The sequence below is a fragment of the Gallinula chloropus genome (genome assembly GCF_964237585.1).
Source record: "Gallinula chloropus genome assembly, chromosome: 4".
Classification (NCBI taxonomy): Eukaryota; Metazoa; Chordata; class Aves; order Gruiformes; family Rallidae; genus Gallinula; species Gallinula chloropus.
In genome coordinates this window covers 35,894,198-36,038,376 of record NC_140088.1, presented here as the reverse complement: position 1 = coordinate 36,038,376, position 144,179 = coordinate 35,894,198, and the positions used below count along the sequence as shown (strand labels likewise).

The following is a 144,179-nucleotide window of genomic DNA, read 5'->3' as shown; positions in this document are numbered from 1 at the left end:
AAATGGGTCTTGCCTTTGGATGAGAAATTTTGGGGAAGCAGATGATCTTTTGTGGTCTTAAGAGCCCTGTTTTTGTTAGTTACTCTGAGCTCTGAATTATTTATGTAGAACTACAAATAATTTAAGTAATATGCAGTTAAAAGTAAACTGCTTTACACATTTTGGGATGACAACAAAAAATAAATCCACATAAATGTATTTATTTTTGTTTCAATGGCCATCACTCAGCATAGTTAAAATGTTAAAACCAGGTTTGAACATTTTGAAAGCTATTGTTCTTAAAGGATTATATTCTGTATTTATACTTATTAACCTTGAAAAATAAGACATCAATATGATGGTATTTCCTGTCCACCCATAAAATCTCACATTGTAGAAAATTTTTTAATTCATCTTTGCTCAAGACATCCCTCCCCCCTTCCATTTACCCCAGAAGTCCCCAAGAGGGAAATAACACTTCAGTTCTGTCTTTTTAATTTGCCTGATTTACATAACTCTAATGATATTTAAGTGCCTTTGGCTGCACTTTCCTTCCCTTCCTCTGTTTCTTTACTCCCAAACTCTCGAGGCAGATGAAGTAACAGTTGGCAGCACGTTGCTCATGACAGCATCGCCTATGCTGCTCTCAAGTCACACCACTGTGGTTGCAGCTGACTGAACGGCTCTCCAGCCCGTCTACGAATTCCACTTTTCCTCCGGGAAGCCAATTCTGACCAAGTGTCCTCCCCAAAATGGGGAAAAGAGCTTCTCCTTGGAGTCACACTGTTCTCACACAAGCAAGGGCTGGAGGAAAGCAGAGAGGTGCAGTGGGCCAGGCCAGTTCTGGTTCAAGGCTGACCTCTCCCCTTGCATGAGCGATGGGGACAGGTCCTTTCACCTGCACCATCCACTCCAGGTGTGAGAAGACACAAACATCACTCTGCCCAATACTGACAGGGAGAAGAAAAATTACAACAAACCCTGGTAAAAAATAACAGGACTGAAGAGATGCAGAAGAGGACAGATTTGGATTTGGGGATTGAATTTATACATTGGGAGTGCAGAGGTGTGGATTTGAAGAGTTCCTGCAGACAGGATGAAAAGAATCGCAGTAAATATGTGCAATCTTCAGCTGTGCTAATCACTTTTACACACTAAGGTTAAAGCATGGGGTGGCCACTCCAAATCGTGTCTTTTAGGGATGGACACAAATTTCAGTATTCAGAGTCATCAGATGATCTTTGATGTGCCTTGCTATTGAGCTTTGCTTTCTGTTCCTATTAGGCACGCTATTTCTTTCAATTTTCCTTCTGTTTTCTTTTCTCTCTACACAAAGGAAATTGAAGTAACCACTTTTTATCACTGCTACCCTGATAATCCATGTGGGAAAGGAAAAAGTAGAAAACAGTTCCCTCTGTTAGTCCTAATATTGTCCCAGCAGCCACAGATCTGCTACGCAATTTCTGTCTTTCCAAAAAGGGACTGGAGTCCTCATCGCACACACAGGCAGAAGACGTGGATAATGCCCCCTGCCTCATGACACCATGTGATTGTCTCTGAAGTGATGGTTTTCAAATGAGCATGTGGACCATTACCCTCAAAAGTGCCTAAAAAACTATTTTAAACCACACTGTGTTCTTTTCCTTTTGGCTCTGACAGCCACATGCCACCTTCTGCACTGATGCCTGGCACAGTGTTGAGAGCTTCTGTTGTCGCCATGATAAAGCACAATTTTCTTCCCATGATGAAAATCCAAGAAAACTGCATCCAGGAATGCTAGAATTTTGAACTTTTTGCTTTGCACAGAATAGGTGTAAAAAGTGCAAACTTGCAACAGTTCTTATCCAGGATTTTCTCAAACAATACCATTAAAACAGAAAACTCATCAGAATCAATTACGGCTCCATGATGATCCCCTATAATCGATTACAGTGTATACTCCATCTCCTGCTCTTATTAGTCCCCCTGCTCCCCATTTTTGGGTTGTTTTGTTGTTGGTTTGTTTTTTTAGCCTGGATTCACCCAGCAATATTTAGCATTTTTCCAAATGCATCGATGTCCTTTGACCAAAAAAAAAAAAATTCACTGTTCCATTGCTTTCAAACAACTCATAAAAATGCCACCTTCTAAAAGAAAGTGACGGTCTTTCATGTAAAAACTAATAAAGACTAATATATTCCTTTTATGGGTCATGATATCATCTTCTAAAAAAAATGCAGGACTGCAGGACTATGTGTGATTACATTTAACCAGTAAAATAATTTGAAGATCCAGCTCTCTCAGAAATTTAACTGGAACAAGACCCTGCAGGGTACTCACCATATTACCTTTCTGGCCATTGTGAATTTATTATTTGGTTTAGAATCACTGTGGACACAGGAGGCTTTTCTCCTTTTCCACTTTAGAAGAAAGAAATCTGACACTAAAGTACAGTTGGTACTAATAAAGGCAGAATAATCATGTAATCAGCCCCATATATTAGGGTTTGACCTTGAAACCATGAGAAAGGCACAGCTAAAATCATCACAGTCACACTGCACAATAGAGGAGTGAGTGCTCCGTGGCACGCAGAAAACAGCTTCCAAAGGATGTATCTACATCAGCTGACTTACTTATGGAGATGGTGTATCTCCCTACACACCCACCAGGAAGACATTACCTGCTGATTGTCTCTTCCAACAGCAAAAAGCCACAAACCTTTTGTTTAATGTTTGTACTACTGGATATAGGGTAATGTGTTTAAATTAAAACAGGGTAGATTTAGATTAGACATTAGAAAACAATACTTCACGAGGAGGGTGATGAGACACTGGCACAGCTTATCCAGAGAAGCCAGGTTGGATGGGGCTTTGGGCAACCTGGTCTAGTGGAGGGTGTTTCTCACTATGGAAGGGGTTTGGAATTGAATTATGTTTGACACCTCTTCCAACCATTCTGTGATTCTATGATTCTGTGTTCGTAGGTCAAAGTGAATCAATAATCAAGCCCTGCAGTATGAAAAATGTTGGCTTGGTTTGGTCTGGGGTTTTTACGTTTGTTTGTTTGTTTCTTAAAAAAATACGGTACTCTTAAAAGACAGCAACTGCATGCACTTCACTAGATCACCCACACTGTAATCTCCACAGCTCTTATTTTAACATAGAAGCAGTTTCTGCAATCCTATCTCACAAATGAAACCCCTTCTTGTAATAACAGATGGCAAGAACACAGCCTGGGTACAGCCTCCACCAATCTCTGTAAATACATGAGTAATTTTAATGTCCAGAAGAACAACTAGTTTTAGGTAGAGCTTCCAGTAGTACTCTGGATATAAATGTCTAACTTTCTCCTACCCCAGACTTTCTCCCACCTTTTATTGAGAATTAATACAAGCAAGCTTCACACCTTTTGAGCAATCCTAAAGCTGCTTGCGCCCTATTTGGCTTTCAAAACCACCACACAGCTTACCTCAGTGCAGTATGCTGTTAGTACCATATTGTCTGTCCCTGCACAGATCTCATTTTCTATCACAGCTAATTTACCTCAGAGGGAGTGGTTTCTGGCCTAAGAGAATATTTAAACACCTATGGATCATAACAGTAGAAAGATAAAGAGAGTGGATGTCTGCTGACCCAAGTTCTGTCCCAAATGTACCTTCAAGACAAAAAAGGAAGAGAAATACTGTTCAGACCCAGTAATACATGCCTTTAAGTATGGTCTTATTACATCTAAATAAATAAATTCAAAAAGCTAGATATTATTCCAGGAACTGGTTATATTCTATCACATTCTATCCATCTATCTAAATCCAATCTCCTACAATACCCCTGTATTTTAATTGAAAGAGTAATCTCTCCATGTTTTAAGCAGCTGCAGTAGAAATGGATGCCCACCCTTAAGGATGGGGAAAGAAGTGACTTTATAGAGAAAATCTTTAAGCTCATGTGGGACAAATGCTACCATAGAATTGGAAGACATACAGATATTTTTAACAACTTCTGTTTTGTATTTAGGGAGAAGGATTTTTTTCTTTTTTTTTCCTTCCTTCTCCTTCATTTCATTTTCAGAGCAGTGCTGTAATAAAAATCGTCCCCTGTTGCTTTTGTTCCTGGAACTGCAGCATCACACAAGCCCAGCAGGACAAACTGTTCTTGTGAAAAACTGATTTTTTCTCTCATCTCTGACGATCTAAAATGGAAGGATTAAGTGATGATCCTCTGATCCTCCTTCTCCCTTGTCTCCATGCATATACTCTGCTTTTGCTAGCTTGCTGACCAGTCTTCAAATGTATTGCTTGAATGGCCCCATTCCATTAGGGAACTGACATCTCTCACTTTAGAGTGTTATTAATATCAGTCCTTGAAAGCATTTAACCAATGACAATCTAACATTAGCTCACAATGGGATTTAAAGACATTACGGTTCATTAATTTATGGTTTGATGCTGGCTTCTTCCAATCTGTTGTCCTTTCTCATTACAAACGGCAAAACACCAAGCCCTAAAGTCCGTAGCATCCTGCATAAAATGCTGCCTAAGGGACCCATTTATTTATTTACCAGTATGATTTAAGCATACAAATCCTGTCCCTGTTCTCCTAGTCAATTGTCAAAGAATAACTCCTGGACTTCTGGAAAATACTATTTTTTGCTTCACTTTTCTTCTTCTTAACATTTTTTTCTTCCTGCACAGGCAATTTACACATTATATTTTCCTCTCCCATAAAATTGCTGTAAAGTATGAGAAACATAACAGAGATTTCAATCAATCTGAATTGAATAAATGGAACAGTATTATTTAAACCTTTTGAGAGAGGATATTCCTGAGAAGGAGGATAGGTTGGCAGTTATAGCTGATTTAAGAAATGCAGATGGAATGATGTTCAGTTCTGTCATAACCCTAATTCTTTGCAAAATTAAATCAGTGCAATTGAGTTTTCATTGTTAGAAGAAAACAGAAGGAACAAAAATATGTCAAAATGTCTTGTTTGGAAATTGGCATAAAATATTTCAAGTTTTTTGTGATCTGAACTTTACAGTGTGCCTCCTGGCAAACAGGGAAGCGGCTGTGCTGGGAAGGTCCTGAGAGCCTTGGTGGACACCACGCTTAACATCGTGCCCTGGCAGCAATGCAAGCCAGCAGCAGCCTGGGATGTGTTAACAGCAGCACAGACGGTAGATCAAGGGAAGTGATTATCTGCCTCTGCTATACACGTTATACCACATCTACAGTACCGTGACCAGTTTTGGTTTGCCAGGAAAGATGAGTTCAGCAGTGGGCCACCGAAATGGTTGGGGGCTGCTTGTCCTGTGAGGAGAAGCTCAGGATGCTGGGACTGTTCAGCTGGAGAAGAGGTGGCTTCAGGGGAGCTGGCAGCAGCCTGCCTGCACCTAGAGGAAGGAGGTTATGGGAACAAAGCCAAACTCTTCACAGTGCTGCATGCTGAAATGACAGTGAGTGTAAGCTGGAACAAGAGAGGGTCAGCCTGGATATAAGGAAAAATCTTTCTCCATGAGAACAGTCAAGCAGCAAAACAGGCTGCCCAGATAGGCTGTGCTGCCTCCATCCTTTGAGGTTTTAAAGGCTCAGATGAGCATCCTGTTCCAAACCCATAGCTGACTCTGACCAGAGAAGGAGATTGGACTGGACACCTGTGCTCCCTTCCAATCTGAATTATCCTGTCATACTATAAACATAACTGACTTTGGTTCCCAAATCTTATTACATACATTGCACTGATAAGACTATGGAGAAGCAGGATTTTGCACTAAGAATGAATTTCACTGACAAATTGTTAAGATACTATTGTTTTCCAAGATCAGAAAAAGGATGAATCTGTCCTTGACTACAAAGTGTCCTTCCCCCCCCCCCCCGCTTAATTTCTTCATCAAGTTTTGTGTATAATTGCCATACTAAGGCTTTATATTCAAAACTCTCTACTTTTTCCAGTTTTGCATTGTTTGAGTTCTGAGGTTAATATTCTTATATTATAAAGGGTAACAAGGAATGCCAGAGATTATTGTATGGCCTGACTTTAACACAAGCTAAGATACTGACATGGTAAAATAAGAATTAGCAATGGCAGCCATAGGATTAGAGAGAAAATATGACCCCCTGAATTAAGATGTTTACTGAAACATAGCCAAGTTGTTTTTTTTTTAAACCTGGTATTAAAGAATAATTTTAAAAATTCAATGCTATTTATATATACATTTTAAATATATTTTGTATTTAGGTAAGACCCTAAATTGATGTAAATTGGTCCTGCCAAAACTAATTAAAGGTGACATTGATTAGAGGAATGAGTTTATTCAGCAAGATTTAGATGTGAAAAAATATTACAAATGGTGATGCTGAACAGTACTCTTAAACTCTGTACCATTCATAAAGCTGTCAATGCTGCTTAAACCTTAAGTTGCTCCACTGGCAATCAATAACATGCACTGCTTAATGGAAATGCTTTTTTCTAATAAAAAAGGAGCAGAATATGCTGGTGGGCAACTTGGGGCGAACTCTTAGGTCTGCCAGCACCTTAGCAAGAATGGACTCTAATACAGGTTTCATTGCTTTTATTACTGTTTTTCTTGCTGTTTATTGGCTCCTTTTCTCATTGAAATACACAGCTGTAATGGGTAATTTACAGCATCGCACGCTGACTCTTCCAAAAAATGCAAATCATAGCTGTGGCTGTATCAGTCATAAAACAGGTCAGCAGATACACTAAAAAGAGATATATAGCAAATGTTTACAGAGCTTCACCAAAATTACCATCCATATATCCTTCATAACTGTCCTATACTGCTCATCACTGACCGCTAATGCTTTAAGATCCACAGAACTATTCAGATCCATCACTGTAGATGCTGTGACCAAGTCGATCTCCGTTAAGGCCTCTGAACACAGCAAAAGGTGAGACTGTAAGAGGGGAATTTTCATTTCTTTCTTTATTTTAGTAAAGTCCTGCCTGTACCAAGAAGCCTGAGAAGAGACTGCAACTCAGGTGCTAAGTAACAGGCTATCTTCCCTTCCTCCTTAACAGCTATACAGCATCTGGACTTGTTTCTTTGTGTATGACTCTGAAGGCTATTTTCTATGAGAAAGTGATGACCACAGCAAAACAAGGAGAAAAAGAAAAAAAAAAAAAAAGTTCTGTGTTTGTTTGAATATATAGGATGCCCAAAGGCACACAGGCATTAAAAAATAAATAAATATATATATATAATCCTTTGGACATAAACCGTTGGCCAAGTCTGGGACTACGACTGGACCCAGCCACAACTAGGCTCCTCAATGAGAAGGAGTTTAGAAGGCAAGAGGTTCTTTCTGAACCTTATGACACCACAGGGGAGCCTCCCTCAGCTAGACATCAGACTCAGACCCTTTACATGACACGCACACAGGCTAAGTCTGCCACAACAGCTACTAATCCAGTTACTAGCACTAGAACTTTAGGAATATACAACCTCAGTATTCATCTCCCATCAGACACTGGAAGTCTAATCTGATTTTTAAAGAAGCAATTTTTTTTTAACTTGAGACTAATTACTGATTAAACAGTAGATAGGAAATGCTCCAGTAAATTGATCATTTTTAATCAGATGCAGGCTAGAGAAATATGGATTATTCAGGCTTAGTTGATGTTTATATTGAAAATAAATGCACGGTTTGTTACACATCTAGAGTCAAAAGGGCTCATTGCTGAAAAACCATTGTTACTTGCAATATTAACAGAGCTTGTTCAATGAATATTCTATTAATTCCTCCCTGTAAAAGCCAGTCCAGAATTCTAGAAATAGGAAATTAAAGCTTGCTTATTTACTTTATCTTGCTGACTCAGATCTGATCAGTTTGGTGCTGATTCGGCTATTAATACCAATCTAATTTTGTGCATCTAAAACGTCAGCGAAAAAGAAATAATAACTTTATTGTTAGTTTTTTTACAAATATTGAAGAATTAATACTTTGCATATTTATAGTACCTCCTGTTCAAGACGTACTCAGTGCTGGCAAAGACTAAATCTCATCTTTTCTATGTGGGTTAGGTATCACGCAAGGAGGAATATTAAAGAAAACTCACGGGCTTGTAAAAGGTTATTTAGGGTGTCTGTAGCAGAATAAGGAACAGCAGTCACACATTCTGATTTCCCACACTGTGCATTTTCTACCAGGTCATCCTGACTGAAATTTTGTTATCTCTGCTTCTGTGCAATCTGGAAAACATTTGATGCACAAATTCTCTGCTTCACAGAAAGGAGAGAAATAATAGAACGGACACTGGGATGTTCCAATAGAAAAGTCAACATGGTCTAGCCATCTGCCTCCATCCTCCCAACTGCTACAAGAGAGAGCAGCAAGGCCTGTGACATTTCTGCTGGCTTCCCACAATGAGAAGCTCAGGTTGCCCTGGCTCTCAAGCGCAGTGAATTACTGACCATGTGTTCCCTAATGACCCATACATTACTTCAGTGACTGACCAAATGAGAAAAGTGTAGTCATTTGTTTCTGGTGTTATTTAAGTGACTGGAGAATCAAAAGTAAAATAAAACAATAATTACGCGGGGAAACTAAACAGTGAATAAGGGTGGTACAAGGAAGATTTAAGTTTTGAGTTTCTTTTCATCTGGGGTTCCTACAGAAGTAACACTGACTTAAATGCCCTTAGATCCATTTTTGTTAACAAATCTACATACAAGATGAAACACAGTTGCATAACATAGTAATTATTTTCCAACCTCAGGACTGTCCTAACGGTGACTTGCTATCTACACAGTAGCCTGCGATTTCTTTGTGCCCCGAGGATGGAACATTGGGCTTGAAATGCCCAGTACACCTTTCAGGACTGTCACATTCCTGAAGCCATTTTTACGGAAGGAAATGTGAACAGTCTGCACGCAGGTCAACCGGCTACCACAGCGAAACCCAGAACTGCAGAGTCAGGTGCAGACGAAAATCTTGAAGCAGACGCTTACTGATTTTTAGGCTGCACCTCTCCATCCAGGAAAAGACATATGAGTGCCTTTTGAGTCCCAAGTAGAATATCTCAAAACTTTCTGCTGCAAAGTACTATCTGTAGAGCACTCTAGATTCATTAATTTAAAACTAAGCTCCAGTGATTACCATTCCATTTCCCTTATGAGTTAGAGTAACATTATGAATTGCTAGGTCGCATATGATTTGCCCAACCCCTATTAGCAATGAGGATATCGATTTCATAACAACATAGGAAACAAAACACTACTTTCAAAAGCAAACCACCAATTTAGATGTACAAAAATGAAATTAAAATATGAAAACATCAAAATAAAACTACAAAGATTATTTGGCATTACTGGACCACTAGATGATTGTTTGCCTTTTTGCTGTGATTTAGAAAGATTTTAAATGTCAGACTGTCCCTCCTGATCGCTCACTTTTTTAATAATGATTTTTGTATAAATTGCAATTATAAAATTCCCATAATTTGTTTGGTGATGGAATCTGATAACTGCCCCATTGGGCTGCATGTGATTTTTCTAGACTATCAGCTCGTGTGGTATCACATACAAATGCAGATTTGCAATTTGCCTCTCTTTCTTACATGTTCTTAAACACAGAAAGAGGTTTTGCTTATTTCCTTCAACAGACTTACTAGATCTTCAAACTAATATTGCCAAGAAAATATGACACAAAGTAATGATCTGAGAATCAATGGCAAAAAGGGAAAGAAATGAAGTATCCATTGAGATATGCCATCTGTAATATTTGGGAATCAGTCCAGAAATGATGATTAGTGAGTCCTTGCATCCTACATAGGGAAAAAAAATAGGGCCATTGAGAAGTTCAGCAACTTACCTATGCTTCTGCGAACACTCATTGGCAAAGTGGGTCTGCCAGTTTCTGGGTCCCCAGGTGTATGAGCTGTGAAGCATCTCTCTTGTATCCTCTTAATGATCTAAATACAATTAATCCCGAAAAAAAATTATTAAAGTCTGATTTTTTTTTAAGGCAACAACACTGTCAGTGAGGAAAACCAAACTTCTTCGAGTTGATTTAAATGTTCTGTATATGCAGGTCATTGGTTGACCTGTAGAAGGCAGTGACAGCAATTTAAGATACATGACGGATACTCAATTTTTAAAATACAGTCTTTCTGGAATCCTTGATATAGCCAATGCAATGATATTATCAAATATGCAAATGGGTCCATTATCAAGACTGGAATAGCCAGGTAAGTTTCATCTCTGGTAGGGAATAATTTCTGCACAGCTTTGAATTAAATTTTTTAATTCATTATCAGATATTATCTTCTGATAGGCTACAAATACACTGCTAATAGTCAGAGACACAAACAATTCATGCATGTGGATAGGGTCATTATTTATGCTACTTGCTTGATGGATTCAGGCAATAAGTTTTTTTCACCCTTTTCCCACTTCTGTCATACAATATTGTATAATATGTCACTAATAAAAATAGCAGTGGTTAATACTGATGCCATTCTACATTCACAGTTCTCAGAGCTTTTTACAGACGCGACCATTTGTTAATTTACAAGCAGCAAACACATTCGCGTGACCCGGTCAGGGGAATAAAGGGCAGACACTGAGAAGGTCATGACATTTGATATGGCTATGTGATAACCTATGTAGGATACTAAAAATACTCGTTTAATAGATGTGGATGCTGTGGGTGTTCCTGCACCGCCCACCCTTGCAAATGGCCTGGATAACAAATGCCTGTTAAAATATGAGTGTAAATAGTTTGTGTATGTATTGAATACACAAAACTATCTGCAGGCCATTTGTCCAAAACTGGTCACGCTAAAGAAAATAGGGACCATCAAAGCTGGTCACGTTAAAGAAGAAATCAAACATCAACCAGATTAAACAGTAACTGAGGAATTATAGAGAGATTTTTGAAACAAAGAAGGAATCAACCTGGGGAGGAAAAAAGTATACAAGAAGCAGGAAAATTTTTATCAAACAAGACATACACTGGAGTGATGACAGAAGCAGCCAAACATTGTCTGTCACTGCCTGAAATCACCTTGTTTGTGCCTGATGGAGTTGCTTCCCAGATGCTGCATGCAGCTTGTAGGCTGTCGCTATGGGGTGCAACAAGGAGCGGGACCCACATATGGCATGTGCACACATGAACTCGTGGAGTGTTTTCTCAGCAGTGTGGGTGCCAGTGGATTGTAGCAAGTGGTACAGGTCTACACAGAGGCAGAGCACCCACTCACAAGGGGTGGGTACATAGGAGTACCCATGTGCACCGAAGAGGGACAAGCGCCTGTAACCCACACAGCCTGAGTGCACCCCAGCTATTTCAGTGGGAGGATAAAGGGTGTTAGAACTTACAGAATTAGCCAAAGAAGGGTATTTAGGCATCTGCAGATGTTCATTAACATGTTTTAAGGGCCTGATACTGCATTGCATTGAGGATACAGATCCTGAGCATGTAGTTCAATAATTGCATTTTAACTACATGTCATTAATAAATCAACAAGCTGTTTCTATCCTGTTTGGTTTAAACTACTTGAAATGCGTTCTTCCCTTTAACAAACACGTATAATAACATGCTACTGCAACATTCTGTTCCTTTGAATCTCATTTTATGCTGAAGCCAGGAACAGCTTTTTCACTGAATGTTCTGTTTCACTAGAAAGTTTCTAGTATTTTAGGGGTTTTTACAACGTATGAAATGAAACAATGATGAAAAAGATGAACCATGCACGTGGAAGTTTATGACATAATAATGCAGTTAAAAGGTGAATTAAAACAAATCCTCGGTGACAACATTTTGGCATAGCTTATTTAAAAAAAACACATCAAAAGGGAGGAAAACTTCAAAAGGATTTCTTTCACAAGTGTGCATTTGGCTTGAAATACTTGACACTTTGACTTCAGTGAATAAAATTGCAGTAACTTGCTTCAGACACTGGTGGTTTGATGGCCTGACTGAGAAAATCATATTTAGTATTACTGCTAAGAGAAACTGTGTCTCCTTCACTCTCACTCATGTCCTCCTTTCTCTCCCTCTTGCCAGCACTGATCATCTGATCCCCTATTCATGAAATATTTTAGATATATTCTGAAGAGGAAATGTGAACTCTTCGACTTTTTTCTAATGAGTTTAACTCCCCAAATAAGCTCATTGTGGGATACTGAGACTCAGTAATAAGCCTGAATGTTCCTCAAGAGGCTTGTAGAAACTAATCTAGTTCTACCTCCAATTCTTAATTCTATTTCTTAAAGTTTGGAAAAACGTAGCCCTTTCCTACCTCATATGCAGCAGGTGAAATAATCTTTTCCTTGTTTCAACAGATCTGGGTGGACTGCAGAGACTTCCTAAATTATGATTTTGCTAAGGCTGTATTTCAGATTAAACTGAACTGCAATTGTACATATAAAGACTTTAATGGATTGATATAAAATATATTAAAATGTGTTAGTTTAATTTAAACAGCAAATTTCAACTTAAAATAATTGGATTGAAACTTGGGGGCATTTAAGGGAAAATACATGACTTGCTTAAATTAATGCTGCTTCCAAACTCCTAAATTAAACTTAGTTTTAATTTTATTTTGCCTTCTTTCCATTTCAGAAGATGGCTATCTTATTCCACAGATGCATCTGACCTTCTCTCTCTCCTAGCTCCACATGATAGCCACATTGAAACTCTCTGCTCCCACCTGTAAAGTGCTCAGTGACTGTGATAGATCTTGCCACATACTGTAGAAAGTTCAGGGCCAACAGCCTACATACACAAGAAGAGGTCACTACCAGATGGAAATTTCACCTGTGCAGAAGTCAGAGGATTTTTAACAATCATCATAGGACATCTATTCCCAAAGAATAGAAGGCATCACAGATTTACCATTTTCTGCTGAAACTGTCAGACACAGATCTGTAGACTTCCTTCTCTCAGGAAAACGTACGATAGGCTGTGCATTTAAAGAAACAGGCCAGCTTTCCCTCTACAAGGCCCACGAGAACAGATACAAATCACATGTATGAATTCCATCTCCCCTAGAAAGGATTAGAGAGAAACATCTGTGCCTGGTAGTCCTGTCACCTAGTTTAGCATGAAGGAATATTAGCTTTCAAAGAATCAAAGAATCTCAGATTGGTTTGGGTTGGAAGGGACCTCAAAGCCCATCTAGTTCCAACCTCCTTGCTATGGGAAGATACACCCTTCACTAGACCAGGCTGACCAAAGCCTCATCCAACCTGGTTTTGAACACTGGCAGGGTTAATTTTAACTACAGAATTAACATATCTAGAGTAAAACAGGTCACCATCTCTGTGAATTTTAGCTCTGGTTCAGGAAAGGTCATGGGAGGATTCATCATGTTTTCAGGAAGTCACTCCTCTGCAAAAAGTAAATCTCAGAGTGAACTCAGTATGTAAGTCTCACACTAACTGGCCATTTAAGGCTGTTTCAACCTAACAGTTTTCACTTATCTGATTAAAGGAGTATCTAGATTTAGCTGCACTTAAGCCACATGTAAAAAGCATTTTAATTTTAGTTATTTTATAATACAGAGGATTTTTTTCAACTAAGGGACCTGTTCATAAAATATGTGGTACATAACAAAGCCTGAATGAATTTGTCTTTCTGGAAGGCTATACTTTTAAATTCAACCTTTAATCAGAGGATATAAAAATGTCTTTCAAGAGCTGCTGAGATTTATTATACACTGCCTACATTTGGAGAAGCTAAGGTGTGGAGCCTGTAGTGATTTTTTTTTCCATGTCATGCTTCAAGTCAGTGGAAATGCAGAGTCTAAACAATGGTTTCCAGAAATTCAGGAGCATTATACCAGCTATTGTAGTATACTGCTTATCACTGTTATCTCTGTGGTCGGCCCCTTAGAACTCATCTTGCTGTGGTCTAACATGTTACCACCACAAAACTGAACCACACAGTGTGTATTTACCCTTATCTTGCTCGCAGAACAAGAAAAGCTGATTCACTCAAAAATTCCTTCACTGCTGACTAAACTAAATCAAATTTGCTTTATGTTTGCCATGGGCTGAGAGTGAACTCATAAACAATACTGCAAGTCAGGCACTATGCAGTAGCTTGGCAAATCATAAACAATACTGCAAGTCAGGCATTATCCGGTAACGTGGTAAACCACAATAACTTGGCTGCTAAGGTAAAACCTTATTATGAGGAGGTAAATCTCACTTTGTTCAAAACCTAAAGAACCTCACCAAACCACTGCCTTTGTATTTATTGATTACTGACTTATCACTATTTTGATTACTGTTGCCTTACCAATCTATGTATAATGTGCACATATAATGCACTTATATAATGTACATAATGTACATACAAATAAAATGTATAATGTGTCCCTCACCATATAATTGGAATTGGCATTCCCAGATTTTTAATGCCCCTGCATCTTGCAGCCTTACACAACAAGGAGACATTGCTGCAAAAGGCAAATATCAGTGGGTGCGTACAACACAAATACTTGAATCTTTAAAACGTTTTTGTAGCAGACAAGGCACGAAAGCAGATTTTAGCTCTTCCCCTCCTCCCTCCCTTCCTAATTCACCCAATTTCACCTTTTGGAACCCATTTTACTTTTTTGAACTAAGGGATATCACGAGCTCTTTTCTTACTGGTCCATTTTTTCTCCGTAATAAAAAAAAATATGCATAAATGACTCCGGAGGACTCTCCGCAGGGAAGTAATAGAAATCCTGTTTCTGGAGCTACATATTGGACAAAGAACTAGAGCACATATTACAGTGGATTCATAAGACTGAATAGGATGCCAGCACCTCTGTCCTTCTATTTATGACTAATGATTTGGATTATTTCAGTTACATGATGCTTTCTATGAGCAAACACAAAACAGATGTCAGAAAAAAACCCCACATTTCTGTCCGTGGAGTAAGAGCAGATGGAGGATCATCACAGATCCTGCAAGTTAGGGCATTCATTTAATACTAGCTCTTGCCACCTGATCATGGTCATGCTTACGCCATATCACCTCATCTGGTGTTTCTCTTACTCTGTTTTTTTGCTTGGAAGCATAAAGAGTGAAAATTTTAAAGTGCTAATCTCTTAGAGACAAGCTGCAGACTGAATGGTTTCCCATCAGTTTAATTAATGGATACTACACTGTCTGGAGTTCCTAACAGTCACAGTTTCTATTTATTGGGAAACCTTTAACTCTCAGTGAGGAGGATCATTATCTGATACTCTACAAGTGAAGTATCTGATGAGAAGAGCATGATTAATCAGAAAGTATTCTGAACAGCTAGGCTCTTGGTGACAGGCCCATAATCAAAGAGGCAATAAGAATGTGCACTACAGCAATTTTGTGATTAACATACGTGATTCTGGCCATTGCTGCATGCAAAGCAAAGTGTTGAGGACACAAGGACAAAAAGTGAATACATTTTTTATTTCCATAATTTTTCAAATGAAATCTGAACTGAGCAAGAATAAAGCTGCCATCACCTTCTGCCTTCAGCCTATGATTACAGCAGTTGCACAACTTAGTAAGCAATAAATTTCCTTTTCTGAATTCCAAAACTACTGGCATTGCTTATTCAGAGTCCCTCATAGCCTAGAATATGTCACATAGTAAGATTTCAAAAGAAGTTGTATATTTTGTTGCAAGAGAAGCTGGGCTAGGCATGGCAAACAGGCATTGATTAGTGCCAGCCTGCCAAAAAGGGTCTGCAAAGATCTCGCCAAACGACAAAAAAATAAATATTCTCACTGTACTAGTGAGTGATTTTTCTGTTACCTGTTTTCTTGGTTCATTTTCCTTAATTAATTAAGATGGCAGTTTGTCTTTCTGCCTTCCAGAGCACCTAACCAAAAATCATGACAGAGTAGTGGTTCTATTAACCTGTCAGGGACACCTGGAAGGTCTCCAGAAGGTAAACATTACTGGCATGCTCACAGCCAAAGGCTTCTCTCATAAACAGAAGCAAGCAGGTAAAGATCTAGTCCCAAAAGTTTGGACTTCTCTTGTAACTCCTGTGCTCCTCATCATCCCTAAACCACTTGTTACTATACTGCAGCAAGAGAAGTAAATATATGACTGCCAAGCTTATCAACATATCTGAAGGTATGAAAGAGTTATTGCCAAGTTAAATCAGGGTATTAATTTTTACAGTTTCTGAGTAAATAAAATTGACTTCAATCCTTTTTTTTCACTGGCAGAGAAGCTACCTTAGGATGTAAGAACATGCACATAAGTAGCTTGCTGTGAAGTAGTGTCCTGCAAGTTTCTTCACTTACAAACACCACAGTAACTTTTTAATGTGCCATATCCTTAGAAGGGGAACTAGAGATACATCTGTTATGGGTGCTTTCACTCTTGAATTAGTAGGCTTATGCCTAAAGGCAAAAATATCTCACAAATACTTGAGACAGATTCTCGACTGCTATAATCCTTGTACAGCCCCCCGCAACGGCAGAGAGTGGGTAGAAACTGCAGCAGTGCCTTTCAGCCGCTTTGTCGTCATTTTGCAAGGATGTAAATGACTGCAAAGGCACGGAGAAATGGAGAATCTGGCACTTTATAAATATTAATTAGCAAAGAATTACACTGCCCCTTTGTGGTACTAAGCATTATCACGTTATAAATGGTGCTGCACTCACTGAACAAGGTTAATTTACTAGTTCACAATAGCACAAGAGGACGACAGAGCCAGGAACAGAAGACAAGCACCTCACGGCTACGTGACAATCCTGTGAGCCCCACAGTTCCACTTTTTTTCTGTTTGCCTTTCTTACTGTGCCCAAAAGAGCTAAAATGACATCATATTGCTGTCTCTACCTGGGGAAAATATGTGAAGATTCCCTGCAGCAAAAAGCTGTCAGTGTCACAGCACAGCACAATCAGACAGGGATGCTTTCCCTTGGGACAAGAGACATGACAGCCAACAAGCAGAACTAGCAGCTCTAAGGGGCTTTCTGTTGGCAAAAGGCTGGTTTAAAAATAAGTCTTGTCATGTTAATTGTGGTATTTCCATTGACTCTCCAACATTAAAAGGTTTAAGAACACAGCCTGCACTATCTAATGACCAAGACATATTAAAAACTGTAGGCAAATCTCAAAAGATTCAAAGGATTGATGGTGCACCCAGAAACCTTGATATTTTGTTGATTTTCACAACTGGCAATACAAAGCAAGTTCTTCTGTGCTCTGGCCAGAAATACTGGGGTGGGGGGAAATGAGTAAAAATAAAAGCAACTTCTCAGAAGAAAGAAAGTTTCTCTCGGTATTTGACAATAACTGTCACATCAAGGCATTTATCTGTAAAAGGGACACTGAAAATGAAAGGTTTAGGAACAAAATAAAACTACTGAACTATTCTTTAATCTCTTCCAAACACCAAGTCAGATTCCTATTTTAGAAATGGTTTGTGTACTTTTTTTCTTCATTTTGATAGACTGAAAAATCACCCTACTAGAACTCCTTCATCACAAATCCATTAATTTGAAAAGCACAAGCACAAGGCATTGGTGGTTCCAGACTTTGTTCAGCAAAGCTCGTGGTCAAGAGTTCCATATTACAAGATAGCTCATGCTATCTAATTTCACCCTGCTACAGAAACCTGAACATTCAGATGAAAGGACACCACAATCCATCAAGTACAGGAATTAGTCCAATACTTCTAGAAGAAGCAAGCGGGCACTATTCTGAATGCAAGTTACTGCTGAAGAGAACTGTCTTTTGGTAATTTCTAAATGGCCCAAATTCAATCATTTTGGGGCCTCTCAAAATATCCAGCTGTCCGTAACTAGCATGAACTGGTAGAAACGCCAAGAGCAGAATGTGTAGCAAAAGCTTTACATCTCTACAGGTGGCAATGAAAGTATCAATATGGGGGGTCTACAAGTAATTCTCATATTCCTGCAGCAAACAGAAGATATGAGTTAGTTTAACTCTACTCAGTAGCGAAGTAGTCAGGTGAAGACAGAAACCCAAATATAAAGCAACAGTATTTTATATCCCACCAGCAGTTATCTGAAAGAAAACTCTTACAGGAATTTGCATAAAATGATAAAACTTAACATTCATTTGCATTACCTAACCACAAAAAGTCTAAAATTAAATATATTAAGACCAAACTGCTCCTCTTGATACATGATTACTTCAGTTCCACTTAGATTTGAGTGATAAACCATACTCAGTATGAAAAAAACCTGAAGCAAATTGAGGTGAAGAAAACTGTTCAAGTTCAAGGCCAGTCATGCATCTCAGGGGGCCAGTACTGGGTCCAAAACTGTTTAACATCTTCATTAATGATCTGGGTGATGGGACAGAGTGCACCCTCAGCAAATTTGCTGATGTTACAAAGCTGGGAAGAGTGGCTGGTATGTCAGAGGAACATGCTGCTATTCAGAGGGACCTCAACAAGCTGAAGAAATGGGCTGACAGGAACCTCATGGAGTTCAACAAGAAGTGCAAAATCCTGCACCTGGGGAGGAACAACACCAGGCACTCAGTACATACTGGGAGACAACCATCTGGAAAGTAGCTTTGCAGGAAGGGACCTGGTGTTTCTGGCAGACACCAAGCAGAACATGAGCCAGAAATGTGACTTTGCAGCAAAGGTGGCTAATGGTATCTTGGACTGCATTAGAAAAAGTATTGCCAGCAGGTCAAGAGAAGTTATCCTTCCCCTCTACTTGGCACTGGTGAGGCCACACCTGGAGTACTGTGTCCAGTTCTCGGTCATGCAGTACAAGAGAGACATATACATATTTGAGAGAATCCATCAAAGGGCCATGAAGAAGCAGATGGATCCAGGCTCTTTTCAGCCATGCCCATGGACAAGATAGAAGCAATGGGCACATACTGACACACAGGAAGTTATGTCTGAACATCAGAAAACACCTCTTTACTCTAATGGTGACCAACGACTAGCACAGGTTACCCAGAGAGGTTGTGAAGTCACCATCCTTGGCCTCAAGTAAGAATATGCATGAGAGACTTAATTTCTTCATCATTTGCCTATTAGTTTCTGTATTTGAGAGGAATATGGTGTAATGCAGGGATGTTCCACATACTGGTGACTTGTAACTGTCTCTCTGATGGTCCTCCACAACCTGGGGATAGCTGGAACTTGGCAGACAAACAAGAAACCAACTTTAATACATAAAGAAATCCCAATTGTTCTAACTTGTTAGGAACAGCCAGTCACAAAGCTGGGACATAGTGGAATTCAGTATTCTGTGCTGCATTCATCTTAAAGAGAATTTCTGTTGGCACAAAAGGCATGATGCAGTTCTGTCTGATACCACTGCAGATCTTTCTCTTGACCTTGGCTACCAACGATGAGGTACTCAGTTACTGAAAATGGCAACCTGAAGACAGCAAAAACAGTCAGAATTCGGTGGACTCCTGGTTCTACAGTTTTGAATGTTGTTTAAACTACTCAGAATTATGTGTATCATATCTTTTTTACCTGAATTTATAATGCATCTCATCTCTGGTGTTATTTATCTGGGATTCTCAGACAAGTCATTAGAAAATATGTTTGGTCATTTCATGACAACATTCAAAAGCTAAATGTCAGCTGAACTATTAAAACTTTCTCTTGATCATTTAAGCAGTTTTAGAACATGATGGAAAATAGTGAATAATCCCCAACACTGCATTTACTTGAAAGATTCCTGTGATAAGTCAGCAAACATTCATCTGAAAAGGAGTAGGGGACATATTAAAACTTCGTAGACTTTTCTTAAAATAAGCAGGAGCTGCAGCAGGAAACATTAGGTAAACACTGGGGGGTGCAACTCACAATAACACTGAAAGAAAAATACACTTCCCTGGTTTTTTTTGTCCCAGGCATCCAGCGTTTGTTTCATCCAAGTGACTGAATGCTGGATCTGCTATTTACCTTTATTCAGCTCTCACCTCAAGCAACCTCTGTGATGTATCTCCTGGGTTTCCATTTGATTTTTGGACCTGACAGTGTAAAAACACAGCAACGTTATTCTATGAAAGATCTTTCATACAAAATGTATCTCGAAGCAGTGCTCAGACTTAAATTAAACATTCCATTACAATACAGAAGGAAGATGTTATGCAGCAGATTTAATCTGAAAAATCAGTTAGAAAAACTGTATGAGGGACTCATGTGCTTATTGCATCTTACTACTTAAATTAAAAGTGCTCAGTTTACCATTAAAAGTGGATGTCATTCCCTGCTATCCCTAGTCCTTCTAAGTGCATCTGAAAACTAGCTTGAGCAATGCACTGAACTTTCTTTTCTTGTATGTACATGAAACACGCTTGCACTACTAAATGACAAAAAAACAGAAGTAAAGGGGATCTGGTATGGCTGTCTACACATCTACTAGATAGGATCTTCTGTTAAAAAGCAAAAAAAAACAAAACAAAAAGACCAAACCAAAGCTAGTTGGATTGAAAATAAAGATTTTTGTCTGAGTCCTGTTAGCTGGCAGAGCTGTGCTGTACTGTGATAAGGTGGAGTCAGAAAAGCAAAGTAGCACCTTTTATGGATCCTTGTTCCTGAGCAAAGAATTGTCTGTTCTCTATCCAACACAGCCTACAGAACCAACAAATTGATCTTTGCCTATGCTCTCAAATGCAGGCAACAAAAGCCATGGTAGGCATTGGTACTTTGGCCATGCTCTCTCTGCTGATAACTTGTGGCCATATTCCATGTTACCTGAAAGTTACTCTCCAGCAGTGTCAATCCTAATACCAGCCATAACTCTATCCATTGCTCTTACTTATAATTTATTCATTATTAAAATATTAACACCTACTTGTCTTTTATATTCTTTCATGTTTCCTCTAATGCTAGAGAGAACCCTTTTTAAAACATCTGTAAAATCTTCCCTGAAAATTTGTTCTTTTTTTTTTATGCCACAGAAATCTTCACTTGAATTTATCTGCTAATTCTTACGTAGTCTACTACAGCCTTTTCACCTCCTGAACTTATATCCTTTTCATCTCCTGAAATTCCTTCCCCTCAACATCCATCTTTTTTCTTCATACTCAGAATGTGCCGTGCAATTGGGAAACACATTTCTGTTCTAAGTTTATCCTCTTCAGTAATAACAATGACAAACATAAAAAATAAAGTGAGAAACTACAGATTCTGTAGGAAGCAGATGATTTGAATTTCTTTAATAATTTTAATATCATAAACTAGCATCTGGTTAAGAAAAAATAATCAGTGAAACATAAACTGTATGTAATGCAATTTCCTATCAGAGGGTTATAACCCATCATTGCTACAAGTACATTGCAACAAGAAGGCAGAATGCAGTTTGTTTAATCATATTGCTTTGTGCTGTGCGGTACAATTTTGTTAATTCCTTCCTGGAAAATGTGGCAGGACTGTCCAGCATTTAATTTTGCAAACTCCCTGCTAACATCCATTTCAAGAGTGTTTGGTCCTGGATTGAATCAAAGGCTAATGATACTTTAGTGGAGACTGCACGTCTCTCCAAGCTTATAGCAGTCATTGACATTTTGATTTCGACAACCCCATTCTCAAGCACTTTGCATCTTTCACAGTGAGTACCCCCGCACAAACAAGACGCAACATTAGAAAGTAAAAATGGTCATGTTCTAAAGCTCTGCAAAGAGAGTGCAAATGACCAGATGGAGAAGACTCAGACACATTGTATTAGAAAGCAGCATTATGCCCTGTCATGTAGACAGTGCTGCATGAGTGCCGGTGATTAAATTTGAGGGCAATATTTTTCTGTGTAAAAACACATCAACACATTCACAGAGCTGTAATACAGAGGAAGAGTTTGGGCTGTCACCTTTTCGAATGCTATAAACTCCCACTATTGGTTTCAGGAATGCACGGCCTGACAGCTTTTCCTGTGTCACTAATGGCCACAAAGCCTCTAGGATAATTATTCATTGGATGCAGGGCCTTTCTCTTCCTTTAATAAAGTTATTAAAAAACAAACATTGGCTTCAGACCCACTTCATGTGAAAAAAAGACAGTCCTTGCCTTGTCCCAGAAGCAGAAACAGATGGTGACCTCAGTATTAATGGCTCATAGCAGGCAAAATTCCCATTGGCACAAAGCGGTCTGTGACATTGTAAAGAGCACACAGCATTTCATAAAGCCAGTGCTGAGCACCACAACGGTGTCCTTCCCACTGTGCATGGGAGAAATTCATCAGCCCAGGACAGTGGTCTATAACATAACACTGTTGTGTTTCCCAGCTAATGATCCCATTTCTCTCTTTTTTGCTTCAGTGAGTGAATGTGGGTATGTCTCCTTTTCTGCACACAAATAACACACAAGTGCCTCAGCAAACGTTAGGCAGCAAGACCATTCTAACACTGTGGCTGAACAGATCTGCTTTTCACCAGTATTTGACCCAAAAGCAAACTGATAAATGTGGATTTGACACTATAGTCTAATACTATGTTCAAACTGAGCATTTAATTCTCATAGTTTGCTATGTTTCTACAGAAACAACGGACATAACCACAAGTGATGCACTTAAGAATGTGTAGCACTGCTTCTCCTCAAAAATGAATTTCATTAACTGTAATTGCTGTCAAGAAAAGCAGCCACCTCTCAACAGAATATATATTTTTAATATTGAATTAAAACTGTCAGGATCTCCTTACCTTGCTACTCACATGTCAAGAAAAGGAACAATAATGCTGTCCTCCTGCTTCTTCATTCTTAAGCTTTGAATTACACTTTCTCAGTATTCAAATATTATAAACCTCTTCCCCTGCCTGCCCCAAATTTCATAATATAATAGAATCCACAGGACCATTGAATGCTTTGGGTGTGAAGGCACACTGTTACTAATACAGTGTAAAAATGTTTGTGTTTTTGAATTTAACTTCTGGTGCTGGTGTTGCACAATTATCCTAACTAAACTCAGTGAGAAACCATAAAAGAAGGAAAGGGAATTCTGTTTCAGTCCAAACTGATTTCACTCATTCACAGTCCATGTTTCATGGAATTAACTAATCATTTTTTTTTTTATAATCACTCTTTCAGATTCATATATTCACAAGGACTAAGTAGTCTGACCATGATGGTCAAGTTGTCATGTCTTCATAACGTTTTCCAGGTCCTTCTTACATTGGACATTGTGGACAATGTCTGGATGTGCCATTTGTACCCTGGGCCTATGGCTTTTCAATCTTAAGCCTGACAATGACCGTGACATACTGTCTCTTCATATTGTCCTACCTGTCTGGATCAACAGTCAACACTGATGATTTACTCACTGCCTTTTGTCCTTATCTGGGTGGTTTAGTGCTCAGTTCTTCATCTTCCTGCCGTATTTTATTTAGATGAGAAAGGCCCAGCAGGAATATACTTAAAGATGAGGCAGAGCATTTTTTAAAGGTCCTATGAAGGGAGCTTTGCAGAGAACAAACACTAACTGGCTAATTACACATTACTACAGCTCAGGAGTAGCACATGACTGTTAAGAAGTCAGGACTGGAAGGATCCTCCCGCTGCACTTTCTGATTTGTTAGTAATTAGAAATGGCAGTCTTTATGCTGATGCGGTCCCCAAGCACTAGGACCAGATGCGCTGAACACTTGTAGTTCTGAGACCACCTGCCAGGGAAAGAATAGAAGCATCATTTGCTGAACATGGCAAGGGCACCTGCTGATAAGATGCACTTCTGCATAACAAGTGATTATCCCACATTCCCTAAAGCCCTAAATAAAGTCATGGTCTAAAAACCTATTATTAATTTTTCATGCAGATTGTCTTATTTGTGTGTGATTGTGCAACTCTGTGAGTGCCCTAAGAGGGTGTGAGAAAACCCAGAACTGAGCAGAAAGAATTGAAATGAGCTAGGAAAAAAAATCCATCTTAGACCTAAGTGACAGTATAAATACTTCTCCAGTCCCCACACATGGCTGAAAAATCTATCTTCAGACTAGACTCCATTTCCTCTCACAGACGTGCTTCCAAGCAGGTTTTGTGAAGCACTGGAAGAACCCCGCTACCTGCAATTGGTCAAAGTCAACTATATTTCTTAGGTCTTTTCCTATTTGCACAATAAAGAAAAAAACCCTGCATAATTCAAACAAACTGAGCCATCAAGTGTTATACAGCACATAAGCAGAAAAATAGTTAAGAAAAATGAGGAAAAATAAGTTAAAGAAAGGAAAAAATAGAAGTCACTGAAACAAGACATGGTATTGATGTAGAAGGAAGTGCTAAGATAGCAGAAGCTACAAAGCAAAGATTTAACTTTCAGGAAGTTATTGCTAGTTCCACCATCATGCCAAAATCAACAAAAAGACACAGCAAAGGTCATCTCAGGGTGTCCTTTACAAACAGGAACTATAAAAAGAATAAATACCCAGAAATGATTGATTTGTAGAAAGGTAGCACTGCTTAGAGCATTGATCTGGATTTAGCCTTTTTTTTTATAGCAAGATAATCTAAGAAAAAAGACCTTTAAACTGAAGAAGGGGCAGGTTATGTAAAAATATATAACAAACCCAGCTTTTAGTGTGTAAAAAATTCAAAGTGACTACATCAGACAGAATGAAAATAAAGCTGTTTCATAAACAGCTCTCTCCTCTGCTCATTATGTCCTTGGAGACAGATCTTTGCTTGTAGGCACAGCTTTGTGGCTTTCTGAACTGCATTGAGCTCCACCAGTCTCCTCTGATCCCAAGGAAGTTCAATCGGCTATCTCTGTCCTGCTGACAACTCCTCTGAGCCGCCTCTGTCACTGTGGGATTCAAACTCCCAGGCTGCACCTTGACTCTCCTCCTGCCAGACCTACCAGCCCTGGAACCTCCTCCACGCCCAAAACATAGCCCGTAGCACCCCTAAAAGCTACACCCACCCCCTGCTGCCCTTTCCAAGGGCTCTCTTTTTCCAGGTACTTTTTGAAGGGACACAGCATGCAACTGAGAACACGCACACAAAACAAATACCATCTGTCACATTTGGGAATTTTAATTTGTGTATGCATTGACCTGAGACAAGCTCTGTAGGCAAGAGCTGAACTAGACACAATCTCTCTGGTTGAGCTGAGAGGAACAGCAATAAATTTACTTCCTCTAAGCCGCTTTCTTTATATGTCCTAGTAAATACAAGAAGAAAACAGTTTCTGCAGACCTTCTATTCCACAAAAGGTTGAATTATTTTTGGAGTGAGCAAGCAAGCCCTGTAGGTTTTGAAGGAAGCACTAGGGGACAGATCTCCTCATGCATCCTGTCTCACATAGGTGAATTTATACCACAGTTATACTAAAAATATCAGTGTATTCCACATTGATCACATGACAGAGAACATGCTGTGTTGATCCTGTAACAGGCACACATCTAATGGTGCATTGAGAATGTCCCTGTGTCATGGCTTGACAACCAGTCTTTTCACATAGCCAAATCTGCACCCATCATGTGAACTACAGTTGTGGGATGGCTGTCATGCCCCTTTGTGATGGGGATGGGAGGATTAGAGAGAGCAGGGTTACTGAGGAACAGGGTGACAAGCAATAGACTGCCAGCATAAGTTATTCTGTCTATAGACTATTGACTCTTGTTTTCTGAGGGGTGTCTGACTGGTGGGAGAATGCCTGATTAATTGTTCCGGTAAGAGAGATTTGGTCTGCATGATGGAAAATTCTCACCCTGCTCTACAGTGAGAATTAGTGTGCTGTAATTCAGTTTGAATTCCCCATACTCTATTTGATCACAACTGCTCCCCATCAAGTGATGAATTCAATAGAGGTAGCAAAGTGAGAAAAAAAGCCCAGTCGCATGAAATCACGGACAATCCTGAAAAGAGAGTAAAATAAAATCCTCCAGATTCAGGAGCCAGGCTCTTACAGCCCTGGGAGGAAACTTGCTATGAAATTCCTGTGCCTAAGGAATGAAAGATGCCAACTTTTCTGGAGAGTTGGGATAAGAAAGAGGGTTCCCTTTTTGAAGCTTTACCTGGGGATAGACCTAAAGAGTTCTTAAATTAGAAGACTAAGCCTTTGGCACACTTTACTGCAGCCTGTGGGCAATGATGACATACTTGAGTTTAAATGCTTTCAAATTCAGGTTGGCCAAAATAGTTGATAATTGTAGGTCCCTTCAAGCTGAAATTACTTTCTCATTCTTATTCTTTTCTATTTATCTGCCCCTATGGTTAAACGAGTTCCAGTGTGTTCCCAGATAGAATCTACCCCTTTTTTAGGGAGCCATGCCCTGATTTCATACTGTAGAACTGAATTAAAAAGGGATGTAAACTTCTATTATCTATCTGATTTCTGGCCACTGAGATGTCTTTAGCAAACAATCTGGCTATTTTCAACTCAATCAAACCTTTCTCAACAGCTCTGGGCATCAGGATCTGATTCCAGTCTCTAAAAAAATAATGTGAAAATAGTAAAATAAAAAGGTGGACAACAAGAATCATGAGGGAAATCTCCACAAAGAGGATCACACAAAAGTGGAACCCCAGTAGAAGAGCAAGGTCGTTCAAAATTATCTGTGAAGTAATGCTTCCAGCAAATGATCTGCCAGTCCAGAACATGAGAAAATTGCTGACCATGTTGACTCCATGCTTTCAAATAAATATATGGAAATAGGCCAAAAATGTAGATACAAAGAGGAACTGTAGCTTGAATACAGAAGGGAGCTTAATCTCCATTTCCTTCTAGAGTTGAATTGAGAAGGATGCTTAATCTCTGTTTCCTCCTAGAGTCTCAACTGAGATAGTTGTCTATGACAGCACTTCATTCCAATTATTTTTAAATTTTTTTCAATATGCTTTCAGTAGTAGGTAGGACACAGGTTATAACTCTCCTCAGATCATTCTATATAGAATATTCAACAAGCCATCACATCTGTAACTCAGAGGAAATGAAGACCAGGCTTCTAAACAGTGAGTTTAGAGGTAAGTTTCTCATATTTATCATTCTCAATACTTTGAACTGCCCTAAGATACTCTGAGAAGTCTCATTAACTATCCAACAGAGAGGTTTGATAAGCTATCTCTCCCCACATATTTCTATTTCAATGTCTGTTCATCTCTATCACCTGATAATCACTATATAAATTAGACTGTGACCTGGACAGCTACTGCCCTTCCTTTTACAGTAAAAACCCTATAAACACTCAGAAGTAGTAGACAGATATTAGCTGTTCGCTTGTCAAAACATTTCTAAGAACAACTACCAGAGATAAAGCTTCTGCCTCAGACAAACCTTTTACCATGCCAGCCAGATGATGATACTTGAGACAGCCTGCACCTTGCAGCAGGACCGAAGCTGGCTGATTTTGATAGTCTGAGAAACAGCACCAGAAGTATCTTTCTTTTCTAAGGACTGCAACCAGTCAGGATTAGTCAATAACTAGGAGAGATGTAAAAGGACCCTTCTATTAACAACAGAAGAAAGAGCTGAGAAAATGCAAGAAAGGAACACACTGCTTCTCTGGGAGGGAAATTAACATTTCCATAGCGTTTTACCAGAGACACCCCTCAAAAGCTGAGAAACAAGCATCACTGAAACCTGCAAGACCTTTAGTCTTTTTTCCTTCCTTTGAAATAGAATATATTATGATATAACCAGCCATAGCAGAGGAAGCGTTTTACTAGTGTGTCTGTTCCACCAGCGTACCTTTATTAATTATGTAAGAGCCCAGAAAACTACCAAGAGATGTATCAGTTTTGATCACAATATGCTATGTGTCAATTTTGTAATTAATTGCAAATTTCTATAATTATCTTTCTGACTATAGCTAAACAGCTGTGAATATGGAGCCACGATACTCTACAGCAAACCAAGTGCTTCCTCTTTGAGATACACATAATTGCCATGTCAGGTGACAAATATGACAGCTATATTGATATTACAGCCAGAAGTGGTACAAGTGTCTCTGCAGCTAAGGCTGCTTTTTTTCTTGTTACCCTTTATATTGAACAGGAAGCCAAAGAAAGTCTAAGATTCTGTACTTCTGGGCAATGAAAAACTGCAGACTCATTCAGCAATTTCTTAAAACTCCAGAATATTGTCAGTACAGAAATCAGGCAGGTGGCTTGGCTATCCAGTTCTCATTAATCTGCCCTCTGGCACGTGTCAGTGCTCTGAGAGAATTTTGTATTATGCTTTAATAAAGCCTTTCAAGCCGTATTGAATATGTAAATAATTTTTCACTGAAGGACATTTGTGTATCAGTCCCTAGATGTGGGCTAATTATTTTTCCTTGAATATTTTAAAAAATAATATCTGCAAGAATAATATTTTGTCATCACTCAGACTCATGTTATTAGATATGTTTGATCTTTAGAGGATACTAAACAACACATACAATCCCATTTAGAAATTAAAATGAACCAACTCGTTTAAGTTGCTATGCCTATGTTCATTCATCTACAAATTCTAAAGTATTAATGAATAAGAAACAGGGTTGAATTAGATAGAAAAGCTATCTCCTTCAACTGAAACTCTAAAGTATATATTTAGGCTAATGCTATTTATTTCCATAGCTGCTTCTTCATTATGCAGTCAAATCAGTATCTCAAACCAGTAACATGCCACTGAGAGGGAGGAGATGGGAAGAGGACTATGTTCCCAGTACCTCCATGTGTGCCCATGTGGTATTTTTATCCCAGCTTTGGGTTTTTCTAAGTCTAACATAACATCTATTTTTGTTCTCTTTCCACATCATTAACTAGGCCCTGCTAGAAGAACCCTAATGGTATTGTTTAGAAGTGTTCCACTACCATGATTTTCCTTATTAGAACCATTGCCCTCTGCAGAATTATTGGTGTGATTCTAATTAGCTTGCGATGCTTTCAATTAGAGATTCCATAGTTCCCCTCAGTTAAGAAAAATCCTGCATCTCATCACTTTAAAGATTAATAAAGCCTCAGCATTAATTTTCCCCGTCTGCTCATTTCCAACATAAATTATATTTGATGTGGAGAAAGGATAAGTGTGAAGTCACAAAACTGTGCCAATTCAAATGTCTCCAGCACACACAAATTAAGTGGCAGATAAATAGCTCTGATAAATTTCAATGTTTCAGAAAGGTCATCTATTTTGTTTCTGCTAGTGCACGGGCAGATTGCCTGGCTTATGTAGTAGAGAAAAAGCAGGTCATATTTTACAGCATGAGAACCATGTGAAGAAAGGAATAACCATTTAGCACATCTGCCAAGAAGAAACACCAGAAGGAAACATTTCCATGATCTATTTCATACACTTCTCTGCAATTATATTTTCTTTAGCAGGTGCACTGCAGGACAGAAGTGTTCTGTCAATTCACCGTAGATTAAAATCCATAAATCGCATACGTCACAAATTCTCTTCTGCTTGCTTTGTAGATTTCAAGGAACTGTACATCTGAGCCTCTGCCTCTCTCTCAAAGATGTTTTGTCATTCTTCATAAATGAAAGTGTGAACAATTTTTGTGCTTACTCAGCAGAAGCACACATGGTTAGACCAAAACTGTCAGGAAGTTTATTGCGTGGAACTGTGTCTTTTTAACGTCACAACTGCTAAATGAAGCAGGGCATACCCTGCCCTTCCTGACGGCCCTTCAGGACCCTGGGCAGAGGCATCCTTGACTTCAGCAAGGCTTTTGATACTGTCTCCCACGACATCCTGATAACAAAGCTGAGAGAGTACGGGATAGAGGAGTGGGCAGTGAGGTGGGTTGAGAACTGGCTGTCGGACCAAGCCCAGAGGGTGGTGATCAGTGGAGCAGAGTCTGACTGGAGATCTGTGACTAGCGGTGTTCCCCAGGGCTCAGTGTTGGGTCCAGTCCTGTTTAATATCTTCATTGACGACCTTGATGAGGGAATAGCATCCACCCTCAGAACGTACACTGATGATATAAAGATGGGAACACACAGGAACACTGCCTTGCCATTCAGAGAGACCTGGACAAGCTGGAAAGCTGGGTAGGGAGAAACCAGATGAGGTTCAATAAAAGCAAGTGTAGAGTCTTGCATCTGGGAAGGAACAACCGTTCGTTTCAGTACAGGCTGGGGAATGACCTACTGGAGAAGAGCTCTATGGAGAAGGACCTGGGGGTCCTGGTTGATGACAGGTTGGCCATGACCCAGCAGTGTGCCCTGGTGGCTAAGAGAGCCAGTGGGATCCTGGGGTGTATCAGGAGGAGTGTGGCCAGCAGGTCAAAGGAGGTGATCCTCCCCCTCTACTCTGCCCTGGCCAGGCCCCACCTGGAGTATTGTGTCCAGTTCTGGGCTCCCTGGTATAAAAAGGACAGGGGATCTCCTGGAGAGAGTCCAAAGAAGGGCTATGAATATTATTAAGGACCTGGAGCATCTCCTCTATGACAGGCTGAATAAGCTGGGGCTGTTCAGTCTTGAGAAGAGAAGACTAAGGGGGGATCTAATTAATGTCTATAAGTATCTTAAGCATGGAATGCAGGGGGAATTAGCCAGCCCCTTTTCAGTGGTCTGTGGAGACAGGACAAGGGGCAATGGCTGCAAGTTGGAGCATAGGAAGTTCAGCACCAACATGTGGAAGAACTTTTTCACAGTGAGGGTGACAGAGCCCTGGGACAGGGAGGTGGTGGAGTCTCCTTCTCTGGAGATATTCCAGACCTGTCTGGACACCTGTCTGTGCAATATGAGCTATGGAGCTGCTTTGGCAGGGGGTTGGACCCGATGATCTCTTGAGGACCCTTTGACCCCTACAATTCTGTGATCCTAGAAACTAGGACAAAGGATACCACTTCTGTCTTTTCTAGATTCAGCATGTTTAAATCCCTGAAGAACTAATTTCGAGATTAATTTCTAGATCTCTTATTTTTCCTCCACTAGATATTTGGGGTTGCGGGAGGAGGATGGGGGGAGGAATCTGAATTATTTTTAATTCATTTTTAAAAATACAAGATCAGAACACCTGTCTGTCTGGTTCCCAGTCCCTTACACAGTAAAAGGAAGTTTCAAAAGATATCAAATTTCCAATTTCTAATTTTCCATTACCATTAGCAAGGACTGTATTCTATCCAATTTTGTGAAGTTAATTCTACCAGCTGATAGTACTGAGCAAGCACCACTTAGCTATATCTGGAAGGATTTGCTTATCAATGAGACATTCAAACTAAGTAACATTCAATCAGCCACTGAGGAGAAATGTTTCAGGGCAATTCAAAAAACCCCAAAAAATCTCTGAAAACCAAACCACCCCTCAACCCTCACATCCCTAGTTATTTAGACAGTGTGTACTTCCATAAGTTCAAAAAGCACAGACAATCTGTAGATGGACCTCTCTGAAGTTCGTCATGCACTGTCTTGTTTTCCATTATTCAAATTGCATTCTCAGGTAGGGGTTCCTCCCCATCCACTTCTCATATTACATGCAGTATGTCTGTCTCAGCTCTGTTATTTTAGCTCTTCTTCTTTGTACAGGAAATATTTATCCTATCTGAACTTTCTTTAAAAAAACACCATGGCAATCTTTTAGGTACAGGCTGACTATGTGCCCTGAAAACTCCATAGAAAAAGAGCTCTGAAAAACATTTACACATTTCCCTGCTTTTAGATGACTTGAAAAATACTCTTCAACATAGCTTGTAATTGTTGATTTGATATAAAATATAATTTTAGTTATCTATGTGACTTATAAATATTAATCTTCTACTCTCACACAGAGAGCACTAAAACCCCCAAAGAATAACTCCTGTCAGTATGACTCTAGTAGCAGTAGCCAGTACTTCATCTCTGTCCTGACAATTGATGTCCTATTGGACATATATTCATTTCACAGCCTTGGGAACCACACAGGAACCTGAAAATTGCAATTGAATTGGAACAAAGGGGTCTGAAGAGTTTATCCTGGCTTGAGGGGTATGTGGTCTTTCAACTTTAGCTGTTTCCTTTACACAATAAACTGCACATCTTGCCTTCTTAAGGGGGTTGGTATAAACACACAAACCAGGGAATGTGAAGGTCAAAGGCTGCTTTGCCTGAAGTCATCATGAGATGGTGGAGTTCAAGATCCTGAGAAGAGCATGGCAAAAAGCAAAATCACATCCCTGGACTTCAGGGAAATTTGGCCTCTTCAGGTATCTTCTTGACCATGGGATAAGACCCTGGATGGAAGAGGGGTAAAAGCAAGGAGGATCACCTCCTCCAAACTAAAGAGCAGTCCAACCTAATGAGCAGGAGGCCATGCAAAAAATTTCACGAGGCCTGCATAGATAAACAAGAAGCTCCTGGCAAAACTCAGGTTAAAAATGTGGAAAGATGAAACACAAGAATATGCAAACAGGACAGGTAACCAGGGAGGAATAGGGACACACTGTCCTGAGCATGTAAGTGTAGTTAGGAAAGGTAAAGCCCACCTAATGTTGGGGCCATCCAACTTGAAAGCAGCTTTGCAGAAAAAGATCTGGGGTTCCTGGTGGACAGCCAGTTGACCATGATCCAGCAGTGTGCCCTTGAAACAAAGATTGACAGTGTCCTTGGCTGCATTAAATCTAGTTTTCCATAGTCTGCTACATTTTAAGATATATCTGTTTACTATAGCATTAGTTATTGCCTTACTACTTAACAAAACTTTCCCCAAGTAGAACAAACCACTACTTGCTTTTTTTTTTTTTTTCCTAAGGAGAGAGGTAATAGAAATAATCAGAAAACAGATCAGAGCAAAAGAAAGATAACCAAGTATTACCTAAGCATTCATTTGCTTCATATCAAGGTTCTTTCTATATTATCACATTGTGCGAACTCTAAACTACATGACTCAGGAAACATTTACATTATGAACACTGGAAGGGGAAAGATTTAGTAACAAAACCAGAATATCGGTGACTTTCAAGACAATTAATTTGAAAAGGTCAGAAATATTTTGGCATGACTGCACTATTGTAGGTACTTACCAGAGCCTTTGTCCAAATTCCAGGCGGTTTGAATCAACATTGCTACTTTCTGACTTTTCTTCAACTCCCTTGCTGAAAATTTAAGCTTACTTAAAAAAACCCAAGCCAAACCTGAGCAGTTTTATAACAATAACAGAGAAGATACATCAGGTATAGGTAAGTAATGATGCTTATAGTACTGCTGTTCCTTCTATTTTCATTAATTTTTCACATTTACAGTGTCTCAGGTAGAAGAGGATCAATTCAGATATGGGCAAAACAAACTGGTCCTGTTTTGCAGCTACTGCAGATGCTTTACATCCTTGAAAGACTGAAAACAAAGCTGTTACAGTCTAAATAACCTAAATGAAAATGACATTTGCACAGAGGACAGCTATTTATCATGTTATGGACACAAAACTCAGAAGATTAAAAGACCAAAGGTTAACATCATTATGCTCCATCTCAAGAATAGCACATTAAGAGTTATCCTAGAAAAACTAACATCAGAGGATTAAAACAGCTTTCTTCTCATATCAATCTGATGCATGGAGCATTCCCATTCTCAGGCTTAGATTCAGAGGAGGGTTTGTCCACACAGTTCAAAAACACTGCTAGCACTGTCCTATATAGACAGACTGAGAGAACTGTATTTAATCAGCATTTTAGCTCCCATGCAGGCATAGATTGCATAAAAGATTATGTATTAGCTTTCAATACATGACTTGTAGTTAAGAAAAGTAAATTATATTTATTTTTACTTAGAGGTATTTAACTGGAAAGATTTACCTTCATTACACATCACAAGCAACCTTGCAAGCATTTTTTGACACTGTATTATAACCTATTACTCCTATTATTACCAAAACAAAACTTTTGAAAGGATACCCAGAAAAAGAACTAAAGTGAAAAACCTGGCTTCACTCAACATATTCCAGTTGTTATTAATAAAGCCAGGATTTCACTCATTGATGATCAGAAAATATAATATCCACATATGACAGATATGAGAGACTATAGAAGAGAATAACATGAAATCCAGTGGACAGAATGTGGGATTTTCAGGTACAAAATGAAAAGCCTGCAGAATTTAACCAGTCTATTTTCATTTAAAATCTGTAGCGCTCTCTGATATCCTCAACTGGAAGATAGAAAGAAACATGGGGCATAATACTCTTTACACTGTGCATATATTTGTTGATTATGTATGTATTGTGCATGATATTGTTATGATATGCTAATTAATAAATTGGATTAAATTGTAATCCAGTGAAAATGACCAAGGGGCAGGATATTAAGTGGATCCAATTAAAAATGTTCTTTCTTCAAAATCTGTGGTATATATTAGAATTGCTTGGAGTTTTTCTACTTATCATTTATTCCTTCCAGAGAAAGTGGCTTTGAGCATTCTTAGCATATCACTAGGACCATGCTGTGACAATTACACTGACTTGATGCGTTTGAATGGTAGAAATTATTTTAAACTGGGTTTAATATGAAATACAAAAGACATTGCAGTATCAGCAGCAGTTTATAAAACTAAGGTCAGGGAGGCTACCTAGCAGTTGTTTATTTTTAAACAATCTCACAGATTCAGTGATTATGCCCTCTAAGGCCAGTGCTCATGCCAAGCATGCTTGCATGGAAATATATACACATAGCTCTGTACCTTTGATTTAATTTAGAAAATAAATACAATACATTTAAAATTAGCAGAGGTTTCAGGGGGTTTGGGTTTGTTTATTATACATGAACAGTATCAATAGATTACTTTTTTGACAAGAACAGACTTAGAAAATATAATTATATGACAGTGCTATCTAGAATCATGTACTGGCAGAAACTACGGAGCTCTCATTGCACATAAACACATGTTGAGCTACTGAGCCTCCTACAGTCTGTGGGTTTATTCCTCCCAAACAGCAAACCACAGCTCCATGCAGCCCTGATCATGCATATACTTGTGTTCTGACTTGAATTTATAGATAATCTTCACAGACACTGCAAATTAACCTGAAGAATGACATGTATATGTATATATCCTCCTCTCTTCCAACTGAAAACTATACATGCAGCTTTGCTTCAAGGCATACTAACATCCAGGTCCTGGGACTATTCCAGAATGTGTAAATCAGTTGTAACAAATGGCACAATGATCCTCAGAGGCAGATGGTCGATCAACAACATCTCTGTATCAATACCAGTGTATCAGTAAACAATATATAAAACTTCAAAACAATAGGGCCATCCTATTTCTGAGGATTTAACAAATCCCAATACAAAGTATAAGACTAAAATCCCCCTTAAGGAGCTGTGGGAATACTTAGGCCATCAGTGTTCAGTGCATTCTTTGTGCCTCTCTTATCCAGTTTCTTTCCCGTATAGACTCATGCTGGTTCAGCTTCCCCCGACCAAGCCGCAGACAGCATAGCAGACCTAGCTAAAATGAGTATAGAGCTGCCTAGTGATGCACAGCTCTTACTCTACATCACTAACTGTACCAGGAAGTGTTTTCATTCCATTTACCCACTTGCAAATATAACCTCTTTCATGTCATACCTCCTATATGTTTCAGAATAGATGTGAAAAGCGTACAGTCCCTAGAAAAGGAGAAAAGCGTGCATCATGGGTATTTACTCAGTTTGCAATTTTTTTTCTCTTCAAACTGCATTCCAAATGATGACTTTATCAGCATCATCACAGCACACATTTTTTTCTAACTTGCTGTTATTTACATTGTGCATTATTAACAAAATAAGGAAAAAAGCATGTGTCCTCTCAAAAATAGCCCATTTTTAGTGCTGTATTTCCTCCAAAGTTCAAGACAGAGACTGAAGGCTGGATATGACAATGTTGTGATGTCGTTTCAGGTCACTGTCATAAATGCTTTAGAAGTCACGTCCTGAGCTGCATAACAGAAAGAAAAAAAAAGAATTCACACATCAATTATTCAACTTTTACAGTATCTGTGTCAAAATTAGAGGTAGATGTAAATTTCCCTTAAATAGCACAGTGTATCACACCAAGGCTCTCCAGAGGTATGTTTTCTCTGCTTAGATTCTACCAGGCATTTCACAGGTATCTTTTGTTACTAGTAGGTACAATAAGAACAAGTAAGTAAACACAGGAATCCTATCTTTTTATCCACTGCTCTGCTTGCATTCTCTGTTTCATAAACATGGTAATCAACAAATGAACTTGACAATTAAAGCACCAGACACCATCATGCAGTGATCTTACCCAAAGAGTACACTTAACTTCTCGGGATTCTCCAGCCTTCCCAGTCACAGTTTCAGTCTTCTATCCCTTGTAGCTGTGAGCTATTAGGAAAAAGAATTGACTCTGCTCCTGCAAGTATTTAATTGAATATATTTTTCAATAAATAGCATAAAAGTGATACCAATCTATATGGCTGTATTTAATTTTCCTGTAAATTTCTGTAATTTCTAACTACCTGCACTTACATTCACCAAAAATTTAAGATACTGATATTTACTTTATCTAATGTCTGATTACTTGCATGTTTATGATAATTTACCATACTACCACATCCTTTTTTCTTTAGATACTCTCTGATTGTAGGTTCCTTTATCTTAATTCTCAGTATTTCCTTTCCTGGCCTCTGATTTTTTCTATAAACCCAACAGATCTCCCTTACTCTGACGACCTCTTCCTACATTTTCACACTACTTTCTGAAAATATGTTGCATGGTTCTAAAACTGAAAAAGTAGCATTTAAGTTATGCAAACCCATGTGCCTACCAGCCCAGGTCACCATATCTCTGGACTATTTTTCTCATGGAATGCAGCAAATCTTCCATCTGAACAGCTGCTATTTTTCCTAGAAAACTATTATAGTTATTTTCCTCATACTTCCTCTTCCTTTAGAATTGGTATTTAAACACAACCTATAATAATCCATTTATATTATCACTCCTTCTTTAAGTGCTGTATGAAAAATAAAACCTTACATAAAAAGTTCCTCATCAAGCTTTAATCTTTTCCCTTATGCAAAAATCTCATGTATTAAATGATGTGCAACTCTTGTATCAGAACAAATAAGATCATATAATTAAGAACTCTATTGTAACACAGATTCAAAGGAAAACAATAAAATTCACATGAGCAACCATGCAGGTAATATTTTCTAATGTCTGAGAACATGACTTTAGAATCAAAATAATGTCTGACTTTGAAGGCTTTCATACTAGAGTGGGAAATGGGATAGTGTGTCACATGCTGGCTCTGGTAGACCAGAAAGAATATTTAGATCTTTTTCTCCCTTCTTTTACCCTTTAAGAAATCTCAGGGAAAATAGACTTATAGTTAGGCCAGGTGATCAATCATAACTCAATCACATTTTGCTTTCAGCACCATTCCTTTCTGCTCTAGGTGTTCTTGCAGGTTCTGAGTGTTCCAAATACACATTGTTCCATCACAGCAGTGGAGTGGACTTACAGTCTTTATATTCAGTCATTGTTGGCAGCCAAAAAAAATCTATTTCAGAAATGCAAATGAAAGAAGGGAAATAGCAATTTGTAACATTTTAGAATTCAATGAAAAATTCAAAAGATTTACAAAAGACCTGTCTCTAGCTGAAGGTCTTTGACCCTGACAAGCTTCAAAGGTTTGAAAAGGTGTGAAAACAATAAGGAATTAAAACATTGAGGAAGAAAAACAACCTACATACTGGAATAGCCTTCTTACATGCTTGATATCCTTCTATGATGAGGACACCCACCTAGTGGATGAAGGAAGACAGTGGATGGAGATTTTCTGTATTTTAGTAAGGTTTCCGGTACTGTCCCTCACAGCATCCTTCTGGACAAGTTGTCCAGCTGTGGGATGAGAGGGTTCACGCTGTACTGGGTGAAGAACTGGCTGAAGAGCAGAGCTCAGTGTCTTGTGGTTAATGGGGCCACATTTGTCTGGCGACAGGTCACCAGCAGTGTTCCTCAGGGCTCAATCCTAGGGCCAGTTCTGCTCTGCACATTTAGCAACAATCTGGATGCAGGAGTTGAATGCTCCATTAGCAAGTTTGGCTGTGATTAAAGGGGTGACATTTAACAAGTCCAAATGCCAGATTCTGCACCTAGCATGGAATAACATCAGCACAAGTATAAACTGGAGGGGAGTGCCTGAAGAGCAGCCCTGCAGAAAGAGGTCCATGGGTGCTGGTTGCCAGCAAGCTCAGTATGAGTCAGCAGTGTGCCCTGGCAGCCAAGGGGGCACACCTCATCCTGGGGTGCAAACACAGTGTAAACAGCCAGTCAAAAGAGGTGATTATCCTGCTGATGTCAGCATTGGTGCAGCCTCACCTTGGGATATGTGTGCAGTTCTGCACCCCACAAGTTAAGAGGGAAGTGACGGTCCTCAAATGCATCCAGAGGGCAACAAAGCTGGTTAAAGGGCTGGAAGGATTATCCTGTGAGGCGTGGCTCTGGACTTGATGCTTATCTAGTTTGGAGAAAAGGAAGCTGAGGGGCAATCTCAGCGCTCTCTGTAGCTTCCTGAGATGGGGAAGTGGGGATGGAGGTGCTGACTTCTTCTTCCTAGGATCCAGTGACAGGATGTGTGGGAATTGGTCAAGGCTGCACCAGGGAAAGGTTCAGACTGGACATGAGGAAGCATTTCTTTACTGAGAGGGTGGTCAGACACTGGAACAGGCTTTCTAGAGAGGTGGTTGATGATCCCAGCCTGTGTTTGAGAGCTATTTGGACAATGCCCTTAATAACATGCTTTAACTTCTGGTCAGCCCTGAATCAGTCAGGCAGTTTGATTAGACGATCATTGCAGGTTTCTCCCAACTGAAATAGTCTTTTATAGTTTATAGAATATAAACTTTCCTAATAATGACTCTGTATTTCTTACTTTGCTTCTTTCATAACTAAATTAGGATTTCAGCGTTGATTTCTACTTTCTGACTAATAAGGTCTATTATTTGCCAGCCAAGAAGATGACCTTCCTTCACAGGTCTTACCAGAATATATGTTTTCAACTCCAAGTATATGCTTACCTTACAGACAGAAGGAAATTGGGCTTTTCAGTCTCATAATTATACTTGCATCTGGTGTAATAAATATACTTTTTGGTCATTATAACTGTCCAATAAAATTCTTTGTTCTGGAACTGTTATTTTATGCTTATTGACAGGATTTGAGTTTTTTTTAACAAGCTAAAAGCTTTTCAAAGCATTCAAAAGCATTGATGTATCTTAGTTGAGTGTGTACACAGTTCCTAAAACCCTGAAGGTAACTACTAGATTTGTAACAATGGTAAATAAATATAAAAAAGCCTATACTCAATGAGCTCTATGAACATACATGGATATCACACAAAGCCCTTTCCATTTCCCTTCAGTAATCTCACAAATACCATTATCACTACTTATTAATATGTTGTTACATTAGTTTTCCATTGAAAATCTAATTCTGCATTTTCTACTTACACTTCCTGGCAATTACTGTGGCTCCTATTACAGGAAAAACAAGTGTATCTGAAGTTTTCCAAATTAAATCCCAATCGTATGTTTAAGTGAAAATGACTTAGACACTAAACTGCATACTGAAGAACTCTGCCTTTCACGTGATCAGTTTAAGTTTTAGCTGAAAGCAGACAGTGAGGAAATAGTGCTGAGACATTTACCCTGACTAAAACAGCAAGATGAGTGCATATGTTAATACCAGGGAACTAGCATAATTTGTGTAGTGGAAGGAAAGAAGCAGCTCCATGAGTCTATGTAGAAGCTCTAGCTTTAGATAATGACTTAAGAGCTTAGAATTTCTGGCTCAGGGAGGAAAAAAAAAAGAAAAAAAAAGCTACATGAAATGTCAGAACTGCTTAAAATCTCTTCTCTCAGATACATTATGTTCAGTACACAAGGAAATACTCTTGTGGTCGGGAGTATTGGGAAGCGTAAAACCCACTGCAAATCCACGGAGTAAGCAAGCTCCTCAGCTGCATCATTCAGCTAAATTCAGAAGCAACCTCATGTGGAGCTACGTACAGTGAATGTGTGATCAAGCCACAAAACTTATCGAAGCAGCCTGCCTAGACACAACTTTTCCCTTGCCCGATGTCTTCCCATGGCCATGGGTAGAGACTGTAATTTTTACTCCCTATTTTTCAGGGGGGTTGTTTCAGTTTCTTTTGGTTTTCTTTGGGTTTTTATAAACTACCTGACTATTTGACTGGGGATCATATTATGCAAGTCTTCATCAGCGACAATTTCTCGTAGGCTGGCTGGCATCAACATGAACTTTAACAGCGACATCTTTAAGAACAAGGGCTTACAAGAAGCTGCTATGCTTAAAGAGAACAAGGCATCATTAATGTTGTTCTCAACAACTGTCCTACAATGATTCATCAACTTTTCCAGCCTACTTTTGAAGATCTTCCAGATTGTTAAGATCTTTCTTATACCTGCACAGGCAGGCTTCAAAGTTTGTTTCTTGGTTGGGAAAGATATTCTTTTTGCTTTAAAAAAAATCTGCTCAATTTTTTCCCCTTCATATTCCAAACACTGAGTTGACTGCTTTCCTTACACTTAACTTACAGGATCTGAAGTTTTATTTATGAAAAACCGCTATATAAACAAATTATCTTTTCTTCTAAATTCTAGTCTGTAAGAATCTTCATGTAGCAGTCTCAATGATTAAAGTAATATTTGGATGTTTTTTACTATTACCAGTATTTCAGAGCCAATCCAACCTTAAGAGAAAAATCCTACTCTCTATTGACCTGGAGATATCATTGGACCATTTAAAAATCCCCTTCAAATTATGCCACTGGAGGTGTCACTAACATCAATGAAGTTACACATAGATGTAAAGCAAGATTTTAAAAAAATACAGTGTTGCACAGAGGAATTCAGTGTAGCATTCTGGCTACCAAATTCTTCTTAATGAAACTAATTAATCAGACAAAAGCAACTGCAATTCTCGCTTCCAAAGTGGTTTCATCAATTATTCACAAATTGACTCAACTTGCATGGACACATTCAAAAATGAACTTGGAATTAAAATCCCCCTTTAGTCTTCTCCAGGATGAACCATCCCAGCTCATTCATGCATGGCAAATTTTTCAATCCCTTTATCATTTTTGTGTCCCTTCCCTGCACTCAGTCCAAATCCATGTTTTTCTTGCACTGGTGAGCCCAGAACTGAAGACAGCAGTCCAGATGTACCTTCACCAGTGCTGAACAGAGGAGAATAATCACTTTTCTTCACTTGCTGGGAAGGCTTTTCCTAATGCAGCTCAGGATGCAGTTGACATTTGTTGATTCATAAACTGACTCTTATTCAATTCCTTGTCCACCAGTAACCCCTTTTCTGCAAAGCTCTTTTCTAGCCAGTTGATCACCAGCCCTGCTCTGGTGCACGGGGTTGTTCCTCCCCAGGTGCAGGATAGGGAACTTCCCTATGTTGAACTCCATGCAATTTCTGTCAAGCTATTTCTCCAGCCTATCAAGGTCCCTTTGAATAGCAGTACAACAATACGGTGTGTCAGCCCCTCCTCTCATCTTTGTATCACTTGCAAACTTGAAGGTGCACTCTGCCCCTATCATCCATGAAGATCCTACGCAGCATTGGTGCTAGTATGGGCCCTTGTGCACACCACCAGTGACTGGCCTCTAGCTGGATTTCATGTTGCTGATAAAAATCTTTGAGCCCAGCAGTTCAGCTAACTTTCAGTCCACCTCTCTGTCCACTTTTCTAGTCATTAGTTACTTCCAAATGTTGTCTAGAGGATGCAATTCAGAGACTGTCAAAAGCCTTACTGAGATCAAGATAAACATCATTCACAGCTCTCCTCTCATCTACTGAGCCAGTCAACCTTTCACAGAAGGCTGTCAGGTTAGGTGAGCATGACATTCCTTTCGTAAACGCATGACAGCTACCCCAAATCACCTTCTGTCATTAGTATGTTTAGAAATGGTTTCCCTGATTATTTGCTCCATGGCTTCCCAGGGACTGTTGCAAGACCAGTTTGTAGCTCCCAAGATCCTCTTTCTTGCCATTCTTGAAGATGACAATGACATTCACTTTCTTCTAGTCCTTAGGAACCTCACCCAAACACAATGACCATTCAAAAACAACCAAAAGTGACTTTGCAAAGACATAAGCAACTCTGTCAGCACTTTATGAGTCAGGTCCACTCATGGACTTGTGTACGCCCAGTTTTAAATCTTCCCTAACCTAACTCTCTTACACCAAGAATAAGTCCTCCTTGCCCCAAATTTTCCCACTGGTTTCAGAGTCCGGTGAGAGAGACCAGTCTCAGAGAACACATTTCTATTTTAAATTCAAGAAGGAATGACTTTTTTGATCCTGTAAAAGATGACTGAAGATGCTAGTAACCACAATAGCTGTCTGAATTAACCTTGAATGGGGACTTTGCTAATCCTGTCTTGTTTATGCCAGATTCATTTGAATAAATACAATGATCACAAACTCAAACACAGTCTCAGTGAACCTTCTGGAATATGTTCACTGCAATACCATCTGAGTTGATGAGAATAAAGAAGGAACACTGATCAGCACTTTTGTTTCTACTGGACTGAGGAGATTATGATGAGGAATTAAACCCTGTGTTTAATAGTGCAGAGAGCATTATCGTGCTCAAATTATGCTACCTCAGTGGGCGCTCCACTTATGCTCTGGAGAGGAGCATCACTAAAAGAACTACTTTGTCCTTGTCTGGTAAGTAATACTGCAGTATTTTGCAGGAAATTCATATGGCTTAAATAAAAAATGTATTTATAAAAATGAGAAGAGAGTGTGTCAGAAGTCTGATCCCTTCTGTACTGGCAAAGTAGAAATAGCATTTGCCTCAAAAAAAAGAAAAAAGAAAAAAGGTTCCTTCTGTAGGTTTACCTGTTCTGCAGCAGAAATTGTTCTATTGTTCTCAGCATAATCATAATGTAGCAAGCATTTGAACAATTAGAATCATGGATAATGGAGTATGCTGCAAAGTTTTATCTTACAAGGGATCCACCAGCAAGGCTTAACAAGTCAAAAATGACAGCAAAGATAAAGAAACTATTTTATTCTATTACACCTCATGCTTGGAAGAGTCACAATGAAATACAAACATGGAGAAAGATTCCACTCAATCCAAAATAAAACATCCATTAAAGAGCCTTAACTCCTCCTTTAAAGACAGTGAACAGGCTTGAGAACCTTTCCAGCTTTCAGACAGAACACTGATTTAGGATCCAATGGTTGGACCCAATGATCTCTCCAGGTCCCTTCTAACACTATGATTCTGTGATCCCTTCACAGGACTCAATTGTGCTTGCCATGTTCATATGCTAAATTGTTGTTTTTCTTACCAGGAAAGAAAAGCAAACAAACACCTCCCCATGGTTTGATATGTTAATTAAACTATAATTTTTAGAATATAATAGCTGCCATAAGAAAAGGCTAAAACTGCGAACTGACTTCGGTAAGGCTCCCCATTCCAGATGATAAGTATCTTTAATTAGCATATAAACACTATTAGGTAGCCAGATTTGAACGGTCCAAACTGCTTTCTTCAGGTTTGACAGCGACTAGGAGTTTTAAAACAAAAAGTGTCTTATGTTAATCTTTGACTTTAGGATGAATTCTCTAAAGAACAACTAGGGAGCTCTTGAATGTCAGCTTAACAGTAATTTTTTTCAAGTGCATCTACAATTACGACTTCAGTGTTGTGTAGGTATGCTTAATCTAGGGTTAAACTGAATGAAGGCTTAATTAGGCTATGATGAGTTTCACTTTACTGTGGTTAGATTGCTGCTGTTACCCTCGCTGGTGTATTAAAACTATCTGAAGTACGTCTGACTGTATTCCACTGAGTGCAAGCAGCAGAGCATTGAGATCCAGACATACATGATGATCAGGACTTTTCTTACAGCTTTACCATCTTCCAGCACTTATGGACTTAGGCACAATTAAAGGAAAACTCAATTAATTTATAATTACCCAGCAATAATGATTATGTTTTCTTTTTCTCTGAACATCTGTCACAAAATGTTTTCATCTTCACTGAACATTAGTCAAACACCTGCTCCTCTGAGCTGTGATGCTGTGGGGAATCATTCTCCAACAGGGCGTTAATATGTGCTGAAATGGGAAGGAGTATCTGTGCCTTTAATTAACAAGGAAAAATGTAATAATACAAAAAAAACCCCAGCTAAATCTCTTGAAAGCTGAAATGTAAACACAAGGTCTCTTTCAAACTAAACGAGATGAGCCACTTGAAGCCATTTCAAAATCAGGATCAAGAACCAACGACAAGGTTTCTTATCTGAAAGAAAGTGTACTGTCACTAAACTTCAGTTTCAGAATTCTCCCTTTTTTTGACGTGTTTCATTTCCTATAAAAATCAGGATACAAATATCTAGGAAGTGAGCGCTTAAATGTTTTCTGATTTTTAAAAGAATTTTTTTAGCCATTATTGAGACGTGCAATTCAGACCAGATTTTCTATTCTCATTTGTATTTTATAAATGGTACCTCATTTCTGCAATAAATTGTCAATTATTTGGATTGAATGTAGATTAATTGCACATGATTAAACTTCCAAAATATTAATACTTTGCCAATGAAAAGCTTGTAAAACTATTAATGTCAATAAATGGTGACATGGTATGAACTCAAACGTGAGCTTCTTATGTTTCACGTATCTTAAAGCTTGTATTACACACTGGCAGATCGGCAGCTGAGAGTTAGTCCTGCTGCTGCTCTAGCCTAAATGATGTCAGGGCAGAGGCAAACAGAGATCACCAACTGATGATATTTTTATTAGTAACTCCTGGTTCAATTACTATTAGCCTCCGCTTAGAATATATATGGTCCAATTAGGCTCATTTCCCAGCTGTTAATAGTCTTGTCAGTGTCAATTTCTAGAAACCAACATGGTTCCTGAAAATAAATACAGAGAGAACCACAGTATGCATAAATGAAAATGCAGCTAGATACATGATACCGGAAAAGTGGTGAATCAATGTGAGTATGAAGGAAACTTTTATAAATTCCGTTAAGAAATTAACAAGTTGCAATAGATGGTCAATACCCTACAGGAACAGCTCAGCACATATAGAGGTTGTCATAAATTGCAACTTATTTTAGACAGTTTTGTTCACTACAAATTACCGGCTTGCTTCAGTCACCAGAGTTCTGTGTGCACTGTCTGTGCTGAAATGTCAGGATGGTTAAGTGACTGACCCGTCTGCCTCCCTCCTGATCTTTATTCCCCTTTCTTCACTTGAGTAAGTCTGCTTAACACCAGTTTTTTATTGTAGACCTTTTAATAATGCATGAAAACCCCCAAGGCCCTCATTAAACATACTCTTAGATTTCAACCACCATTTAAAGATACCATACTGTCTAAGCCTAGTCATCCTTCAAGAGACTGTAATTCTAGTACCACGTATGCACAGGCATCTGATATAACCACATCAAAAACAAGTATCTGGGCTTTCTTTCTGACCCCATAGTATATGGATCTCTGCTGGATGTAAGGGGTTTATTGTACAGGAAAGCAAACTGCTGAGTTGCATTTTGCACATCTCCCCCAAACTTGGAAAAAGATTAAACTAATTTTTACCTCCAAGTAGTTAAATTCTCGGGTAACTGTCCGAGTCTCACTAACATGTAATGTTTAATCCTGCTGAGCCAGAGGATCAATTGTTTTCTCTCAGACTACGTACCAATGACAGCTAGAACTAGTACCTAGCTAATACTGTTGTAGACTAGATTCTTCAGTAGTGCTAGAATCACTGCAATTACTCTAAGCAACAACTGAAGCTAAATTTTGCCTCTAGTCCAAAAAATCTTGACTAGTTCAGGTCTCCTTAGGACCTCATGATAGGATTATTTCTAATTTAATGAAGAAGGTAAACTGATATTGCTTTCAAGCAAATCATTGAGCAGGCTCCAAACTCTGGCAAAATCAAAATATAAAGCTATAAGGAGCTTGGAACCAAAAGGATCAGAGCTAAATTTTAGCAAACATCCAGCATTTATATCTTTTCATATCTAGAGTAGTTAAGTCACCACTTTTTCTGAATACCTTGTCGATAAGGAAACAAATCCTAAAACGAGTGACTTAAGGTTTCTCATAAAAACATTCAATCTGCTCTAGCAACATCCTGCCAAAATAAAAAGCCTAAAAATGAAATAGAATGATATACACACATACATGGATAAGTAATTCTAACTAAGGCAGTAAAATGAATTATTAAAAAAGAAAAGAAAATCACTTAAATTTGGAAACTAACTATCCAGGGTAAAGCACTGCTAGCTATTCCAACTCTTAACACTGTGAGGGGAAGAACTGACAGAGGACTGGTCTGCTCTTTGTGCCCTAACCCACAAAACCAGTAGCCATAAGAGCTATTACAGTCCAAGAGTGTGGTGGCCGATACCTAAAATATCCATGACGCTGACGACATGCTGAAGAGTAAAATAAATACGTAAGACAACTATTGAGAGAAGACCAGATGCACAACTCTCAATATATTAAGCCTTTAAGAATTAAAAAATACATACCCGTATGTTTTCTGGATGTATTGCTGCTACGTGCATCCCACTGGCACTGGGCATGCATCCCTGCACCTAAGGTCAGAGAATTAAGACCTTCAGTTCACATTTGCACACAATGTAAAGGAAACATTCTCTTCTTTCTCATTTTAGACTTTGTGAGGTATAAAGAAGTCTGAAACAAAGTGGAAAGTTGGAAAGAAAGTGGAATACATATGGGAACAACGTGTTACAAAGGCAAATCTGCTAGATAGAGGCAATTAACTTCTCTCTTTCTTCATGCGTTTATTCCTATTCGATTGTAATTTTCTCCCAAACAATAAAGGAAAAAGGTAAGAAATCAGTCCCTTTTAGTACCAATGGAAGGAATGACTAGCTAGAAAACAATACTTGTTCAAAATGCTTTGCAAAAGGTCTGTAGAGAAGTCTCTGTTATTTTCTTGTGCTTGCCAATGAGCAAAGCTGGTGAAAAACTCTGAATGTGCCGTGATTACAGTAAGAATTGGTGTCTCTGACCATTCACAGCATTGCACTCTACTACATATCTAGTCTGAAAATCTCTGGTGCAAACTAGAGAACTTGTCAGTCTCTCAAAAGAGATAAATTTTGAACAGCTCAATTCAAAACCAAGTAAAGATTATGGCCATTATGACACCTGAGCTGCGTGTATTCATCGTTATTTTTAGAAGCTTTGGTTATGATTTAATGGAAACCTTGCAGTGATGAAACACAGAGTAGATGTGCATGTGTGTCATGGGGTTCTGATACCAAAACTTCCAGGTCTGTTCTAGTTGTTTCAGCTGTAAAAACATATATATCACAAAAAGATGAAGAAAGGCAACACATGCATCTAGTACATTGGAAAAAGTAAAATTTTTGCAATTTCATGAGAGTATAAAGACAAAGGAATATATACTGCTCTAATTACTGGGAAGTACACAGGAATCAAATCCTGGGAGCAGCCCAAAGCTTGCAAAGAAAACTACAGCCATTATCATCAGTAGTTGCAATTAAAAAACCCCACAAAAAAATCCCAAACAAAAAAATCCAAGCCCACCCAAAAAAAAACCACCGACAAACAAAAACCAAAAAAGAAGCCAAACAAAAAAAGAACCCCAAACCACCCTCTGCCTCCCTTTCTTTCAATATCTAAGTTTTCTTTGCAGATTTCATCCTGGTATTCAGATTAACTTTTTATTGAGCATAGCCTGTATAGGTCAGAAATAACTACAAAAGACATCTTACTAGGTACAGGTAAAAAAGTGTGAAACTACTCCTTTGTCTTCAGTCCAAAAAAATCACTTTTTTTTTTCCCCAAAAACTAGCAGAGAATTTGAGCAAACCTGCAAATAAAGTTTCTCTCATCTATGTAGAAATTACCAGTATAAACTGCATTCCCTAATTTTTTGAGAAGTCTCTGAAGCAAGAGAACTGTAAGGAATGCATCCATCAGCACAGCTGACTTTGGAATCAAAAAGGCATCCTCAGAAAAACAGGGATTCCACCCATCTTTGGCAAGAGGCTTCTTCCATTTCATTGCAAACAGCTACACAGCTAAATGATAGTCCTGCTGAAAGTAAGGATCACTCATCCAGGGAATTTCCATTTCTGATTCCTGGAAAAGAAGTTTTCTGCAAAAGCAAGGATGCTGGAGATACTTAACTTCAGTACTGACATGGTAATCTGATGATGCGTGCAGGAATCAATTCCAGAACAGTGATAATATTGTGTACAGAAGGAAAAAATATTTGGAAATTTGGAAAATTTGTTTGCTTATGTAGCATGCTGTTGTTATATTACTGCATACGAGCTTGACAAACGTTAGGATTTCTGAAAAAGTGTTAACAGCAGAGTAACATAAAATTAATAGATTTTCATACAAATAGTAATAATGAGAAAACATGGGCACAGCGTACTGTTCTGATGCATGCTTTGAAAACTAAATGTTCCCTAGAGAGAAATTTTGAAGATATCACAGCAGAGACTTTTCTCTAATAACTTTTATCTAACAATTTTCTTAAATTAAGTGATTTGGGGAATTCCCTCAAAGCGATTCGTTTGGCTGCTGGGAGGGACTCAACTATCCTTTGAATCTGTCTGCAATAGCAAAATGTACTTTACATTCTTTTTTTTAATTCGGTCATTGAGCATGTGCCATCATAAACAAGTGCCAAACCTCCAACCAAAACACTACAGAAACCTCTGGAAAGTCATGGCTACTGTTGTTTAATAAAAACATTCCGGTTAAAACAGGCAATGATTTCACCAATCATTTGCCATCCATACCGCTGTGCAGTAAACAGCGATACACTTCACACATCCAGTAACTGAAATTAACATGACATATCAACATATTGCCTTATGCATAGACAGCTGCTCCTACTCTTTCCAGATGGATATACTTAAAGTTCTGTATCATTCATGTTACACACCACCCACCAGCGGCGATCTGAAAACCTCAACATGCAAAAATACCAAATGTTGTAACTGAACATCAAGGTAATTTTGTATTAGCTCAAGATAAAATTTCATATAGTTCCAACAGGCAGGCCATACACTGATGGCCATCCAGTTCAGAAGATTCTAATTCATGCTGATTCCCCACTGATAAGCAGCAACTTAGATGAGTTAGTTAATGCAACAGGAGAAAAACAGGCAACTATTATAATCCTGTGCATTTCTCACTCTGGCATCCACAGTAATCTTTCATGCAGTTCTACTTTTAGGAATCTAATGGGATTTCTATTTTTTGCTATGTTTATATTAGCTTAAATGATCTACTGTTTTGGAAAAGCTTTTACTCCTTGTAGAAACCTTTTTGTCTGTTATTTATTGTTTCAGGATTAAGAAATCTGCACAATAACAAAATAACATTTTTCCTTCTTAGATCCTAAAATTCAAGAATGTGATATATAAAAGATACAATCTGATGAAAAAAACCAGATGTCTTTATAATTTAATCGCATTTAATTTCTATTTTCAATTTTTGTACATATGCAGGTTTAATTTAGAGATCTGAAGAGAGTAGAAAAGCATTCTACATATGAGACAGACACAGGGAGGAAATCAGTTGGAAACAAAGAAATTAAGTTGGCACCACTAGCAATGAAATTGCCAGAGAAGAAATTGCATAAATAAAGAGATTAATGGACATTGTTGTTCCTTATACTGGCTGCACGCTTAGAAAACTCATTTACATCTGCCTTTCAAGCACAGACAAGACTATTGCCCTGTACCCCTGCAACTGCAAGATAAATTCTAAAACGAAGTAAAGCTGAATAAAACAGACTTAAGCAAGAGTGGTAATGTTGGTAGGAAAAAGTACATCAGAAATAGCCTAAACTATTTTTTTTGTGGACTCCGTACATCAGGGAGATCACGGCTCTTTCTCAGACAGCAATAACAAGACAGAGGCTTAAAACTGACTTTCAGCACCAAATTGTTGTCCAATAGTAGTAAGCTACTTGCCACAGGAGAGAAGTTAAAATCCACCTTGTGGTTTTGCAGGTCAACAAGACAAATTACAGGTATCTCAGACATAAAACATCAGGCTCAAATCAGCAAAGGACATTGTTGTTATCTTTTCTTCAACAATTGTGTATGGCTTTACCACAAGTAAAAGCTTCAAGGGAAACTTTGAAGAGACACCTATGTGAACTAAATAACGCACTGAGAAAACACAGACTGTTTTACTACAGAGGTAGTGTAGCAGAGCACCTGCAATGACAGGACTTATCAGAAAGGAACAGCATGTTTCAGAACCCATATCCATCCAGCATGAAGTTATAAGAAAATAACTTATGTCTGCTAAATGATATCCAAAGAGGCAGCCCAGGAAGAGAAGACAAGGACCTCCAGTCAACCATACCAGCAGATAAAGACAGGAACACCTTCATGTCAAGCCAACCATTACCTCGTTTGCATCCTCACCTTCTAGATGCTTCTTTCAGGTTCTTTAACAGATTTTACCCCTTCCCGTTAAGATATATAACTGTGTATGCTGTATGCCTTTCTCTATTCATAGCGTACTCCTGCAATGTGTTATCTTGAGAATGAAAAAAGGCATGACTAAGCTCTAGCCAGTTCAACAAAAGGTGAGAAACCCCCATTATTCCAATGGTTCTAAAACATACTCTTCTACATTCGACATTAAGAGCACAGAAATCAAGGATATACATTCATGTTTACTTCCAAAACACTTGTTGACTAATATATACCAAGCCAATCAGCAGGGATGTAGATATGAACCTCTTTCAATTCACATTAAAACAGAGTTAGCACATACGTGGTCAGTTAAAATGTCCTAAGATAAGGAATGACAGCAAAGTATCCAAGGTAATTTCTTACTGTGCTGTGTTAGAACCAAAGATATAAATATACCAATAAGAAAGGTTATCAGAATGTGTAGGAAGAAACTAGGAATACTTCCTGAATCCAAATTTGATACTTGGCCTTGGGTTCAGGGGTGGTTTTTTACCCTTTTTTTCCCATAATGGCAAATAAGCAATACATATATAACTAAACAAAATGTTAATGTACAGAAATAAAAGCGAACACTATAAAATTATATTCAATTATGATTAAATGTTTAACCCATGTTATGACTACAATTATTATTCATATTACTGTATTGACTAAGGACCCTACTGAATGACAAGAATCCCACTGTGATGAGAGTGGAGGAAACATAGAAAAAGGAGACTCCCAGATCTTACAACCTAAACACCAAAGGGAATGAGCAACACTTCCAGAAACATGAGAACATGAGCATATATGAATCAGTGTAATGGAGCAGTCATAACACATCAGCAGCCCTAGAAAAATACATTTAGTGCAGGCAGATTCATCCCAACTAAAATCTTTTAATATTTAGGAAACTTTTTATTTCCCTGTTATATATGAACAAAATCAAAAAATCAGCAAACAAATCCACCAATCCTAAATCGATTATGTGAAGGTTCATTAGTGCTAGCTTCTGTATCGACAAGTAATGCACAGGTTAAAAAACCAGTCAAGCCAGCCTAACAAGATTTGTCTATCTTTGATGAATAATTGAAGTTTAATCATAAGCAAAGATCATCTTAAGAAACGTTAGTGCAGAATGAACTCCATCTGCGACAAGAAGAATCACTGTCAGTCTAATCCCACAAACCTGAACTTATTCTTTATGTATAACAACTTTATTCTCAAGTGAAAGTAAATAAAATTTTCCAGATGCTACAAAGCGACCACAGATTTAATATTATAAACTCATCACAGTTCATTCTCCAGCAAAAAGTCCTGAAGTAAACTACTCCCATCAGCTAGTCGATTGCAGTGTCTTGGTTGGGCATAATGGATACACAATTCTTTCTCATTCACAAACGAGGATGTCCTGCTTTCTGTAGCTACTCTTAGGAAGAATATCAGCAAACATACTTGGCTTCCTTTAGAGACAGATCTGTATATAGTTGGTCTGCTAGAGGGTGTCCCTGCCCATGGCAGGGGTGTTGGAACTAGATGACCTTTGAGGTGCCTTCCAACCCAAACCTCTCTATGACACTATGAATTGAACAGCAATGTCTATATTCAGTGGATTTTCACAGATGACATGTAATATTCTCTTTCCTCTACTCGCAGTGGTATAATTGAGACTTGTGCAGCTGTATTATGCAAAAATGCCAAAAAGAGCAGGAACATGAAAACTATGGTAAAATAAAGGACTCTAAGACTAAAGGAAATGACCTGTCTCTGGCAGTCCCATAAAAGACTCCATTCAGATTGTGCCTCTATCACTTGTACATTAAGCTGCAGACACTGATGCGTATTAAGTGATAGTCAAATATGGACAGGGAACGCTATAACATTACATCTTTCATTTGTGTCAAGAAACGTGCCACAGTGTGACCTATGTTATTAGGCAAGGAAGTTGTATGCCTCATAAGCCTCCTAAAACACACAGATCTTACTGTGAATCCTAGACTTTATCAATTAGAAAAAATGCAAAAGGTCATTTTGTAAAAAAACCCACTAAAACCCCCCCACCCCAAACCCAAACCCAAACCTGTAAGAAATGTATTTTCACATGTTAAGAAAAATCAAATATGGAAGTTGCTGCCCCTGGGATACCTGGTCAAGTAATGTCCACCAGCCACCAGGCACTCAGCAGAAGGGCTTGAGGAAGTTTCACGCAAGCATGATAGATCAGGCTCAGATATAAGTAGGCAGTGGAAGAGCATAAAAATGTCATAGTCTTCAGGAAACATTGATTTAGATGATTCTACTAAAAATTCTGTGACTGGAGAATGTCCTTAAGACAATTAGAAGAACTTAGGTGAGGTCTAATATACTCCTTGAAGAAAATATAGAATAATTGGGATTTTGTCTAACCACGCTCAAGAATATAATTCTAAATACACTAAAATAAAAAAAATCTTGAGTCTATATAAAATAGAAAAATCATGCAAAATGAAAGCAAAACCAGTACATCTATGTGTCAGCAGTTACACATCATGTACAGTATAGTACAATGGAGATAGCTCCTTCCCTATGGAGCCTTCTTACGAGTCAGCCTAAGAGCGTAAAGCTAAATTTGAGTAATGGTGAAGACAGTTTGGTGCAAACAGTTGGCATACCTTTGTGTTAATCCAAACTTGCTTGAAGTGGCAAGAGTATTTTGCTGATGAATCGAGTCAAAGGAAACAAACCTACACAGTAAGAGAAGGTTCCACTGAACAGCAAACACCATAAGCATTGTTAGGTATTTGTACATGGTACCAAAAGGGGTAAAAGACCAGCAAACACATCAATGGAAGGGATTCTGAGATGCTGGATGACCTCTGCCTTATGCACTTTGATTCTGAAATAATCTTGTACTGAGTGAATGCAACCAGTGACAGAGGAAAACAGAATAACCATTTTTTTTCAGCAGGCTTGGAAATTTTATATCCTTATCTGTACTGTGCGGTGCCACGGGTCATGCTTTTTAGAAATTAACAGGATACTACGAAGTCTAACCCAACTACTCTGCAGCTGATATTCATGTACAGATTTCTTTGCTTCAGTCCTGCTCCCTACAGGCTTATGGGTACGTATATGGGACCTTGGCAAAAGTCTTAGACAAATGGATTTTTTGTCCGCTTTAAGTGCGATTTTAATTCAACACAATAAGCCTGCTCCCAAGCCACCTGCATAAGGAATGAAACTGTAATATAGTAACAATCAAAGATCAGAATGTGACCAGCATGATGTTTATACACAACGGGGACGGGTATTAGGCAAAATCAAAAGAGGGCTTGCAAATTTTAAGTATTTTTGGCAAAGAACAGAATTATTTTGTTGGCAGAGGTCCTTAACCCAGCTTTATAAGCTGATAAAGCAACTTCAATTGAAAATACAATATCATAGCTTCTTATCAATTCTCTCCTTCTCGCCTCCCCAACTAAACAAACTGTTTTCACCTGGATTGTTTACACATTTGAGAGATTACATTGCAAAGAAATTTGCGACCTGAAAAAACATAAGTTCAATTCACTGTTTTGAAAAAGTTCCAAATGGTACGTGCTACTCCACTGGCATGAAAGAAAATCTCCCTCCCTTAATGAAGAATTTGTAATAAAAATTTTCTATTCTATTAAGTTCCTGACTCAGAAGCCAAGACCTTTATTTTAAAATTGCATATAAAAGAAACATAAAGCCCATTATGGAGGAAACTCACATTGTGAATAGCTCTCCATAAGAAAGGTATCATCAGTTCTCTCTCTCTGGAAAATAGGTAAAGAGAAATCTTTCTGGTAAGTGCAAATTTCCCTAAAATTCAGTAGTAGAAGTGGTAGACAAGATACTCATCTGAAGATAAATATTAAAAATAATGGGAATAAAACACCATCATTCATGAACAAATCCGTAATACTCTGCAGTTCACAGGGATAAGATGTTGGTAGAGGAGGCTTGGGAATCCCATGCATCTGATGGTAGGCTGGACTGAAAATCAAGGACCAAACGCAGGTTGGCGTAACCACAGCAGTAGCAGCAAAGTGCTGGTGACGACCCCAGTCTCCAGGTGTACCAATGTCACAGAAAACTTGTTAAACGAACTACTCAGAATAATTTTTTTAGCCCAGCTGTCAAGAAGCCAAGTAGAATATTCAGTTTACAGGGACTACATTTACCCGGAACATAAGTTTTTACAGAGTACATGACAATGATGATGTAAAATAGCAAAGAAGGAAAGAGTACTGTTCATATTGTTATGAACACAACACACGTGGCACACACGCACAAATGCTTCATAAAGAGGAAAAGAATTAATTAAACATTATCTTGTTGGGGAGAGTATGAGGGCTGTCTTTGTTTTATGGATATAGACTTGATAGTTTGGTATGAGGTAAAAACTACATGACTGGATTGTTGCAGAGCTACAAGGTGAACAAAAGAAACAAGGTGTATACTTGCTTGCAAGCACTCTGGCTAGTATCTTAACAAGTTCACAAGTTTCAAAAGATTCAGCTTTCTTTCAGGTATTTAAGACAAACTTTTTATTTTCTGTTATTTCACTTTTCTGTGAGCTACAATAAAAATCTGGGGGTCTCATTTTCATTTACCCATGGATCTTTCCATACTACCTGGACTCCGCCAAGAATAGCGTCTCTAATATTAATTTTGTTTAATATAAAATAAGGTCAGGTTTAACGTCCCAAGGTCCCACAGTTCCAAGATGTAACTGGTAGACTTAAATGAAACAAATATCTGGAAACAGATGCATCTAGTAAGCAGCCTATAGCTAATTTTCTTCCTCCAATAAGTACTGCATTATAAGCACTAGAGGATCACATGGCCCGGGGGAGTAAGATCATAGCATCTACATTAGTACATTTCTTAATTATTAACAATAATTTTCTATTTCCATACCACTTAATGATCATTTTCTCAAAGATGATGAGCTAATTATTTATTAGGTATTTTGAATATGTAAGGAGGCACACATACTTTGCCATTATTTTGTCAGCATTACAGTCTGTTGAGGAATTGCCACATTGCTTTGGTGTATCTTCTGTAACATCAGTGTTTTCAGTTCTCTCATTACTGCATCAGATCTTAGATATTCTGCTATTTACCTTCTTCAGTGATATTTTGAATTGGGTTACCTGACTACGGAGGAATTTTCATATGTCAATTCATTTATAAATACTACTTCTACATCACACTCTAAGAAATGAGCTGGAAATTATGAGCTCTGAAGCTGTAGAGCTTTGAAAACAAAACATTTTAAAAACCTATAAATATCAAATAGATGGTGTAGTATTTGTGAAGAAATAATTAAAATAGTTTTCCCAAAGATGAAATGCAAAGATCTAACTGTTGAGGAAGAAATTTTTGTTGCTTTGAATTTTGCTTTTTCAAGTTGTAAAGGAAAGCAGCAATAGCTCTATATGTACTTTTCAAATTTAAGTTAAAAAAAAAGTTATAATTTAGCCTACATTTGTGCCTTTGAAATACTACAGGTTTGGCTAAGTTAGTGGAAAATTTATTAGAATCACTTAGAAAGCTACCATTGAATATCTTCCTCAGCAGTTCCAAAATAAACGGTAGTTCAGTCATCCTTAGTCATAAAAATTAAGTGTCTTTAGCATTTTTTTTGGTCATCCTTAGCCATTTGCCTGTATCTTTCAATCCCTCTTTATATCCTACTTGTTATCTCTATACATTTTTACTGGTATTTCTATTTAATACTACTAACAGATAATTTATCATCTTTTTTTCCCCCATAGCAGTTTTCAACTTTGATTTTGTTATTCTTTTTTCAAAACACTTAACACTTTTTCAGTTAAGGAACACATTACTGGAAGGAATCCACAGGATCAGTCCTGCAAGTGATGTCTCCGAGAACTACTTCGTTAATTCCTTTGCATACCAATCAAGTTCCATCTTACCACTATTGCAATCAGAAGACTCTCGCTGAACTTCATGCCTCCAGAGATTTCCTTTCACTTTTCAGTCTAAAATTTATTCATGGTCAAGCACATCCATCCATTATGTCAACACTGTCCTTGGCCTATTCATACATACAATTAAATATCCTTTTAGCTTTTGTTTTGTAAGGTCAACCAGCCATGCTTTTTTAATCTTCACTCGCGACGTTTTTTCAGTGTCTGAATAGTAAACATTTTATGCACTTCCAGTATTCCAGATTGGATTGCACTAGAACCTGTGTACTGGTATTAATATTCTATTTGGAAATCTTGTACATTATATATATATATATTTATGTATATATATACACACACAAACAGCACTTCCAAATCTACAAATTTCCTGTAAAAGTGTTCTGTAAATTGTCTCTTTTCTTAATCGAGAGAAGAGTAGCCAGAGATTTCAAAACAGTAAGAATTACTAACAATTTTATGTCATGCATAAAAATTCATCCTTGTATTTTCTTGGAACCTACTATTTTCTGGGTAAATTGTTAATTTTTTAGAGTACCTAAATTGATGGGTTCTATAAATGGGATAACCAGGAGTATTTTACTTAAAAGCAACTATGTTCAATGCCAGAATGGTAAGTGGCTTATAATGCCCTAAAAGAAATTTCTGGAAGAGAAATACAGAAGGGAAAAGAACAGTGCTAGAGAGTAAATGTAAGAAATTGAGCCACTGAAGCCACCCTGCTGAAACCCACCATCCACAGAACTGGAAACGCTGTGCCACTAGGAGTTGTTAATTAATGAGTGTTAAAAAAGTCAATGAAACTTCATCTACTTTTTCCTTTCTTGGTTTCATGGCTTGTCATGGTGTGGTTTGTTGCTTTTTTTTTTTTTTTTTTTAATCAAAGGCTATGTCCAGAATCCTCATCAATACTAAAGCAGCTGTTCATGGCATTGTTTTACAAAAGTTCCTAACAGACAGCGACTATTTTATTGTTGGATGTATCCTTTATTTTATTAATGATGAGAAGTAATCAATGGAATGCTAAAAATAAACTTGTAAAGAAATCTAGTCTGAAATCTGATTCTGTTCTTTGATGCAAGTTCAGCAGTCACGGTAACACCAGTTGAAGATTGACTCTCGCCCATTGCAATATGGGCATGGCTCTTCTAAAAAGGTCACAATTTTTTCAAATATAGGCACCATGTTTTCAATTTTGCACATACAAAATATGTTCATGTCAATCAATTTACACAATGTGGCAGTGTTATAAGTCTGAACATTATTGTCAATTAATCGCAGAGAAAAGAGCCCAAAGCTCACATAAGACTAACGAACGGGACAAAACCTGAAAAGAGACAAAAAGTATAAAACAACAGTTTTCCTGTTGTATGTGGGTTTGTGTGTGCATGTGTGAGAGCGCATATAACAAAAAAATGTTTTAAGAGTAGGTTCAGGTTATAGCCCATCCATTTGTTCTCAGCTTCTTATCCAGTTTCATTACTAAAGGCTTTGATTTTAACTGCATGTTAAAATGCATATTCAAATCCCATATAAACCATTAGTTAGTGCGTTGATTGGTTCAAACCAATCAAAATTGAAAATTACAGCTGAATGTCTTCTTTTTAATCTACTTGTCAGCCTCTGGGTATGTAGGGTACTTGACTGTCTCAATTTTCTCCTTAACTTTATAGGACGGGTAGAGGCCTGTTCTTCCTAATTTCCTATTGATGCCTTTTGAATAACCATCCCAGTGGTTTCCAGCTACTCCAATTATATCTCCAGGTTCCATAGGAATTTCATCAGCAGTTCGTGGATGATGAGCATAAATAGCAATCTGATTGTGGGCATTTTGTCCCCCAAAGTAGTAGATATCATCCAAAGAATGGAAATATGCTGAAGCATCTGGATGCAATGTCTGCATTATTTCATAGGCAACTCGACAAACCTTGAAATAAAAACAAAAGAGAAGTCATAAATACTGTGCGTGCCTACAATACACCACAGTAGTCAACAACCAACATGTAACAATTGTATTTTACAAGAGGATCAAATTTTAGAACATACCGGTCAAAAAAACCCAAAACCCAAAAAACTCACACCAAAAAACCCTACATATTTACTTCCAAGAACCATATATATTTGCAGCATTTTAAATAGTACTCTGGTGATCAGATCTGATAAATAAATAAATAGATGAATAATTAGAACAGTCTACAGACTGTTCATTTCCACAGAAATTGAAAACATCTATACGAACACTAGTCATCCTGCTTTTTAAAATGAATTGTATGAAATGTAAAAGTGTTTGCCTTTTCTACTACTAAAGATTGTCTTCTACTTCCCTCTGAACCTCTGGAACTTGCATTTTCAAAATTTATTCTTCAATTATGGACCTTCACATTTGATTTTCTACAGTAAGCTCCAATTTTCACAATCAAGCAGTTCCAGAAGTCCAAGGCATTAAAATGCTGTTAATATTAGAACAGTGATAGAATTATGACTGTTGGCAACTTGCAAAACAACTAAATGAAACCGAATTCCAGCAAGACAATAATGATGCTGCTGAGGAGAAAGACAGATTTTGAAGTCTCATTGTATCGCATTTTATGAAGGGAAATTTTCTTCAGACTGAAAACAGGTCCCCACATGAGAATCACTTTGTATTTCTCAGAGCTTTCAGAACTACAAAAGGCTGCTACTATCTTAAATAAAACTCCATTCAGCAACTGGCTAGAGCGCTCTGCTCTGTCAGGTGTCTGATTTGGCCACCGTAACCTTACTGACTTCTAATCTACGTTACTGTATCTTTGACTTTGTGTAAGCTTGATAAACTAACAATACCACAGACTTCTTCAATATGAAGAATCATTTGAGCTTTTAAAACATTTCCAGTCCATGTAAATCTAACAAAGCTTGATTTTACTTTTCTCCTTCTGAAGATACGGTGAATAGAACTTTGATCAGTCAGAGCAGACATTTGTACTTCCCTAGCTTCTTTGAGAGAGGCATTTGCCTTAAAAGTCTAATAGATTTCCTTTTATCCCTCTCCATCTGATCTTTGAAATAACTTTTCAGAAGCAGCTTTCAGAAGATCTGGCCGAAGTTAATTATTTCAAAGTACTCGTTATACCCTGTAATATAGAAACATATTTGATTACCCATACATCGGTAAGAAGTTATTTATTTTGCAGCTTCTATGACCAGTTTTTGATGTTTTGTTCTGTGCACATGTGTGCACCCCAGGAGGGGAATACACTGTAAAAGATTTTAAATTCTTTCAGTAGAAATGCTTTTTAGTAAGTGTCCTGCATATCTGACATAAAACAGAAATCTTGTCTCAGACAATTGTTTCCTTTGTAGTGCCAAACCTGAGTAACCCGAGTGTCGATGGCAGTAGGCAAAGGATCCAGGTACAGAATGAAGAGTTGAAGCCAACTTCCCTATTTTTTTAATTCATAGATTCACTCGGTTTGCAGCCTGAATACTTACATGCACAAAGCATAATACAAAGGCTAATAAGCCCTGGACTGAAATGTGATTAAGAAGAAAAATATGTCAGGCAGAGGGAGCTACAATTTCATCTAAATGAAGACTGAAGAGACAAAAAAGCTCTTTGTTTTAAAGCACAATCTTAATTCTGCTTCTGTGTCATGATTTGTGGAACAATCATGTGGCTTTTCTATACAGCTCAGTGTGATGTTGCTGTTACACAATGCCAAGGTATGTTGTTTCTCCTGACTCAACATCATTTGATTGACCTAATTTCTTTAACAGTATTTTAATTATTTATTCTTCCATTTATATCAGAATTCATTTTGAAGTAAATTTTAACTTTCAGTTTTGTGTGAGTATTGTGTAGCAATACAATTCTGTGTGATCACAATCTATAATTGAGTGTCATCTATAGTTGAATGCTTTCCTATCCAGAAATGTCACCTCAAAGCATATATGACAACAGTTCGTAAAAAGCATTCACTCTGATCTCAATCATATTTTGCCACACTTGAATTATATGGATCAGCACAGCAGTCATAAAATACTTCTTTCTGGTCTTTTGTAATCTTAAAAAAGTTTTCTCAAACAGCTTTTCATGATATATGAAATTAATATAAAAATGGTGTAATAAAGAAGAGATTGACAACAATAGAAATTAAAGTCTAACAGACTCCAACTTGATTCAACAAACCACTCCAGAAAGGAAGCAACAAGAATTTTCTATGGATTCCAATGGTCAGAATTCACATTTGCTACACTGCTGCTGGACTCTAGAAATGCAACAGACTCTGAAGAGAAATTAAATGAGTGCTTTCTTCATTCTTTTCCATTGCCACGGTCAACTAAGGCAACAGCAGACATGTTTAAACTGTGGTGGAGTGCAGTGATGTGTAGAAATGGACACAAGTTATATATTAACTTTATGCAAAATTAAGAAGTGTTAAGCATGCTTAAAATTACTTTCACTTATTTTAAATGCCTTAACTAAGTCACATAGAAACGCATTAAATTTGTGCAAAACAAGGAACTCAAACATGCTTAATAGTATTTCTTGTTTATTTCAAGTTTCTTAATTAAGCCAGTAACTTCAACCGAAGATAAGCAATCAACCACTGCTTACAGTACTCTTAAACGTTCGCACAGCATTACACACCTTTAATTCCTCCCTCAAGTTTTCATGACAGCACACCGAGAACAAGATCAGACAAGTATGAAGAAAACTAAGATTTAGAACTGGTACACACAGTCTATACTGTAACTGTATTGCCGTTTACCTGGGATGAGAATGTACAGACCAGGAAGTCTGCCTGAGACAGAAAGTGAATATCCAGAATAACACCTCTTAGAGAGTTTTCCGTGTATCGGTTATGAAGTCCTGCTGACCAGGATATGGAGTTATCACTGATAAATTCATAATTTGGATACCTGTGAAAATACAATACAGAGTTAAAAGCAAAGTCTTATTCGACATTTTTAATTTATTTTTTGTAGAAGCATCACCTTTGCTGCAAGATAAGGTTATTAATTTATTTTAAGCGAGTCTTCAATTCACAGGGAATTGTAATTCTGCTGAATACTCTAGAATGGTATGGCTGCTTCCAAATATGCCCTCTCTTCAGGCAGAAAAAAGAAAATTAAATAAAATACACTGTAAAAGAAATTAACAAGTATATGGCACATTCTGTTAACACTACTGATTTTTGATGAAATACACTCAGATCACTGCTAAATAGAGTACGGAATTGACTCTTTACTAGATTACATTTAGCTTATTACCATATTCTCTATTGGATACTGACTATGACACTGTGCAGAAAAATCAGTCACCTGTAAAAGGGATATAGTGAATAAAAGTATCTAAACAAACAAACAAAAAAATTTACAAAAAATCTTTCACAGTTAAGGACAAATGGGGAACAAATTTTACATTTTACTGGCTAAAAGCAAATAAATGTAAAATTTCACATCAATACACCTTTCTTGAAATCTCATAAACAAAATAATAACACTTTAAGAAAAAATGTCTATATTAGAAATAGAAAATCTTGGTTTATAGCATTTTAAAAATAAAAAGTTTTTAACTTTCTCAAAACATTTGAACTCCTTTACTGGGAAACTGAAATCTGAAAGAAACTACAAAAAAGCAGCACAAATTAATTAAATTTTCTGTCAGCCTCCTACCAAAAAAAGAAGTTTTATATGAAAAATTCCAGAAGAAGAGTGTGAGCATGTGTGTAAACAGATGGGGCAAGAAAGAATGTGCTTGTTCAGGTCTTGCTCTAAAAAGAATTGGGAAATGTATGAGCTGTTCATCAGACTCAAGAACTTGAGAGCACTACTAAATTCTGTATATTAGGCATACTATGACTCAAGGGCTGCAACAACTAAACTACAGATAGTACACAGGGACAATAACTCACTATTGTGGAAGTAAATAAGCAGTGAAATAGATTGGGAAAAAAAAGGATTTTCTAAGTGCTGAAAAAAACACACCCCACCTCATAAGGGAGGCAAATTACTGGAAAAAAACAAAAGAGCAAAATACAGATGACCACAAGTAAACATCCTGAAAGGAAGAAAGCGATTTGTTGACTTCTAGTGCACATACACGAGAAAAGACCTCAGTAGATTCATATATAAAACAGAAAGGTATTAAATAAGGTTTCTTAAGAAGTTATGTGCATGTTCAGCAGCATTATTTTGAATAATCTACTATATATAGACAGGATGCTGTCAGTAATATTTTAAACTAGAAATACATATACTAGAAAATTCAGAAGTTTGCACCGGAAATTATTAGATCCGCCAAAGAACAAGCATTTTACATCATCCCTAACATACTACTTATCTAAGACAAATACCGTGACCTCTGCTTCCCAGAACTTGTCAAGTCCTTTAATGCCATAATCATTAAAGTTGTTGAACCATGCTTCTCTTTAATCACGTGTTTTGGGTTTGTGTGGTGGAGCAGGTTTTCCCTCTGCAGCCCATGGAAGATGATGGGGAATAGAGATTACACCTGCAGCTGATGGAGGACCCCACAGTGGTGCATGTAAAGACATACAAAGGAGGCTGCAACCCCGCGTGAAGCTTATGCTGGAGCAAGCTCCTGGCAGGACTTGCAGCCTATGGAGATATGAGCCCATTCCAGAGCAGGTTTTCTGGGGTGACTTGTGACCCCTGTGGGGGACAGTGCTGGAACAGTCTGTTCCTGAAATTCTGCACCCCATGGTGCATTTGTGAAGAACTGAAGCCTCTGTGGGAAGGATTCCTGTCGGAGTAGTTTGTGGAGGACTGTCTCCCATTAGAGGGACCCCACAATGGAGCAGGGGAAGAGTGGGAGAAGTCCTCCCCCTGAGGAGGAAGGAGCAGCAAAGACAAGGCGCGATGAAGTGACCACAAGTGGGGGGGAAGGGTGATGGGGTGTGTGTGTGTGTGTGTGTGTGTGTGTGTGTAGAAAATCAGGAGTGCAATTGAGCCTGGGAAGAAGAGAGGGGTGGAGGAGGTGGTTTTATTTCTCATTCTTTTATTTCCCATTATCCTACTCTGTTTTGATTGGGTATTAAATAGATGGATTTTATTCCCTGTCGAGTCTGTTTTGCACCTGATGGTAATCACTAAATGATCTCTCCCTGTCCTTATTTTGACCTGCGAGCCTTTCATTATACATTTTCTCCCCGTCCAGCTGAGGAGGGGAGTGATAGAGTGGCTTTGGTGAGCACCTGGACTCCAGCCAGAGTCAACCCACCACATCAACTTGTCCTATATCATCATCATCCTGAAAATTCTTTCTTTCTTTTGAAAACAAAATAAAAAAACCCCCAAACTCACTCCACAAACTAATAGCACTGACTCCACTATTGTTACTACTGCACTTGTAATTGGTAGACACCAAACTGAAAGGGAAGTTTCTGAAACTTAAGTCAAAACATTTCTGTTTTCATGAGTATGAATAGTTTGAAATACTTCCCTTAATAGAAACAACATGACTATTCAAGCGAATGTTGATTACATTTTCATCATTTAAATGCCAATATTATTTGACAGCCAATCATTCTCACTTAGTGATACATATATATATAAAAATACTATCTAGTACTTCGGAACATTACTGTACCCAGTAATGAAGGCAACATAAGCCATTGCAGTACAATGTGACAGCTGTTTCTATCAAGGCTTGGTTGAGCAATGTGACAAGAACATTTTGTCAGAAGTGTAAACTAATTTGTAGGCTTTTCTCACAAGAGGAAGAAGGGGCTCCATATTCTCAAACCCTGACCTTAATGTGCCTTCAGATGCCCTTAAACGGTAAAACATTAAATTGCATCCTGCCTGATACAAAAATCACGGGAAGTTTCAAATGTCTTCTACTCGGCTGCAGCAACAGTTGGGTGCAAGCAACTTGGGAAATTAAGTTTCAGGGTAAACTATGACTTGAAAGGTCAGCAGGAAGATACATTAAAAAATCTTCACTATTTACAGGTTTTATGATTTTTATTAAGAAAACATAAAAAATGTATGTTGTCTGAATGGGCCGTATCTTCTATTTTAAAAAAAAGTGTATTTGGGAACAGACCTTGAACTGTCACAGAAACTGCAATGCTTAATAAAACTCAGTGACTTGCTTGGTAAAGCAATACAAGTCTACTGTTACTTTTTGCTGCTACAGAAAATACAGGATGTTATGTTTTTTGCATAGGTATCACACCTCATTGTTATTCACAAAGCTAAGGCATACAGTGCTAAGGATTCAAAGTTGAACACAAAGAAAAAAGTGCATTGTTGCAGCAATACTGAATACTGTTACGTTACAGTCATTAAAATGATTTAGGACACGTAATGAGTTAAATATTATAACCTCAATTTTGCATTACCTGTCTTTTCATTGGTCAGATTTGCACTCTAAATGTTATGGTATCATAATTGTTTCTGATACTGTTCTTGTCTCTACATATACAGCAAAAGAAGTATTAGGTTATTAGATTGCCATCATCTGGATTTGTATATGTTCATATAGTTTTTTCAAAACTCCATAATTTAAAGAGCAGCCCTTTACAGATATGAAAAACAGAAATAGCACAATTGAAATACACAGGTCTGCAATGCTGTAGAAAATTCCTCTACTGCAAAAGAACTTTTTCTGCTTGCCTTGCATATGCAAAAGAAAAATTAATATAATCCTTTATATACTTTTAATACCTTAAAATAAAAATAAATTTTTAATACTTTATATACTTTTCCAAGCATGTCTACCAAGAAAATAAGAGTAGGAAATTAGCTATTTTTGAGTTGCCTTGATTTTAGAAAGTCTTCATTTCCTTGTTTAAATGAAAAGAGTATGTATTCTTCTGCTCAAGGGAGATAAAATTTTGGAAACAGAAATAGGTGCTACTCAGTAGACAAATAAATTGCTCAAAAGGAAAACATACAAACCTGCACTAGGTAACAAATAAGCTTAAATTGAATGCATCTGAAATAATTATCCAAGTTTCCAGAATCATGGCAATAAGCATTTTTAAAGTCATTTAGATGTCATAAACACCATAACCCCAAGAAAGATACAGTTAAATATAGAACATACAAATGTGCTTTCTTTTACTAAACAGAAGGTTTTGTCATCTCAGTGACACCTTGGAAAACACACAACTTATAAAAATGAGTTTTCACAAGAAAATACAAGCCATATTAGGAGTAAATGCAAGCATACTGTGCATTCCCAGGTTTGAACAGAGTTACATCTTCTGTGACAGGCTGGGATATCCTATAGTTGGGTTAGGTTGTTACATCCACGTTCTGGAGAGCAAGAAGGGGACAAAGAGCAAAAAGGGGACAGAGACAATGTTCAATGATGAAGAATCCCACATATCTTGAAGGGCAAACTTTAAAATTATTCACCATGTAGGGTGAAAAAGTCTTTAAGTTGTCAATATATAAGTCTTTCTGAAAGTCATTTTGCTTTCCAATCAGTGTGCAAAAATTCCTCTGGCAGCTCACTATTCACATAAAGATATTGTTTGGACAGATGAAACCTCTCCATACATTAACTAGTTTCTACAATATTTCTGAATAGTTTCTATTTAATGTGTGTATGTTCTGTAAGAAATTTGGTGTAGTTGTTATTTATATTTTTACTTGCCGTATACAGGGTGGGGTTGTTTTCAAATAGTCACAGATATGTTTTGCTCAGCTCTTGAAGATTTTTAACATTAGCTTTGAAAAGCATAATTGGAAAAAATTAATCTAAAAAAAGAGAAGTTCTAAGAGAAAAATCAAAATAACTGGAAGTTGAATTGCAATCTTAACTGTGTAAATGCTAAAAAAAAAAAAAAAAAAGAGACTAGGATTTGTGTGCACAATAGTCAGAAATTGTAAAGCTAACCAGAAGGAATAAGCTGTAATATATAAACATAATTCATCTTACTTGGATTTTGCCTCTTGCAACAATGACGGGTCATCTGTGGCCAAATAAACTCTTTTTTTGTCAATGTGCATTCTGCGAGCAAGAAGTTCAAACCGCTCTTCAACATGTACCATATATTCTTCAATGGGATGAAAAGCTGCCTCTGTTCCTACTTTGTCTGTCCTTCGGACGTGAACACTAGAAAAAGGCAGAAACTAGGAACTCAATTTATAAATACAATAGCAACTGAAATTTTAACTTTGAACTTCATGCCTGTGCTTTTAGAATCCATCTTAAATTTAATCCCTCCATGAAACAAGGAAGGATTAAAACTCATTGATGTCCATCAAGACAAACTGACAACAATAAACTAGCCGACAGTCTGTTCTTGAAAGCAGCAATGTGAGTTTACAAGGCAGGCAAATGGTAACTGAAAGAAGAGAATTAAGGAGGTTTGATTATACCATACAACGTATTCCCTTTGTGCAAAAGGTTACATTATCTAGTATAGTTATTTAATGCTTGATAAATACAGTCCAAAGGCAAAATAGGAATATTTGTGTCACTTGTATATGGGGACACCAACTATAATGCAGGGTTTAAATGAAGGTCGTTAAAATGCATCTTCCCCATCTGCTTGAAAACTAAGAAATCTTCACATCTGGCAGTGGTCAATTGACCTACTGACTCAATGGTCAAAAGCCAACCAACATATGGATGGAACTACTATATACTCCTACAAAAAGAAAGACTAATGATTGCAGGACAATTCTGAAAAAGGAATCAATATTTGCAGCAACATTTTTTTTTCATGTTACATTACAGTAAAACCTTTCTTTCACAAGCTACTCTTTATTACTCACAGGCGCTTCTTTTTTTTTTTTCTCCTTTCTCCCCATATGCACCTTTCCAATTCATATTTACTGCTAAGAAACAACAACAGCATAAACATCAGCAGGAAAGGGAAAGGCACATACCATGTTCAGGTGCAGCCAACAACAAAATTAGTTGTGGATTGTGGCATGTAAAATGTAGGCTTAACCTTTTTTCCTCAAATGTAAAGGCTATAGGCACTTGAAAAGAAAACCCAGACAGAAGTGTGTCTGGAATAGAAGCTGTAAGGCAATTATAGGAACGAAATTCTATATTACATTTCTAGATATGGAAGAACATATAAACAAAGCTTCTATTGAGCTGCCTTTTATATATCTGTCCAACTACAGGTAAACAACTATGCTGAAAAAGTAATTGTAAACAACTTGGATTATAGACAATTTAAAAAATAACAGCTTCATCTGTAAAGCACCCTCTCTCTCCAGAAAACGCTTGAGACTCTTGGATGGCCATCATAAAACCATTTGTTGTGAATAGGAATCACCATATACACATATTAAAGCACAGACAATAAACAAGAAAACTAAATACCCACCCGATCACTGGATGTTTGAAACCAAGTTTCTTTGTGGCTTCCTCTATTTCTTTCTCTAACCAAGGCTGTGGACGAATCAAGTATTTCACAAACTGCGAGACCCACCACACTGCAGGATCCCCATGTACACGAATTAGCCTATCAGCCAGGTCTTCGGGGATAGCCAATGGTAAATAAGGTGGCCGTGGGTGTAAGCTGTCAACAATGGGAAGTTCCACCACCTGAACATCCTTATCATTAGCCTCACCTGTTTTGAAATACATACTAGGATGAGTCAAATAGTTTAATTTATTAATAAGCCTCACCACTGGCAAGCAATATCCCAAACACATCAGCTAAACATTATCTTCAAAAAGACTATCTAACCCCTACTCCACTTTTTCAAAATAGCATTTAAAAAAGATTACAAAAACTATACTTTCAGAATAGTTAACATACAAACTGTATTAAACAATCGACTCCAGCAGAAAAAAAAAGTTAATGGGGCCTGAATTCTTAGCAGCTGGTAGGTAATAAAATATAAAAAGTGACCTGGTTTATATATTCATACCTTTTTATATACAACCACATCAGTACTGTCTGCTAAGGCTTAATTGGACAGACTAGTTACATACATTTCTTCAAATTCAGTTACTCCTTTAAAAATAAACAAAGCAATATTATAAGGTGCAAGAAATTGTTTAAAAAATAACTATACAGCCCTGCTACTCTTGAATACATTTTATTGCAGTAAATCTCAGCACTTCAGACATCATTAGAACCACTGAATTAGCTACTCTACTAACAGAAGGGGAGAAAGTGCAGAGAGAGAGAGAATTCCTGTCTCAAAGTACTCAAACTATAAACATCTTTAGCAAATTAAATAGAGCAAGGAAAATAGCCAGGCGCTATACAAGCATGTGATTTACATGCGGGGAAGAATTTCTTTTAAATAAAAGAAGAATATACAGGTTTTTTAGATGGAAGTTTCATTCAAGGCTCAATAGCCACTAAATGTATCCTAAGAGTTTTTAGAAATGACACAAACATAAATGTCTAGATAATTAGTAATTCAAAGCTATTTTCAAATACAGAAATAAATTATAATACATGACAGCATAATGCAAAGCACTGCACTATTGAAAACCAGAACATTTCAGGTACGATATTTACTGCATCTGTTTCATCCAAAACAGTATTTTGTCTGCAGTGTTTACTGGCAAAGATGTCAGTTCTCTGTTTAGCTCTCAACCAGCCAGGAAAGAAAACTGTTTTAAATAGAAGCAAACTCATAAAACTGTTGATTACCAAATAAATGTAATGGTTGGGAAAAACCAATCCATTCCATGGCAAGGATAGTGAGTCTTCTTTTAAGAACTTAAAACTCCCTAAGGTTAGAACACTTTTGCACACAGTAAAAATAATTTCAGTATGTATGTGATGAAGTTATAGAAATATGGCAACTGCATGATTAAGTCATACATTGCCAGAACACAGCATTAAGACTAGTGAGCCTACCAAAGCTAATCTAAATTTGGCAGTAAACCTGAGATATGGTTATTTAAATAAGGAATGTTATGATCAGCTATACCTTCAATTAGTTTTTAATACATTTGGATATTGTCTTCATCGATGTATCCATATGTCAATAATTCATCACTGTGTTGTATAACATCATTGTAAAGGGATCTTTCAGAAGATTTTCCCATAGAATATGTACTACAGGTATGGATGATACATTTTAAATTCAAGAAGCCAATTCATATTTTTACCATCTATTATATCACACCTACAGGAAAAGATTTAGTAAAAGTTCATAAATTTAGAAAAAATACTGAGCATTTAAGTTTTCTTATAACAAGACAAATAATATTTTATCATTGTGTCTTCAGAAAGCTGCAATAAAGAAGTGAAGCCTGAAGCCAGCGAAGTGCTAAATCTGGTGTAGATGTGAAGTATCAGTCAGAAGTTTAGACAAGAAAAGTTTAGTTTGCAAATTACATGGAAGGATGCTTGAGGTTTCATCCTTTTTAGCTTTACCCCCTCTCAGCTGTGAGGGAGAGAAGGAACAGGGTGGCAAAAAAAAGCAATAGCAATCTTAACCGGGTAAGAAAGAAAAGACTCTGATCTTTACGTTAGAGAAAGAAATTCACTGCAATTCTTTGGAGGAAAAAAAGCAGAGGTGCTAAGGTGCACACAAAAAGGTGAATTTTTATTAAAGTATGGTATCACTGACAAGTTTTTAAACTTCATTCTGTCATTGCAAAACTGTGTTGTATAAAGACAGCTATTTGGAAAGTCTTGCTATTGATAACAGTGCCTGAATGATCTGCCCACTATTTGGCATTCTGACCCTGAAAAGCTCCTAAATGTTGTTCCATGCTTGCTATTCAAAGGATAACAGTGTTCTTCTAAAAATTTCCACTGACTGTCTTAACATTTTGAAGAAAACATGTTCGGCCAGCAATAACTAGGAAAGCTCTCAGCATATGGCAAAGTAGATTAAAATATACCAAAATCACAAGGATACTGAAGAAGATTGGGAAGAAAAAAACCAAAACCAGATTTCAGCTTTCAACTGTATGCGATATGTTGTTTGAATAGTAATGAGGCTGGAGAAGAATTGCTGTGAATCAAAATGAGAAACAATCAAAATGTATTTCATTAAGGAAAAACAAACAAGTCGGTTGTGCAAAATTAACTACCAAGTCAAGTGTTAATGAGCACACTTTGAGACGTGGAAAACTGCATTTTGAAAGTATCACATGGTTATTTCACAGACAAGATTGAGAGGTCCTTACTTTGTAAAATTATACAATAGGAAACCCAACAAGGAAACTATCGTTGAAAGTATGGGTAACAAACAGAAAATCATACAATGAAATACACACATGTACAGATCAAAGCATGTGTTGTCGTTATTATCATAAACTTCAAAATAGTTATGTAAGTCCCTCATGCTTAAGGACTTTTGCTAGTTACTTACTGTTCACAAAATAACTATGACACACAGAAATAAATGGAATTGTTTTGGTTTTGGTTGGTTTTTTGGGGGTGTTTTTTAATAATCAATCAAGTCATCACTATGTTCCACAGCATTCTATTTTCTTAACAGTTTACATAAAGTATGCTACTTAAACATAAAACCTTCTGATAAAGCAGAGACATTGATACATTGAAGAGAAACCTTCCTCCTAGTATTCACTCATAAAAGTATGAGATGGAAGATGCAATGAGAGGAAACCGTAAAACAACTTTTTGCTTTTGCCTGGGACAAAAGAACTGAGGAATAACTCTGAAGTAACCTGAAGGAGTAAACAACTCCCTGCAACAGCCATTTAGGCAGGTGACAACTTTTTGATCCCACTAATTATTTGTTCCCACTAATTATTTGTTTTCCCGCCAATGTTCTTTGAAATATTCCTAATATTTCCAATAGGCAAATGACATTGCCCTGTTTTCAATGGGCATAGTTTAAAAAGGTTTCCTGGAAATTCAGAGTATATTGGTTTAGTTTGCTCAAAAATAAATTGCAATCAAAATCAATGATACAGTAGATAATAAAAACTCAGTCAGATTGATAGGCAAACATATACATTATACTTTAAAGCCACATTCTTGACAGGCAATGTAGCTCTTCAACTGAAGATAGTGAAGTTGGGTTACAAACACAAAATTATTTTTTTATCCACACATTTCTTCATTTTTAGCAATGTATTGCCTAAATTTTAAGAGACTTTGGTTCTTCCACTGCCCAACAGTATTTCAATAAATAATAGACAAACCACAAAAGGTAATAACCCATCCTAATGCTTATATTTCTTTTTCTCATGTTGGTAGTTCAAATCACAATATCATCATGTCAATCAGGTCCCATTCCTGTTCAAAATCATAGAATTATTGAGGCTGGAAGACACCTCTAGAGTTTTTGTAGGTCAACAATATTTCAGCAATACCTCAAGCTACTTTTTCCAGTGTGATTTGTTTTGCTTTTATAATTGCCAAAATTTGCATCTATAATTCTATTTACAGCTTGTTTAACTTTCACTCCAGGTGCTATTTCTCAGTTTCGATTAACATAAATAACTGTCTCCCAAAGTTCTGCAATTTAATCCATTTTTCCTTCACTCTGTAATCAAAAGATTGAGTGTTTTCTGTAATAGTCATAAAGTACTGCAATACTGTTAACACTCAGTCTTTTATTATAACAACATCCTCAAAGAAAAATCAAGACTTGTAAAGAAACTGATTTTTATTCAGATGACCCATGCCAGCTGCACCACCTAGGTCTTATTTATCACCTTCTTTGGATATGTTAATCACCCATAGGTCAGTAATAGAGTTGATAATTTTCAGGAATCCCGCTAACTACCTTTTGAATACTGAAATGATCTCTGTGTGTTATAAAAAGCATTTTCCCTGCAGTAACCTAAACCACCCAGCTCACAGGACTTAAACTTGTGAACTGGCATAATCTTACAACTTGATTTTCAGATTTAATCTTTGTCCTTCTAATTTAAAGCATATTTAGAAACTTCTGCTATTTATATCTTTCATATCAACTCTCTGTGAAGCCTGAAAATTGTTGGTTTGGCTCAAAAGGACCTTTGGAATTCATTTTCTCCTACCTTACTTCTTGCCATCTGAATGTTGGCTCAGACCCAGATTAATTTGCATGGGCATTTTTGTTGGGTGTTACTTTGCACACCAAAATGTCAGCCTTGAGTCAAGTAACAGTCAATACTGTTAGTTAATGTTAACTGAAAACCTGTTTGAGCGCTTTATTCATTCTCATATTATTTTAAAATTTATGATGTAGTTTCAAAGTATTCTTTCAAGTTGTCCTTAAAAGTATGCCAAAGAACACTATGCTAAGGACATTCCTGTGGCATGACTAAGAACTTGAATTTAATTTCAGTTTGTGTTGCTACAAACACAAGTGACTAAACTCAAAATAAAAATGGAATGCCTTCACTTCGTTTATCTTTTTATAATACAGACTTATCTAAGTGATTTTGACTTGTATCAATTAATCATAGCTCTACTTAACTAAGCTCTACAACCTGAAATACTTCCTGCTAATTTGAAATCTCAGCCCAAGTGAGTGAACAATTCTAAATCAATCACACAAGGTATATCAGAGTGCTAGGAATGCTGTTAGATTAGCCTAGGATACAGTGAGAGGGACTGTGCTGAATTCTCACAAGGGCTCCTTATTGTTTTGTTGGCTTCTGATATGTACCGCAAAGACAGAGGGTTCATTGTTCACCAACTTCAATGATATTCTAATGATTTTCTTTGCAAAGCACAGAAAATACAAAAATGGAAAGCATGCACAGTTCCACCATTATGCTATTTAAGAATTGTCAACTAGTTCAGAAGAAAGAAAAAGTACACTTTTATCTGTTCCGTGCTGCAGAATACATCTCCTCCAACTATTTTTTGTGCATTATTACAGTCACCTCATAAGGTCTTTATGCCATAGTTGAATTATAAGATGGGACGAAAACGAGATAAAAATTTCCCATTTTTCTTTAAAGTAGTTAATCTAAGTGGTTTTTTCTCTAAGATTTTGCTTTGTACATTTTTAATGCAAAATTTTTTAACTTAGTTTCAGATTTCTTTCTCACTAGTGTTCCACTTACCAATCTTTAAATCATGTTTTATCTAATCAAACCTTTTAAGGCAGGCAAGTATTTAATGAATTTGGTGCAACTCAGTTTTAAGGAAACTAAGAACACAGTCCTTTTTTTCCACCCCCCTCCAGATTTTATACGCCACATGGGTAGCGTTGTCCTATTTGTTATGCCATGAGGCTGATTACCCATAGCTTCAGGAGGCAATAAACCAAAATGTTTTCAACCATCCCAACATGTCTTCTATTATGTTGCTCAACCCGGCAGTCCCAAGACACTTTTCTTAGAACCTTTCCTCTCCTATCTTGAATTAACTCTTGCAACTACCCTCATGTACTCCCATGTCTCTTTAGCACTTTCTATACTGTTTGCCTGTGGTGACATCTGTGATCAGTCAGTCACTGCTTCTCAGTTGCTGGTGAGTCTGAATATTGACTTCAGTGGCTATATACACATACCCAGGTTATCTACTTTGAGGACTTCTGAGAGACATTAAGAAGACCTATTTCTTTCAGTCAGATTTGGCCAAAATTCATCCAATATTCAGAATTTGCACTAAGTTAAGGGGGAAAAGAAAGAAGAAAAAAATAGGGACAGAATGACACAACATGATAACAAAACCTCTGCTCTCACAACTTGGCCAAAGATACTATTTTATCAGCTACCCACCAAAAAAAAAAAAAAAAAAAATTCTTGATAGTGTTACTTCTATACCAGCAGAAACCCAAACTTTGAGACCAAACTTTGAGAGCTCCTGAACTACCAATGCCTCTGTAATGTAAGTTCCACTGACTTTAACAGTATTTATTGTCCCACGTCATTCTGGTTCTTATAAAATTGTACCCATAATCAAACTAAGCAATGCTCTTACTGTCCTAATAAATGATGACCTTTCAATTAATCTTCTCTGTCTTGGAACTAATGAAAGCATGAACTGAATGTATTGATTTCTGCATTTGAAATAGCTATGTCTCTAACAAAACCAAAGAGTAGCACCTGATGATGCCTTTAGGGCCTATATTCCCTTTTTAGTCAGATAAGGTGAGCTGCATTTTAAAGACTGATATTTCACTCTATAGAAAACTTCTCACCACTTAAATAATAAAAGCTTTTTATGGCCATTGTCACTTCACTTCGGGAGAACATTAAAAAGTAAAGATTTTTCCCTTCCTCAATTGTTTAGATACTCAGCTGGAATGTTTACAGATGAAGTGTATGGCTGCAAAATTGACTTTATATAACTGTCACTGAAAGCATTTCCAGTAGACTGTCAAACTAAGTAGAAATCAAGAAGCTTACTAGTAATTTATTTTTCCTTTTATCTTTACATGTTCAAACTGCTTTTGAACAATGCCCCATTTCATTTAAAGAGCCTGTATGAAAGAGGTAGCTGTTTAAGAGGAACTCCAGTTCCCTGGCTACTGGAAAATATCATAAAATGTATTTGCAAAGGCAAATACGCTTTTATAAATGCAAAGAGGTTTTGCCATGTTATCCTGGTTTAGTCATTCATGCAAACAGTAGTCAGAATTGATAACTTTAAAGTTCTAATGTAAGGATAGCTGAAGTAATTTAGGAAAACATCTGTTAAAGGTCTTTACAGCAATAGTGAAGAAAAGCTAATTTTGGATTTGATTTGAAACAATTCCATTGAAACTTATTCTTTATTTCAGTCCACTGTTAATTACTATACACCTGAAAATGCTCCCAGATACTTGCTTTGAATATTAGGTTGGGTTTTCTGGAATAGAAGATACACAGCTTTCTCAGTGGCAGGGACTTATCTGCAGGGACTGATCTCTGGCATGCATATGTTAATTACACATATGTAGGAGTGTGTAAGAATCATGTATAAACATTAGAAAAACCAAGACAACCTCAAGACAGTATTTTAGGTCACAAGAATGGAGCAGATGAATGAATTCTCATGAGAATAAGAATATTCAGAGTTGGCTGCCAAGACCTCTAACCAAGAAGGGCTCCCAGTTCAGGCATTTACTGTGTCGCTCTGCTAGTGGATTATAACTTGATTTCTGAATCTTGTCTCATCCTAGTTTGAACACTTGGAAGGCTCTTCTTTCAATGAATTAGTAAAAATACCTTCATATGCATGACCAGATGGAACACCACCCTCAAGACAAAAAGACGTTTAAGTTAGCTATAAATAAAACAGCGGAAAATAAAACTGCTATGCTGTTTTCATAGCAGTGAGGCACAGTTCACCTTAACAGCGCATGTGAAAAACTCAGAGATTCATTCAACTTCACACAGTCTACTAACGTAAAAGGGGTAAAACCAAGAGTATAACCCTGAAATAATGGAAAAGGAATTTTTTTCTGGTTTTCAGTCATAACATGTATGCCAGTTCTCAAGTGGTCTATCATCTAAGCCAGAACTTTGCATTTTCCAAAGAACATAAAGGCAAAATGTAATGGAAGAATCAGTAAAAGACAGTGTAACTCACATATCAATATAAGCGTTTTCTCCAAAACTCTTACAGTAATAATAACTTATTAATTTGTACACTATTAGGAACTTAAAACTGCAACTGTCTCTTAGGACTTAAAAGCACTTGCACACAAAATACCTAAGTTTCTGAGATATGTCCCAGGATTTATGCAATAGCAGATAAAGGAAACTAGGTTCTAATGACTTCTCTACAAAATGTTAGATCGTATTCACAGATATGTAATGCCAAAAAGATGAGATCACATTAAAGGTGGGTTTTTTTTTCTTGGAATATTGAGAATTTATTGTTTCATAGGCAATGTTAACAAAATAAATTTGTGTATTCCAAAGTTGGTAGAAAACCAATGTAATAAAATGTGGGGTTTCAAATTTATCTATTCACACCTATAAGAAGCTATCAGTCATCTGAAGGCCTAAAGATTGAGAAAGAGAAATATAACATGCAAGAAATTATTTCTGAATTAAAAGTCTTAGTAGAGCTTTCAGTTATTTCAAATGGTGGAAAAAACTGTATTCAGTATCATTTGTCTACTCAGTTGATTCTTCACGTCTAAGAAAATATATAGTAATAAAAGCATCTTTTCAGTATGACATCCTGAATTTACACAAGGAACAGATCTTCAGTAATTATCTGACATTTTAAGGTTATTTTTTATTCATTACTCAAATGCAAAAAGACAAGAACCCTTTAGGATTAGACAAAGTTAAAATGAAATGAATGAAACTTCTGGCCTTAAAGTACAGCTTTTCTATACAGAATTAATAGTATCTGTATTAATAGAAAGGATGACTCTGTATTAAGTGCTACATTCGCACGTACCAAGGTGATAAGCCATAGTGCTGGGAGTACTCTGGGATGCCTTCCACATAGAAATGGTTGTAAACATTTTCAAGACACAGAAAGGGTTGGATGAAATGTTTTCATGGCTTGAATTTGACCCTACACCTGCCATTTTTTTAAAGATTACTTAAAGATGCATAATACAACCATAACATTGATGACATCATAATTAATATAATGCACCTGAAAGTAATTTGAAACTTGAATGCAGATTATAATTTCCCCAAAATCTGAGAATGTTTCAGTTTGGCCTGAAACATCTGCATCTAAACAAAGAACACAGAATAATATTTCAAACTTTATAAAGATTGTCTGAGACCCAGCATATTTCATATTTCTTAATTTGCCTAATGTTCTCTCTTGATATTCAAAAAACTGAACACAAAACACACTTCTATTCTATTGTAGCATACACAATGCAGTTTGACTTTTCGAAACCAGATTGGTTACCTTAAATCAAATAAACTCTAATATTAGGCGAACTTGTAGAATTTTGGAAGAATCTTCAGAAGACTGACAATTAAGCAAAAAAAAATAAATTGTAGTTTTTAATGGAAACTAGGCACTTGTTTACCAATCTATGATTTATCATCTGTAATTTAATGCTCATGAGTAAAGTTTGCAATTAATCACTGAGCATTAGTACTAGTTTTGTTAGTATATTGGGGCAACATCAATCTTTTAGGAAAATAGGAATGCCATGCTTCAAAAGGTAATATTCAATATGAACAGTAAGGCATATGATCAAACATGTGATTAGTCATTGGCACCACTGCAGAGAACAGGGGCAAGTTCTTTTCCTCTCTCTTCCAAGAATTTCTTAGATTACCAAGTTTACATAACTACAACAGTGCTTCAACTTCCCCTACTCAGGGAATGCAGTGAAATAACTCCTTGCTATTTTGAAAATAAATATTTCAGTGGACATATTTACTCATTAATAAAAATCCCTTGTTCTAGGTTACCTTCATTCACTTCAACATAATCAAGTAATTTTCATTGAACAAAACATTTTTTAGTCTATTTATGGTGCTATCCATGCACACAACTAAAATCAGCCAATTGCATTTTGCAGAGACATTTAATCTTTACCTAAATTAACAATGACATAAGGAGCACTCAATGTTTAAAATCTATGCATTTTTACACCCTGAACGTTATCAGTTAGAGAGTGCAATTGTACATGTCAAACATTAAAGAAATGTGTACTTCCTTACTTCTCCCACTGGAAAACTTACTTAACACTGTCTGCATTTAGAAGCAATAAATAGGGAATGCATCTCCCATCCTGCTAAAAAAATGCCATTGACATAGAAGATAACCTCAAATACACCTCTTTCAAATATCCTTTATCAAGAATAGATCTCATGCAATTCCTCATGCTATTAAAAGTGAATCAATAGTACACTTAGCTTATATAAATGGCTTAATCAGAATCAACATTCAGTATTGTGGGTTTGATTGATTAGAGTGTGAAAACACACAGATGCGTTTATGTGGATTTTATTAAAATTCAAATGGCTATAGTTCAGTGTGGGACATTTGGGATTGCACAAGTGAACTTTGTGTCAGCAGCTGTAAGACTACATTAAGAGTATTGCTACTGCAAGAGCAATAATTCTTCATAAATAATTTTCAAATTCACTAAAAATGCTTCATGATCATTAGAAATACAGTCATATTTAATATTCTATCTCTTTGTCTGATGATACATGAATACATTGAAGTGTAAAGTTTGTGTCAGTCTCTGCTGATGACTTACTCCTTTAAGGAATATTTAACATTAGTCTCTATCCTTTCCCTCTGTAGTTTCTTTTATCCCAATTTTATATACATCAGCAGCTTGTCCTGTGTCTCATGGTGGTTTACATCTAGGGAAGCCTTCTGAAGCACTTTCTTGGAGTGCAAGATATTTAGGAAACTCAATCTTCCAGAGCCACTTTTTCTTTTTTTCTTTTTTAAATATGTCTACTAAATTTATGAGACATTATTTTCTTCTATAATACTCTCACTTACTTTTCTCCACTATAACATACTTTTTCTGTGTAGCCCCTAAATTGATTCTTCGTTATTATTTCTGTCAATTTGTCCAATACTGAGTTTGTGATTTGCTGGACTCCTTTTTGAAAATTCGAATTCCTTCAGCCACCTTCCATTTTTCTGTAGAACAGCAATTACAAACAAAAGCAATTATAAACAAATAGCAATTATAAACAAAATGTCTTGCTGTAAAATGCTTTTAAAACACTTGTCTGAAAAAGAGCATCCCAAGTGTCCCCTGAGCAGAAATATTCCAGCATGGAAGCCTCCCTAAACTCTTCAATAATTAATGTGGATATGGAAGATTTTTATAGTTTGCACTACAGTCCTGTCTTCTCTCACCACTCCTTTCATCCCTTGATCATCTGTTGGCCCTCAAGATTTTCTGTCAGGCTTCCCTGTTCTGTTGTGTTCGAAAAAGGATTTATTATCAGTTTTTGCCTTTAGCAAGCATCTCAAAACCTTTTTTGGCCTGCCTGACAATGTTTTCATACGTAATTTGATAGAAAATATATTCTTTCCAATTTTTCTCATTTGTACAAAACGTGTTTGGGGTTGTTTTCTTTTGTCTGCTTTTCTTTGTATGTCTTTTTACAACATTAAAAATCTTCATGAGAGTTTCTTTTGGGAAAACAATACTAATAGATATGTAGTATTATTTTGGTCTGTGTTCTGTGGAATCTCCATGCTGCTTACAAACATTTAGTCCTTTTTTATAAGCAGTTTACGTATCTCCCTTTTTCAAATGAAATATTGTAGTGGATTGTTTGGATTCTTTTTATTTAGTGTTATATCTTTTGTTATTTTAAGCAGACGTGGGTATACCTCTGCTGCATGAGATGCGTTCTTCTCACATAAACCACTGTAAGTACTGAAACATTCTTTTCTGGCTATACAGACATTTCAAGTGAGGAATTTCAGTCTCCCATTCTATCTGTAAACTTCTGTTTCTTCTGGCACCTTCTTATTACCCCAGCAGAAATGTTCCTCCTCTGCTGGGAGGCAGTTCAGCTTGAGAAGTAGCTGAGCATTGGTTTGGGTGGTGTGAAATTGTGCTATTCATTGCTTCTTTTGCATATTCTATCATTATTATAATAATCATCTTCCTTTCTGTCCTATTAAACTTTATATCAACCCACGAATTTTACTTTTTTTTTCGTTTTTGATTCTCTCCTCCATCCCACCATGGGGGGAGGGAAGCGAGCAGAGAGCTGTGTGGTTGTTTTAGATGCTGTCTGGATTAAACTATGACAAAGCCTAAGAAAAAGCTATATCTATAACTATAAAAACCACTACCTTTTTATGTTTTAATTTTGGAAGAATTTACTGTATTCCTAAAATTCTCACTATGTTCCTATCTAAATAACTGCTACAAGATTATCTTCCCAGCAGTGGTAAGAAATTCACACCCCAAAAGCATTTTGGTATGTGTTTTTCAGTTTTTAGAGTCCTGTTCCTTTTCTAAATGGCATGGTGTTTTTAACAGATGGAAAAGTATATATATATGGATGACAAAGTATATAACACAAAGGCCAATTTGAGTACCACTGAGTTAATTAAGAATTGTTGAGACAACTAATACCTGCATGTTGATTCTCACAGCATTTAAGTCAATGTTGTGACATTATCCAGGCATTTTCTGACTGTGACACTTCTATTCCTTTTGCCTGTAGTCCCTCTCCAAACCGAAAGTCCTTCTGAAGATTTCTTTTTTTATTCTCAAGTCTCTTAATAGGAGAATCCTCTTCTTTTTCAAAACCTACTACTTGATCCTACTTCTGAAATTACTTTCAGAAGTATTTTCATTTCTGGGCTATTTCTGCAATGAATGTCAGGCTACTAAACAGAAGTACAGGATTATAACTATTAATAATGTTGCTATATTTATTATACATATAAAATTAAGCCAAGAAATAAATGTCTTCATGTGGATTTCACTAGATATAAAATTACTCACCCTAATCATATCTTCTGCTGAGTCTGTCTTATTGGTCTTAATTCCGATTGCAAGATTTTACAGTTTATCATACTATCTCCCTGGAAAATACCTGTTGCAACATGGCTTCAACAGAAACAGTAACAGACACCATTTTCCAATTTTCAGGAAATTACATCTATTATAATAAGGGCAACTATGACAATAACTAATATGTTCTTAAGATGAAGCCTAAATACTTTTTTCCTGATTTTGGACACCCATATTTTCATAACAAGCAAAAAACTACAGCAAGAATTTTAAAATCATCAAAAATAAATAATTTACTTTTGCACCACAATTTCACTTATCTTAGAGCTAAAGAAGCTAGGACAATGTTTTTAGTGCAATGGGTAGATATAAGCCCTTTGAAAAGAAGGGCAAATGGAAAAAAAAAGGAATATATTTGACAATTTTCTTCCTGTTCCACATGGATGTTAGCACAGAGTTCAACTATGTTACCAGATATCTTCTAAATACAATTTTCTTTATAATATTCTGAAAGTCCTTTTTTATATGTGAGAAGATTTTTTTCCAGAAATTGTTTTATATGTGAATAACGCAAATTAGTTCATAGTAGGAAAAACCCTAGAATCATCTCTGCCAGTGGTCAAAAACAGCATCACAAATAGTCTTTTAAATTACTTGTTACAGCAAAGCATGCAGTTCAGTTTCTCTGACATCCAGAAATCACCATCTTATATTTTATAAAGGATGTAAATCTAATAAAAAGCAACACTAAATACTGACTTGCAATGATACAAGATGTTGTATGCCTAATTCTTAACTTAAGAAGTGGTAAAACTCAGACATACAGTACTTTGGTGTTAGTGATCAGTTTAAACATACGTAAATTTAAAAATAAAATTAAAAAAAAGGCAAAAAGCAATTTCTTTTATTTCTATCTCATGCATGTGATTCCTACCAGAAAAGTATGTAATTGTTTTTGGAATATACTGAAATCTTTGTCTCGTTATCACCCGTGTGCTTCTGAATTCACCTCTGTCAGTTTCAGTTTTATTTCTCATTTTGATATACTCGGTTTAGTTTTGACTGAAAGCAGAAGAGGATTTCAAATGTTCCAAAGGACCTTACAGTCAATTTTTAACGATTAGAATTTTTTTTTTTCCCAGAATTTATAATCAAGTTCAGGTGGTTAAATGAATTTGACTTCCATTTGTCTCTCAGAGTTTTCCTCCTTTATTCCAGTAACAGTTTTTTCCATAAAGTTAAGAACTGATCTGACATTTGAAAGTCAAAAAGGTTTACCATGTGCCCCAAGCCAGCTCACTCTTCAGTTATATACCTTGTGTTTCTTTTTCATGGTTTGATTCACCTTGCTCAAAAAAGTAAAATACACATTTTAAAAAATGTCTCAACTTACTATTACTTTGGTTTTCTGTTGTTCCAACGTCTTGAACAGCAGCAAGTAAGGCCTCTTTGAAATAAATAATTCTACTTGTGCTCATCCAAGGCACAGCTAACTCAACTGCTGAAGTCTCTGTTCAGCCTTCATCATCCTAGCCTGTTTACTGTACACCTGACCACAGCTTCAACTGGGTCACTGAAATCACAATAACCTTCTATGCCACACATGCAAAATATTAAAAGATTAAAAAGAACAAATATCATTTTCAAGAACACATATAATCTTGATGAAATGGAGCTTTAATGATGGAGAATCTACGTTATCCCCTGAATAAATTATTACAGTAGTCAACCAATATTTCTGCAAAAACCAGACCTTATTTCTAACCTGAATTGTCCAGCAACATGTTTTGGTCTAAAAGCAGAAATCTATGTCATACAGAAATACCTATAAAATGTGGCAGGACCAGCTTTTTAAACTTGCTTCATTTTTAAAACTGAATTGTGTTCTTTAATATCTTACTGTGAAGCAGATTTTTCTAGCCTTGAATCATTGTAGTTATTTCATATTTATCAATATCCACCATGAAGGCCAGATAACAAAACCACACAGTGTGCTGCAGCCTGGAAGTTCTGCAAGGAAAAATAACTTTTTGCTACTATTCAATAACCACACCTAGACATAAAGACCACTTCTCTCTCTTAGGCTGCAGTATTGCTCTGAAAACTCAAGACCTACCACATTAAAATTCTGAGGTCCTTCTAAGAGTTACCCCTTTCAAAGTATTTTTTCCATGCTTACATACATTAATGTCTTCATACAGAACCTTCTCACAAAGCTCCTTCACAACAACAAAAAACCACCTATGTGACAAAAGTAGCTTGATTGCAAGATTAACACATTACAAAACATATTGCTGTTCTGCTCTGTTCTCGCAAATCATTATTCCCCCAGCGTGCTTCATGTAAATTTACTTGAAGATGTAAATAAGGAAAATCAATGTATAAAAAAAGATACTAAGAATCAGAAGTAAAAAAGGATCGACTTTTTCTGCAAGATTTTATAAAGAAGAGAGGGGTAGAGGAGCAAAATATAATTCATACAATTATATGCAAGTTAAAGGTTGGGTTTTTTTCGGTGAATACTGAATATTCATCGGATTTATGTAAAAGAAAAACTACTGGCAAGGAAGACCTACTTCATGAAATTAAACTTATTTATTGCAATTAACTCTGAAGAACTTTTTATGTTTTGAGTTTGCAGTTTTCGTTTAGTCCTTTTGATTACTGTTGCTTGATTTGATTTAATAAATTAAAAATTAATTTTGTGTACCCGCAGTATCCTCTTTCTTGAATTATACAAACATATTAGTTAATTCATATTTTAAGATTATACTTCAATGAATACTTAAAAGCTGGCGCTACCACCAAACACAGAGCCCTGCCATTTTTTCCCCTTTGGGTGCACCCCTGCCTTAAAAGCATTCATTTGTCAAACTATGGCTAGAGGCAGCAAAGTCAATAGTAATGTAACCGCAGGAAACTTCATTTCAGGTTCCCTTTTTAAAGTTATCTTTCATCTTACTGGTTTGCAGACCTTAGGGGAAGGAGCACACACTGTTATTTAAAGCATGTAGACGGCTTATTTATCTCCACATCCCTTCATTCTCCATCATGTAATGCAGATATAATTTCTAATTGTATATTAATCTGTCTTTTCTCTTAATATGTTTCCATTTATATATATATTTTAGTGTAGTTATTTCATAGCCCTCCTTCGATGCATTATTGGGGAATGTCACTAGGATATCATATGTCAGCAAGTAAAAAACGATAAAACGAGGCCTACTCCAGATTTAAGCATGTGGCAATGATAACAGATCATTTTGACCGGCTACTAAAAATACTCATGCTCAATACAACTATTTAAAAGAAAATTAATAAAAAACTTAATTATGGATATATCATCACAAGTTCTCTGTATTTTGGCTCTTATTACTAAGAAATTATATGTGCTTTTTATAATAATTCCTACCTAAATTATTTATAAATTGTTCAGCTATCGATATCAAGGATAAATGAGCTGCAAGTAAATTACAACTGCAGAGGCAAGGTATAATTTTAAAATTACAAAGAACATGCATACAACCATCTCTTAATTTTCTTCCTCTACAATGAAAGTGTTTGAGTGAAACTAAGGAAAAAAAAAATTATGCCACGGTGTAAAATAAGAGTTGTAGTTGCAAAAACTGTAACAGAATTCACTAATTTATAACATATTAAATCTGGAAAAACTGAACTCAACTTGAAGGAATGCCACATCAAATGCAAAGACAGTTCCTGCCAGAGATGACATGGGATGAGATGACCCCAAATTCTCTGCACAGATGAGACCATGCCTTACTAATCTTTTGCTATCAGACTAACATTAGCTTGCTTATTAAAATTCACCCTACTTCCCAAACTGCAAAGCCATGCTAATTTCTTCTGAAACAGACAAGCTTGGCTTTTATGAATAGTTAGGACTGGACCAATACCTTTTTTTTAATATATATACTTGTATATGCACACACACATAGAGCTCATATAAGCCTCTTAATTCTTTCTAGAAACATGTTGCTACACAAATCATCTGTCAACCAGAGGCAATTTAATTAAGAAAAAAAGATAAATATACAGATTTAAACAGTTTCGTCACAAAGCACAAAGATTTAAACTATTTTGTCACAAAATACTATTTATTACATTATTATTCTATGCAGGTCTGCAAATTACATGAAAGTAATTATTGCTTTACTTTTTTGGCTACCTTGTTACAAATATTCACTTGTATGAATGTTTGTAACATATTTAAAAGGCAATTTTCATTAAAAACCCATATACACAGCAAAGTAAATTCTATGTAGGAGAGCCATTTTGTTTATGAAAAATGGAAAATTATAACCATCAGTGCACTTTTACACCTTTTGAAAATCAAGAAGATCCCATGCTGATTTCAGAAGCTGTAGGGGGGGAAAAAAAGGTATATTTTTTCAGAAAAACTATTTTTAAATACAGTAATGAAATTCAGACTTATTTATCCCTGTTAAATTACAGGGAATAAAATATCAAAATTTATATAAATTGAGAAAGACATTAAAACTGTACAGAAATCTCCAGCAAGACAGAATGTCTTTGAAATCTATCAGCCATTAAGAATCCAGAGAGGATTCCTACTGAAGCCACGTTGAAGCTGGTAAGACTCAGTGTCTTTCTTCCTCACTGATCATGCCACCATAAAAATATTAGAATTTACCACAGCTCATAGTTTGGTCAGCCAGTAAGCTAACCATAGAACCTTTCATAGCTGAATGTCTTCTTTGTCTAGAACACCAAAGCACAAAACAATGGCATTCATTATTTTTTAAAAAATGTGATCACATCAAGATATTTCACGTATCCCTTCTTCAACTCATGATCATGATCTAGAAATTAATTTTAAAAAAAACACTCTAGGGAGCTAAAAGGAAACAGTATTTGTACTCTTATCAGCAAGAGTCCATACTGCAGGAAATCATGATCTAATTTAACATATTTTCATGAGAATATACAGTCTTTTTAAGCCATGTGGGCATAAGTGCACCAGAACACTAGTTTACACTTTATTATGCTAAATGCAAGGCTCTCAAAACTGCCTGCAAGTAAATTCTGGAGCCACACAGAGCAGTCTGTCCAGAACCATGCCCAGATGGCGGTTTCATTTGCTAACTTTTCCAAACATGAATAAAACTTCAGCTGAAGTTTTCAATGTCAGTTTTGCACTTCTACTTATTTTTAGAAAATATTTGGAAAAAATTCTTGTAAAACTAGAAGTTTCAAATAAGAGTTTTGTAGCATCTTGAAGCTTTGAAGAATAGACATTATTTCAACATGCAAATTTTGTTTCAATGCACAAACACACAAGTATGCTTACACACCAATATGTAAATAGGACTTTGTAAATCTCAAAAAGTTAATTTGAGATCTTTAATGCTTTCATAGTTGAGTTCATATGCTCTAGTATCCTATTGAGAAGATAAGACCAAAGCCTTTGGCATGTTCTATCAACCACATGGAGAAAGATGCGAGATTCACCTACATGTATGAGGATTCATATGTGCAAACAAAACAGGAGGAACTGAACCTGTGTAGGAATTTCTCTTCGACGCATCTTACTCCTTACTCGCCTGGTTCTTGTAATTTCATCCTCTTCTAAAGCAGCTGTTTCTGGACGGTGCCAATTCATTAGGATAAAAGACCTAGTTATTATTAGTCATAATCAACACTTCCCATAATTGAACTCATTACTAAGTTTGTCCCAATCATACAGTTTACATATACTCTAAACTTTTGCTCAAAGCAAGTTCAGCCATGAGATCATAACAAGTCGCTCAGTGCTTCAGCCAGGCAGGTCTTGAAAGCCTTCAAAGATGGAGATTGCACAGTCCCTCTACAGAACTTGTTTTTTGATATTCATGATGACAAAATTTTGTTTTCATTGTTAAATAAGGACTTGGAAATTTTCTTTATTGTCCAGAAGACGAAAGGGTAACGTGCTAATCTAGAAATGTGTGCTTGCTTTGGAAAGGAAAGTAATATTTCTGCATTTTATCCTAAACTACAATTCCCTATAACATTTTACCCTGCTCCACTTGCCTCTGAATGCACTGAGGTTATCATAACTGTCTAAGAAGCTACAAATAGCTAAATGGAGGTATATTTTAAAGCAGAAGAATATCTGTAAAACCTTTTCCACTAAGACAACAGTGAAAGCTATGAGATCTGGTTGATCCTAAGAGAGCCAATGGGATCCTGGGGTGCATCAGGAGGAGTGTGGCCAGCAGGTCGAAGGAGGTGATCCTCCCCCTCTACTCTGCCCTGGTCAGGCCCCACCTGGAGTACTGTGTCCAGTTCTGGGCTCCCTGGTACAAAAAAGACAGGGATCTCCTGGAGAGAGTCCAGAGAAGGGCTACAAAGATGATTAAGGTCTGGAGCATCTCCCCTATGAGGGAAGGCTGAGTAAGCTGAGACTGTTCAGCCTAGAGAAGACTAAGGGGGGACCTTATTAATGTTTATAAATATCTTAAGCATGGGATGCAGGGGGAAATGGCCAGCCCCTTTTCAGTGGTCTGTGGAGACAGGACAAGGGGCAATGGCTGCAAGTTGGAGCACAGGAAGTTCCGCACCAACATGCGGAAGAACTTTTTCACAGTGAGGGTGACAGAGCCCTGGGACAGGCTGCCCAGGGAGGTGGTGGAGTCTCCATCTCTGGAGATATTCAAGACCCATCTGGACGCCTATCTGAGTGATATGTCCTAGGGAGCTGCTTTGGCAGAGGGGTTGGACCAGATGATCTCTCAAGGTCCCTTCCAACCCCTGTGATTCTATGATTCTATGATATGTCTGTCAAGGAAATTTCTGCAAAGTTCAATTCTTGTTATGACTGGGCTCAAACAGGCCCTGGGCTAAACTGTCACCATATATTCACGCAATTCCCCTTCCTCTACATATCCTTCAGGGCATACCTGCTCACTGAACTGCTAATCAGCCAGGTAACAAAGATCTTTGAGCACTAGTGATTCCAACATGAATAAGAAATGTTACTGATAATCTGGAAAAATAACAAACAAACCCAATACAAATGAAACAAGCAACACACCACTCTCAAAAAAACCCAACAAACCCTAGCATAAACACAATTCCAATTAATTTTCTGTAGGAAGTAAAATAACTATAAAGCAATCATTCCAAGTACTACAATTGTTGAAGTAATAGTCTTGAGTACTTAAACAGCTTTAGAAACTGTGAGAGGCACACCTGCTATGGAATGGTAACTGAAACACAAGACACTTGTCAGAACAGGCAATTTTTCCCATGTCTGGAAGCAGCTATGGGACTGGTCACATTTCACCTTTTCAGAGACAGACAGACAGGTGAAGTGAAGGAATGAACATGTACATTTTTCTTTTCATCTCAGCATTGGAGTTCTGGAGCACAGTGTAACCCCGTACCTGTCAGACATGAAGGAGGGGGAATACTGTTGACTCTAGAGTACAGTCTCTGTTGACTTGGAGATGTGGCTATTCTTCCCTGAATCTAACCTTACACACCATCCAAAACCCGTGTATCAGTGGCAGCCAACAGAAGATGAAGAATGAAGACGGGAAAGGAGAAACTACTTCAGATGAACCCAGAACTGAAAAGCTGTACTGGCTCCAGACAAACTCTATGGCACTGGGATAGTTAGTACTGGTCTCCGAAAGTCAGGGTGTAGCTCCTGTAGTTCTAACAAGAAAACTGTATGCTAAAATGACACCTCACCAGTTCAGTGTCTCTTACTGATGAGTGTATTAGACCCATGTGTCTACTGAAAAATCCCTGCAATTTTTTTAAATGCCCCAGTAAAGTCTGAGTCACTACTATTGCTGCCAAATACATCCTTCAGGATATATTGGAAAGAAACTCTTGAGTCTGTAGGCACAACTAACATAAATAATAAAAAGTCCTTCTTTTCTGTCCTTAAGCAGAGAATTACTGAGCCAAAACTCCTTTCTGAGGTAAGATTAATGCACCACATGCTAACAATCAAAATTTTTATCAGTGCTGATAAACAATACAGCTACAGCCTGAAAAGTGGCACAGTGTCTCCCTTACTGTTTCCCACTGTACGTTGTTTTTGTCCACAGTTTACCCCATTCTCTAGCCTTTGCTAGCTTATTTATTCATCTAGTAATGATTGTGTTTATGTAATTGTCAGAAATACAAAATATTATTGAAATTAACATTTCACCTCACTCTAGCCCAATTGTGTTTTTTCTGAGAATCTCCTTTTATCAATGAAAATATCTCAGTAAATTTACCTAGTCTTGGGTAAGAACAGTAAATTATATTATTTTTGATCAACTTTCCCCTCATTTATTAAAATATTTATAAACTCCCATTGTAGTACTACAGACTTAGAAAAAATAAGATTTAAAAATCAGTTAAATATGTTTTAAAGCTAAAATTTTTTCACATAAAAATTACCTGTGCATAAAATTATTTTAAAAGTTACTGCTAATATTTATCATAAATTGAGAGCATATCATTAGCTTATTGCCAGCCGTCTCCAGTTGTGCTGTTTGTTTATTAAATTTTGCCAAAAACCCGAAAAAAATTTGAAATATATAGAAAAACCTATAAAATCATGCAGATGTTACTAACTCTTCAAGATGCTGACTGCAAGTATTCCATTAAAATTAATGCCATTTAGTTTGAGACAAAGTTATCTGATCCTTCAAACAAGAATGCTCATTCCAGCAAAATTGCTCAGCCTAGTATAAGAATGGATCCATTTACTAATCTGCAAATAAAAAGGCATTTAACATTGTTACTGTTTTTACAGCCTGAATTCCAAGTTAGTTCAGTTTACATTAGAAATTATTTCCGTTATTTCATAGTTTTTCTTGAATAGCTATTGGATACAATATCCTTGGTATCTTGCTTATATTTGAAACACCTTATTGTTTTCAAGTTTACCGATAGCCTCTATTTAATAATCTCTTCCACAAAAACTGGATTCATATCTGGCACATAACACAGTGGCAGACTGCTGAAGGATTACAAGTTTTTTGTTTAAAAATCTTTGCCAAAGCAGAGATATCTTAATAAGGATAACACTTTTTTTTGATACAGTGAAAAAGAAAGATTTAAAAGATGCTTATTATATACAAATTGCAGTCATAGCTATTATGCTCCAGACAACATCAAAGAAAGAGGCATCAAAATAATTCTACATGAAGGAAGCTGCAAAAAACAAGAAATTATCCAAGTCATTAAGTCTTACCTGACCAGTGTCCAGTGGTGGTACCTGATCTGTCAGTACACGTCTCACTTACAGGTCTAAATACAGTCTCCCAGCCACCAGTAGCATAGCGCCAATTCTGAGACTCCAAAATGAGTGTTCGCTGGGTGCCATAAGCAATCATGAAGCAGTAGACCACATGATGAAGTTGACAACCATAGCCACAGCCTTTGTTGATATTACACACAAGTTTCTTAGCTTTACTGCAGTCCTTCGGGTTCTGTAAGTATGGATGAAAAAGTGAAGCTGAAGAGAAGATATACAGAAAGGCACAATTTTTTTGGAAAAACTGACAAATGGCATAAATCACAAAAGCCATCCTGCTATAATACATCTCAGATTAAAATGGATGAGTAAAATTCAGCTCCATGAAAATTTTATGTGAATTCTTCACTGTGAACACGAGTAGTTATTGAACATACTTCACCATCCTAATGTAAAATAGAATGCTGTCAAGATTTAAAATTACTTTCTCATTTGTAAATCTGTCAGAATAAGCTAACATTTGGACTCAGAGTTCACACTTCATCAACATGATTCTCAGTGTTAGAATGCTTTTTCCAAGTTTGTTAGTTCTCTTTGTATGAGCAAGCCTGACATCCAACAAAAGAAAATTTCCACCTGTCCACAATATACAAAATAAACCAAATATTTATTAATGGGCTGCTTCCCAGACTAACTGACCACAACACAGAATATAAAACACATACCTGAGCAGACTGATAAAAGACAGTTTTAATCTGCAGACACCCACAACAAAATAATTACATTTCCACAAGCCAAGAAACAACAACAAAGGCAGCAAACATATACATGATGTGAATGCTTTTACAAGTAAAAACTAATATTTTAGGTATGTAGCCAACACAAGAACATAATCCACACAGTTTTTCTTTCTGTAAAATATATGACTTTGCTGCACACATTTATACCTGCATGTCTCTAGACATAGTTCCGCATTTCAAAAAAGATTTTTATAAAATCTCTACGACTAACAGTTTTCAGTTAAATTGCAAGAATACTGATACCTAAGTATCCTGTTCCTCTCACACAGAAACAAATTTAAATAAAATTTTCTGTAAAATTAGAACAAATCAGGCCTTTCCAAAAAACAACAATCAGCATCTGCATAACAGATCTCTCAATAAGGTGATCTTCAAGATTATCTGAATACTTAATAAAAAATTTAATTTCTTCATCCAGTTGTGTACACAGAAGGGGAGAATAGTTCAGATCTGGGAAAAAAACCCAAAAAACACGGACCCCCCCCCCCCAAAATCAACAAATCCCACCATGTGTGTTATGTCAGCATTTGAGGGGTTTTTTTTTCCATTTTAAGGAAATACGATTCAAAGCCTAATCATCTATGAAAAGCATTAAATAAAAATTCCATTCCTAACTTTTGTTTCTCAGATCAGTACATTTCCTATCTCAAATACAATGAATAACATGAGAACAAATCTTTGATACTGTAACAAATCTACTTCCCACAGTATTTTAGGAGAGAGAGATGGGTTTTCCAGTATTGTGTGCAAGTCCAAAAGGAAAGAATTCCGTAATAAAGTATCTCCTCCTTCTATCTAAGGACATATTTACACCACGCAATGAAGTGCAATGAAAATAACTTTTCTGTAAACTTTGAAAGGGATAATTCCCTGAAAATTTTTAGAAAACACCAATAGGTAATATTTTCTACACACCCTATTAATTCCAAATGCCTCTGTCCTTTTGAAAATAAAAGCATTCAATGACAAAGTTGAAGTTGTGGAGACTTTGATCAGGTGTGCCTTTCTAACATTCTTGCATGCAAGTGCTTTCATATTGTAGGTTATTAACACTATTACAGAAAACCTAGGAATCTGTTTGGGGTTTGTGTTGGAAGGTTTTGGTAGGGATGGGCAGTAGGGGTGGCTTCTATGAGAAGTTGCTAGAGCACTGGAACAGCCTGCCCACAGGGGTTGTGGAGTCTCCATCTCTGGAGACATTCAAAACCTGCCTGGATGCTTCCTGTGCAACCTGCTCTAGGTGATCTCGCTCTGGCAGTGGACTTAGACTAGATGATCTCCAGAGGTTCCTTCCCAACCCTGCTGTTCTGTGATTCTAGGTCCGAGTCAATCAGTGACCGTTCTAGTACCTCTGGGATAATGTATTAAGGAGAATAAAACCCTGAGGAGCCAAGGTTTTTTTCAGCCAGAGAAAGGAGAAGGGAGGAACGTAGAGGTATTTAGATATATATTACAGTGTCAACTGGGATTTCTGAAAAAGATAGAATTATTAATCACTGAGAAGGAAGAAAAATTAATTACAATCATGTTGCATACTGTGTGTTCACAAGCCAAAACTGCTAACCAAAGCAATCTATAAATTTATTGAGTTGATAAATGATAACAGAATATTTCAAATACAGTGAAGACTGACAGAAGATTTTTTCTCCTAGCATAAAATCACAAAAAAGGAATATATATTTGTGATTTGAATGAGCTGTTATCATCCCTAACTACACTTCACATCACAGACTCTTATATCCAACTGAATTCTCTATATAATCAAATGAGGGATGGAAGAGACCTCCAGGATTGTCAAGCTCTGTAATGTAACAGCTACACAATTGTTTTTAAAAAATCAAACAATCAAAACCCATACAAAAAACCTACCGAACAAAAAATCCTGCAACCAGCCAACAACACCACACAAAATATGCCTCTATATGTCTAAGATTGGATTATCAAGCCAAGGCAGAATTTACACCTTTTATTTTTCTAAGATTTATTCATATGAGCACTGCAACTGAAAACAGTAACGATTTTTCAGAAATGTAAAATAGTTAAAATTATGTGCAAAAGAATGTTACATTTCACTCAAAATAAAAGTGGATATTTAGAAATGGCAAAATTGATTTGGTGGCCTTTCATCACCAATAATATGGACATACATTGTTGCTCTCACAAAATTCAGGGTTTCCACTAAACTGATACAGCCAAATAAAGGCAATATACCATTCTACTTGTAAGCACTGGCAGATTACAGCTCTTCTTCCATTAAGAACTCTTACATTGCTTTAGGTTGCAAATGATCTATCCTGCCCAGGCTACAAAGCAAGTAGTATATCTAAGTTCTCTCTGCAAGAAATGCACATCCCTAACTCTTCTGTAATACTTGACAGACTTTGTAACATGGTACATAGGCCATATGAGTATCGCAGAGTCATAGGAGTCTGGCTGACTTCTTTACAAATGGAGCTGGGAAATCACCTATCACATTGCAGACCTACAAAACTGTGCTAGTAATGTCAGAAATACTAGTGTTTAGTCTTGGAATTACTTAACATTGATTGGTTTGCTTGTTCGATGGAATATCCTTGAATGGCTTCTTATGAATAACTGACTTGGGTAGCAACTTCATCTTCCTAAGACTTATTTTAAATTGTTCTCCTGCATCCATTAAAAAAGCTATTTAATCTGAGACATACCAAACAGGAAACATTAGTCTTTGAATAAAATTATTTAAGAGCTATTTTTAGTACCTCTGGTTCACAGAAGAAATGCTGCCACTATGTATTTTTACAAGAAAACTAACAAGACTGCAGCAAATTCTGTGCTATTATGACTGACTGCCCTAACTATGTCAGCCTTACTAAATTCAATCTTAAACTTAATTCTGCAAGAGCAGCACAGCACTAATCTTGTATTGAAATGTGTCTTCTTTAGACTATCATTCCCTACTCAAGTTCTCCAGAGTATTCAAGATTTTGTAGACCTCTGTACTACATCCCATTCTCAGTTCTCTTAGTAGACTGAAATCTTCATGTATTTATTCTTTACTCAGAGATACCAGAATTATATATTCAATCATCTTTATTTTTCTCACCAAGTTTTCTAGTTTTATTATATGCTTTTTGACACTTAAGGGACTAGAACTGTAATGTCTATTCTTGATGCAGATCCCTTGTTTCAATACTCTTCCACAGTGAAATGACATTGTCACAGAATTATCTGTGGTAAGACCAAGATCTTGCTGTTCAACGGTATTAGTCAACAGTATATGTGTATGTGTGTTAAAGACTGTTGTCCCTCATGTATATAACTGAAAATTCAGTGAAGATGACTGTAATCTACAATTATAATATCTAGTCAAAAATAACATGACTGGAGTATGAGCTACTACTGCAAAGTTTTTCTGCAACTAGTAGTGTCAAGCTGTTTAGCATAAAGTTTGTGGAATCTAGATGGTATTATAGCCATCTATTTGAAATAAAATTTTTAAATTCAACAATTTTTAGTCTTTATTTTCTATCTCTCATTAAAACAAAATCAGAAAAAAGAAGAAACTGAAATTCTGGAACTATTAAAAGAAATCAGTATAGTCTTATACAAAACTGAAAACATGAGAAAAGTTTTTTGGGGAAATTGTAGCTGAGTATTTTTTTTCCCCTAAACCATTACAACTCTATTTTAAATAGAGCCATCAGCATGAATGGTGAGAACAGACTATATCTCTGCTCACATAATTCAACACATTAAATGAAAGAATCAATAGGTATAATGCTCTCTAACACATTATTTGTACCATGAGTTCATCTGTTTCTTATTCCTATCGAGTGACTGAATACTCTAGAGTGAAATGAAAACACGCTCCACCAACTCCATAAGCTGCTGAATGATAATGAAACACCACAGTATTTTCTTACTGTAATGAGTGGCTCCAAAATGACAGTTTGTGGTATCTTTACATTCAGATTACTAGCAAAAAACAACAGCAACAATTATAAAATAAAATAAAAATTGTTAGGATCATTCAAAACATAAACATAGGCAAAATCTTATAGTAGTAAATCCAATGTGCCCGAGACTTATTTTAACTGGCACAGATAAGACAGCATCCATGCTATTAAACTTTCTAAACATCAAAGAGGGTAGCCACACACAGCAGATTTAGGAAAAGTGTCTTGTGCTAAGTCTTAAATACAGCCAAAGAACTGTTTGGGAGAAAACTACTTGATCTGAGTCAAAAGCATGTTAGGAACTTTACTAACAATTGAACAGCATAGAATATTATGTTCCAGTGACTGGGAACATTCCCTGTCATTGTTTGATTAGGGTAAAAATAGTCTTATGACTATTTCTAGGTTCCCATCTTCTACTTCTCTTGGTGCTCAAAGAATGTTCTTCTCTAGGGCTCTTGGTTAGCTTATTCACAGAGCCAGCAGGATCAGATGGAAAGATGCTAGAAGTGCTGCTTCAATGTCTCACCACCTTCCCCTGTTTTCAACTGTGCAGTCAGGCAGCAAAGCACATAAAGCAGCAAAAGTAAATTCTGCCTCTTAACATACATTTTACTATAAAAGAAATGACTGCACTGTTTGCAAATTTTAAAGAAAGTATTAAATAAATGTACTCCCTTCCTATGAATTGAGACACACTGGAGCAGAGCAGGCAAGCAGTCTGCTACTAATTACAAACTAGACTCATAAATACAGTATGATGCTCATTAACAAGGGTGTTCTTTTTAATATTTTCAATAAATATTTTATTCCTTACTGGTACACGTGACTGCTAGATGAGAGAGTCCTACCCAAATTCTGTGGAAAATTTTGAGAGAATGACGTCATCCTAGTTATCACGAATGTAATTCACACCATCTTCTGCTCCCCTTTCTTTGTGATGCCACTTACGTACTTTTCATACCAGCTGCCCTCAATACTTGAGGGAGGGGAGGGGTAGAAGGGAAGGAGAAAAAAAAAAACCCAGAAGTTTCTTCCAGCTGCTGGAAAAAAATTTTCTTCCTTCCCTATTGAGAAATATTATGGCTTTGATTTCAGAGGCAGGAAGCCTTATCTGCCTCTAATGTTAATTCCTCTAGCTTGCACCTACCGTCTCTTACAATAAACAGGCTTCAGCTTTAAATAAATATCTCATCACGTAGATAGGGAAACTACACCGTGCTCCTCAATCCACTATGTAGAAATTCCACCAAAAACCTCATACAGATATCAGCAGAGACCACTTTATTAAAGTGTTATTATCCTAATACTATACCTTCAGATACTGAATTTACTAAGTAACCTAATGAAGACAACCAAAGATACATTAAAAAGTTAAATAATTGTTACATTTTCTTATGTGATGAAAATTATTCAGGTGCTTTCTGAATTTTTTACAGTCAGAAAAATTGGCTTGCTGTCTGCTATTTTCTTTTTAATTCTTTTGCTTCAGTATTAAATCTATTTTGCCAAAAATATTAGTTTTAATGCTTATGTTCATTCATATGACTAAGTTTTCTTTTCTAGTATTACAGGGAAGGAATAAAATCACTCTTCCAGTGCTGTTCAATTAATTCAACAACCTGGCAAAAATGGGAAAAGAACTGCCAAACTCAAATGAGCTTACATTATCAAACATTAAAGATGGTTCAATACACAATGGAAGAACTGTTCACAAAAAACATGAGTAAAAGCCAGAGATGTGCAGCTCCAACAACAAAAAACCCCCCACTGAGCACTCACTGGAAAAAATGTCAGATTACAAATATAATCACATTTAAATTTCAATCCAACAAAGATTTACAGTAGGGAATTCAGAAATGTTAAAATATATAGGAGTAAAATAGAAAGAAAAAGAATGCATTTTAAATTGCAAAATTGCTGAAAATCCATCAAGACAGTAACTACTTTTTGCAGGAAGTAGGTTTTGGATTGTATGGAAGGGTGGAGGATTGGACATAAATGCTCCCACTAGTGAACAGAGCTCCTGGGGTTTTATAAGAAACGTTCAGTTCAAGCCACACTTCCAAAGCTGAAGTAGTTACAGAAACCTCACTTGACAAAACGTGCTTTTAAAGACATTAATTTTTTTATTAACTATTTAAATGGCATCATTTCCCAAGACAATTCAATTAATTCTGGAAGTATCAAAACTAATCAAACAAGTTTGTATCAAACAAGTATGCATCTTTAACTAATGGATCCTTCATATGTGAATTCTTTGGTGCCTAAAGAAGGGGAAGTGTTAACTTCAGTCTTCTCCAGTTGATGCACTAAGAGTTCTTGTCCCTACCTTCCCCAATTATTTCCACAGAAACATCTGCATTAAGAAAACGCTAAGCTGATAATGCTCTAGAAAAGAAGGTAACAAGGTAACAATAACCATCTGCTAGATCCTACATATTTAGGCCTAACTAGTGTGTCAGCAGCCCTGAATCTGAGACGGAATCTATTAGTTGTTCTGCTCAATGACTTTCCCTTAGATACAGACAACCACATGACTGTTATCTCCTTTCAATCCTGTTGACCGCTAGTGGCAATGCATTTATAATTAAATGAGTGCAAATCAGTCAAATAATAAACATAGTTGTCAAGTTTAAGAAAACTAGAAGACATAGTCAAAGTGTGGCAATATTATGAATTTATAATAAATCATTCATAAATCTTGACTAGGGCTATACTACCTAAGTCAGCAAGTAGCACTTGCGGCCAGGAACACATCTCAGTAAAGTTGAAGTATGGCCTTTTTCAACTGTTTGTCTTGCCAATGTCTAATGTTGCCATTATCATTTCAAGATGCGAATATTGAAGTGTACTACTCCTAGGCCTACTTCTTAAATCCATTCAGAAACCACAACAAGCATTCATGACATTTTTCTCCTTGAGAAAGTGAATTATCAATATTCTATGTATTTGGAGTAAAAATAAACCTAAGGATGCTGAGGCTAGCACAGGAAAACTTAATGTCTGCCTATTAAAGAAATCATCTCTGAGAACAGTGCCCATACAGACACATAGCTGAAGCCCTTCAGCTAGTGGTGTTCTTCCCTCCAAAAAGAGTCAATGCTGATGGAGAATATTCTACATTATTTTTCTACTCTGGAATTTACTTTTGCCCTTGCATCATATCAACAGCAACATCACACTACAATTTGTTTCTCGTAAGTGGAATAGCTGGGAAAAGATGGAATACATTACATTTGAATTATTGAAGACTACAAGTTTACGCTTTTCAAGACTTATGTCTTGATGAAGGGTACATCACTTTGCACATATGCAGAGTGCCCAGAGCCTTTGTTGTTGTCATTTTAGCCCAAGTACTTTTATTAAAGATACATATCGTTAATTTTAATGGCAGGGGAAAAGAGAGGATTTAATACACCTTAGGACAGAAAAATAAGCGACACATTAAATCACAAATACAGGCAAATCCAGAAATATTGAGGTTTGTGAGCAACTCTTTTTGAACATATACCTAGCCCCAACTAAATAGCATGAATATGCCAAACTATGACTATTATAATTGATGGTGGTGTTGAGTACTTAGTAATCTCTCACCTGCATTATTATTATTAATATTCAAAATTAAATAAAGCATTTTGATTTTTTTAAAAAATCTAAAATAAAAATATTCTGCTATTAGAAGACTCTGTGCTGAAACTTCCTAAAATTAATAGAATGAAAATAAGGAAAGACGAAGAAAGTGATGCTCACTTAATCATTTACTACACTCATCATTTCCAGAATACACAGTACACTACAGGAACCCTCGTCTGACTTCTGCACCTTGTCTTTAACCATTTGATAACTAACATCTCTGAATCTTTTGCTTAAATGTGAGTTCCTAGTGTTGCTCTAACTACAGGGAACTAGCTAAATGTAGCCTCATTAAATCAAATTTATGGAAATGCCATCCAAATGAAGTAGCAGTCATTACTATTCAGAGTCATTCGGCTAAATGATTTCCCAGGGAGATGTCCAAAAATAATGCAGCTGTCACTGTCTAACATGTATCAGAAGGAAAGTTATACAGTACTTCTGTCCTTCAACAAATAAATAAATAAAGTAATTAATTATTTACAAATATGTAGTTCTTTTTGGCATTGAGTTGGGGAACAAAGATGTTTGACTTTTTTTTTTTAATTTTACTATTTAATGCAGTGGTATTATGAATAGAGGTGCATGTATGTAATTTCAGACCATGAATGGCTTTACATTGCATGATCACAGTCACACACATATTCCAGATTTGGATCATTACTTGCAACAATAAAGACAAGAGATATTTTCATCTAGAAAGACTGCAAAAGCTTTTATTTGGCTTACTGGCATGTAGGAAAGAGACTGCATCCTCTTTCTTTTTTTGTTTTCTTTTTTGGTTCCCAGACAGAAGAATGAGAATACAAAAAGAAAAGAGAGGTGCTAACAACTGTGTATGTGAAGAACCTATCCCAAAGACTAACTATTCAAGAGAAGGAATATTTTCTATCTTTGAAGAGTTAGCTATGTTTACACCCCAACTTTGGGCAATGCTGCACACATTGAGAGTTAGCTTGTCTTGGGGTTTGAATCTTTCATATGAATGATAGTAATAGTACACACCTGGAGGTAAATGATCATCCATAACATATATCGGCACTAAACCACTCTGTCCACATTGCTGGACTGCAATTTTTCTGGGGGTTTTTTTTGGCGTGGTTTTTTGTTTGTTTGTTTGTTTTTCTGGGGGGTGAGGGTTGGGATGCCTTTTAGAAAAACAAACTACAAAGAAACAAAAGTAGTCATGAAGTAAGGGACAAACTGCTGTCAAAGACCAAAACTAGATTATCAAAAGGAGTGAGAGATGGCAACTACATAGAGAAATGGCCTCTACTTATCTTAGCGGAACTAGTACTTTCATGCATGAAGCTTGGAAGAGCTGGTAAACACCAAAGCCATTCATTAAAAGTCTAAGATATTTTAAATTAGTCAAATTTAGAAAAGATAGCCATGCATTCCTGAAGACACCAACCCAAGTAAGCTTGACTAATCAGAAGTGAAGTTCTGAATTGATAACTGAAGTTAAAGTAAACATAGTGGAAGAAAAAAATATTCAAGATCCAAATTTCAGCTAAATTAAAAATCTTGGGCATAATTCTCAATAGCTCCATAGTGACACAGAACTCAAAAAAGACGTACTATTAGCTAAGTAATACGTCAGACTTCATAAAAAACACACATCTTGGTGTTATTCTATAAATCAATAATTTACTGTCATTTGTGAGCAGGTGAATGTGCGCTTCTAATATCCTGGTTAAGATTTAGTATTAAGTGAAGATATCAGAAAGAAAAAATTAGAGGCATTACATATTCTCTGACATGAAAATAATTGATAATTTTGAGTATGCTTATCTGGAAGAGAGATTAACAAAAAGAAACAAGGTATGCATATAAAAAAATGACAGTAGTGAGAGAAAGCTCATCACCTAGTTCTATTTCACATTTTAATACAATAAAATGAGCATCCAAAACAGCTAAAATGTTTTAACTAGCCTTAGAGACATATAAACACTGTAATATTATTTTTTATAAAATAGCCAAATAATTCTAATGTGTTGCTGCATATTTGATAATTGCAAGAATTTAATGCTATTTTTTTATGACATGCACAGTTGCAATGCTAAAAAAAAAACAACCAACATTTATCAAAGCTAGAATTACTTTTTTTTTTTTGGAAAATAGGTATCATCATTCTTCAACTTGAACCTCTGTCCCAGGTTTGACTTGCCTTTGTCTTCTCTTTTCTTTTTTTTTCCCCTCCCTTTTCCCCCCTTTGCTGGAGAAATCCAGTGAGCGGCTGCGTGACGGACAGCTGCTAAATCACGACAACCTCAAAGACAATTACTAAGGAAACAAATGCCCCTTCTGTATAATTTCTAGATCTTTATGTGTAAGCCAGTCATATCAAACGTGCAGCAGCAATACATTTATGTTTCTAATTTCTAAAATCTACCAGTGATGACATATTAAAAAGGAAAAATGTCATTTCCTCTGCAACACAGAAAATACTAGAACTTAGAAAAAAAAAAAAAAGATTAAGAAGGAGGAATGTGTTTCTTAATGTTACAGGAGAAATCCATAACGGTTAAGTCTGTATTTAAATATATAAATGTGAAAAACAGCTCAGTTCTTCCCATGACAAAAATTTTATTACTGACTCTTTTTTAACAATTTTATAATTAAAAGAGACAAAAAAAGGGCCTGTATGACAGAAAATGAGCCAAGTATGTTACACCTAATTTTCAACCTAATGCCACAACATCCACAGATAATAAGGATAAATATAGTTAACTTTCTTGGAAGTGCCTGAATATATAACACACTTTCTGAAAGGCTTTAACTAGCAGTGCTACAAATATGAAATATTTGCATTCTGTATGTGTTGTGACTTGGCACTAGTTTCACTCTTGATATTGTTTCCACCTTTTTTTTTTAATGAGAATAAATTACCTCTATAGAGAGAAAGCCCTTTATCATAGACTATATGCATGCAAATAAATTTTAGGAGGAATCGTTTGGGCTCCCAGCTCTTTGCTCCCTAAGTAAATTTATTTCAAGTTCTCTAGAAAACAATGTGAGCATTTATTTAATCCTTCAATGTTGAGATTGTCTTCTCCTAAATTCTTTTTACTTTTTGTTAATATGTACTTGGAGATCCTAGTCTTGAACTAAAGCCCTGAACACTGAAAAACGTACACCAAGACAATCACTCTCCAGAAACATACATGCTTAGATAAATCAACCAATGGATACGGTGAAAGAAAAAGGTAGAGAACATCTGTATTTATGAGCATGAAAAGTAGTTACAGGACACCACTGCCAAATAGTGACATGAAAAAGGAAAGAATGAAGAACAGTTCTCAAGGAGTTAAAAGAAGCCAGGAAAGCGATGTTGCCTGCATAATTTATAGAGAGTTTTTTTCCACAGAAGGGTTTCTTTTTTATTAACAAGCAACAAACACATAGCTTGGTTACAGAAGAGAACATTTCGATAGCTGAACTGTGAACTAATGAAAAATCTGAGAAACTAATTCAGCTATTTACATAGAGAAATGATCAGTCATTAGGGGTGATCATATAAAACAGAGTGATGAGGTGCACACATGCAAGGAAAAACAAACCATGTACAAATAAAATACATCAAATATCTTTTTGCTCACTGTATACATAAATAGCTGCATACATTCATACATGAGTAAGAGTCCAAAACCATCAGATCAAGCTCTGTTTAAATTTTACAGACAAACACAAGCACATATATTAAAAACACTTTATGCATTCAAATTTTTAATTTTTAACACTGTGTAAATGTATGTATACATTCTGATATCGAAACCAGAAACCAGATACTTTTATAATAAAACAAAAAAAATCCAAACTAGTAAGCACAGTCAAGTGTGTACCACAGATACAACAAACAAACAAAATGAATAACAAACCCCAAAATAAAGATGTGCTTGAAATACTATCATTCCATGTACATACAAAATAACATTTGAAATGAACTGCATACAAAAGAAATTGGAACAATTATTAATATATAAACGTTCACTTAAAAATGTCATGTAATTATTATTACAAGAGTATCACCAAGGGTGCTTTTTAATATAAATATTTTTATATATAAATATATATATTTAAACAAATGTTTATCTTGATAGACAAACTCTACCCTCTTACCTGTAGATAGGTTATTCTCCTCTGTACCAAATCTGTTAGATCTTTGGCCTCTCTTTCTCGCCAGTCTCCTGCTCCATCTGTTTGACTGAGGTAGTACAAGTCGGTCATTATTGACCTATAAAGAACATTGAAATTAATCTTAAAAAAATAAGAAACAATCTTACTAAATTGGAGGATCAGCTTAAATCAAAGACAAATTAAACCATGTCTTCATGCCCCACAATCCAAACAGTAGCCACAAAAGACTGTGAGCCCCTTCTCACACATGATCCATACCCATGAAGCACAGTAAAAAATAGGAGATGGGTTAGAAAAGCTGCTTTAAAGCACTTGTATGTGCTAAAGGAAGTAAAAAAGGAAGTTCCACGCTAGATACATTATCCAGTGGCCCCAGATGAAAATGCAATAGTGATTCCTACAGCAGTTCCTCTTACGCGTTGTTACTTTGCCTCCTAAAATCATCTTACTATGGTTGCACAGAATGTACTATTACAAATGTCTTTAGTACAGGTACATTAATCCTTCCACTTTTATTAGTGAAAACTAACTACAAAATATTATTGCAAGGTTTAGTAAACATTATTTTCTGTGGGATGTAGCTCCTGATTTTGGAAGAAAACCTTCTGTTTGTTAGAATGACTGCACGCTACTAACACTCAAACAGAGAAAAAAAGGACAAATTACAGGTCTCGACTACAAAACATAAATTTTGATGCACTATCAAGCATCAGACTGAGTCTGTGGGGTTTAGGAAAAAAAATCCAAAATTGGAGGCAAACTATTTATAATATTTATAAAAGCATTAATGGTTTTTCTACAAGTAACAGCCTGAATTAGAGCCAATAATTTTCAAGTTGGCTTCACAGACTAAGAATACTTAAAGCTGCTGAACATTTATTTGTAACAATGCTAAAGCTTTAAATTCGAACCACTTTAATTCTTTCATCTGTACTTCAGATATTGCAATTTCTTGCCTGAAAATCTTGTTTAAGCCACAATCTTGATCACCAGGAAGACATGCAATAGAACAAAGGCAGAGAAATTTGGGAGGCACTAGAAGAGCATGAGGGGAAGACAAGCATATTGCCTAAGAATCTTGGAAGTGGTCTTCTCACTGAAGTAAAAGAAGATACCATTGTTGGCAGCAGTTTGTACTAGAACCACAAACTTAGTTAGCTAAGGCCAACTCTTGTAAATAAGCGTAGTAAGAGGAGCAGATGACATATCTCTATTAGATAGCTATTTCAAATGACACAGCAAAGCAGTAAATACTGAGATAAATCAGGACAAAGCTACCTTTATCAGGAGAGTTATTAGACAACCCTCTAATAACTGGATTTATGGATCCGTATCTTTCCATTCTCATATACTCATCCTGCTTTTCATACCCATACTTCTAAGCAGGATAGCAGTGACAGTGACTTATTGTATCATCTAGCATTGCTGTATTAAACATTATACCCAAATTGTTTAGCAGCAGTAATGTTCACCTTGTGTCAATCAATTGGAATTACCATATTTATATTCTAATCTCAAACTATATAAAATGGATTTTATTTTACAAGTTAACTGATTTGGAAATGCCTGACTCTGCCTTTGTGCGAAAAAATTAAACAATTTAAAGCATCATCAGGTAACTAGTTTCGAATCACTAACTTTTAAAGATGCAGAATATTCTAAATAATGTGCAAACAGAATTTAGGAACAATTAGAAAAGAATTAATGATGCAGTAGACCTAACGTAACGGATTATATACAAATAAGTGAACAAAGAGTCTGCCTCTCTTAAAGCAGTGGTTTCCAATTTATAGAAAGCATTAGTGGCTAGTAGGCAAATTAAAAAAGGAAAACCATGCATTTTCTTGGGAGTTTAAATATATGTTCCTTCCCAATCGGGATATCACCATAATTTCAGATCTGAACATTTAAAAAAAAAAATCATAAATCCTGTGCTGTCATTAAAAGCAGCTGCACAAGCACAGTCAGATTTAAAACCATTTTCAAATGCTGTTTTTCACTGGCCTTAAAAATTCCTTTTCTATACCTGTGATGTAAGTAATCAGCATACTCTACAGAAATATATTTCTATTAAATTTTGGCATAGAATAATTGAAAATACAAAGCCTACCAAAAACCCTCAATGTTTTCCCTCTCAGCAGTTAAGCAATTTTTTTTCTTATTTCTAAGGAAAAAAAATAGCATTTCCAAATTTTATTTTCTATATTGTTGGCCAGGACAAAGCAAAGGCAGTAGGTAAGTTTAATTAATCAATCTTACAGATTAAATGTAATTATTTTAAATGATTTCTGTGGTAAGAGGAACAATGAGAGAGTCCTTACAAGGTTTCCGTGACTCAACACTTTAAGGCAGGCAAGCTTTGCTCAGTACAAACCATAAAGAAGATCAAATAATTTGTGGGAGATTTTATGAGTTCATGCAAGAATTTTCAGATAGTATCCAATTTTATTTTTTTTCCTCAAGTAAACCAGGAATTTAAAAATTCACAGGTATTATCACCCAGAAATGCTTATAGGGTAGTGCAATTTTAACAGTCATGGAGACCTTTCTTTGACTGCTCTAACTGCAAAATGTGCATTTTTTAGGTTTACATCTGTCAGGTTCTTTTGAGCATGGCAAGCCATCATGATGGCTTATTAATACAGGTTTAGAAGAGACACAGGCGAACACCAAAGACCAGTCACGCTCCACGTGGAGAGCCTAAGCGTAGATGGACTAGTGGTGATCCATGAGTCTAAGATAGGTAAATGCAGACAAAAGATGAACCTGCACAGGATTGTTAGTGGCTGTTGTGGGTAGGAAAATGGCTGAACAAATTGCAGACAATAATGTTGCAGGTATTTGGTAAGTAGGACTTGGTCTTCCATTGTGTTACTACACAACAAAACAAATTTGCCTGCATTATTTTTGTTTGGTATCAGAAATTAAATCTTGGATCTGCTCTTAAAAGCATTTTCTTTCTGAAAAGCAGAATTCAGTTAAGAATCTAGCTATCTATTTCATGTGCATTTGATTCCCACAAATAAAGGGTGGAGGGCAGGCATTTTAACCCATTTTTAAAGATCAGTGTAGACATTTATTACAGCCATACGACAAAATTACATTTAAACCTCCTAGAAACTTCATATAAACAAATAAAAAAACTCAAAGAAAAAAATCCTGACATATTCCTCGAAATTCGAAGGAAACAATGAGTAATTATGCCCAAACACTATGCATCAAACCTTGGCCAGCTACCACAAAAGCCTTGGTGACAGCTGTTACCCAGGAGGAGGAGGAATTAAACTAATTCAGACAGAGCCTCTTTGCAAACAACATAATGCCAATATAGGAAACAACAACAGCAACTAAAGAATTAATCTGCTCTTTTTTGTTAATTCTTTATCAAACAGTCTTTCCACTGTTAAGATGAACAACTCTATGGACTGTGTGGAGAGAAGAAACTGCCCCTTCCCTCAGGAGGTACTGTGCATCCTAAAGGAAAAGAACACCCCAGAGACAGCAGTGCATGACAAGCCTAAGGACATGCACACGGGGGGCTGGGAGTTTTTCTGCAAATGATGCAAGTCAAAGATTAAAAGGAAGGAAGCATACAGCCTGAGCTTAAAGGCAAAGGAATGAACATCCTTGGAACTAGAGGCAATCAAAATCAGCATTCTACAGTACAAGATAATTTTATTGCCCAAAGCCAATGTTGTAAATGCACAAAGAACACAGGTTGAATTAATATTGCTGAAACATTTCTGTATCTGTTCTGCCTTATGCATTTGCTTTGAATTTCCATATTGTTAAAAAAATGAATTGTCTACATTTTATTTTAATAAAACCTAGTTTCTGGCTGTTTGGTTTTAGCTTCACCAACTTTAGTTTTCTTTTGGGACCTCACCACACAGGAAGCTAGTACTAAGACTCAACAGATTCCAGGACATTCTGGTTTCAATAACCACTGTGTCAGTCTAAAGAAATAGTTCTATTCAACAGGAAAAATCTTAAATTAAAAACAAAAAAGGAGCATCTGTGATTGCTTGCATCATATATAATCTTCTTCCAGTACCACAGTGGTTTCAGACTTCCATGATGGGATTCATCTTATAACTTCAGAGATTTAGAAGACAGACCTTTGTTATTCAATGCAAAAGAGTATGCATTTCTATTGTGGGTTTCATCTCATCCTGAAGTACAGGGATATGTGAAGATAAGGCTGTTTGAAATAGAAAAATTTTAAATTTGGGCTTACTGAATTAATAGTCATTGGTGCAGGAAGGAAAGGAATAAGAAAAGGATTCATCCTGGGAAGCAGAGACATAGAAAACTTTTGGCATCAAACCCACCACATCATTCAAGGTTCCAGTGTGTCACTGAAATTATTCTGGCTCTATAACCAGAGCAGTAATGTGTACACAAATCATTTTGTTCCCATGATGGACACCCAGCAATCTGGCATTAGACTATTTTAGGTTGAGAGAGTTGGGCTTGTTTAGCTTGGAGATTCTCATCTATAAGATTAGAATAGATGAGAGATTCTCATTCTATTCTCATCTGCTATAAGGCTCTGGGGGGACCTTATAGCAGCTTTCCAGCCCCAGAAAGGTGCCTATAAGAAAGAACTGTTCACAAGGGCATGTAAAAATAGGACGAGGAGTAACGGTTTTAAAACTAGAAAAGGGGAATATTTAGGTTGGATATTAGGAAAAAATTCTTCAACACGAGGGTGGTAGATCACTGCAACAGGTTGCCCAGAAATATGGAGGCTCCATCCTGGAGACATTAAAGTCAGGCTCGATGGGGCTCCAAGCAACCTGATCTAGTAGTGAAGATGTCCCTGCTTACTGCAGGGGGGTTGGATTAGATGGCCTCTAAAGGTCCCTTCCAACCTTACACATTCTATGATTCTATTTACTCCACTTTTGGCAGAGATAGTTTGAATGGTACCTCAGAAATCAATGAAGTCCAACAAAGCCAAACAGAAATAAATTCTTTGGAATACAGGTATTTCTGAGTGGAGCTAACTATTGAAACAAACTACAGGGAAGTGGCAGCTTCTCTATCAGTTGACTGTTTAACTGAAGATCTCAAGTCTTTTGGAAAATTCCACTTCAGCCAAGCACTACTTTTATTTGCGTCAAACATACATAATTGCACTCAGCAGAGAAATAATCGGATGAAATGTAATGGCCTATTTTATATAGACAATAACTCTCTATAATTGAATAGTCCCTTCTCACTTTTAACTCTATCAATCTGTGACAAACTGGGTTTTCGAATTGTGGAAGATTAAATTACAAAATGTAATGGACTAAATTACATGCCCACATCAAGAATCAAATTCATATTATTTTTAAATAACATTTACATTATTTTCAAAGAATTTAAAATTCTTACTACTTTCTTCCTTTTACCGCATTATTGTTTTTGAAGGCTCAGTTTTTCTACTGATATTGACACATGCAGATCTCAGCTTTTTTGGGAAAGCAATACTTGTTTAAAGTGGTATATTTAGTTAATTCAACTATTCTCTTATGACTGTTTACTAACAAGACACATATTGCCATTGCAATCCTGTTGGGAGCATAGTTATGAAGATTTTACTGAATCTTTAACATGTCCTGGATTGATTTTGTTCAGCATGAAAAAACCTCATACAGAACGAATTAGTATAATACAAACGGTACTTCCACAATGTGGAGGCCAGAAGGCCAAAAGTAATTGAAAATACAATTACAATATATACCCAAACAACATCATAATGACAATGCAGTTAAAGATCATTTCTATCTAAAAAACTCTGTTAAATTCTCATTACAAAAAAAAGTGACTACTCAGAACGACAATGAGCTATTATCAAATTTTAAAGCAATACCAATTATATAATACGCCAACGACCAATGTAACTTACATTCTCATATTTATGAAAGGCATAATCAGAAACTTAAAATCAATATTTTCTTAATGGGTTTGTTCCATGTAAAAGTATGGTTATATGCACATATATAGATAGACGCAACTGAAAAGCAACAACTGGCATCCAGGACCCAGGTCATCTGATGGAATTTAAAAAAAAAAGGGTCGTACTCTTAAATTGAATTGACATAAGCTGGGTATATATTTTATGTCGCATGAAATGCTTCATATATGATATTTTAGCCCACATACCAGCAATTTATCCTAAGACATTTTTAAGCAGCATATCAGTAGTTAATTGAGTCCACAATCCTTATAATATAACTATAAAATAATCTATTTATATGTTTATATAAATATATACTATATATATATAATCACCTAATATAAGTACCTTTCCTGATGACCCAAATCAGACAGAAATTCATCAATGCGTCTTTGCAGTTCACTTCCTTCTAGAGTTTTCAACTTCTTCAATTCACTCTGGAGGAAAAACCAAAGTTCTTTAGCCCCATTTTCAATCCTTCTTCTCAATATTTCATGATCTTTTCCAAGGCCTCCTATTTGAAAAGAAAAAAGAAAAAAGAGGAAATGCACAAAAGCATCAGTACTTGTAGCTGAATCATTTGTTAATAAACTAATGTATTAATGAAAGCAAATATAAAAACTTGTTTTAGAAGTAAAAGAAAACTTATCTACCAACCATCTCCTGTCCGCTTCTTATAGTTTTCTATCTGTTCTTTGGCCTGTATAAGTTGTTCCTCTAAAGCATGTACCTTTCCTGCAGCTGGTCCCTGATCAATGGGACCATCTGGTATCCTAGAATACAGAAAATAAAGAAGTTATATGATTTGTAATGAGGTCTCCTCCCATTTTTTGTTCCATACTGTTTTGCTGATAAGCATTCTTGTCATTTTCTTCAAGTCAGAAGAAATTAAATACATTAACATAAAAATTTTAAAAACCTCAATATCATAGGCAGAAACTCCATGCATAGCTCAGTTGCAGCACACACTGTGCTGTTTACAAGACTTCGACTCTTTGACAAGACTGTGAGAAATTGGAAAACAATGACTATTTATTGGACTAACTGGCACACAAGGAAAGCCTAATCGAGGGATGTGCCTTCACAAACTTGAGTTCTGGCTGCTTCACACATTAAATACATTCTGGTCTAGAATGCTGGCTGTATATTCTTAAAAAAACAGGGCTCCAGCACTGGAATTCCACTTTCAAGTTAAGTCTTCCTGCATATTGGCACAAGATCATTTCAGTGTATTTTCTGGACTCAGAAAAAGATTCAAGCTTCTTAAATGAACCATTATGAAAATATTTTTATGATAACTCTAGCCTTCTAAACTGCTGGTCACCTAAAGCAACACTATAAACTGGTAACTTCCACTTGTGAAATCTCTACTACATGAGCACAGGATACATGTCCTGAAGTCCATGAACCGCAAATCAGCCCTGAGGTTGGCTTGTCATCTCAACTCAAATCTACATATTAATAAACTGAAATTATTAAAGTATGAAAATTAGATACTATCTTCTATTTGCCTCACAACTTAAGAGTCAGTGCAAGGAAAATAAAATCCCCTTTCATCTCTAAAGAAATTACATTTCTGGTGGATCCAAGGGTTAAAAATTATTCCACCTTTTGTAAGAGCTGAGCCTGAAAAGGAAAAAAGGAAGTAGATATGTAATGAAAAGTCCTGAGGACTGTAAAGAATACAGAATTCTTGCAGAACATGAAGATGATTCTTCATTCATAACGTAATATAAGCATAAAAATAAAGGGATATTCTCTCCACATGCACATACACAAAGTTTCAAGATACCATACGGGAAGACCGTTTGCCAGATGAAGATGCCTCTAGCATAGAGAAAACAGTGGTTAGAGGGAGTATCTAAACCAGAAGTGATGCCATTCTAAAGATCTTCCTGAGATGTCATTAACTTTAATGTCTCTTAGTTCTAGATAATTAAATACTAATAAAAATTTAGGAACTAATGAAAAGTCCATTTTCAGTGAAACGTTTGAGGGAATAAATACCTAATGGCAGCATCAGAAAGGTATATCACACAAAACATAGCATTTAAGTCCCTTTTTCTAAAGGGTGTGGGAAATGTGGAAGAGAAAGCTACACTGCCTGGCAGAAATTTCGTCCAAAAAATCTGCACTCTTAAAGCTTCCTATTGAAAGCAAATTAAGGATAATGAAATTATTGCAAAATACTTGTGTTTTAAAGCTACCACGGTAAATAGAAAGGAATTACCAATAACTCTTCATAGATTTTTTTTTATGCACTGCAGGAAAAAGCATGACAAAACTGAGCAAACACACTAATCAAACACATGCACTCCCTAAATATTCTCACTCTCTAGTGAACAACCCATTTGTGAATTTGTTTTTGCAACAAACGCACCATATGATACTACACTGAGATATGGTTCTGCATTGCCATGTTCAAGAGCATATTGAAAGATATTTACACTCTTGCACTAATTTAAAACAGCAAGGTTGAAATCAATTGTTATTTATTTATTATTAGATTTATTTATTGTGATCTATCAAGTTGGTATCACAATTTGGATTGTGACATGACAACTAACCACAAAATTACCAGGAAAAAGGGAGAGGTTTATTTTGTGTAAGTCACAGTCCCTAAAGGTAAAATTTGTGAACAAAATAAGGTAAAAAGATACAAAATCATTACTACAGGGTATCTTTAGACGTCCCACATATCCTCTGAACATAATGTAAGTCTGCTAAAGTAGCAGTTACAGAATCCTACAGAAGGATGGTTATGGATGATATGAAAGAAGTGCTATAATTCTGACCATTTGATAAAAATATTTTTTTAAAAGAAATGTACATGCCATTTAACATGTTTACTGTACTTAGGTTATTAAAAGGAGCTAGGATGGGGTGGAGATATTCTTCTAAATCAGTTGTTTGGACTTTTAAAAATTATATAATTTTAGGATAAAACTAAAATTACTTATTCTTTTTGCAATTTTGTCTCTACATCTGTTACCTCATCAGACTTGGAATTGCTGTCTTCCTCACTTTCATCCAGTCTCAAAATTAAGGAAAAGTTCTTCTCTGCAACCAACACAGCTTGCTTGTTACTGCCCTCTACAAGTGCATCAACTGAGTTGGAGATAAGGCAACATTTGAGGTAAAAATGTTTAAATTAAAATCCTTATCTATACTCATGGCATCATCTGTGCAGATAACATTTAGTGCAGAAAATCCTGTGAATAAGTATACTTATGAGTAAGAATTCCTGTTGAGAAACATAAGCACAAATTTTCATACCACAGTAAGTTCTGACAATTGACTTGCTCCTAAAATTTAAAAAAGTGAGTTTAAAGTAAGGTTATCTAAACTACGATGATTCTAACTAATATGTTAGAACATAACATGTCAGTAAGCATCTAGAATACAATATCCTTCATTTATTGCTATGACAACATTGAAAATTAAGTTATAAATACTAAATAAACAAAAATCATAATCCATTTATAGGGATAACACACCAAATAGTGGTTTTGTTTGAATTCTTTTTCTCAGTCCTTACATGGTGTGATTTTTGCATGTTGTTTCCTACAATTTTATAGTAAATATAAATTATCTTTTCCATAATGAACTCATATTAAATCAAGATATTACTGGGTAACTTTAAAGATTAAAATGTTTATGTTGTAGAGATAACCCATTTCTAATTTGCCCCTCTTTAATGATCTCGCTACACTTCGAGAGAGTTCTGTGTGCATCACCCACACCACTGAGGCCATTTTGTCATCACCTTCAGGTAACATAGAGGGGCATTGATTTATCTTTCCAAGTTCTTTGTATGGTGCTAGAAGGATTATGCCATCAGCTTTTTCTCCTCTCACTTTCTGTTTCCAAGAAGAAAATCATGTTTAAATATTAACACACGCAAACAAAAAAAAGAATATAAATTGTCATTTCACCCATTTAAGTTAAAACCTGCTCAGTAAATCACATTGAAAGATAACACTCAATGCTACCTGCACATAAAGAGCAAACGGCATCCCTTATCAATTTAAATCAGCACATACTTGATCAGTGATGATTTATGTCCACTGGAGATGTGCCCTTTCCCTTTATTCTGAAGTGCACAAAAAGCAATAAAAAGAGCAAAACTGCACACCATATTGTTCAATGATTTTCCTCCCTCACACATTGGCCTGTGAACAGCCTCAGCTTCAAACTTGAGACTTTTTTAATAAATGTGAGAGAAAATGGTACTTTCAAATAACATCAAAATTTTTATCAACCCAAAAGTATTCTAGCATCCAAGTCCCTTTCAATGCTTGCTGTACCCAACAACTGCCCAGAGTAATTGATAAAAGTACTTTAATAGATTTGTTTGTGATTAATTAATCCTGAGTTTAGATTCTATCCCAGCCTCAGTGCCAACTACACTAAAGCAACTACAGTGCTCTTTCAAAAATAAGATCCTACCTCTTCTTTCTGAACCTACATTCAGAACTATGAGAATAGTATCTAGAAACACTGTTTGGCTTTAGTTGTTTCATTACATTTTGCCCTTTTCCACTCCTGTTCCACTTTATATCACATGATCCTATTTAGATAAGAAACAGGTTATCAAATTTATTAAAAGAATTTCAGGTTTCAAAGGTTTACAAAATTTAATCTGTTATAGACTCTAAGAAGTAAATGCACATGGAATGTGATTTATTAGTAATAAGAACACACTATGAATACATTTTAAAAGACACTCTGTTTCCCTGAAGGGAACTCTGAATTACTGGTTCCTGTACTGCCGGACTTCCCGTCCGGGAGAGAATATCACTAATATACAATAAGGGATAAAAATCACCCACCAAGTCACAAAGGAGCATGCGAATACTATGAACCATTAAGATGAAGGCATGCACACAACTTTTCCAGTTCCCATTTAAGAAAATCAGACATAACTCAAGTAGAAATTTCAAGCTCTCCTCCTCCTAAAAGCTTTACATCATCTAGATACAATAGCAACAACCTTTAGTAGTCATATCACAATGCCACTTGTGAGTAAAATGTTTGCGTAAAACTACCTTGCAGGCAAACAGTGAAACAACATTACATAATATTTGTTTATTCTTACTCCCTATTGAGTTTACTTTAAATACCTACAAAAACTGTAGTAAAGATTTCCCTTTTTGCCGTGAGACCTACAAGAGTTGTCAGAAGTGTTCTTGAAAGGGATCTTCCAATTCTACAATCTTACAATCTATTAAAACCCCCTCAGCTTTATTACTATTTTGCAATAATGGAACTTTGGCTGCTTCTAAAATCAAGCTGTATTTGCTCACACAATATTGTTTACCAGCACATACCGGCTATGGTAACTCTCCAAATCTCATTATACTACAATGTTAACACACAAAATTACTAAAACTTAGGTGATAGAAAACATTTTAATTCCATTTATCTTCCGCATTACTAATCTGTGCCACCTTATAGCCCCCAAGTAAGGTTTTTTACATAGCATCATATTGGTAAAGAAAAACTCTGGTAACTTCTCACCTAAGGCTTTCCAAATGCACTGTAAAAAGGAAGTGGTGCCTGAAGTCATTTCAAGTCATCAGAAGCACACCACAAAAGTATACTCATCTCCTAAAGGACTACTTTTATTTCAGGCAATTTTCAGAAAGATGTGACTGTTCCAACTCCCATTACTGTGAAGGTACATAATAAAAAAAAGTATCTCAAAATAACCTCACCAAAAATCTTTACAAAAATACCCACTATTCTTAACAAATACAGGTAATATAACATGAATAATTAACAACAACAACTAATAATAATAGTAGGACATGATGTAGTTTGTGAAATCAAACATACAGATGTTGAAAGGGGAAATGAAAAAAAACTAACCACCAAACCCCCAAAAAACCCCAAGAAACCAACCAAACCTCTTATTGCCCTAAAACCTTAATTCTACTACTTATGGATCCTATGGAAGCACAGGATGCAAACAGGGAAAAAGCCTACAAGATCAAATATGATACAGGTATCATACAGCAAAAAAGGGCTAAACCAAATTTTTAAAGCATTGTCACAGATCTAACATTTCTCAACATTTGAATAGTTGGGTTTTGCACACACAGGTGTGTTTCTAGTTTTCTTTTGCTGTTGTTTTTGTTGTCTTTGGGGAGGACATGCTGCATCAATTGGCAGCAAAAGAACATTCATATCTGAGTGGAAAGATCACTTCTTGGCTTTGCCTTCATGGGTGGCAGAATGAAACTGCTACTGAAATATGCTTAATTTCATGCATTAGCTTAACCCTGTTCCATGCCTTAACATATTCTGTATCTTCACCAGAAAAACAGTGCTTCTTTTACATAGAAAATAAAAAAAAACCAAACCCAAACCAAACCTTTAGTTCTCTAGATATAAAATCTTAGTGGAGAATGGCAGCAAAAACAAGATTTATGTCAGTGTAACAAAATCCAACTTGGCAGCAGTGTTTACCTTTACAAGTTACACTGATGAAGAAACTGTCATCTGAACTACTTGCATTTCACAGCCAGTTTCAGTAATTAAGAGTTTTCAGTGCATAAACAAAACTTCCAGTAATTAAATCAAATTAAAATAATATCTCCAAATTTTCTGCCTTTGATCAGTAAAGACTAAAACAAATTATGTCTTCACTAAGATGTTAACTGGATCAAAGTAATCTTTTCTGTATAATTATAATTCAATTTCTCAGAAATATTTTTCAGCAACATATTGAGACAAAAGAAGTCAGAATCCAGTTAAGACTGCTACAGATGACCAAATCTAATTCTAGAAACTTGCAGCAATTAACTGAAGCACCGAGAAGGAACATTAGAATGTTCTATTCTAACATGTTTAGATCAGAACTAAACTAATGTTTTAATTTTCCATGATTTCTAAAAATAAACAGTATAAGCTGTTATTTTAAACTTGGGCACTGAAAATGTAATATTTGTCTGAATATAGATAGGTTAGGGAAACAGAGAAATATGTTGAGAAAAATCATCAGTGCCCAAAACATAGTTTAATCTGTATCTGTACATCTCCTCTATCTAGTGCCTCTTCAAGAAAATCAAGACCATTTACTTTCTTCTAGTCACAGTGCAGCCTGAACTGGTCATATTTCAATATGACTCGACAATATGTCACTGTACCACTTATTCATGTCAGACAAACATGGAGGCTAGTAATATTTACATTCAAGGCCAAATATTTTCCCCTTATGAGGAAAGAAATCCTAAGTTTGACACCCTCCCATTCTATAAAATCTTGTATTAAGCTTTGTTCTTCTCTAGCCTCCTAAAACACGTGACGCCTCTACACTTGCCCCCATGATCTATAAGGACTTTTAAGTTGTATGTGGTGACGTCCACATACTTCGGTCCGACCTGACTCTGGTCCATCCTGCCTAGGAAGGTCTCCCTCGCAAGCTGCTGGGAAAGGAGATAGCAGAAGTCTATGTTAAAAGCTGTCTTTCTGAAAAGGTGAAAGAAAACACTTCAAATTGTAATTGTAACAATTTATAATGTAACAAATAATTATAAAATGGGATATGATCCCACTGTTTAACAAGGATTGCTACAAGTTCATCAGCTTTTTTCAAAAGCCAAAAGTTAAAAGAATTCATATATTGTGGCAGCTAACGACAGCTCATCTTCTGCAAGGCCACATGTATCTTCAACAAGCTGCAGAAATGTTTCCAGTACTTGTAAAACAAACTCTTCCAGTAACTTCATGCACAAATGTAGAAAAGTCACTACCTGTTCTAGTTGGTTTGAATGTCATAATAATTGCATTTGTTTGAGGTTAGCAGTGAGGAGTTAATCACCTACTGATAGTAACATGTGGACACTATTAAGTAATGACTATTAAATAATGACTATATTAGACCAAAACTAAATGTATGTTATTTGTTTAAAGGTTTTTGCAATATATTTTTAGTTATTTATAGCACTGATTAAAACACTTCTTATACTTTTAAATGTCAAAATATGATTTTAGGGAAAAAAAACCCAACACCCAAACACCATACTCTCTTTCAGTTGAATTGTGGATATTTCATATAACCATTTTCTGAAAAGTTTTAGTTACTTTGAGATCCTACCTGAGAGATTCTGCCATTCGCCTTAAGTCTTCATTTTGTTGCTTTAAACGTTCAAGTTTAGCAAGTATCTTGGATAATTCACGACTTGAGTGATCCGGATGCTCACTGTCTCGTACCAGGTGTCCACCAATATAAAAGAGTAAAGTTCCCCAAGCAAAGAGGATGAGCATAATCCAACGCCAGGAACCAGTCCATGGCCGCATTTTCAGAAGTTCAGTTCACTCCAGAACTGCTTCTGCTCACAAAATAACAAACATTTTAAGTCCTTAGCCTGTACAAAAGTGGACAATTTCAGTTCTCCTCTTTCACCACATTGTACTGGAGAATAATTATTCTCAGTGTTTATCTTAATGCAACTCCTTAGAGAAGATCCTTATGGGGCTGTACATAGAAAGGATTAATATCGCCTCATTCTTGGTTTATATTCTGTGAAAAAGAATAAGAAAAAAATCTGAAATTATAATTCTGATATACAACAATATATTGGATTGCAATTAAGCTAAATGTACTCTCATTAACATTCAGGAATGATGATAGACAATGTTCCTACTTTCTGTCAAGGAGAAAAAGAAAAAAGCTTTTATCTTTCCACAATAAATGTGCTGAGCTCAAGAACGAACGACATAAATAACATGCAATTAATTCTGGGTTTCAAATGGCTAGAAGAAATGCTGCTTTTATTTAAGAAATATTTACCAATTCATGTGTTATTTCACACACTAAAACAGTACAAAAATAATTCTGGAGCAACCTTAGTCTCCTTTACTACTAGCAAAATGCTTTTATTCAATCACAAATTAATCTTTTTTTTTTCCACCTTTATGTGTGGAGTTCTTCTCCAGTTTTATCATAGCCTGTATCATCACTCTGTAACAGAAGAGTTTTTTCCATTCTAACAATACACACTACTACTTGCAATAATAGTAGCAGCTGTAATACCAAATGGGAAACTTGCAAGCACAGCAAAGAACATGGGCACTAATTCCTTAACACACAATCCATTGCAAACCTTAGTCTTAAATTCATAGTGGCCTCTGAAATGCCCATCTAAAAGCTAAATCCAGTAGTTTATTTCTTGCTTAATACAGCAAGACAACACTTCTTTCTTTCCTCTTCCACTATATGTGCTAAAACAGACAAGAAGAAACACTGAACATCTGAGAGGTTAAAAATGAGGGAGATTTCAAGTAGAATCTATATGGCACTGTATACTCACACATCTAAAAATCAGGCATGACTTTCGTAATACTTTTCCTTTAAAACTATCAAATCTGTTTTGACATGTGTTATTAAAACTATAAAAATGTAAGAAATGCTCTAAAGGTAATGCCTTCTCTCATCTAAAAACACTGCACCATTTTAAAAAATGCAAAATCACTGCCACTCATTTTCTACTTGGGAAAACATCATTCAATGACTGTAAGAATCTTCTCATACTATCTTGAACAGAATTTAAGATTTAACTAATTAGCATGTCAAAAGTCTTATAAAGTAGCTCTCACATCTTTTCATCTTTCTCTGCAATTTAACATATCTATCTTCTGTGAAAGGCATATATATGCTGATTTTACTCAATTTCCAATATTTCCTCTGAGATGCTGTACACACCTATCTTTTCCCAAATTGCTCTTCTCTGTTTAATCCTTCTTTTACCATAAACTCTTTTTCGTTTCATTTATTTTGGTCTTCTGTTCCAATACATTTCAAGTTTAGGTAAAAGACTTCCCAACTTGCAGTAACTTCCAAACTCACCCAGTCACAGAGATATGCCTAGAGCACACACTTCCAGATACAACATTTCTAACATAGTATTAAAAATGCTGAAAAACTTTCTCCAGTTATTTTGCAGAAGGGTTTTCATGTGTACATTTGTGAAAGAGGCAGAAAAATTCCACTTAAGGCCAATAAAAAGGTACACAAGACGAACTATTTGAAAATTGAAAATATTACTAATGAAATAGAAAACATATGTAGTGGCCCCTGAAGCTTTTCTATCTAATGCATCTATGCATTGTAAGCAGATCAGTTTTCCTTGAAAGTAATGTCAGAATCCCACACGTCGTTTTCTACAGATCTCTAATAAAGCATTGTTTAGCTTTTCCTTTAGCTTGACAAAAGAATGTGACTGCCTTCATGAAGACAGAGGTTTCTTCAACCATCATACAGATCACATCACAAGGAAAAAGACCCCACATTCTAACAAGCAGAAAAAGACATGCCCAACCCATGGATGACTGTTCTATAAGCAAAGCAATCCTAATTACCTGCAGAAATTATTAATATAAAGCTCTGTTGGACTGAGGTTTAAGGTTTAAGTGGGAAATTGTATTCTTACATCTATACTTCCTACCACCTAGACAATCGTTCACTGCAAGACACTAAGTGAAATCACAAAGTCTGTGAAGGCAGAGGGAAGAAAAATAATAGATACTTCAAATATTCCTCTACTGATTGGGTAAATATTATGCTGGGAATTGAGATGAGAGTAAACATGCTGCAAAAATCATAAAATTACTGCTTAAGCGAAATGCTATTATGAAAAACTCTTGATTTAATCATAAGCAGTCTGCAGATCTTAAAAAGTTTCTGCTGGAGGACGACTTTGTAACAGCATAATATACTCAAATATGATCTCCTTCTAGGAGCAAGAAAGAAAAAAAATCACTACAGATATGATTAATTTCAAGAGGTGGAACTGTTTTAAAAGTGGACTCCATACTCCCTAGAAACACATCACGGTCTTCATTAAAACAGCAAGTACAGGTGACTTTATAATGAGCAAAGAAAGTATCCTTTCAAAATCATGATGAAATTGTTAGATAAAGGCTTCAAATTCTTGTACCTTAAAGATATAAAAAATAATACTAAAACTTTTATCCAAAGACAGCTTCCTCGAGACTTTAGGGTCAACAAACAATCAGTGTATCTAAGAAATGTTTAGAGTACTCTGCAACGAGAATACTAATTTTCTCTTTTTTTCAATTTGTTGTTCACAACACAGTAAACTCACAAATCAGGTACCTTCTTTATAAGAGAAAGTGTTGATCTGTTTCAAACAAAAGTGCTAGTAGAACAGGCTATCACACAAATCCACAAATTAATACAAGAAGTCATCAGAAACAAATTCTAGTCTAAGGAAGTTCAAGAACACAATAGTTTAATTATTACAAGTAGTATGTAACCTCTTACTTCTAATCACCTTGTAGCAAAAGCATAGAAAATGAAAACACTAAACTGAATTACTTGCAAGGGCTACTGCAGGGATCCCTGCAACTACAGGCCAGGAGGAAAAGAAAAGACAAGACATTCATGTCAGGCAACCTGGCAGAAGTAGCAATAGGTTGAAACACAACTGCAGACATAAGGATGAACATAATCTAAGTAAAAGTGTACTAAGATGGCTTTTGGAAAGAGAAATTGTGCCTCATATATTTATCAAAGATCTTCTGAAGATGCAAACAAGAGAGAAACAGTTCTAATTGCTACACAGCTGATCCAGTTTAATGAAAACTAGGTACTTAGTTTCTAAGGGGAAAGAGTGATCAGAGACCTCAGTGAGACTCATGGTAGAGTTCATACAGCTGAAAGTATTCATAAGTGATTGGGAAAACAAGGTGGAAAGTGAGGTAACAAAGTGTGCATGTAGGGTGCAAATAGTGTGGCCAGCAGGAGCAGGGAAGTGATAGTTCCATTATGCTCAGCTCTGGTGCAGCCGCACCTGGAGTGCTGCGTCCAGTTTTGGGCCCCTTGCTACAAGAAGGATGTTGAGGTGCTGGAGCATGTCCACAGGAGGGCAACGAAGCTGGTGAAGGGTTTGGAGCAGAAGTCCTATGAGGAACAGCTGAGGGAACTGAGGCTTTTTAGTCTTCAAAAAAGGAGGCTGAGGGGAGACCTTATTGCTCTCTACAACTACCTGAAAGGAGGGTGTAGAGAGGTGGGGGTGGGTTTCTTCTCTCAGGAAACAAGAGGAAATGGTTTCAAATTGCACCGGGGAGATTTAGGTTAGATATCAGGCAGAATTTCTTTACTGAAAGGGTTGTCAGGTATTGGAACAGGCTGCCCAGGGAAGTGGTGGAGTCACCATCCCTGGAGGTATGTAAAAAGCATGCAGACAAAGTCCTTAAGGAATGGTCTAGAAGCAGACTAGGCAGGGTTAGGCTGTTGTTGTGCTCAATGATCTTAAAGGTCTCTTCCAACCTAAGTAATTCTACAATTCTATGATAAAATTTCTGGGAGAGCAGTAGCAATAAATATACTTTATTAAGCAGGACACTGAAAATATCTAAATACAAATTATTACTAAATTATCTAAGAAGACTGTTACATTTCTTTTACCAGAGGAAGACATATATTTTAATGTACTAGTTATCCCTTGAGATTTACCATGATTTCTTGTTGTCTTATGTTTGCTTGTATTTACCCATGCAGAGTCTCTTACATTTTCCAGTGCATAAGCACATCAAAACACAGTTTATTGACAATTAGTTAATTTTAATTTTCTTCCCTGAAATTTCAGATAAGTTCTAGACTCCCTTCCAGGGGATCCCAAGAATGGTTAACTACCTTCTTAGAACATTACCTTCTAAAATAATGTTTTATGTCTTTTATCTCACTGAAAGGGGTGTTTAGGATGAAAAAGAATGTATTCCTATTCTCACCAACATCTAATTCCAAGATCTTGGAATTATCTCTACAGCAATCTTTGAAGCTACCTTCGGGGTTTTTTTTTAAGTTTCATCACTACATCCAGTTAAAAGGCTGTCATCTGCACAGCACTTATGTAGATGCTAGGCATGGACTGAAAGAAGCAGCACAGTAGAGGCAGCAGCATACAACAGTATATTGGCATGAAAACTTCTAAAATTGGTAAACTTCAGGGATTCTTAAATGTATGTAGGCTTGTAAAGAGACGGCTTTTAGCTGCAGTAAAATAAAGCAGCTTGGACTTTATAAACTGTGGAAAATCTTCCACATATGAATGCAAAGAGTCTCCTGGTTCCATAGGAGACTGAAGATGAAAAGACTACAAACAGCTATGAAATCCTCTCAAAATAATGACAAACAAATAGAAATTGGTGGTGAACAACATCAAGACTTTTTTTCTATTTAAATGTAGAAATTTTCTGTCACTGTTTATAATTTGATCTTTTTATTTCAAATTCCTGTTTCACCTATGAAAGAAATCAGTATCAGGAAAAAATAATGTTAAAAGCAAATACTAAATTGAAAGAAAAGTGTCACATAGAGTAAGCTATTTTTCAGGTTTAATTTAGTCCTGAAGCTCTATTATAAAAAGTCAGTACAAAATATGTGGTATTATTTAATGAAGCACAGAAGTTCTGATAAGTACTTGCTATTATAAAACATTAGGAATACACAATATTTAATGCATCAGTTGAATGGAAAATAACAGCGAGAAAAGAACTCAAATTAAAATTTATTTACTGCTAAATGCATAGCACAGAATATGTGGTTAGTGTCACAAATTTATTTAGACTCCATTAAAGAGTAGACAGAATATTTACATAAAAATAAACGTCTGCTTCAATGCTTAATCAGGAAAACAAATTGTGCATATTACACATATAAATTCCAACTGATTATAAGCATATAAAAATGTTTTGTTGTCAAATTAACAGAGAAGGTTTGGTTAAAAAAACCCCCATTGCTTCAATGCAATGCAATGTTTACAAAATGACTGAAGTAAACACTAACTTAATTAAAGTTATAACAAAAAACCCCAGAATGAACTGTAACTCCAATATCATCAGGAGAAATAATGTGCATCCATGTCAAAGTTATTTTGCTACAACAAAAAAAATTAATCTATGAAAAAATAAATATAAACCATCTTTCCTCATCTTACCCCCATAATGTCATCTGGTTATTTTAAAACTTCAAAAGACACTTAAAAATAATAAACTTGAATAGCCCAATACCATTATTTCAAATGAAAGGGCATCTTCCATGACAAAGTCCTCATTAACTTACTATTCCCAACATGCTTTCAGTAACAAATTCAGTGACAGTGGAGATCTTTGCTTGCTATTTAGAATTGTGGCCTCAGAAGAGCATTATGCTTTTACTTGACGATGTAGAGTCTCAAGTTATTTTAGGTTCAGTTCAAAACAAGATAAACAAGACTACTTTTGGCTCAATCACCTACTGAACTACTCATTCAAAAAAACCCAACCTTATGTAAGTTGAAAAGAAAAAAATTACTCTTGAAGCAAAACTCATACATCACTATAGCTAATATATACAGCATTATATTAATGACATATACACCATATACAGTTCTCTTTTTACCTGAAATTCACTCACCTGTCAATGGCATAACTAAATGTGAAACACTCAAAAAAGCATACATTGCCATACACACAACCTATATTGAACACATCACTGCTAGTTTCTATTAAAAGTAAAGGAAACTTAAATAAATTAGTGTTTTTAAGATCTCCCAAAAAAAAATCCTTTTTAGGAAAGCATGCCACTCTGATATTAACTTGCTCTGCTTTAATACAAATAAAATTATAAAAATCCAACAAAGAACTTTCCGATTCCAGTTTCTATATAACAATGATATTATGGCACAGCCTCTGACAAAGGATTAGAGCCTAAAGAAATAATCCTTTTGGGATATTAAAAGTAAGGATCAAAGGACAAAAATAACAATTAAATGACTCTGTAGTGTTTGATACAAGTAAGAAAATGTGGCAAATATTATTCAGGGTGTATGCAATGCATTCTTTCAAAAGCTTATGTGTTATTTAATGAAACACTATCTTCATAGTCTAAATTAGGTCATAATGGGCAAGATTTCCTCAGCCAAATCTGATGTCCTAGTATTTCAGGTAACTGTGTCATAGTAAAGTCTTCTTTAATTTCCAAACTAAATTTATATTTATTTAAACTTGTGCTTTCTTGCACTAGTAGTTTCGATAGCTTGGTTACTGCCCTACTCAGTACACAGTTGTACCTATAGAAAGCAGCCACATCTCCGTTTTAGACTTACATCCTAGTCTGAGTCTTACATGTTAGTTTACAAGCACTTCATTGCATGTCCCTTACAAATTCTCCATATTCTGACTCAGCTCCCGTTCTTATTAAGTCTTTTCAGAACACAGTAATCAGAATTGTGTATGTAACACATGGTGCTGCCAGTGACTTGTATGAAACAAATATTTGGTTTTCTCTATTGGACCTACTTTCTGTGATATGTCCTAGGAGTGTCTTTGCCTTTTTGATGGCCACATTACTCAGGCAGTCAGTAACCATTTTGCAAAGACATAAACATTCAAATCTTTTTGCATCCATATCTCTTCAAATAAATAAGCTCCCTTCTTATATACAGAAATTCTTATTTTTAATCCTTTTAACTTTGTGTGATTATACTTTATCCCATTCTACCACTCCAGCATGACAAGTAAAAAAATTCCTCTTCCGCATTTTTTCTGACCATCATAACACTCCTCTACTTTGTGACCTTTAATTTAATTAAAATCTATTATCTTTTTGTTACTACAGAAAATACCCATTATGCATAACAAATGTCATCTGATGCACTAATAGTATCCACCAAAATAATAACTCTTCCTTGCAGCACTAGTCACTGTCACTTCACCCCTTCAGCTTCTTCATTTTCCAATGAAGGATGGTACTTTTCAGCCAATGTTTTTCTCATTTTCTATGTGCCAAGAAAACACTGAAAGAACGTCAAGACAAAGAGTTTCACTAGGAAATGTATTTAGCCTCACTGAAATTGTTTGCTTTCTGAAAGCTCCTTCAGCTTTTCTATTCAAGTTACTTTTCAGTTATATAATTCCATTTTCAATAGATTAAACCTATCCACTCTCTGCTTTTTCTGGAACAAGGGCATAAGTTTTATGGTATTGCATACATATACTTAATTATTGTGCAAATTTACCTACTTTTGCTTCTTGACTTCTGTTCACAGGACATCGTTTAGATAATCATGATTACTATTTACTCCTACATCCATACCTTCATCTTTACTACTATTTCTGTAGAAGCTTAATTTTATATATCTCTTAATTGCTCTGAGCAATTTGGGTGATTTTCTCTTCATAAACCCCCTTAGAATTTTACAGAAGTAAATAAGATCTGCTCATCTGATACAATCAGCAGATTATTCTCTCATTAAACATTTTCTTAATGGAATTCACCACCCTTTTCAATTCCATTGCAAGTGCAGATTTAGTCAATATTGAAGCCTTCAAACACTGTAATTTTGGATCTTCACCACTGAAAAATCCCTGGCAGGAAGAGATGGTACTGAGGATCTTCCTTAACCATGTGAAAGATACAGGCTCATTTATTTAATTTGGTTAGAAAACAAAATCACAAACAGGAACAAACAGGAGAAAGATCCAATGTGATTTATACGTCCTGATATTTTGTTAGAGAGATTATGCCAACGAGTGAGGAAGCTTGATGACTTTTTGGACTTACAGACCAAATGATCAGTCTACAAGCAAGATTTTAAAATTAAGGCGAGTCATTTTAAGATTAATTCAGAAGCATTAGCAGAATACATATCGCGATGCGGAAAAGAAATTCAACACTGAGGAAAAATGAATCTTAAAGGATCTTGGTATTACAACTTTAAAGAATTTTTTTTATAAAAATACCTTCAGAAAGGAAGGGAGAGGAAGAAATAGACAAATATTCAGATTTTCAAGTAAACAAACTTCTTGTGCCAAATGCCTTCCTCTTTTAGGAACTTACAGTTTGTTTCTAACTTCAGAGAAAGGTAGTTTCTCTGTATAACTAATTTTATCCTACAGCCATAGGTAGTGATTACTGATGCAACTAGTATCCAAGTGCAATCAGATTAGCATATTTTTCCCTTTGGTACTGATATTTAAAAGATGGCTAGATGTGTTTTTAGGCATATGCCTAGTGGTGGTTGGCAGATTAGTGTGATGGTTGGACTTGATGATCTAAAGGGTTCCTTCCAAACAAGACAATTTTATGACTCTGATATCTGTCCATGCTTCTCATTTACACTCAACAGAAAACAATAAATACATAATCCTAGCTTTGCTTATACCTTTAGAACCTCAGCACTTTGAACATCTCTGTATGCTCCCTAAGAGGTTCTAGCTTCCCATGCCACAAGCACGATCACTTTCTGATAGTTTCTCCACTAAACAACACACTACCAATCTTCTTTAAGAATTTATTAACATTGACAGGGACATACTCTTTAATATTTGTCCTGTACTAAGTGGCTAAATGTTCCTAGCTACTTATCTTACTCTTTCCGAAGTTCTATCATAGCAACTAGAAATCAATGATTCAAGGACCATGACTAAATATTACTGTCTTAAAAATCCTTTGGTATCTCCTCATTCTCTTCTGTGCATTTAGTAAGGTTTCCGATATTGTCCCTCACAGCATCCTTCTGGACAAGTTGTCCAGCTGTGGGATGAGAGGGTTCACGCTGTGCTGGGTGAAGAGCTTGCTGAAGGGCAGAGCTCAAAGCCTTGTAATTAGTGAAGCTACATCTGTCCAGTGACCAGTCAACAGCAGGATTCTTCAGGGCTGAATCCTAGGGCCAGTTCTGCTCTGTACATTTAGCAACAATATGGATGAAGGAATTGAATGTTCCATTAGCAAGTTTGGTTGTGATTAAAAGGGTGACATTTAACAAGTCCACCTTGGTAAATGAGAAAGGAGAATTGGCTGCAAGTGATGAGGAAAAGGCTGAGGTACTGAATCAGTTTTTTGCCTCAGTCTTCTCTGGCCGGAAGAATCCCAGACACAGACACAGACTGGGAGAAGAGCGTCTTGAGAGTAGCCCTGCTGAGAAGGACTTGGCGATTGTGGTGGATGAGAAACTTAACATGAGCCAGCAGTGTGCTCTTGCAGCTCGCAAGGCCAATGGTATCCTGGGCTCCATCAGGAGAGGAGTGGCAGCAGGGACAGGGAGGTGCTCGTCCCTCTCTACTCTACTCTGCCCTCGTGAGGCCCCATCTGGAGTACTGTGTGCGGATCTGGGGCCCCCAATACAAGAAAGATGTGGAAATGTTGGAAAGGGTTCAGAGGAGGCCACAAAGATGATTAGAGGGCTGGAGCACCTGAGGGAGCTGGGCTTGTTAAGCCTGGAGAAGAGAAGGCTGTGGGGGCCCTCATTGCAGCCTTCCAGTCCCTGAGGGGAGCAGAGAAACAGGAGGGGAATCAACTTTTTAAAAGGGCAGACAATGGCAGGACAAGGGGGAATGAATTAAAACTGAAGGAAGGAAGGAATGAAGGTTTAGATTAGATATTAGAGGGAAGATTTTTACAGAAAGAATGGTGAGGTGCTGGAACAGGCTGCCCAGAGAGGTGGTGGATGCCCCATTCCTGGAAGTGTTCAAGGCCAGGTTGGACAGGGCCCTGGGCAACCTTGTGTAGCTCCAGGCTGAGGTTGGTGTCCCTGCCTATGGCAGGGGGGTTGGAGTTCTATGATCCTTGGGGTCCCTTCCAACCCATGCCATTCTATGATTCTATGAAGTCCAAATGCCAGATTCTACACTTAGCACAGAATAATGTCAGCACAAGTATAAACTGGAGGGGAGTGCCTGGAGAGCAGCCCTGCAGAAAGGGACCCATGGGTGCAGGTCGTCAGCAAGCTGGCAATGAGTCAGCATCGCCCCTGACTTGCTACCCTGGCAGCCAAGGGGGCACACCTCATCCTGGGGTGCAAACACAGTGTAAACAGCCAGTCAAAAGAGGTGATTATCCTGCTGATGTCAGCATTGGTGCAGCCTCACCTTGGGATATGTCTGCAGTTCTGCACCCCACAAGTTAAGAGGGATGTGACGGTCCTCAAATGCATCCACAGGGCAACAAAGCTGGTGAAAGGGCTGGAAGGATTATCCTGTGAGGCATGGCTCTGGACTTGACGCTTATCTAGTTTGGAGAAAATGAAGCTGAGGGGCAACCTCAGCGCTCTCTGTAGCTTCCTGAGATGGGGAAGTGGGGATGGAGGTGCTGATTTCTTCCTTCTAGGATCCAGTGACAGGATGTGTGGGAACTGGTCAAGGCTGCACCAGGCAGAGGTTTAGACTGGACATGAAGAAGCATTTCTTTACTGAGAGGGTGGTCAGACACTGGAACAGGCTTTCTAGACAACTGGTTGATGCCCCCAGCCTGTCAGTGTTTGAGAGCCATTTGGACAATGCCCTTAACAACATGCTTTAACTTCTGGTCAGCCCTGAATCAGGCAGGCAGTTCGACTACGTAACTCTGGGACACCCCTTACAGCTAAAATACTCTATTCTATTTAAGTTAATGGGCACAATATGAAATGTGAAAATCCATTGTAGCCTAAGAATATATTTTTTACTGTAAGGGTGGTCAAACATTGGAACAGGCTGGGGAGGTTAATGAAGTTGCCTCCCCTGGAAACTGGACACAGACCTGAGCAACCTGCTCCAACCAAACAACAGGGTTGGACTAGTTGACATCCAGAGATACCTTCCAAAGTTTGTGATTCGATGACATAATAGAAGTCCTGAGGAATTTAAATTAATCGGCATTCTTTACAGCTTTTATTTTTAAAAATAATATATTCTGAAATGCACAACATGTAAACATATAACATATATTATCTGTCATACAAATAGCATTAACTTAAATGATATAACTTTGTAACACACCTGAATAACAGCTTACCCTCTCCATGATGGTAGAAAATAAACACAACTGCATCACCGGCTTGGAGTTTAACAAGTAATCCCACTACTCCTGCAGCCAGTAAAATTAACTGTTTAAAAGAAAAAAAAAAAAAAAGATCCCTTTAGTTTCAGAGTCAAACAAAAATGTTTCACGTTCTGTTACGCACATCTTCCTTATGACTTGCCCTTGTATCATAATGTTGAGAAAAAACATCTTAAAATATCACATTTTTTATCTTTAAATTAACTAATTACAGATTTTCCACATAGATCAATTACTTAATCAGAATATTTTTAACTACCACCTCTCATTATATCTAGACTAGATACAAATTGATATCGCAATCAAAGAATTAAATCAAAGAATATTTTAGGATCTGTACTGATTTAGTAACTTGTACAAACCAGTTTCACCAGGTCCCAGTTTCCCTTGTTAGTATTTGTCAACCTGAACATGATGCTTGAAGTTTAATGTAATCAACAGAGTAATTTTGTTTTTGTAACAAAATTCCCCTATGTTCTTTTTAGTATGTATTAAAGACAATGTGCATAGTGTTCCGAACTCCCACACCTTCTGTGAATTCTAGTAATACCTTTAGGTGTGTACAGCTTCATACTTTTTAGAAATACACTCCATTCTTTTTGACAGACAGTGTTAGGGGGACAGGAAGCATTCCCACAGCTTCCTAGTTCACAAACATTTTAATGCTATGACTGGGTCAGGTAGAGCCTCACAGACAAAGAGAGACAATATACACGTGTCCAATTCTGGGCTCCCTGGTATAAAAAAGACAGGGATCTCCTGGAGAGAGTCCAGAGGAGAGCTACAAAGATGATTAAGGTCTGGAGCATTTCCCCTGTGAGGAAAGGCTGAGTGAGCTGGGACTGTTCAGCCTTGAGAAAAGAAGACTAAGGGGGGACCTTATTAATTTTTATAAATATCTTAAGTATGGGATGCAGGGAGAAACAGCCAGCCCCTTTTCAGTGGAGATAGGTCAAGGAGCAAAATCCTGACTACACTAAGGCCCAGGAGATTGAAGAAACTGTACAGTATGCCAGAGAAAAAAAGTAAAGGAGCTCGCAGCTCAAGCAGAAAACTTGCAGCAAAGAACAGGGAGCAGGCTACCTGACCTCACATGTGATAGGAAAAACTTCCAGCCGATCAGAGGGCATTGTGCAGTTCACAGCTTAGTCACTGAATTAACCTTAACCAAGAGAAAGTCACAGTACACTTACAATGAGAATATGGACAGGCAAAAAGTTGTTAGAAAAAAAATTACTTTTCTTCTGTCTTCCCTATTCACTGTTTGCAATACTTAAAGTGTTAATTATTCTAACTTTTATTCAAATAAAACTTGGCACTTTTTAAATTAAAAAGTATCTGGAATAACTATATAGCTAACTGTAAGGAGAAAAGGTAGGCAGAACCACATGAAATTACAACAGCCAACTCAGGGACCCATGCCCCTGTAGTTGTCAAAAGTCCAAAAAAGCAATGGAGAACCAAGTTCAGTATTAGTTCTAATCCTACTTCAAATACAGACCTTCTGGTCAAGGATCAGAAAAACAAACAAACAAAAAACCTCCACAAAACCAACCCAACATTTTAAGTAATTTTGATATTACAGTCCCAACTTTCTCGAAGTTGTGATAACTGAACACTCAGTGCTCAAAACAGCAGTGATTCACACAGATCCGTACCCAAAGTGCTTCAGCTTCTTAAGCTGAAGGTATACACAGATCACTGAGTTTGAAATATTTTAAGAGGAGTTAAGAACTAATCAGGATGAATTCTCAAAGAGTAGATAAAAGATTTGCATCAGCAATAAAAAGAAACATTTGAAAATATTAAGCACTCCTTTGTTCTAGATACAGTAGTATAAAATACAAGCATTTACACTATTATAACACATATTTGAAAACCTGATAAAAAGATACAGTAATTGCTAATTTTTTCCACGATCTATGCAATTATAAATGAAAGTAGGAATTGCACCTTGAAAAGAAAAGAGCAGCTTACTTGTCAAATATATTCAAGATTCTCTGTGAAACAACTGCTGATTTTTTTTTTTAAGAGGTAAGAGTCAATTGCAGGAACTCCTCCATGGAAATGATATATACTAACTCATTTTAATAAGCAATGGATAAAGCAGTCTTCAGTTTACAGTCCCTTTTAACTATTAAAATAATACATTAACCAGAAACACAGCAAAGAAAGAAGTTACCTTTTGTCTTATACAAACCAACCAAATGTCTTTGTAAGATAAAATTTATCCTAGCAATAGAACAATTACATTAGAGAGAAGGTTTATTTATTCTTGTTTACTTACTGTATTGACTCCACACAACCCTAATCTAATATAGCCACAGTCAAGAATTAACAATAAAACTTCATACATCAGCTCTAACATCAAGCACAATACTCCTCCAGACTAATAAGTTAATAATATACTAATAGCCCTTGCAGAAACCCTCATTACAAAAGAAAATAGGAAGAGTGAGAACCAATGGACACCATACAGTAAAAGAACAGACTATGGGAGTTAACAGGATATAATTTAAGACAAAAAAGAAATTATTTCTGACATTGTATTGCTTCTTATACATGCAAGGAAAAGCATAACAAAATCCAGGTGTAGGAAGGGGAAACAAGCTCCTAAACCTTTAAGTGTCTAATAGCTAAAGGAATCAGCCCATGAAACAGATGATTTAGTGAACTAATAGATTCTCTGTTGCTCATTCCCTTTAAATTGAAGCATCAAAAATGCTTACATAATATATATAGCAGTTCAATCAATAGGTTGAAAAGAATTGGGTTTTCTGTCCCATGTTAGTCAGATGAGAGATGATGAACAGAAACGGCCCATCTCTCTCTAAACAGAACTTAGAACTTACCATGTTCTTAACAGAGCACAGAACTTATTACCCCCTAATTCTGTGAAATACTTCTGGAGGTCTCTATAATGAAGGTGGCCAACCTTCCTAGGACATCAAGCTGCATGCCAAAGCCTTAACATGGTCAATAGCCACATGGTATGGCACATAACCTGAAAAGATAAAGTGCTCAGAGGCTTCCCTGAACAACAGTCAGTGGAACATCCTGAACTTCACTGCTGCTGTCTGACTTCTTCCAGCAGCTGAGAATTTCTATTAAGCAACAGCCCCTGTGTCAGCACAACCCCATTACTGGTCACATGATGTGATTCTAAAATGTGAGTTGCATTTAAACTACATGTAAGCTACAGATTTACCATCACTTCCCTAGAAGAAGGGACCCTAAGGCAATCCAGCATGACCTAGTTAAAATGTATTCAAACATGCTTACTGATCTTGCTAATCTTTCAGACAGGCAGTTAGCCACAAAGACCGAATTTTTGACTTGTTCTCCAAAAGCCTCAAAAAAGACCAATTTTAAAATAAGCTAATGTCTTTCAAATTTTACCAGATATTTCTCTTTGGATCGAGCCAAACTTCTTGTTAAAAGCTTAAAGAGCAAAACAGCTTATTTTTAAACATCCCTTAGAATACATAGCAGTAAGGTAACACCTTTCATACTGCATGTGGTTCCGCAGCCAAGAAATGCACAAAGTAATGAGATGTTTCTCTCCTGCCCTAAGATGCTTCTTTGTTCCCTTTGCACTAAAACCTAAGCGTATCAGAGGTAGACAAATGTTTTACTTTCTGTTTCAGTGCTTTTCTGGGACCAAAGTACAGCTGCCTCTTCTGCTTGGGGAAAACACAGCATCTTATGAGTAGCATAATCTAGATACCTTAGGGAAGGAACAGAGTAGGGCAAAAAAGATGAACAGCCTTTAGCTAATATTTGATCTTTCCATTCTTGTTGGTGTTGAAGCTCTCCACTAAGTCTTTTCTTCCACATGCTTCCCCATGTCATTTCTTAAAGGTGGCAAACATCAGAAGCAAGATCAGAGGTAAAATCTTTCTTCTTTTGGCTGGCATCAAAGCAAAATGCAAAATCTAATAATCAAGAAACTTAACATCAGCCTGTTCACAACTCAGCTGGATGTTTATAAATCAAGATGAAAAACAGGCAGATGAGAGAGCTGCTGAGTTTGTAATAGTTATGCAAAAATGCATGACACTTGGCAGCTGAAAGAAAATGGGAGCTCGAGTTGATACCAGGAGGTTTTGCAAACTCAAAGCGTAGTCAAGGTTATACAGTATTCAGAAGCAGAAAAAGTCACAGAACTGAGCTAAAAAGCCTTCCTTGTTACACATGGAAGGCTTCAAGACACCAGTAAGAGAAATGCCAGAATTTTATCCAATTTTGAGGGAAAAAATGTCTAAAGAGATCAATATCTAAATAATCCAACTGGCTTTGTATCACCATTTTTTAATTTAGGTTGAACTGTGTTTTCTGCAGTACTTTTATTAGAGCTAGAAAAGTTTATTGAAAATTGTAAATACTAGTACTTCCCTATGATAACAAACTATTTGCCTTAAGTTTCATTTCACTGTACCAGAATATAGATATATATTAGCCTTTCAGAATTCCCCTTGGCACTCCAATTTTCTTTCAAATGCTATTCTGTTAGGACACTGAAATTTACACACTACAAAGCACAATAAAGAGATCTGATCTATAACTAATTAGCTAATTCAAGTAAGGGAAACAGTTTATGTGCATTAGCATATAGGCTCATGCTCATTTACACTGGTTTACAGCTTTCATAGAGCTTCATGCCACTAAAACTTGATTTTCCTGCATCACCATGACCATGGCTCAAGTGCACTGCTGACATAAGATCTATTCTTTTATTTCAAAGCAAAGAAAATGAAAAAACTCAAAGTACTCTGTACAATAATAAGGTTATAAATAAAACAGGACTGTGAAAGTTGCAAGCCAAAAACTAATATAGAGCTGCCAACAAGTTTTCCTCTGAAAATTGGTGTGACATACCATTAAGAGAAAACGAAAGGTGAGTTTAAAACTTACGGTTAAACACCTTTGAAGGTTTTACTTTTTTGTTTAACTCAATAGAAACAAAGCTGTTTGAATTTTTTAGCTATGAACATTTTCTTTTATAAACTAAATATTCTAAAAATAAGACCACTTTCTCAAATACAGCCTGTAATTATTAAAACAATATGGATACAGTCTTGTTAAAAAGGACTTAAAAGCTAAATTTGCATATTTTCTCACAAGCAATTCTAGTGAAATCCCATTCAAATATTTCAGACTGGTAATGCAGGGTTTGAAACATCCTTCTTTAAAAGCTCAAGCATTAGGAGAAACCTACAATCCTGTGTTTTTCTTACCATTTCCTAGGCAAGCTTAAAATACTATCCACCAAGCAAGCCATTAAATTCATATAAATATTGCATATGGACTCATTGTTTGGGAGAAAAGCAGTATTTTCCTTTGTAGTGAACACTTTGGAACAAGGAAGTGTCTATACCATGGCCAGCTGCCCCTAAGTTTAGCACCCCTGCAGCAGTCCCTCACAATTCCTTGAGCTTGCAAGTTACTTCTACATCTACTCTCTTTTACTGAAGATATTATCTCCTTGCTCCTACTTTCAGTGTAGGGAGGGGTTAGTTCTTCCCTTCAACTTGCAGTAATTCTGAAGAGTCCAGCCTGATGTTAACAACTACATCAAGAAAACACCCAAAGATACCCATTATTCCCCACATTGGTATTTGAAAGAGCTCTCCATGGTTCTGCACAACATACCGCAGGAGTCACTTATTCTGTTAATTATTTTGCTGAAAAGTCTGCCAAGGCCCAGCCACAGACAGTCAATCTAGTGCCAGTTTGACAGATTTTTCTTTCAGTAAAGTGCGTATCAGGAAAGAACAAGATTGAAAGAGAAAGGAGAGAGTCAGGATGGCATGAGAGTTCAGCTCCACAGGAAGGGAGGAGGATAAAGGGTCTATATCTCTACTTCTTAACTGATGCACAAAATCAAAAAGCAGTAATGAATCAAGGTGACCATAAAAGTGTCTACTACCCCCATTTGAAAATTACCAGTACTGTTTTTTAAGTTAGTTTTGCTAGAACCAGATTTTGAACAGAGAAATCCACTGAACAGACTTCCAAAGCTCTTGAGCAACTCCATCTCTAGGTTTATCGGTCAAGGTTCAATGAGAAAAAAAGACTGTTTTGAGAAAGAAACAGCCCCATAAATCTGACAGTAGATGATACCAACATCATGGAGATTAACATTTTGATGACAGGGACAGAAGGCGGCAGGGTATAACAGCAAAACATGGAAAGAAAGAAGCCGTGATGTGTGACCGGTAGTGTGAAACCAGACAAAGTTATGGGGTTATCATGCAGCCTAAGCATTTCTACAGACAAAATGTTCTGAAAGTTGTTTGAATAGTTAACAAAAAACCCAACAAAACCAAAACCAAACCAAAACCCCAACCCTGTAACTTCTTAGTTGTAGCTTATAAAATGGCTTATTTAATAATAAATATACATAGAGACACATTTTGCTTGGTAGCTTTATTCTAATCAGAGCGCTAGCCATTCCTCATAGCAAATTGACTGAAAAATTCCAATAATTAGTTTTGTAAATGCAGTAATTACTATGCTTTTCTGTGAAATAATAGGGCATTATCTGGACAAACACAGTTAAGGGCTCCAAAAACCAAGCTATTCAGAAAACATGACCAATGAAAATTTGTAATTGTTTGTTTCCCACAGCATAGTTTCCCCCCCCAAAATTACATGCTTTGAAACACAGAAACAATCCGAGAACATAACGTACTACAGAAAAAATACAGACATTATAATATATACTGAATGTTTGAAACATTGCTATTTCTTCCTAAACAATTCCTATAGTCAGCTTTAAAACGTCATTTCTGCAGGCACGCAGTCGTCCCTTGCACATTAATCAGATACTTTTGTTCATCACAGTAAAATAAGCACACATACAAATTGATGCCAACTTTGAGAAGGAAGGATGGATTTGTTGCCCTGCTGACTTAAAGAGAAGTAAACTTAGTTTTCTGGGATTTTTCATATCCTAATGTAATCTGTGTTCGTGTTTTAATTTACAAATGACACCACACTTCATGTGTTCCTTTACTGTTTAAAGATAGGCAGACTGCACTTTTCAAACAGTATCATAAACAAAAGAGGGTGTCACATGCTGCTGGTGGTATAATTCAGCCTTTTCGTATTCAAAGAACTTATTGTTCCCAGTCTGCACCTTAGATTCTGGTCCTGCAACTGGCATTCAGAGAAACATCCATAAGTACCCAAAAATAAAATCTGCAATCAGCATACAAGAGTTATCAGAAACAAATAAAATAGAATCCAAAAACCTATGTGATTTCACTTATTTCATTTTTTCAAAACTGGTCTGAGTTATTTCTGATCTATTCAGAATGATGTTCAGTCAGCAATTTGGAGGAGATAAATTCATTTTTCTTTTTTATATTTACATGCATTTGTGTAAGTGATGTGAAATAAATAAACTATTTACTAAATTCACTTTCTGGCAGCAGAAGGGGCTGGGGGGCGGGGGTTGTGTGTGCTGAAGACAGAATACCAACACAGCATATTCAGCATTCTCAATGCAATACCGTTTGACCTATTTTCTAATCACGTTACATAGAGTAAAAGATTGAGATTGTCAAAGGATCAAAACCCACAGGCTTCATTTAATGTTTAATAATGATCAAGCATTACATTTCAAGTCTGCTAGGGGGGAGGGAGTAGATTAAGGTACTGAAACTTGTTTTCAAAGTTCAGGGAACCCTATATGCTTCAGATTGCAAAAAACCTGAATATCTGATCTTTAAATATCCCAGAAGTGCAGTACATGGAGAAATGGAAACCGAAAATTAGACAAATAACATTGATGAAGTGGTAACTGATTTTCTCCCTGCTCTCCATCCATCACCCAAGTTTTAACACAACATCACCAACATAACAAGCACTGGAAAGCTTTCTTTAGAAATAATCCTTTCTCAATTGAATTTTTCAGATATACCAGTTCTCCAACAACTTCATCCTTCTGCATATACAAATGCTTTTATAAAGACTGAAACAAAGAGCCACCAAAATTCTGACTGAATTGCATTTTACAATCTTCCTGTTCTCAACATACATAACTTGTAAAGACTTGAGAATCAAAATATCTCAGTATATCAATACAGTATCTCATAGATGTATTATTTTAGCATATCAAGTCAGTATCTCAGATGCAATTCTAACTCTGCTTCTTTCGCTCACAGTTTAGTCAAACATGATTAACCTCGGACCACATACATCTGCTGTTTTCAGATTTTCCATAAAGGCATCAAATTGAAATGAAAGGTAATACTAATTTGAACATATTTGTGGATTGGATCCAGTTTTTGAGATGCTGAGCCATAACAATCTCACTTGAGGTTGAAAACATGAAGATAATTAGTTCCTCTAAGAAAGAGTTTTATGGTTCCTAAAGGCACCTTTTCAGGTGATGATTAATACCTCATAAATTACTTCAAGAGTGTTAGTAGCTGCCACTGCATTTATTTGGAGAAGAATTGTAGCCTTTCCCTTTACGTAGTTAAACTTCTTGTATGGCAAAAAGAACACACATTTAATTTCTTTCAGAAAATGTGTCACAGCTTTGTGATAAAATTTCTTCTTTTAAAATTCAGAACAAAATAAAGAAGTGCAAAATCCCTTCATTAAACAAACATTGTGCTTTTTTATTTTTACCTAGAGTGGCACTACTTAACACTTCTGCCACTGCTATCTTACCTTTCACTACCACAGTATCTGCTCCAAAAGCAAATGTTAAGTCTTTTGCTAATATTTACAGGACAGGTGGCAAGATATTCTACTTCACACTATGATGATCAGTCTTCAGAAGCAGAAGTGATGATGAAAACAAATGTCTATATATCAGGAGGTCAAAACTAATGTAAACCTCCTTAAATAAACAAAAGCAAAATGAAGCTACCTGACTATGACTGCCAGATGAATTTTGTTGTTTTCTAAATGCATTTCAAATCAGTATTAAAGACAGCAACGCAGAGGGAAAGTGAAGAGAAATGTAACCAGTCACATGTGAAAAAGAAATTATGCAATATCATGTCATTCTACTACTAGAGAAGCTCAGGGTATTTTTGTTAACTAATGCATTTCAGAAACTTGTCTTCAAATGCCAGATATTTGGTAGAATATTTTTTATTTCCTTTGGAAAAAAAAAGTCATGGACACATAATGTATGCTTGTAAACTGCCATTGGTTAATTCACAGAAATCTGTGTAACTTTACAAAAAAACTCCTTGAATATATAACCTTACAAAAAAGGTCCTTTACCACATACAAGAAATAGTACTTTGTACTTTTATACAGAATCATTTATAAATGGTCTAAATGTTTATTAATAGATGTTGTAAGATTTCTTAAGGAAAAACTCTCTATGCAACAATGGATAGAAAATACAGAAATTGCATTTATCTCACTGTGATTTGCATACATGAGTCCACAGAGAAAGAAAATATTTCAGATCTACTTCTCATTGAACAAAAAAACCCCAAACCTTCAGCTTGGGGATTTTTTTTGAAGTTTAACTTCTTGTGTATGACTGAAATACACACATGCAATGGAATATAAATTTTAAATATACCAGTATACCTTGTTTTTATAGTAATTACAGTAGTCAGAAGTCTAAAATAGCATTGGGTGATCAAAAATTCAACTCCAGTATTAACAAACACAAAACACTAGTGTCCTGGTTTTCTTTTAATGGATCTGTTAACATTTTCCAAACTGTGAAAAGTATTCCTGATGCTAGCAAAAATAACAGTGTACTGACAAGCAGATCTGCAAACAAAAAGAATGTTTTCATTTGTTTCAGGTTACTAAATAATAGGCAGTTTTTAAAGGAACTTGGTTATTCATATGTATGAAAACATTTATGTGTTGTCAAAAGCCAGAGAGGGCTTTTAAAAATATTATTAGAATATTCATATTACAATACACAAAAAGAAATATGTGCAATAAACACCAGCAACTGCCAGACAGAAATCATACTCCACAGTTCTTTTTCTTAAGCAATGCATATTAAGATCATAACCAAGCAAATGGGAACATTCAAGGCCATTGTTTTGAATTATACTTTTAATGCAGTGAGTAGAATCTAACTCCATCTAAAACCTCTCCCAAAAATATTCATTTTCCTTGAACCAGAAATAAACCTGAAGCAGTATTCTGACATTTGTTAAACCTGAACCAGAACGAATTAAAGTAAACCAAAAAATTTCCTGGCTTCTATTTAAATGCACATAAAACAAAATCGATCAAATAGAGAAGGCAGCAACGGAGGTGCAAAAGCTTTTTTATTACCAAATTTGGCTTTATGTTTATGGAGTGTAAAATCTTTTTTTTTTGATCTTTTCACGTAGTATTCCAAAAGGCTTCCACATACCATACCAAGTAACACGAATAGCCAGACCTTTAGGAAACGCTACATGCACAGGTTCATATTCTATGTACCATTCAGGGGGGTTTTATTCATTACCTGACCACAGGAATACCCCTTCCCAAATCTCAATATGTACTCATTTCTAACTTCTTCATGCCTCATCTATGTCAAAGAAGTACACAGAAAATGGCACTAAACATAAACATTCCATCAAGATTATTTAAAACCAAATATTATGCCAGTTTCCTATACAGACTCTATTGAGAAAAACTCAAGACTAATTTCCAGATAATTTATTCTTATGATGAACCGTATATGACCCAGCACAGTTCCCTGAACAAGATAAGATGAAGCCTTGCATTACACTGTTTCTGTTATGAAAAATAATCTTAATTCCTGCTTTTTCTATTTCCTTACGTAGTTATAAATTCACAAAAAAACTGTTTCTCTTTTCCCAGCAGACTTCCATTTTTCTAATGTTCTGTCAAACAGCCCTGCCAAAGCCAGGCAATTTAATTATAGTTTATTGATCAGGTCACTTCTGCATTGGCTCTCCTCCAATATACCACACTTAAACACATATCCAATAACTCTTTTCTCCCCCAGTTTCTCTAGCTTGCTACAAAAGCTAAACTTACAGACCTTCGGCCTCAAAGACCACCTTCAGAATTCTTTATAAGTAAGGATCTATTAAACACACCACCTTCTATTTTTCTGATGTAGAGATTAATATAGGCAATAGTTACACATCAAAGTCAGTTCTACTTATGAACAAGATTTGGTCCTAAGAAAGGACTATAGCCAACTAAGATAAAGCTATATACTGTGAAAGAACAACATTACAAAGGAGCACTGTGGGCCACCATTTCACAGTTGAGATAGCTTTCACATATGCAATAGGGCCTTTTTTTTTCCCTTTAGGTTTTTTGTTATTTGATGGGTACTCGCATTTTATTGTTTTAAGTGTCATGCTTTCTCTTCCCTCCTGCCCCATTCTCTCAGATTTTCTCTGCTTGACAAAAAAAGTATATTACAGACCATAACCACTGAACATTAGGATATAAATAAAAAGGCATGAAACCTAATAAATAATTACAATCACAAACCATTAAAAAATTCTTTACATATTCATAGTTCTGATCATTCTAGGAATTAAGATAATTTTAAAATGGTCAGGAGGCCATTATCAATGAGCAAGGAGATTCTGAAAAAATATTAAAATGGAAGAAGGAAGTTTACACAATATGGAAAATGGGACTGACCACTTGGGAGGAACATAGGGATGCAGTCAAGGAATGCAAGGATACAACAAGGAAGGCTCAGGCCAACTTGGAATTAAATCTGGCAGGGGATGTCAAGGACAAGAAGGGCTAATAAAATTCAACAAGGACGAGAGCAGGATCCTGCACCTGGGGAGGACCATCCACAAGTAGAGGTTAGGGGTTGACCTGCTGGGAAGCCACTCAGAGAAGGACCTAGGAATCCTGGTGGACAACAAGTTATCCATGAGACAGCAGTGTGCCCTTGTGGTCAAAAAGGCCAGTGGTATCCTGGGGTGTATGAAGACAGAAGAGTGGCCAGCAGGTCAAGGGAGGTTATCCTCCCCTCTACTCTGCCGTGCTGAGGGCACACCTGGAGCACTGTGCCCAGTGCTGGGTTCCCCAATTCAAGAGAGACAAGGAGACAGTCCAGTGGAAGGCTACAAAGGTGATCAAGAGACAGAAGCATCTCTCTCATAAGGAAAGGCTGAAAGCACTGGGTCTTCGTAGGCTGGAAAAGAGTGAGCGGAGATCTGACCAACGCTTATAAATATCTAAAGGGCAGGTGTCAAGAAGATGGGACCGGACTCTTTTCAGTGGTGCCCAGTGACAGGACAAGGGGCAACAAGCACAAACTGGAACACAGAAGTTCCATCTCAACATGAAAAAAAAATTCTTTACTGTGAGGGTGACAGAGCACTGGACCAGGGTGCCCAGAGAGGTTGTGGAGTCTTCTCTGGAGATAGTCAAAACCTGCAACCAGTTCTACCAAATGATCCCAAGGTAATTGTATTTGATATTTAAAAATAAAATACATTCTTAGCGATGATCTCATTCTTCGATTGTTATAAAAGAGCTTGTCTTCCCTGCTTGCTTAGGAAAAACATATTTTTTACAGTTCATTCCTTAACCTTGTATAATTAAATGACAGGTGGGGAAAAAGAAAATAAAAACAAAACAAAAAAACAACACCAACCAACAAACCAACAAAAAACCCCAAACAAACAAATGCAAAAAAAGCTCAAAAACCCCCACACAACAGAAAAACCTAGATCTCTCTCCAGACTTTCACTCCAGAGGAACAGGGCAGGAGAAGAAATGGCAAAATTCTTGTCTTGAAAAACCCTGAACAAGCAGTCACACTGAACAATTTAGCTGCTGAAGAAAGATAATCCATTCATAAACACAATAGTCTTTCTAGATGAAAGAAACACTTGATTACTCATCATAACAGGCCAGGAATTAGACTTAAATCAAAAGAAGTTACAGCTTTAAGTAGAGTAAAAGAATAAATTGCATCTCAGAAAAAATACTGTAGGCCTGTACAAAAAAGAAAAAAGGAAAAAAGCATTTGTTTTTACTATGTCTGCTAAAAAGGATATAGCTTAAAAACTTTTTTAGAAAACAAATACAAAAACACCCAGTAAACCTCTCCTCTGTGTATACAGGCACATAACACGCTTTTAAGGTCACTAAAGAAGTGACACAGATTACGATCTTGTTTAAATACAAGACACTAACATAAATAGCTGGCGATGATTTAGTGTTTGTCTACCGGGAAAAGAGATTTGGAAGAAGCATTCATGTATTGAAGTACTAAATGACAACAAAGTTCTGCCCATTTTCTGTATTAAATTATCAGTTGGATTAATTCTGATGCTTCTTTACATCCTGTTTTGAGTCTCAGTACATACAGAACTGGAAATCCATAGAATTTATCAACCGACAGATTTGGAATGCACTAGGAAAAGATCTCATGTTCTCTGACATCGACTCCATCTCCAGATTACATATTCACAACTCTTACTAAATAATGAAAAAGTTGATATAAAGCAAATGGGGAAAGCCCTCAAGTTCTGCCAAACTTGAGAGATTTCAAAGAGTTTATGCCTGAAACATCATTACTCCTAAAAGGCACATGGAAAAAATGAGTGAGGGGTGGAGACAGTATGTTATTCAGATACTCTCTGAAGCCATTAGAATGCATGAATTGCCTTCCACTGGTTTTCTAAAGAGAGGTGGAGTTTTCCTTTTCCTTGACGTTGCTTTGTGCTATGCTTCCTGCTGTAGTGAGGCATCAAAATAATAATCCACTCAGAGATTATTTTACTCTGGCCATATCCTAACAACATTCCCTGGAATGCTACTATTGTACTAAACAACTAAAGCTAAGATGCTAGCTGAAAAAAATCTAGGGATCAGCAGAATAGTTCTGATTCAATGATCTCATATGTCCAGAATATACACATAAAAGTCATTACTTTTGACTTGAAAGCATATGCTTCAGAACAGATTTTCAGAAATGTACCATTCCAAAAACACTGTGAACCACTAATGTAGAAGGAACATTTGATTTTCAGTTTTTGCAATATTACTTCAGAAGTATAAGCATTGATTAACTTGACTTTTGACTTCTGGTGTATTTTATTGTCATGGTCTTGGTTTTGACATTTTTGTTTGCAATTAATCAATTTGGGAATACATAACCAGAAATTCTACCCACTTGCCAGGACTCAACAGCTAATTTAATTGGCTTGTTATTGGCAACTACATTTTTAAGATGCTTTGAGAGATAGCTCTATTGTTTCCTTTTCTTATCTTGTACCCTGAGCTACAACCAGAAGATGTTGCCAGGGAGTGGAGGCATAACATCAAGCTTCCAAAAGGATATAAAAACAATAAAGACAAACTACCTCCCTGAACTCACTTCACCCATTTGTCAGGCCTCACGTTGGTATCCAAAATTGCTTTGCTTTCTCTAAGAGTTTGTATCCTCTGGTACAAACCCTTTCAGTTAATTCATTTTCACAGATGTTACTATGCTACCCTCTTCTGAGTCTTGAAAGAAATCCATTTTCTGGTAATAATGTTCCTAATGTGTTCCAAACAGGGATAGCTTGAAACTGCATCATAAAGGCAGAAGAATGGACAGCAGCACCAGCATTTTAGTTCTCTTTTCCTCTCACAAGCAGAAGCCACTTTTCATTTATTATTATTTTTTCACCAAACTTTTTATTTATGCAGGAGGTACTAATACCACCTCTAGGTTAATCTGACATCCCACAAATTGATGACCAAAATCTAATGATTATTGAAACTTTTTCCTATTTTTTTGCAACATTTTGTGCAGGGTAATGCATATCTTTTACTAAAGCCATCCATAGGATTCAAACACGTTAAATAAGAGAGAATGAATGATTCCCAGAGAAACTGTTCAACTAGTTGGTTACCAAACATCTCTATTTTCAGCTCTTACGAATGCTCTTTCACATAGGATTAAGTCCAAATCTTCAAAACCATTCAAAGAACACCTCAAAAGAATACACTGCTTAAATCTCTAAAATGAGATACGCTTTCCCAGAATCTGAATGTTACTTTTAGTTCTTTTCTAAAGCCCCTTCTACTTTCTAAGGTTATTTCTTAAGACTAGACTCCAACATAGCCATTCCAAACCCACCTTAGTCCACTAATATTGACAGCAGTAATATCACCTCCCCCACATCCCTCCTACTGGTTGTTGTATTCGAAAATACCGTCTCTAACCTGTAAGTGCAATCTGTAATATCAGTCTCTAACCTGGGATGGCATATTTGGCTCCATCCAAATCCAAGTTCAAGCAAGTTCAACTTGCCAAGCAACTTAACCATTGGTGATCTCTTTCTAACATTAAAATTACTATTCAAAACTACAACTTTTAGACATTTAAAGGGAGCAATATATTCAGCCCAAGAGTCAGCAAAGAATCACCAAGAACTCCCTACCACACACCCACAAGAGATCCTTTCTTAGGGTTTGAAAGTTCTGTTTACATAGGGGTTTTTGATTCATTAGCCAATTTTAATACAGCTAACATGAGTTACCACAAATTTCTTTAGGAAAAAAATCAATCTGATTGAAATACAGTATCATTAGGACCAATTTGGAAGTGAATCACCCTATTATTAACCTATGTCATGATTGGGTATTTTTCTGAATACTAGCAAGGCATCTAATTTTTCTCATTCCCTTTAGACTTGGGTTATTTCAACATTTGTTTAAAAACAAAAGAGGTCAGAAAAAAAAAAAAAAACTGAAGTGCAAAAACAATTAAACAAATGTTTTCCTATGATAATGGGTTCTGACAGTTTCTGAAGTGTTTATTAGCCACCATTTAACATAATCCAAACATAGACACAGTAGTATTGAATTATGAGCATTTGATTACATCACTAAAAAAAAAAAAAAAAGCAAAGCCAAAACAACTGCAGGATGTTTCTATATTGTAGATGCAGCCTTGGCATTTAGCCACAGCCAGTTCTTCTCTCCATGACAACTCAATTTCTTGGAATAAACAACAAAAAGTAGCCAAGACTAACACCCCCAGTTTATCATCTTATCTAAAATCATCATATTATATAAAAAAAAATAATTCACAGATCCTTTCACCAGAATTGGCCATACTGACCACCTGTATTTCATACTAAAAAAAGACCCTGTGACATAGTTCCTCACCTATTTAACGGCAGAGAGTTGTGAAGCAGGAAACCTATTCCACACAAAATAGACTTTTTGTCTGGCTATTCCCTCTAATCTTCTCTCCTTAAAGAATTTGTCAACACTTGGTTTACTTCT

General features: G+C 36.4%; 1 protein-coding gene across 2 annotated transcripts; it reads right to left on the bottom strand.

Moving 5' to 3' along the window:
* Positions 1-57,815: 57,815 nt before the first annotated feature.
* On the bottom strand, positions 57,816-116,428 carry FUT8 (fucosyltransferase 8; the record flags this gene model as incomplete). 2 transcript variants are annotated; one of them, XM_084263902.1, is made up of 9 exons in its annotated part: positions 57,816-58,133; positions 60,958-61,108; positions 66,105-66,281; positions 67,513-67,759; positions 89,664-89,901; positions 102,160-102,274; positions 108,473-108,638; positions 108,782-108,897; positions 116,226-116,428. In XM_084263902.1, the coding sequence occupies 9 exons, from the start codon at positions 116,426-116,428 to the stop codon at positions 57,816-57,818; spliced, it is 1,731 nt and encodes a 576-aa protein (XP_084120028.1). The 2 variants fall into 2 exon arrangements, with proteins under 2 accessions (XP_084120028.1, XP_084120029.1); XM_084263903.1 differs by having other exon boundaries at positions 108,473-108,635.
* Between the last annotated feature and the right edge of the window lie 27,751 nt (positions 116,429-144,179).